The 125612-nt window shown below is 42.1% G+C and overlaps 2 protein-coding genes across 2 annotated transcripts; one reads left to right on the forward strand and one right to left on the reverse strand.

Annotated features, from left to right (window-relative positions):
• The first annotated feature begins 2085 nt into the window (after positions 1-2085).
• SLC9A2 (solute carrier family 9 member A2) lies at positions 2086-96893 on the forward strand. Its single transcript, XM_028104033.1, has 12 exons — positions 2086-2371; positions 37371-37834; positions 44096-44346; positions 63831-64048; positions 64442-64644; positions 75415-75504; positions 76297-76367; positions 82880-83041; positions 91409-91505; positions 93463-93594; positions 95113-95203; positions 96523-96893. The coding sequence occupies exons 1-12, from the start codon at positions 2086-2088 to the stop codon at positions 96891-96893; spliced, it is 2436 nt and encodes an 811-aa protein (XP_027959834.1).
• Positions 96894-103779: 6886 nt separating this feature from the next.
• SLC67A2 (solute carrier family 67 member 2) lies at positions 103780-120639 on the reverse strand. The gene is made up of 6 exons (XM_028104034.2): positions 120419-120639; positions 116099-116186; positions 114440-114483; positions 114195-114324; positions 110609-110818; positions 103780-107489 (listed from the first exon to the last, which is right to left on the reverse strand). The coding sequence occupies exons 1-6, from the start codon at positions 120581-120583 to the stop codon at positions 106681-106683; spliced, it is 1446 nt and encodes a 481-aa protein (XP_027959835.1). The 5' UTR covers positions 120584-120639; the 3' UTR covers positions 103780-106680.
• Between the last annotated feature and the right edge of the window lie 4973 nt (positions 120640-125612).

Here is a 125612-nt window from a genome sequence, read left to right on the forward strand (position 1 = left end):
AGCTTCCTATGTAGAGCTACACAATTTTATAAAGTTATTATTTGCTGCTCCTTTAGGGGAATACGAAGCACATTATCTTTTTTTTATTTTTATTTTTTTATTTTTTTAGGGTTTTTTTTATTTGTTTGACAGACAGAGAGAGCACAAGCAGGGGAGTGGCAGGCAGAAGGAGAGGAAGAAGAAGGCTTCCCACGGAGAAGGGAGCCCGATGTGGGACTCAATCCCAGGACCCCGGGATCATGACCTGAGCCGAAGGCAGTCGCTTAACCAACTGAGCCACCCATGCTTCCCTGAAGCACATACCTTTAATGAAGATTTGCTGTGAATTTAGGTAGGGAAGCAGATTTTTGGATGGCTCAATGATTCTTTTTAAGAAGATAGGACATCTGTACATTCAGTTTTGTTGTATTTTAAATCTAATGCTTTATCAAATATTGACTGAAGTACTCTGTCTCTTCCTAGAATCCTTTCATTTTATTCTGGACTTGTCCCTGCATTACATTCAAAGTCTGAAGATGACGGTTCCTTATATGCACCTATTCAGGTGGCAAGTGTTTTCTTTTTCCTTCTTTTCTTTTTTTCCTTCTGTCCTCTACTGACACCTCATGGATTTCCTACGTCAGAACTTTGAAAAGAGAAATCTGTTTGAAATTTTGAAACGCGAGTGCTTAATAGTAGCAGTCATGTTTTGACATTCAAAAAATTTGAAAAAAGAGAAGGATTTTATTTCCTAAATATAGAAGGGAAAATTGTTTCAATTATTTGAGTGACGACTACTCTGCTTTTACGTTCGTTTCATTTTCTGGTGATAAAGATGTTGGGCCAAGAAGACTGCAACCAGTGAAGTGTAAGACTCCCTTGTAAGAAGGCTGCGCTCCGAATGCGGGGGTGGGGTGGGGTGGGGGGAGCTGTTGGCACTGGAAGCCCTTGCAGATCCAGAAGGAGATTCCCGCTCCCTTTCCTTTCCTTACCACAACCCGTCCTGTAATTAGCGGAGCAAGTCAGTCTGAGCTAGGCAAATCACTGGCTTTTCACGAAATAATTATATTTCTGTTGCTCTCGGACGTGTGCACCTCTAAGCCTGAAAAACAGAGAGAGAGAGAGAAATGTTTTTCTTTTTCGTGACCGGGGGCAGGGAGAGAAAAGGGGAAGCGACGGGGGTACATGTAGGGAGCGAGACCAGGACAAGGTGGAGGGAGAGAGGAAAGGATTCCGTGGGAGCGTGGGAACACTGAGTCCCGCACGGGCAGTTTAAGCACGCAGACACAATGCCCCGTACAGTACGCGATTTGATAACCCTAAGAAGGGGAACAAAACGAGGCTTTTCTCAACTTTCTGTACCCTCCACAGAGCTCCACAGTGTGTCCCGGCCTCCGCAGCTCCCGGGCCCGGCCGGTAGCTCCCCCACCCCCGCGGGGCCCAGCTTCCCTTCCCGACCCCGAGCCGGCGGCGCCTCCCCGCGTGCCCAGCACACCCCGCGTCCCCTCGTAGGAGCCTGCGGGGGAAAGGGCGCGACGCGTGGGTCGCGCCGGCCCCTTCGCTGGAGGGACGCCCGACGCTGCCTCCGGGGCGGGGACAGCTCCGGCCACCTTGCGCGATTCCGCCCAGAGCTGGCTGGTTCCGGGGGTGGGGGGTCCGGGCGCGCGGCGCTGGCGAGAGGGGAGCGCGGCCCCGCGTCGCCCGCGGGCTCGGGCAGGTGCGCGGCGCGTCGGCCCGGTGCTCGCGTCCTCCCGCCCCGCGGCCCGGGCGCCGCGCCCGCCCCGCCCCCGCCCCCGCCCGCGGGCCGCCCGGGGCAGGGCCTGCAGCTGCGGCCCGCGAGCCGCTCACGGGGCATGGGCCGGCGGCCGGCGGCGGAGGGCGGCTGAGGGTGCGCGCCCGGCCAGGCGGTGTGCCCGTTCGCAGCGGGGACCGAGCCGTCGGCTGCAGAGACCCGGCCCCGCGGCCGGCGGCGGGCGGCGGGCGGCGGGCGGCGGATCTCCGCTCCGCACTGTGCGCGGCCGAGCGGGCGGCGCTGCCCGGGAGCGATGCGCTGAGCGCACGGAGGGCCGAGCGCGGGGCTCGCGGGCGGCGCGGGGAGTCGACCCCATGGGGCTGGCGGGCACCGGGCGGAGCCTGCGGGCGCCGCCGCCGCTGCTGCTGCTGCTGCTCCTGCAGGTGGCCGGGCCGGCGGGCACCCTGGCTGAGACCCTGCTGGACGCGTCGAGGGCCATGGGCGCCAGCTCCAGCCCGCCCAGCCCCGCGAGCGTGGTGGCTCCCGGAACGACGCCGTTCGAGGAGAGTCGCCTGCCAGTGTTCACCCTGGATTACCCCCACGTGCAGATCCCCTTCGAGATCACCCTGTGGATCCTGCTGGCGTCCCTGGCTAAGATAGGTGAGCGAGCTGGACCAGCAGCTGGGGTGAGGGCTATCGGGTGGGGAAGCGCGGGTGGGTGTCTGAGTCGAAAGGGACCCGGGGAGGAGCATTTTCATGCTTTGGTTCTTAAGTGGACATTGGCCTTGAAATAGCCCCAAACTATTAGCCCAGACGAAGTCAGTGACGTGCTGCTTACTTTTACCTCAGACGCCAAGTGGTACAGCCCTCTGCCAAAGCAGAGACCTGTTTACTGAGGGAGGAGGCGAGTGGGCTGAGGTTTATTCCTATCTGTCGTGGGGAGAGAGGCGCAGGCTAGCACAGAGGCCAAAACGGTTAAAGCCCTAGATGCTCTGAGGAGAGAGGCGCCTTGGCCAAGACACAGACCCTGCCACGCATCTGACTAATGAAGTGCCTGGGAGGGGACCAGGGACAACTGAGCGCTTGCAGCTGGGACAGGAACACCCTGTCTCCTCCCTCCTTTGGGCTGAGGCTGTCACTCTCCAGGAAGCTTTTTCTTAGGCGAACTGAGCCTAGTAAAGTGAGATGCATATGCAAATATCATTAACCCACTTTTCAAACTATCTCTTTAACTCTCATTTGGAAAGCAGAAACTCAGAATGTATTTTCTCACCTTCATTCCCCATTGCCCCCCCCATAAACTTTTGTTGTGATCGTGGGGGCTTTACATTATTTTTACTTTATATTTTAAGTACTTTTTTATTTTGAAATATGTCAACTACTGTTGTTGTAAAGATTCAAAGAAGTTATTAGGTCAAAAGAATGTTTGCATTATTGCATACGTCTTCAACATTTGTCCTGGGAAAGATCCCCTGCTGTACGATGAGGCAGGTCTCCATAAAGGATGAAGACACCTTGCCTGTCAGCCTTCAGCTTATTGATTGGTGGGAGAGGTACCACACACACCAGGGACCGTAATACAGGAAAGTGCTAAGTAGTGTGACAAACTCCGAAAAGATAATATGGCAATGTAGGGAGGCAGAAATCACTTCTTCATGCAAAGGAAGCATTTAAATGGGGTTTTCAAGGAGGACCAGGATATGGTTAGTTGGAGATGAAAGGGAACACGTTCCAGACAGGCATAAACAGAGGCATAAATTGGGGGCAAACACAAAGCAGTCCGAAGAGTTGGGTTTGTACGAGGGTGGAAGTTGGGGTAGGTGAGCCTGATGTCAGATTAAATTAATTAGATTCTATTAATGATGACGAAAGGAGGCACATGCTGTTTAATGACTTTGCAGTCTGCGATGACCTGGCTTTGACATGGTTGTACTAGTTGCGTGTTTTAATTCCACCTGAGAACTGGAAGCAGAGGAAATGGATTTCCCTATCAAGTAGATACGTGCATTTGCATAAATTCGTTGCGGGTAATAATAAACTCAGGTGCTGTCTCCTCACATGGTCCTCACGACAACCCTGACATGTGGGAAGGACAGATATTAATACCCTCCCCTCCACTGGGTAGAGGCAGAAACTGAAACTCCAGAGAGTTGACATGAGTTGCTCACACACACTCTGAGTGGGGAGCCAAATGCAGGCTCTGTTGACTCATTCTCTCTCCCAGCCTCCATCACTGGCCTGGTGCTTTTGTGCCCTGTTTCCATTACTGCTGCTTGGTTGCCATTTCTATTCAATTACAACATTTTGTTTTGTTCTTCACTCCTGATTATTTTAATCTAATTAATTACACTAATAACAGCCGCTGGTAGGCACTTAAGTTCATTATCTCTAATTTTCACAACCATTCTGGGTAGGTATGATTACCCCGTTTCCTATACGGCGAAGCAGAAGTGGGGAGGTTACCTTGCTGGTGGGTGGGGAGCCAGAATTCCACCCAGGTCTGTCTGATGTCTCATATTCGTGGCTCTCCTGGAGGCTTGTTTTCTCAGGAGGATTAAATGAGACTACCTATGTTTAACATTCTTAGAAAATCCTGGGCATGGAGTAAGTGCTGAGTATTGTCATCATTAGTAGGAGTGGAAAAGGAGTCACAGTATCTTCACTCGGTTCTCTGGTACTGCGTCTCCTTTTTCACTGGGCTGGGCCACCTCCTGCCTTTCTCTGTTTCTGTTTTAGGCTCAGCCTTTTCCAAGTGCTCTTATTTGCATGGGTTGCTTTTTCATACTTGTTCTTTTTCCATCATGATCCATTCATCTTGTTGGGCCTTACTCTGTTAACTGTGTGGCATCTTATTAAAATGCTTGTCTGAGTTCGTAGGTGTGTTGATCTGCCCATGGGCAGTATTTTTTTTTTTTATCCAGGTGTATTTCTATCCCCTGGCACTTGCTGTTCTCCCAGTCTTTCAGGCCTTCCCCCCCCTCCCCCCAATTCTCAACTTCACTGGCTACTATCTCCTCTTTCTCTTCTGCATCTGGGGTGGCACAGAGATGAAAATACAGACAGATGTTCATGTCTCCCAACCAGAAGGGTCTGAGCAGAGAGAGACCTGAGTAGAGACTGCCATGGGTGGGGTGAAGGATATAGTTCCCAGAGCAGAAAGTGCAGTTTTAGAGTCCCAAAAGCTAGTCCTTGGGGTCTTCCCTAGGTTCTTCCTGTAGATAGTCCAACCCTGTCCTCCTGTTGCAGCTCTGTCTGTCCTTAGAGGAGCCTGGAAGTGCCCGGATACCCCCCACCCGCTCCCCCAGGCCCTAAACTTTCTGTTGGCTTTGGGGAAGACTGTCTTTGTATTGAGGGATGCCTTTCCAGCCCATTCAGCAGTATCTCGTCATTCAAATTCTATTTTAACTTTTGCCCTGGAAAAACTGTTATTTGGGGGTGACTTGGATGACTTAATTCGCTCATACGTGGGGCAGGATGATGAATTGAGCTGTGCAGGGGACTTGAGGTGATGAGAACAGATGTGTTAACTCGAGCAAAATGCCATGATTTCTATTTGGGGCACTTTTATGCCGTGAACCCAGTGTACCTGAACTTAACCTGCTGCAGAGAACATGGAGACACATTGCTAGTGATTAATCTAAACAAAGATAACAGGTTGCCCCAAATGGAGGCTCCTAAGCACATCTGTAGGAAGTTTCAATCATGCCGGGTGGTGAATTCAGCATAGTTTGCTAGATTGCAGCACAATATAATCTTAGAAATATTGCAGTGAGAAGTACGCAAGTGCATTTTTGGCAGAGTGTTGAATGATTCAACTTTTCATTGTTTTTACCTGATTATCAAGGAAACTCAATTTCTGAATTATTGGTTAAAAAGAACATTGTGTAGTCATGGTGATGATGTGAATGCATATGTAAAGTAGGTTAAATAAATAAAAGAACATAGAATTTAGTACAACTTTGAATAGTTTTTAAAATTTTGGCAAGAAACATTTCCCAATTTGTTTTTCACTTAGATCCTTACACATGTGAAGTTGTATTGTTCTTTATTTTGAATGCTTATATTTTGAATAACTCTTGATTTTTTAACAGCTATAAATGCACACCGTGCTTGGTAAATCCTATACACAGGGATGGAGTTCTGTAGCTTAGAATAATAGGTAGCCAAAGAATTAAGAGAAAAATTTCCTGGAGCGTTCTAAGATGGTCTTCTCTGCTTTTCTTGCCCATGAAGTGGATCAGTGGGCTTTGCCCTAAACTGGGTGAACTTGGGCATGTGTTCTACCTCTCTTTGAAGTCCAGGAACAGAGCACTGGGTCTCTACTGTTTAAAACAACAGAACTCCCTTCTATGTCCTCAGTGGTTTTCCCAGATGTCCTCTCACTTATCTTGTAGTCTTGAGCTGGCCTGTTGGCCTCTTCCAGGTGTCACCATGCATCCTGCCCTTTTCATTTCCTTTACCCTTAAACTTGGGGTTAGGATGCAGAATTTTCCACTTTCCTCCACCCTGTTGTCTTGACATTAAATAACTTGTTTGTAGTATTGTTTTAAGGAAAAGGCAAAGCAGTTTGGTCCATGAAGGTTTCTCCTCTGGGCTCCAGTCTGGCCTGATTTGAAATATGAAACCAGATAGTTTCTTCCGTTGATATCTATCTGTATTACCTGAGATCTCGATCTCTTAGAAAAACCTACCCTTGCCCTTGATCTGTTTCTCTTTGTTGTATTTGGTTTTCCTGAAGCATATACAGCAGCTGGTTGGTCAAGGGATGAAGCTCATGGTCTTCACCTGTTTGTGAACCACATCTCACTTTGAACACACTTCTGAAGCTAAGTCTTCCTCATGGCATGTGTTTGTTCTTAAGCGAAAAGAAGAGTTTTGATCCTTTTTGTCTCTAAGTTTCCATCTTTTCCCTTTGGGCTAAACAAAGGATGAAGGATGGCTGCAATAGCTTTCTTTTATTCCTTATAAAGATCATTTTAGGTGTCTTCTAGAATTTTATCACTCAAACAGAGAAATATTTTCTTATCTTTTAAAAGAATAACAGGTAAGTTTTCACCAAAAATGTTACTCTCTGTATCAACTTCCGCAATGACAGTAATTATCATTAATGGGATACTTTTTGAATTTTTTTACAGAATTCTTTCACATATTATGAAGCCCTAAAATTATACAAAGGACTTCTTGTATAAATATGTTTGTTCCTTGTAGGGTTGTAAAAACTCACCTGTAAAACCAAGTGAATTTGTTGATTTGTATGTGGATAGATTTTCATCAGTGATTCAATTGCTTTTAAAGTTTACAGTTCTATTTGGCTTATCTGTTTCTTCTTCAGTCAGTTTTAGTGCTTGTGTTTTTATTTTTCTGGAAAATCATCATTTCATTTGAGTTTTTACATTTATGGGAAGGAAGTTATTTTCTATTTAAAAATACCTACTTTATCTGCATTTATTATTCTACCTTTTTATTCCTAATATTGTTATTTTTGTTTTTCCTTACCTTGACCAACATTCTCAGAAGTTTATCTATTTTATACTTTTTCAAAGAATTGGATTTTGATTGGTTTCTAGTTTATCACTTTCTTTTCTTTATTATTTAGCTACTCCTACTTTATTCGTGTGTATTTTTCTGTTGTTTTTATTCCTGAATTTAGAGCTTAGCTCATTAGTTATTGAATTTACTTGTTTTCTAATATGTCGACTCCCACCTTACAAAGGTAGTTAATCCCTGAAAAAACACTTATAGTCGAAAACATAATATTACTTTCAATAATTTTAGTGATGAATATTTTTATGAACTCTGCTCCAAAATTGGCATGTCCTTACACTAAAATGACATCAGTCTTATTAAAATAGACAAAACTCTTTCAACAGTTTATTTTAGTTATTGTAACTCTTAAGCCATTTTTCTTCATCAGTTTCTCCAAAATATGGCTATTTCTGTGTTTTCATTAAATTCAAAGCTATGGGGGTGCCTGGGTGGCTCAGTCGTTAAGTGTCTGCCCTCAGCTCAGGTCATGATCCCAGGGTCCTGGGATCGAGCCCCGCATCGGGCTCCCTGCTCCGCGGGAAGCCTGCTTCTCCCTCTCCCACTCCCCCTGCTTGTGTTCCCTCTCTCGCTGTGTCTCTCTCTGTCAAATAAATAAATAAAATCTTAAAAAAAAATAAATTCAAAGCTATGATAAACTGACATTTAAGACTGTGGTACAAAGCATAGTCACGATAATTCTAAGTTTATGTAAATTCATCTTTATTGCAAATTGTAACAATAAAGAGCATGGCAGAGACTAAAGAATTCAGGGAGGGGATGCAGATGAAATTGTACTTCCCTAGTAAATTGCATGAAATCATTATTGCTATCAACTGACAGACCTTTATATTCTGAGAGGAGAACTTAACATATCAGTGATAAAGCTGAAAAGATAACTGATGTATCTCATCAGGGGCACTCCACCGCTAATTTAAAGTCTATAAAATCCAATTTAGTTTTCATGAAATCAGAGAAATGCTTCATGAGCTGAAATAGGAATATTAAAAGAAACTCTTCTTAAAGGTGGTTTCTCATGATCAGGAATATTAAAAGAAACTCTTCTTAAAGATGGTTTCTTATAATCCAAATGGGTATATCTTTGAGGAATGGCAATGTATGTATTGAAGGCTAGAAATACATTGCTCTGTCCTACTTCAGTTGCATTGTATAGTTTTGATATATAGAGTTTTCACTGTTGTTTAGTTCTCAGTATTTTTAAATTTCCTTGTGATTTTTTAAAAAAGATTTTATTTATCTATTTATTTATTTTTGAGAAAGAGAGGGGGAGAGAGAGAGAGCGCGTGAGCAGGGTGAGAGGCAGAGGGAGAGGGAGAGAGAGAATCTCAAGCCGACTCTGAGCTGAGTGTGGAGCCTGACACGGGGCTCAATCTCACGACCTGAGATCAAGACCTGAGCCAAAATCAGGAGTCTGTCCCTTAACCCACTGAGCCACCCAGGCACCCCCCTGCCTTGTGATTTTTATTATTCTAGCCCAATAATTATTTACAATGATAGGTTTTAGTTAGTAAACATATAGAGATATGTGGTTATTTTTTATTTTATTCGTATTTTATTACATTTTGTTTAGATCGGATGTTTTCTGTGGTTTAATATAAGGTCCTTGTTTATTTTTACTTAAATTTTAGTTAGTAAACATACAGTGCAATATTGGTTTTGGGAGCAGAATGTAGTGATTCATCACCTAATTATATGGTCCTTTTTAAACTGCATTTTCCATGCTTGCTTAAAAAAGATTATATATTCTCTATTTATTTGGTGAAGGATTTTATACAGGCACATGTGCACGTATGCAGACACACATACACACTAGATTAAATTTGTAATTATGTTCAGATCTTTAATAGAATTGCCAAGTTTTTTGGCTGTTTTAACTATTAGGTTATATGGTACGTTAAAATCAGTGTCTAAGATTGTGATGCCAATTACTGTTTATAATTTTGTTAATTTTTGCTTTGTATATTTTGATGCTAAGTTATTGGGTGCATACAAGTTTAATATTGTTATATCCTCTGAGCGAATTTGTCCTTTAATTATTAAGTTATGAACTTCTTTATTTTTAATAATATTCTTGGGGCTCACGGTCTGTTTTTTCTTTTATTACAGTTGCTATTCAAAATAAAACTAGACTTTGTATGTCTTTTTTCTGTATCTGTTTTCCGCATCTATATTTTCCAGACATATCTTTTCCTATACCATTACTATTAAATCAACTAGATAATTTTCATTTAGATACATTTTATTAAACCACCTATAGGTGGATTTTTTTGTCTTTAATTTAAATGTTAAAAATATCTGTAATTTCAAAAGAAGTGCAGTTACATTTATTGTGCATTTATTGTGAGTTATATATATGGGCTTACTTTCTTTGTTTACTGTGCTTTTACTTGGTGTCTTTAGTTTTCTTGTCATATTTTGGCTTAGTATTTTTTTTCATTTATTTTTTATATATTATTATATATTCCATTTCTGTTCCTTTTGTGGTGACTCTTCAATTTTAATCTAATTACCTGATTTAACAGGAGTCAGGCCAGGCTGCTTTGGCTCACATTTTCCTACATATTTTGTAGTTGTATGATATTGTGTGCATAACTTAAACTCTCTGGGTTCAGTTGCTCTATTGTTTAAATGGGTAAATAAAAGTACCAATGTCATAGGCTGTTGTAAAAATTAAATTAGCTAATATATGTAAAATCTTAAAATAATTTTTTGGAATGTGGTAAACATAGTATTTGATATTTTATTATTGTTTTATCCTCTTTCTGAATAATACTTAAACTATAAAAATTTTTGACTGCTATCTGTTTGTTGCAGAATTTTAATTTTTTGTCTTATAATTTAGACCTGGTCTATATTTAATTTATTCCAAATTAGATTTTAATTTTTTGACCTGATTTGTATTTAATATCCTCCAAATTAGCTTTTGATTTTTATAAGCAGTGTTTACATTTGCAAACATGCTTATCAATTTTTTATTATTCTTCTGTCTCCCCCTTTCCCCCAGATTATTTTCTTTTTACTGAAATATGTTTTTGGTGTATACTTCAGGGAGGGTCTTTGAATGAGAAATTCTCTTGATCTTTGACAGTGTCTTTGATTATTCTCTTGAACGATTATATAACAGAGTATAGGGGTTGGAAATATTATCTCTTATCAGTTGGAAGACATTATTTCATTACTTTCTGACCCCTTTTGTTGCTACGGAGACTTATGTTATTATTCTCATTGCCCTTTGGAATTAATCTGACTTTTCTGTTGGCTTGTATTTAAGATTCTTCATTTGGTTATTTCTGATATTCTTCTGTTTCTTTGATGTGTCTAGGTATTGATTTATTTTGTTTTTGTTTCTTGGAACTTGTGCTTCCATGTTTCTTAATGCTGTTTCATGTTTTTCATCTATTTTTCTTTTCTTTTTCTTAGTAATTTTATCAGATCTTTTTACTAGTATCTCATTACTGTCAGAGTATTTCTAATCTGTGCTTAACCTACTCACTGGACTTTTCATTTTAATTATATTTTCATTTATGCTGTTTTGGCTCTTTTTTAAGTGGATCTGTGTTTTGTTCATACTTTTCTACTATTCAGTTACTTTTTATTCCTCCTTTGATTTTTTTCATTTATTTAAACTATATTCATTTTTTAGTTTTTTTTAGATTTTTCTGTTATTTTTAGTTGTTGCTAATTCTTATGTTTATCACATTTACTGACTTTCCCTTTTAGGTATTTATTTCCTTATATAGATTATATTTTTTGTTGTGAGCTTAGCTTCACCAGGGGATGTTTACTTGGAAGTGGTTTGTTTCCCTTAAGTTATGAAGGGTTCTTACACAAAAATGGTTTTGAGTTTTCATGCTGGGACCCAGAATTTTAGTGGTTGGCTTTTAGTACCAGCTTGGTTTTCCCATATGATTCAAGTGGACTTTATACCTGTATGTGGTATAAACCTGGAATTTTAAACTTTATAGGGAGAATTTTCTCTCTGCCCAAGGCCATAAAGAGTTGATGTGTTTCCTTCTATTTTTCTGGCTATAGGCATCTTTTAGTATTTATTTATTTGGCACAAAGTAGCTCTTTGAGACTCAGGAATTTATGCATGAATGCTTCCCTTACTGGTCTGATGTCCAAATTTTTTGTGTTCATGTAGGTGTTCAAATACTGGGTCCTAGCACATAGGGCAGGTAACTTGTCTGGAATCCCCCTGGTTGACTGGCTTGAAATCCCGCTGTCATCTCTTGCTTTGACTCCTCTCTTTATTTCTGGCCTTCCACACATTTTCCTTTATTTTGAATGTGGCTAGATATTAATCTTGTATGTTTGAAGTAAGAGGTGGCTTTATCTGTGTTTGCATTGTTGGATGGCTCAGTGACATTGTACTTGGCACTTTTTAAACAAATGCTTGCTATAAAATGTTTGAAGTCCATGGATATATTCTGTTTATAGAATATCATAATGTATGATATTCTATATGTATGTATGATTAAATAATGTATGATTAAAAACTCTTTAATAATGTAAGGTGAATGTAATGTGTGCTTTCCTAGTTTTCCTATGTTCAGGATATAAAGATGTGACTATTCTGCTTTTATCTTCTATGTTTTCATAGTTGGGTAGAAGAGAAATAACTCATCAATTGAAGAAGTGTTGGACCTAAGTTTTGGAAAAGATGTCCCCCAGATTAGAAGTAGGAAGACCCTATTGTAGTTCGAGTTCTGCTATCAACTTTGTTGTATGACCCTGCCAAGTCTTCAACTACTTAGTTCTCACATTTAATTAGTAGAAGGAGGGATATGTATCTGCCCCATCTGTTTAACATTTCCACAGGGATAATATGAGATACTCTGTAGGGGAGGAAGTAATTTATAATAAAGATTTTACTTTTATATAGCAGAGGAAACTTAAGCCAAGAGAAGCATGTGTTCATTATATTAAAGTGACGTGCAGACATGGGCGTATTGTCATTCCAAATGAGGCATGCACAATTACAGGTTACTCTCTTGCAATTATATCTTTTAAATGTAATGAATCATAATTGATGTACTTCCTGCAACAATTGTGCACATTGTTCATCACCATCCAAGGGCTTTCTAATCTTGATTTGTGAAATTCATCCCTTACTTGAAGATGTATGTATTCCTTTCCCTCTTCAATCATTCCAGGGGAGGACATGAGAATTCCTTTGAAAGCTATGTGGCTGTGACATAATCATATTTTAAAGGTGAGTTTCATGTTATTACTTAGCGTTGGCATAGAAAGGCTCACGTGTAAAAACAGAAAAGTCAAATTCACAAATGTATTTAGACATTTCAACTGAAAATGAAACAGATGACACATGCGCACCCTCTGTATGTGAAAGTGCTCTAAAGAAGCTTTAAAAGTTTTGTTATCCAGAGAAAGTTCCTCGTGCAGTCATGAGGCAGTGGAACAATTCTTTTTATTTTTTTAATATTTTATTTATTTATTTGACAGAGAGAGGGAACACAAGCAGGGGGTGTGTGAGAGGGGTAGGCGGAGGCAGGGAGCCGGATGCCGGGCTCAATCCCAGGACCCTGGGATCATGGCCTGAGCCGAAGGCAGATGCTTAGTGACTGAGCCACTCAGGCGCCCTGGAACAATTCTTTTGCCATATTCCTGTGACCCTTCCACTGGTGATTCTGCTGCTCCCTATCACTAAGCTTCTTTCCTAGGGATCCTAGGGCTGGGGAATCTGATCTGTGTAATGCAGCTGAGCAGAGTCTTTTGTTGTGGCATTGGAGGGTGGAGATAGGTGGGCCTAGATAATCCCTCTATTATGGTTTCATTAATAAAATAATAATAGCTAACAAGGTTGAAGCATTATTCCATGCCAGGTATTTGGGCCAAGTGTTCTATACCTGTTGTCTTATTTAATCTTCATAGCAACTCTGGTTGGTAGGCACCATTATAATCCCCAGTTTTAAAAAATAGGTGAGGGAACAGGTTGAGAGAACTTAGGTCCAGAGTGTCACAGCACTTAAGGGGTAGAGGTGGGATCCGTGGCCAGTGTACTTCATCGCTCCACTGTGTTTCGCCCTGAAGAAGAATGTTAAATTCTAGGTATCTGTCTGTGGTCTCCAGAGCACCTTGATGTGCCTTATCTCAGACACTCTTAACCTTAATCTTGACTGTCTCAGATTTTCACTATAAAATCAAACAATGATAATTACATCCTGCCTACTTCAGAGGATCATGGTGTGGACCAACTGAAATAATATATGAAAGCACATTTGACTCCACACTTAACATTAGTCCAAGTTCACCACAACTCTGTAAACTGGTAGAATGGAAGGCAAGGTGGTGGAACTCATAGTGGTATGAGAGCTGGAACTTGAGTCTAGAATTTCTGAATCTTGAGGGACGCCTGGGGGCTCAGTCGGTTAAGCGTCTGCCTTCAGCTCAGGGAGTCCCACATCGGGCTCCTTGCTCAGCGGGGAGCCTGCTTCTCCCTCTGCCTGCCGCTCCCCCTGCGTGTGCTCTCTCTCTCTCTGATAAATAAATAAAATCTTAAAAAAAAATAGAATTTCTGAATCTTGGTCTCGCTTTTGCCACCATGCATAACTTAGGGAATGTAGAATTCTAATGGTTTTGAAATGTAGATTTAACATGTTAAGATTCATAGGTTAAGGGTTCAACCTGTAACTTGGGCTACCATGTAAATTTTAATAGGCCAAAGTTCAATTTCAACAGGTTGACAGGAGAGAAGGTATTAAATCTGTTTTGTGTTGCATGTATATGCACATGTGTTGACTTGCATACACAATGCATGTGCAGCATGCAGACATATATTCACACACGAATGACATTCATTTAGGACATAAGCTCCATGAGGGAAGGGACTTTTCTCTTTGACCTGCTATCTAGGACAGTGCTTGGCACATAGCAGGTACTCAGTAAGTAAGTACTGAGAAAACAAATAACTAAATAATGTTTAGAGATACTTTTTGTTTCACCTCAGCTTAATCATGTGGTAGTTAAGGTAACTGTGCATCCTTGTTTGTCTGTGATATCCACGATTTGTGTTAGCCGAGCACATGTGTTAATAGTGTGCCCTTCACTCTCAAATATACTCGTATGATCATTTATTTGGCCACTCTACTTATAATGTATATACTGTTCTTGCACATATTTGAGTGATAACTTCAGCTCTGTTGTTCAAAATCCGAGCTCTACTGCTCTACCACTTGCTAGGTGTGGAGTTTGGGTAAGTTAATAAGCCTCTATATCCTCAATTATTTCATCTGTGAAATAGGATAATGATAGTAGCTTCCTTACTGGATTGTTGTGAGGGTAGAGTTAATGCATGTAGAAAACTTGCCACCTTCACGAGAACAGAGGTCTTGCTTCCTCTTCCGAAGCATACTGGCATTGCACCAAGAAAGTCTGTTCTGCCCAGTTATTCTGTAACAAGTTGTTAGATCATCTGGATGGACCTGTCTCCTGCTGTTGGTGTTATGCCTGGGTTTCTCTCTAAATCATACGCATTTCAGTTTTCATTGTTGCATAAATTAAAAAAAAAAAAGATCTGCTTTTGTAAGTTAATTTGCCATGGAAAAAAAAAGGCAGTGCACACCCTTTGTTTGGTCCCAGGTTTGTGTGTTGTACACTAAAGGGTGAACAGCCAGGCGTAACAGGTGGGAGGCTGAAGAGAGGGCCCCACACACAAGGCTTGTGGTCCGGTGAGACGGTGAGACCTTCTCCGTAGGAGCGCGCTCTCTTCTTGACCCTCCTCCTGACCCCCGCTGGGCTGCTGGGTATACTCAGTGTCCTCAGGGCTCCCAGATATGTCAGTTCACACACGGGGGAGGGGGGGTTGTATGTTTCAGCCCATCCTTCCCAAGTCCATTTGTACTTTTTTACAAACTGTGTTTCTTTAGGAATCGAGGCAGAAAAGCATTTTAAAACAAAATGCTGCAAAGTAATCATTGCTATTTAAAAACTGTCACCTGGCCCTCCCTATCAGCAGAAGCCCACACTAGCTGAGTGTCCATTTTATCAAACAAAACACCAGAATGGTGTGGAGAGAAGAGAATGAGAAATTGGGGCCCCTCCTTTCCATCTGATTGAAATGTCTGGTCTTCAGGATTGGTAAGAATACACCGTTCCTGTCAGCTGATCTTCTTAGGAGAATGGCATCATTCCTTGTGCATTCTCTGCTGACCTGTCTGGAAGGATATGAAAATGCTGCCTCTGGCTCTAGGAGCTCACATCTTTACAGGAGCTAGAAAATACATATACATGCCTGCGTGAACTAGCTCCTGCCTCAATCTCTCCGGGTCCTGTTCCTTTGGCACTTTTATCACTATCTAACATGTATTTATTTATTCATTAGTCACCTGTGTGTGCTCGCTGTCCCTCCCTTCTCAAGTCAAGGCTCTGGGGTGGGGGCCTTGGGTCTTTTGGTTTTATCCACCTCTGTGGAGCTGAGGAGGCACACAGTTAAAACTAATGATGTCTACATTCTCAGTACTGTTTTATATTTTTAGCTGTTTCACATCTATAGCCTCTTGATGCTCACAGGAGCCTTCATCTGGTTTTGTTTTACTGCTGACATTCATCATTCATTCACATGCTTATGTTCTAAGCTAATGGTTTTTCTAAAGCGATTTGATTAATAAGATAGCTAATTTATGTATTTAATGGCTTTACTCCCTCTGCAGTGATTTTTTTTTTTTTTTTGTCTTTTCTTTTCATTTGGTCTTCGTGTCTTAATTTTGTGTTTTGGTTTTTTTAAAATTTTTTAAAGGTTCTATTTTTATTTGAAAAAGAGAGAGAGAATACAAGCGGAGAGGCAGAGGGAGGGAGAATCTGAAGCAGACTGTGCCCTGAGTGCAGAGCCCAATGTGGGGCTCGATCTCATGACTCTGAGATTACGACCTGAGCCAAAACCAAGAGTTGGATGCTTAACTGACTGTGCCGCTCAGGCGCCCCTCAGGCGTCCCTCAGTTTTGTGTTTTGAGGCCACTGAAACCAGGGGAGTTACTGCTATTCCTGAATCTCTGAACAAACATGTGTAATCGGCAGGACTCCAGTATTTCATCTTTCCACTAAATATGTTAGTAGTATTGATCATTATTTTAATAAAATGTAATGATTATGATGATGGTGGGACCATAGAATTCTTAAGATCTGTACATCTTCAGAGTTGGAATCCCTTTGGTCTTTGCAACAGTAAACAAATGGAAAGACACATGGATGTGCAGAGACCACCGAGTTGGTAATCAGAAGCTGGAAAGGAGTGAACAAAAATGTGATGATTCTGGTAAGTTTAGAAAATAGTATAATTTACCAAATAGGGTAGTTTCTTAATTTAATTCTAGCCACCCATGTGCACATAGCTCCCATCCGTGTAAATAACTGGGGACTGCAGCAAAGTGTTAGCAACCACTTAATTGAAAAATGAAATTAGGTAGCAATTACTGGCTATTGTGGGTTCCTCTTCTATACTTTGATCTCTTTATTTTAAGCAAGTGGTAAATTTGTTTGGAAGGCAGGCTCTCAGAGGAATAAAAACCAAACAGAACATGAAACTCCCAACACAAGGTGGTTGAGTGGGTGGGGTAGTCTCCCTGGATAAGTGTGTACAACTTAATGATTGGTGGGCAAACAACAAAACCAAAATTGGCATAAATCATTTACTAACACGTGGGCTGAAAGAATGACAAGTCTGGGGATTTAACATCTAGCCTGGGGCGATAGAAAAAAATTGTTTTCAACTGTTGACCTGCATGGATAGTTTTGACTCTCGGTTAGAGTATACCAGAATCCTCATACCCTCCCCGGACCCTGGATACTGGTGCCGCCTCCCTGTGCCTCTTCTTGATCTGCAGAGGGTCTATGCAGAAATAGTCCACAGAGCCTAACTACTCCCTGGATTCTGTCGTTCCCCCTAAATAATGGCTACACCCCGGGGAAGTTTTTACTCTCAGAACGATCTCTTTCAATCTAACCCTTCCTTGGCTGATCCCCTTCATCAAAGTGTCTTACTAAAATGGAAAAAGAAAAAAAAGAAACGGGTGTGGGCCAATAGCCACAAGGGGGTGAAGCTTGGTAAAGTTAAAGATGTTTGGAATCTGAGGCTGTCGAATCTACCTCTGAGCTGTAAAATCTCAACCTGCAGTCCTGACAGATTCAGAACAAATTCTGTGACGACTCTATGTGTACTTCACGAGAAACCTGAGTCGAGGACTTTTCTAAAGAAGAATTCTTGGCGTGTCCAGGGGCTGCTGTCATCATTTTAACAGCCTGGATCTTGTTTCCCACCTGGCGACATTAGAAATTCCCCTGGCATCTGTGGGTTACTTTACTTGGCGCGGGGAGGCACATATTTCACACCCAGATGTAAAATACGCGAAAATACTTGGGTCACCATCCAGCATCATTGTTATTTCCTGGTGCAGGGTTGCAGCCTCGGTGGGCAGTGAGGGCGCACCCGGACCGGTTCGTTTCTGGGCTGTGTGGATGGTGTGATGTGTCTCCTCCATCTTGGTTGCAAGGTGCTCGTGGAACATTTTGCAAAACTCCTAGGACACCATTGGAGCATGTTGATTGCAAGAACTGACCATCTTTGGAATTCCTGCCCCTGGCCTATCCCACCTGTAGCTTCAAAAAGGATACTGTGACGTGTTACAAGGAAGTAATCTAAGATGGTCTACTCCAGCAGGAAGTAACCAAGATGGTAAAGTACGTAAGTGGTTTAGATCCTCTGAAAGCCAGTTAGTGGGTAAGCTAGCTAATATAAAATTGAGGAAAACCATGAATAACTCTAAATAAAAAGCGAGAAATATTATTTACAGAAAAGCACAGTGTTTATTATTTGTTCTTTCTTCACTGGCTTTTCTCACTCTCCAAGCACAATTTCTTCTTTAATCTTGGAAAGGAAGAAATTGATGTGCTTTTTACAAGATCATTATGCAAAGTAATTGTGGTATGTATACTTTGCTTAGATGCTGATTAGCTAGCCTCTTGCATGACAGTCTCTTTTAAAATTCCTGGAAAAATCGTGAGCTTTTTTGTCCCAGAAGTAGCCATTGGGCAGCCGGGGCCTGCAATTGTCCCTTCACTGGAATCTCTTTTATAGAGAGAAACTGGAGGACTATAGATTCGCCGTAAGGCCCAAGCTGGGGAGCTGCATCAGTGGACGTTTTCATTTTACCGTGTGCCTCCTGTGCTCACCACTGTGGCTCAGGCTCTTTCACAGCCAGGACAACTTCTTTAGTCACTGGTCTGCCCCACGTTGATTTGGGCAGTGAAGCCCAGAGAGACTCTGGGCCTTTTTGCTCACCCTCCAGGTTCCTGAGAGCTGAGGGATTCAGGGCCAGGAGCATCTTCCCAGGCCACCCCCTTCCTGCTCAGGGCATAGCGCCCTCCCAGCCCCTCCGCATGTGGAACCAAAACATTTTCATTTGAAGGGATAGCTTGCATTCTTTCAATTTGTGACTTCCCTTGAAATCCCGAGAGATAATAGTCTTCTATTATTCCCCCATCAGATTTCTGAGAACAGCACCTTCAGTTGCATCTGCCTTTGGCCCCAATATATATATGTCTTTTGTGGGACATGAAATTCTCAGTCGGCATTGGATACAGTGTCTTCCATGAAGTAGGGCAAGCCAGGAGTTATGGATGACTCCTGTGGGTGTGTCTGCATGTGTTACACAGGCTGCCATATGCACACACACAACTTTTAAGTCACTCATGAGCAATCACAGGGTTGCTAGTTAGAAACTAAATATGAAATTTCTGCTCAGGGATGTGTGCATAGTCTACTCAGCAAAAATACTTTTCTGGCCTAGTGGTTATAGGCCAAATCTTTTGGCCCAACTTCTTATAGAAAGGAAGCTGTAATACTGAAAATTGATCTTATCTTGCCAATGGCCCAGGAATGCAAATGATGAGTCTGAGATTAAAGAAAGGGCTTTAATCTGCAGGTGGTAGTGAGGCAAGGGCATGAGTCCAATCCTGGGCCCAGCCCTGGCGCAGGGGTCAGATTAGGATTTCGCTATCTTCAATGGAGAGGAAAGTCTGAGGCCTGCAGGCCACTCCAGAAGTTCTCTCAGCTTGTGGAAGCGAATGTCACCAACTCTCAGTGTGCTGCTCAGGACCTGTCAGGGAGCTCGCCCCATTGACAGAAACCAGCTTTGGGGCTCAGTAAGAACAGGGAGGTACCCCTGAGGAGCTGAGCCCTACTCACTTGCTTAAGAGATGGGACGCCTGTCCCGTAAGCCGTGGAATCTCAGTGCTAAGTTGTGTTCTCATTGCTCCAGTTCAGATTTGAAGTCAGAAGTCAAAAAAGAACAGTGAAGAGAAAGAGAATGGAAGATTTCCCACTCTCATCTCCACTGCAGTCTTAGGAGCCTCTGAAGGTTGGCTTTTGGACTTGCAGTCCAGACAGGCGGCCGACAGGGTGGCCTAGCGGTGGGTATGCATGCCCTGGGAGATGGGTGGAGGAGGGCGCCAGCAATGGGGGGTCCTGCGGGCTCACTGGAGAGCCAGCACTTGCCCAAATGAGACGAAGCCCCTGCTCAGCTCCAGCCAATTGCCACCTTGCACAAATTGGGGGACAGAAGGCCCAGTCTGCTGTATTTTTCAAGATAAACTAAACAGAGGATTTTATGTGTGCAGACTCTCAATGTCCAGAGGTTAGCTCAAGATTCAAAAAACACCAGATGAGCAAAACAAAGTAGGCCTGTAGGCCACGGCGGCCCATGGCCTGCCGGTTTGTAACTCCGGCCCGGACTTTTTCATGTTACGTGAAGTTTTGCTTCCAGGATTCATAGCTGCTGATATTTATTTAAGGGAGCTGACTTACGCAGTCAGGATCAGTTGGAATTTGTGAGGTTAATAACAGTCCAAATGAATACCATCCCCAGAATGTGATTATGTCACAAAAAGAGAAATAAGTAATAGCGGGGACATCCTCTTGCCATTGATAAAAACGGGGAGGCCATTCTGGAATCTCCAAGGAAAAGGCATTCCCATTTTACACCTTGAGTAAGAAGCATGGGCACAGGAAGCAGTGCTGGGATGGAGGTCAGGCCTCGGGCACACGCCTCTCACGTTGCCTCTGACAGTTGGTTAGTTAAGTCATACAGCAACTTCATTATCTACGACAGATAAACTGTGGATAAATCAGATGTTATTCTGACAATTGTTAAACAGTGAAGAGTTACTTCCCTTCACTAAAGCGTGTTTTGTCAATTTCAATAAGAATACCTGTTCTTGGTGTCTCAGTAGATGATCAGGTCTCATACAAGAGGCACTTTCCTTTAAAAATGTGTCTGTGAATATTTTAACATTTTTAAATATAATAAAAACAAGTAAGGTTCTTGTGCTGTTGTTCACTGAGCATCATTTAGAATAAACTGGTAGGAGTATTGTCATAATAAACATACGTGCTCTGGTAGATTGGGATATCATGTCAGCATGTTATACCTTGCTCAACTGTGTCCGTTCTTTGATATTTTGCTACGAGCATTTTTGTAGAAATTAGTTATTTGACCCTTTGCATTGCAGAACATTCTGATTTTTTTGCTTTTTATTTTTGGATAGCCCATGCTTTGTACAGTTTGAGGTTTTCGGTCATTTCACCATAAACATTTTGCCATCTGTCTAATTGGCCGTAAGGCAATTTTGCCATAAAAGAGAAAATCACGAAAAATAGCAAGGACATTCATCAAAGAGGACATAATGAAACATGAAAAAATTAATAAAAGTGATGTAAGGATATTTGCCATAAAAGCTAAAGCTGTGAAAAATAAAACAGGGACCTTTAAAAAAGGACATAATTAAACACGAAAAGAATTAATGATAAAATTCATTGTTAATGTCTTCCTTCATTTAGATAGAGAGGTGTCAATTTTCCAAATATTAGGATGCATGTTTGTAACTGAGCTTTTGTATTAAATTGTGAAGGGCTTCTACACTGCTCTTCATTCTTGACATACTTTCACATGTCCATTCATACATGTTCCAGAGTTCTATGGGAAATGTACAACACATAGGAATGCTGTAACATATTTTTAACTGAGCTTTGTTACCATTGTAACTAATATGTTGTTTTCTAATATAGTATGCAATACAGCTTTATACTGTCTTATTTCACATGTCCAGTATTTATCCAGTAAGTTTTTCCAGTAGATAATTTTCTATCGAGTCGATATATACTAGTCATCGTCCACTATTTAAGACCGCCATGTCTACTCATCACTGTATAGAACATGATGAGCACTAGCCAAGAGTTAGATAATATATAAATGGGACCTCTGTCAATGGAGCAGTGAAACCAAAGTGTTAATCAGTTCTTTCATCTTTCAGAGCAGAATTGCCTTATGGTCAGTTAGTTAGCACTGAAAATGTTTGCAAGTGAAAATGCTGTGGCCAAGATGTCCACAGTGAAGATACCAGACCCACGTTTAACATCCCCTCTCTGAGAGTTGCCTTTCAGAGGCCTGGTTCAGAGGCTGTGGGTCAGCTGATCAGTTATTTTGGGATATGTGCATGGTGGCAGTGCCTGTCAGCAGAGATCAGTTTGATCTACATCTTTTCGTACTTGTTTGCTTAGCAGTATTTATGCAGCTATATCAATATTTCTTTTGCTGTGCCATAATCATTTTATAAGAACAAGTAGGAAAGTGAGAAACAAACGTGAAGATTTGTTTTCTATTATGGGAAAAGATACATAACATAAAATTTACCACATTCACCCTAACAAGTACAATTCGGTGACATTAAGTACATTCACAGTGTTGTGCAGTCATCACCCCTGTCTGTCTCCAGAACTTCTCCATCTTCCCAAGCAGAAGCTCTGCCCATGAAACAATAAGTCCCTGTCCTCCATCCTCCCAGCCCCTGGGAAACTGTGTTCTTCTTTCTGTCTCTGTGAATGTGACGTATCTAGGTACTTCATGTAAGTGGAATCATACAGTAGTTGTTCTTCTGTGTTTGGCGGAAGTGAAGATTTTAAGCATAGCTCTTACAACGTAAGCGAAACTGAGGTGAAGGTAGAAATCACCTTGAGTGATGAAAGCATAAGCCTTTAGGGTAATCAGATAGAAACGAGTTGTCTGGGCATTCTGTGGTAAATAAAATGACAAAACTGCAGGTTAAAGAAGACGATAGGAAAGTTGGAACCAAGAATGCGAGTGAAGACCGTGATAAAAGGCGAGGCCCACGATCTTTGCTTTCAGGGGCTTGAACCCCAGCGAGAGCACGCACAGGCGGTGGCCGTATGCCTATCCATGGGCATGGAGAAAAACCCCTAAAGGAGAACAGCCAGAGCAAATGGAAGGTAAAGAGCTTCTCTCTCTATTGCCATTTTTATCCACCTGCTACAAACTATGAGCCACTGGGAGTGCAGAATTGAGTAAAACCTTGCCACCACCCTGGGAATGTGTTCTAGTGGGTGAGACAGACCCTCAGGTGGATCTGGGAACTCTAGTGCAGTAAATAGTCTGCTAAAGGCATCAGCACGGTGTGACTGAAGACAGAGAGCCACACGAGCTCCTCACTGTCCTCTCAAAACATTTTGTCTGGTCTTCGATGGAGAGCATGTATTTTTCCTCATATTGTTGCCCGTATCGGGTGGTACAACTTCCCAGTACCTGAAGGTAAGTCCCAACTGTGGATGACAAGGCCTAAGACACATTACTCTCACTGATTGTCAGGGTTCTTGCAGCACCTCCTAGGGGCCACATTTGGTGCCCACCCTGATGAGTTTTGCACGCGCGGTTTCCCTCTGCTTGGAAGCCCCTCCCACGCCTCTTGGCTTAGACAACTCCTACCCCTCATTTCCTTAAGGAGCTCCTCTCCGGTGAGACAGACAAGATTAGAGAACTTGCTGTGGTTCCACTGCGACTTACATTTCCCTTTCCATAACAAGCGTGACATTTGTAACGACTTCTTTGACATCCTTTGTCCCTGTGGATGGTAAACTCCTTGGAGACAGAGCCATTATGTGAGTGCTTGGAAATGCTTGTGGGTCAATAAATGAAAGAATAGGTGATCGTGTAAGTTATTTATCAGGTTTTAGGAAGAATGAATATTTCCTTTGCAATGATTTTTCCATAATAGACATGATTTCCAGCTAATGATTTACAGGCTGTTCAGGCATTTCTCAAACAAATGTGTCTCGAGTACCAACTTTGGGTTTTAAAAGCAAGCAGGCCACCTTTCTTCCATCTGGGCACTTGTTTTTTTGCATGGTAGTTATGACTTGGCATTTGGAATCAGGATTTTGTAGATGATCTTTATCGAGTTCAGAAAGTTCCTTCTACTAGTAATTTGCGGAGGGTCTGTATGATGAATGGATGTTGAATTTTTGCTAAACACTCTTTCCACATCAATCACCTAATTCTTCCTCTTTAGTCTCTTGATAAGATGGGTTACATTGATTGGTGTTTCAACATTGAGCCCCATTGGCATTCCCTGAGATAAACCTTACTTGGTCACAATGTATAAATTTTGTCATATATTGCTGAATTTTTGGCTAAGGATTTTTACACTTACACTGTAATCCTGCACCCAGCCCCAGTGTCACCAAGCAATTCTTGGACACCAGCTAGGTGCCCCACAACTCAGTTCTGACACCATCCACCAGGAGGTAGTGTCAGATCCCACAAATTAAGGGCTCAGTCCCGCAAGACTGCCCGCTTATCAAACAAAGGTTTTAGGGGCTCTGTACCAGGAAAGGCGTTGGAAGAACAAATACGTGTTTCTTATTATAAATTACCGTATCACCATACTCATAAAGGATATTGGTCTGTTGCTTTATTTTTTGTACTCTTTGTTTGATTTTGGTATCAGGGTAATACTAGCTTCATAAAATCAACTAGGAAATGTTCCCATCACTTCTGTTTTTTGGAAGAGATTACGTAGAATTGGTATGATTTTGTAGAATTCACTAGGAAAACCATCTAGGCCTAAAGATTTGTTTTTTAAGGAGTTTTAAATTGCAAATTCAGCTTTTTTAAAAAAAGATTTTATTTATTTATTTGACAGATAGAGAAGAGAGAGAGCAAGCCCAAGCAGGGGGAGCGGCAGGCAGGGGAGAAACAGGCTCTCCACCAAGCAAGGAGCCTGATGCGGGACTTGATCCCAGGACCCTGGGATCATGACCTCAGCCTAAGGCGGCTGCTTAACTGACTGAGCCACCCAGGCGCCCCATGGTTTTTTTTTTTTTTTTTTTGCTGGTTACAGCGCTGTTTAAATTATCTCCTTCATGTTGGGTGAATTGTGGCTATTTGTATTTTTCAAGGAATCAGTCCATTTCATTGAAGATGTCAAATGTGTGTGTAAAGTTGTTCATTGTATTCCCATATCATCCTTTTGATGTCGGCAGGGTCTGTAGTGACTGGTTTCTTTTACTTAGCACAATGTTTTCAAGGTTTATCTATGTTGTAGCATGTATCAATAGGTCGTACCATTTTATGGCCAAATATTCCATTTTTTGCCATATTTTGTTTATCCATTCATCAGTTGATGGGCATTTGGATTGTTTTCACCTTTTGGTTATTATGAATAATGCTGCTATGACATTCCTGTACAAGTTTTTATGTGGACAGATTTTTGTTTCTTTTGTGTATATACCTGAGAATGAAATTTCTAGGCCAAAAAAGTCTGTATTTAACTTTTTGAGGGACTGCCAGACTGTTTTCCAATGTGGCTGTACAATGTATGTTCCTAGCAGCAGTGTAGGAGGGCTCCTATTTTTCCACATCCTCATGAACATTTGTGATTACCTGCCTTTTTGATTATAGCCATCCTAGTGTGTGTGACGACCCATAGGTTGTTTAGAAGTGTGTTGAGTCCCCAAGTTGAGATTTTCCTGTTTGTTTTTTTTTATATGTTACTGCTTTCTAGTTTGACTCCATTGTGATGGGAGAATATATTCTGTATGATTTTAGTTCTTTTAAGTTTATTGAGGTTTGTTTTTGTGGCCCAGGATATGTTCTATGTTGATATATGTTCTGTGGATTCTTAAATGTGGATTCTGCTGTTTGTGGTTGGAGTCCTCTATAGAATTGATGGTCTAGTTATTCTATCAGTTATTGACAGTGGGGTATTGAAGTTTTTATAATTGTGTGTCTATTTCTTTTAATTATATCACTTTTTGTTTCATGTATTTTGTAGTTCTGGTGTTTGGTACATATGCATTTAGGCTTGCCATGTCTTGGTGAATTGACCCTTTTATCATTATGTAATGGCCTTTCCTGTCTCTGGTAATTTTCTTTGCACTGAAGCTTACGTTATCAAGTATTATTATAACTACTTCTACTTTCGTTTGATTAATGTTTAATGATATAACTTTCTCTATTATTTTATTTTCGACCCAGCCTATAGCCCTGTATTTGAAGTGAGCTTTTTTAGGCAGCATATAGTTGGGTGATACTTTTTAATCTATTCTACTAACAGCTGTCTTTAATTGATATATTTGGACCATTTTTTAAAATTTTATGTAATTATTGATATGTTTGTGTTTAGATCTGTGACTTTATTTTTGTTCTCTGTTTTTCATTTCTCTGTTTTCTTTTCTTGCCTTCCTGTGAGTTATTTGAGCAGGTTTTTAGAACTCCACTTTTAGCTATAATGTTCTGGGGAGTACCTCTTTGTATAGCCTCTGTAATGGTTCCTCTAGGAATTATGTTACATATGTGTGTGTGTGTGTGTGTGTGTGTGTGTGTGTGTGTGTGTGTGTATACATATATATAAAATATAACTAATAGGTTACTGGTATAGTCACTTACCAGTTTGAGTGAAGTATAGACCTTACCTCTTGTTACATCTTTTTATTTTCCCCAACTTGTCATACGGGTGGCTTAAACATTTTCTCTGTATACATTGAGAACCACATCAAGTGGTATTCCAATTTTGGCTTCAGTGGTCAAACTTAATTTAGAAAATTCAAGAGGAGGGGCGCCTGGGTGGCTCAATCATTAAGTCTGCCTTTAGCTCGGGTCATGATCCCAGGGTCCTGGGATCGAGCCCCGCATCAGGCTCCCTGTTCTGCAGGAAGCCTGCTTCTCCCTCTCCCACTCCCCCTGCTTGTGTTCCCTCTCTCACTGTGTCTCTCTCTGTCAAATAAAATCTTGTAAAAAAAAAAAAAAATTCAAGAGGAGAAAGAAAATACATAAATTTGCTCATATTTTTGTTCTTTCTGTTTTTCTTTCTTCCTGATGTTCTAAGATTCCATTGTTTTCTTTTTGAGAATTTCTTTTAGCTGTTATTTTAGGGTAGGTTTGCTCACAACAAATTTTCTTAGTTTTCCTTCCTTGATTTTCCCTTTATTCCTAAAGGATATTTTCACTGGGTATACAATTCTGGGTTGGCAGTTCTTTTTTTTTTTTTTTTTTTTTCTGCACATGAATAATGTTGTGTTACTTCCTTATAGTCTCCATGGCTCCTGACAAGAAATCTGATGTTCTATTTTCCCTCCTGTAGAGAAGGTGTCCTTTCTCTTTGGCTGTTATCTTGATTTTTTTCTTTTTTTGTATTTTCAGAAGTTTGACTATGGGTTGTCTTGCTGTAGGTTTCTTTGGATTACTCATATTTGGGGCTTACTCATCTTCTTGATTCTGTAGGTTTGTGTCTTTTGCCAAATTTGGGGAGTTTTTTGCCCTTATTTCTTTGAGTACTTTTGTAGCCCGCCCTTCTTTCTTTTCCATTCCTGGGACGCTGATGACAGGAATGTTAGATCTTCTGCTTTAGATCCATAGGTTCCCTCAGGCTTTAGGTTTGTTTTCTCCCTGTTCAGATTGGATAATTTCTATCATTCTATCTTAAGGTTGCCTATTTCCTTCCTGTTTACTGCATTCTGCTATTGAGCCTACAAGATTAAATTTTTTATTTCAGTCATTATATTTTTCAGTTCTAAAATTACCGTAAAGTTCTTCTTTATAGCTTCTATTTCTTTGCTCAGGCTTCCTATTTTTTTTTTTTTTTTCATTTGTTTCAAGTGTGTTTGTAATTGTTCATGAAACATTTTTATCATGGCCGTATTCACATTTTTTTGTCAGGTAAATCTAACATCTCAGTCATTGTGAGAGTGGTATCTATTAATTTTCTTTTTTTCTTTTTCATTCAGTTTGACATCTTGATTCCTGGTACAATGAGTTATTTTTTATTGGAACATGAGCCTTTGGGTATTAGTTATGTGACTCTAGATATTATTTATACCTTGTATTTTAGATGACTTCTTATGACACTAAGTGGGAGAGGGAGGTTCTATATTGTTATTGCCAGTTGGGGGTAGATTTTCAGGTTCCTCACTTTGCTTTTATTGACTACCTGACGGGGAGGATGCTCTTCATTACCATATGGGGGCTGGAGATTCTGTATTCTTACTAGTTCTCTCCTGATACCTATTTGGCTGAGAGAGGGGTTAGGAGTACCTCCTTGCTGTTCCTCTGGTGGCCTCCCCTGACACTATAGTGAAGTGGTGGCTTCATTTCTGGTGGGTGGAAGTGCAGGTCCTGATTCCACTAGGCCTCCTTTGACCAACCTTGGTGAAGAGCTTGTGGGATGCCTATAATTGCAGGTGGTGGGAGTCCATGTTCTCCGCGTAGTCTTTACTGGCCTCATCGAAGAGAGTTACCACTCAGTGGTGAAGAAAGTCTTGCCTCCCTGCTTTTTCTTTTCTGACATCACCCCCATAGGGAGGTTGGGGTTTTCTTTATAGTCTAGTAAGCACAGAATCTAGATTCCCCACTCAGATTTTGCTGACACTGGGGCCACAGTTTTTTTTGTTGTTGTTGTTGTTTCTTTTATTTTTTGGGTTTTTTTTTTTTTTTTTTTTTTTGGTGTTTGGCAGGAGTAGAGCAGCTATTACCTCACAGTTTTCTCTTTGTCTATGCTGATTCTTTCCTGGTCCAGAGTATAGACAGAGCAGGCTTTTGTTGGGATTTTTTTTGTCTGTGATCATTGGCATTTCCAGCCTGATGGCTTCTTCAAGTCTGGGATATGAGAGGCAAGAAGAAAACCCAAGAAACTCACAGCTGTGTTGTTCTTCAGGTCTCAAGGTCCCTAGCTGGTTTTCCTTCTTGGGCCACTTTCAGAACCTTCTTATGCTTATTTGTATATAATGTCTAGGGATTTTAGGTTTTTTTACTTAGTGGGAGGAATAGAGGAAAATGCATATTCCATCTTTCCAGAAGCAGAAGTTGGTTCTTTTTGTTCAATCTTCATTTTCTTACCTTTTCCCCCCCAGCAATCTTTAAAAGGTGAATAATTCAGGCATACCTAAGTTCCGTCTTAATATTCTTTACTTTTGGGTCACTGTAATATATCAACTGCTCTATAAGAGAGATGATTGCCACATAGGATCTCCTTGTGTGTTTTATAGATTCTTCTTTCTTTTCTCTAATGCTACATTCTTTGACACGTATGGAATTTTCCAAAACTCCTGGATTTGTCTTTGATTCTTCTGTCTGAGAGTAAAACATTGGTGAAAAACAACCAGTGTTTTTCTCTCTGCACTTACAGAACACTTTTGGCCACCAGATGTGTGGGTTTTTCCACACCACCCAACTCTCCAGTTCTCTGAGGACACCAACTGGGTATGCTATAATTCAATTCCGTTCTGACATTATCTACCTGGAGTTAGTGTCAGAGCCCACTAGCGAAAGGCCCAGTCTCATAAGACTGTTCCCATTACAGATGCCAATTGTAAGTTCCTGTACTTCTTACTGACCACCTATGAATTGAGGTTCCCATGATGCCCTCTTTGGGTTCAATCATTTGCCAGAACAGCTCACAGAACGTAGGGGATAAAGGATACAGATGAATAGCCAGGCAAAGAGATATAAAGCAAGATCTGGAAGGGTCTCCAGTGCAGGAAATTTTGTCCCTGTGGAGTTGCATTGTACCACCCTCCCATGAGGTAGATTTGTTCATCAGTCCTTAAAAGCTCTCTGAACACCATAGTTGAGGGATTTCTATGGAGCCTTTATCACATAGGCATGATCAATTATTAACTCTATGTCCAGCTCCTTTCCCCTCCCCAGAGGATGAGGGAATGAAGCTGAAAGTTATGAGCTTCTCATGGCTTGGTCTTCCTGGTGACCAGTCCTCATCCTGAAACTATACAGGAGCTCACTGAGTTGCCAAAAACACTTTTTTTTTTAAAGACACTTTTTTTTTTAAAGATTTTATTTATTTATTTGGCAGAGAGAGACACAGCGAGAGAGGGAACACAGCAGGGGGAGTGGGAGAGGGAGAAGCAGGCTCCCCGCTGAGCAGGGAGCCCGATGCGGGGCTCGATCCCAGGACCCTGGGGTCATGATGTGAGCTTAAGGTGGACGCTTAACGACTGAGGCACCCGGGCACCCGAAAGCCAAAGACACTTCTATCACCTGGGGACTTTCAAGGAATTTAAGAGCTCTGTGTCAAGAACTGGGGTCAAAGCCCAAATATTAGAATAAAAGATGCTCCTAGACCTTCTATCACTTAGGAAATTACAAAGGTTTTAGGAGCTTGGGTTATAAGGGCCAGGAGACTGTGGATGAAAACCAAAATATATGTATTTTTATTGTACCAGAGAATCACACTCACATCCCTCATCCAGACGAGCAACACGTTCTGTTGGAGCAAGGGTCAAAATATATTTTGCATGTGACTTCCTCTCATACACACCACCACTTTAGTGAAAACCATCATCTCCTTCCTGGATTATTGACACACTGGTGTTCCTGCTTCCATTCTTCAGTAGCAGCTAGAATGACCCTGTAAAATGGTGAATCTGATCATGACATTCCTCTGCTCAAAAGCTTCCAGTGGGGGCGCCTCGGTGGCTCAGTTGGTTAAGTGGCTGCCTTTGGCTCAGGTCATGGTCGCAGAGTCCTGGGACTGAGCCCCACGTCTTTCCCATGGCACTGTGTGCTGTACCCTTTTGCTGCCTTTCCACTTCATTTCTGACCATGTTCTCTTTACTTCCTGTGCCCCAGCCTGGTGGCTTCCTTGGTCAGGGTGCTCCCAACTCAGGGCCCTTGTTGTTCCACCATGTTTCATATACTCTGTCCATACAGGGTTTTGTGCAGATGTCACCCATCAGAGAGGCTTTCTTTGACCTGGACTGGTATCCAGTATCACCTCGTCCTGTCACTTTGGATGCCCTCACCCTTCTTTGTCTTTCTTTGTAGGGATCATCACTACTTGCCACTATGAATTTGCCAGTTGATTTCTTCATTTCCTATTTTCCTCCATTGAACTGCTGCCTTCCAGCGCAGGGGCTTTCTCTCATTCACTGCTGCATTCCTAGCACCTGATACGGTACCCGGCACGTAGTAGAGTCCCAGTTAAGGGTATAATGAATGAGAAATACCATTGGATGACATTGATCATTTGTACTGCTTCTGAAGTTTCCCTGTCATATATAAGGTTGCAGTATAGCGTTTTCTTGTTACCTATCAGTGTTCTTTTTCATTAGTACATAGTTGTGCTGAGTAGCTGTCCTCTCAGACTTCCCTTTCTAAGAGTATGCATAGATTCCCTTGGAAGTTTGGACTCCTCTTAAACTTTTTCATCACGTTTGCATCAGCATCTTATTTATTTTCACGGATGGTTAATCACGTCATCTGGTGTAAAACGTTAATCGGGCAGCTCTCATCCCCTCATTTCCAAATTCCAGTCTCTAGTCTCCTGGGCGGGGCTTGTCCCCTCTTCACTCCATGTGTGGAAGACAAGGATGGTTCCAAGATGCCCTCAATGGCTCCCCGTTGCCCACAGAACAGAGGCAGGTCTTCAAAGATTGGCTCGCCAGACCTTCTATGCTGGGGCCACTCCCTATTTGATTGGCTCATCTCTTCCTTGCTGTACACACTTTGTAGCCAGGTCATCTGTGCCACCCCACCCTCATGGCACCCAGCCTTTTCCCCGTTCCTCCCTTGTGCCTTATTCCTGTGAAACCGAAATATCCACAGCCACTTATCTTAATGCCACCTCCAGTTCCTTCCTGAACCTCCTCATCTGTAATTTCCTTGCCTTCCCTGTTCCTCTCGTACTTACTACATCTCTTCTTTCCTATCTTGTGTAATGATGACTTGTGTTCATGTCTGATCTTCTGTACCAAATACAAGCTGAAGATACAGTCCATTCAAGATCTAATACCAGGTCCCTCAGAGCCTTGTGCTGGGAAAGAAACTCAACAGTCTGATGAACGGTTTAACACTTTGTTCCTTTTCAGAATTCTTCATGGACAGACTGTGCTCACTGTGTTTCTCTTTTCTTTGCAAGCAGTCATGTCATTTGGAAAAATCAAATACCACCGAAGTTCTGCTTTGGAATAAGTCCAACAGATTTTTAATGTTTCATTTATGTTTTCATTTTTCCCAATTATTTTATTATTATAAGTCCTTTGCAATCCTCAGAAGGGGAGCATTTTTTAAAATCTCTACAGAAAGATTGCAGATTCAGTTCCAGACCACTGCAATAAAGTGGATATTGCAGTAAAGCAAGTCAAATGAATTTTTTGATTTCCCAGTGCTTATAAAAGCTATGTTCATACCACACTGTAGTCTACTACTAAATGTTCAATAGCATTATGTGTAAAATAATAATATATATACCTTAATTAAAAATACTTTATTGCTAAAAAATGCTAACCATCATCTGAGCTTTGAGCAAGGTATAATCACTGATCACAAATCACCATAACAAATATAATAATACAGAAGTTTGAAATATTGGGAGAATTACCAAAATGTGATATAGAGACACGAAGTGAGCAAATGCTGTTGTTAAAATGGTGGCAGTTGACTTGCTCAAGGACACAGAGCTGCCACAAACCTTCAGTTTATAAAAAAAATGCAGTATCTGCAAAGCACAATAAAACAAAGTGCAGTAAGACAAGGTTTGGCTCCATATTCATAGTTGCACTGTTTTTTAGTGGGGAGAAATTAAATGTATGTTTCAGCCCCAGCATGTGACTAAATGTAAGACTGTGTTAGTGAGTTACTGACATAAATCAGTTAATTCTTTTTTATTTATTGAATTCCATTCTGTTTATTTTTTGTGCTTATTTCCATATTTTTATTGTTTATTTTTATTTATTTACTCAATTTGATTCTATTTATTTTTATTTTATTTATTTATTTTTAAAAGATTTTACTTATTTAAAAATGAGAGAGAACAGGGGGAGCAGCAGAGGCAGAGGGAGAAGCAGACTCCCTGCTGAGCAGGGAGCCCCACAGGGGGCTCGATCCCAGGACCCTGGGATCACGACCTGAGCCGAAGGCAGATGCTTAACTGACTGAGCCACCCAGGTGCCCCTCTATTTATTTTTAGGATTGAATTTTTTCACTCAGTCTTTGTCTACTTAGCATTATCATGCAATAATAGCAGCTTGCTGATGTATCATATCAAAATGTTGTTTCTCACTATTTCCTGTTTCTCATTATCTGTTGCTTATTGCAGTTCTGTTTTTTTAAAAGTGTATTTGGTTGCTGTGTGAATTGGGATACATGCACCCAGCATTTTTACCTTTGAATGAACTTGCTTATTTCTCTTAATACTTAAAAGCAAATTTAATATACTCTGTAAATATTTACCTTTTTTCCCCCCCAGCCAAATAGGCATGGCTCATTTCAGACTATTCTTTACGTTAAATCCAGTATTTCCCAGAGTTGCTTCAAGAAGGAGCAGCCTGGGAAGCTAATTCTGAGTCAGGCTGCCTCTGCTGACTTTGTTTCGAAGGGTACTTTTGCCTACTCAACACAAACTTGGAAAATATTGGTGGAGCTATTAAATGTCATAATTTTTTCTTTAAGCTCTCATAAAATACGGAACATTAATTGGATAGTTTGTGTTCGTCTGTACCTGGAGGTTGTGCTTTCTCTCCGGAGGGCCTTGTCCCTGCTCACCTCTGCCTGTTTCCCCTTTCCCTCCTTGCTGTTCACTTGTTAATTACAACTGTATATAATTTTTGAAACTTATTTTGGATGGTTTTTTGTTATAGTTCGTGATTCACATTTTTACATTGTTGCTTTTTTGTGGATCCTGCTATCTGGAAGCTTCCTGTCTTCTCTTCCCAGCATTTGACAAAACAGATTATTTTAAGTATAATGAGAAAATAGAATGAATCAATAGCTTTGTACTCAGCTATATGTAGATCTTTAGCTTTTAAGCTCAGTTCGTTTCAACACTTGTAAGTAAAGAGAGATTAAAATACACTCAGTCTAAGAGAGGGTTGTCTTAACAGTGTATTTTGTATGAGACCCTAATCCTGTTCCCCTTCTCACTAAGTGAATTTCTATAGCAATTAAAAATAAAATAAACTTTAAAGTATCCATCCTTGCAGACGTTTACATGCTAGTAATAAAAAGTGAATGACACAAGAATTTAGCAGGAAATACAAAGAACAAACCGAAACAAGGGGAGGTAAACCACTGCCTAGGAGTCAAGCATGCCTCCCTGCCCCCGGTTTTGTATGGCCTGTGGGTCAAGAATGGCTGTTATATTTTTAAACTGTTAAACAAAATCAAAAGAAGAATGATACTCTGTGACATATAAACTAGTAGGAAATTCTCGTTTCCATGTCCACAAATAAAGTTTCATAAGAACACAGCCACTCGGGTGCCTGGGTGGCTCAGTGGGTTAAGCAACTGCCTTCGGCTCAGGTCATGATTCCGGAGTCCTGGGATCGAGCCCCACATCGGGCTCCCTGCTCCTTGGGGAGCCTGCTTCTCCCTCTCCCTCTGCCCCTCCCCCTGCTTGTGCTCTCTCTCTCTGTCTGTCAAATAAATAAAATCTTAAAAAAAAAAAAGGAATACAGCCACTCGTATGCTTAGGTATTATCTCTGGCTCCTTTTGTACTATGACAGCGGAGTAAAATATGGCCTGCAAACTGGAAATATTTACTGTCTGGCCCTTGATAGAAAAAAGTTAGCTGACCCCTGGACTGAGCAGTTGATTGTACTTGCGGTAGCTCATGTTCAGCCTTGTAAAAACCATCAAAAAGTTCATTTTGTTTTTCCTGATAACTGATCTATTTCTCCATAACATTTTGATGAGATAATGACTCTGGAGAACCAATTCTGTCCATTCAAGTTCATTTATCCTCCAAGGAATAGTTGGGGGTGGGGAGAGCCATAAGTGAATGCACATTTGCAAATATTGATTCACTTGTTTTATTCTGTGAACGATGAAATTTAAGAAGATTTTTGTTTTGATTATTTTGCTACTACGTTTGACTCCTGTCATTTGTAAAACCATACACACTGACACACCAAACCTTCCATGCCCGCAGAGAGCATGTTAGCAGATTCGGTGTCTCTGCTTTATGGTCATCAATAAAGTACAGAACTGACCTCTCGGGTGACTACCCTTCATTGAATCCCTCCCTGCTCCTGGAACAACTGGGCAGATCCATTAACTACCGTCCAGTTTTAAGCAAAGGTCACTCGGGCCAATTTGGGGTGACTGAAGCATTCATAAAAGAAAGGAAAAGAGTGTTTTCAAAATGTAAACACAGGATCTTTTTAAACAACAGTTGTTGGTTTGTTGCTATTCTTTTCTGATATTTGCTGCTCGTTTATATGTTACTGTTTCCTACTAGTGTATGTGTTGCAAAATATCCCATCAGGGGCCAGATGTCCCCCCACCTCCTGTCCCAGTGGCCTTCTGTCTCAGGCCATCCTGGATATCTGCTGCTGCCTTTCTCTGGGCTCTGCTTGGTCCTGTTCCACTCTCCCCGTTCCTGGTCAGGATCCGTCACCGTGTTGGAGCGTGGCAGGCGTCATCCTGCGAGATGCACAGACGCAGTGTCTGTTTCTGCCTTTCTCCCTTCGACCGTGTTTCCCACCCTCTGTCCTTGGGAATAAGGACCTCCTTGCAGCCCAGTGACAGGAGATGGTACCCCACGCTAGAGCCCTGGGTACCTGGGACCGGAGGGCAGGGAAAGGAAAGCGAGAGGCTGGCAGAGAAGTGGGAGCTGCTGGGGAGAGGCCTTGCTCGCTCTCCAGTCTGTCTGCAGAGGAGCCCGTCCCTTGCTTCTGCGCATTTCTTCAGAACCGTTTTCTCTTGTGTCTTCATGTGGGAGAGGGCGGAGGAAACCACAGTTGGGGGGCATTTGTGACGTCACAGGCACAGTGGTGGTAGCCTCTCCACAGTCGCAAGCATCGTGGGGGGTACTGGATCTGAGGCCGGGGGAAGTCATCATATAGGGGGCAGTCATCATATAGCGGCCAGCAAGGCCCACGGCACACATGGCGCCTTCATGTTGGGTCTTCACGCCCTGCCTTCCAGAAAGGAGCTGATTTCACTTAGACTCGAGGGGGTTGTTATGGGCAGGCACATCCTTATCACCCAGGAACGCTGCACAGAGAAGCAGGGCTCAGTGGGAGAAGAGCTTCCAAAGACAGGGCTCTCAGGGGACTTTCTTCAACGTCTCTGCTCAGCAGAGGTCAGCAGGGCAGAGGTCATGGGTAAAGAGCGGCTGAACCAGCTGAATACATTTATTCCCCAACAATGATTGAAGCCTCCTATAATCTGAATAAGAACATGATCAGTGCGGGTGGGATGACTTGAATCCCAGTATAAAGGTGTTCACTTTATTATTTAGAAGTTCTTGAAATCTCTTCAAATTATTATGATTACTTTTTTGTTGTTTTTCACAAGCTATGCCATGCCATGTGTTTAGTACAGTGTGTAGACCTTTAAGGTTTGACTTTTTAAACTTGCTGTGGTGCTGTTTCTAAGACTCATTCTGGCATTTTAATAACTGTGTTCCTATAATTCAGATAACTTCCGTATGCTGCTTTAATTCTAAAATGTGTGAGGTGCCTGCAGGATGGCTCTCCTTGCCTTGTAAATAAGGGCCATCCTCACTTAAGCCCTGTCAGGTGACCTTCCTGTGTGAAGTTGCTCCTCATGTTACCACGTGTGCTAGAACAACCCACATTCCTCTCCTCTTCCCCTGCTGCTGGCCTCCGCCTAACACTGCCGTTGCATTAAAGCCACACTGGGCTCCACCATGAATTAGGTGATGGGTATTTCCCTCCATTTCTTCACTTCCTAGGAGGCTCTTCATGCCTTCTCTGTGTATTTAATGTCTGTCCTTTCAGAAAGCCTTGCCAGATGCTGCCTCCTCCATGATGTCCTTCCTGATTTCCTTCTCCACTCCTCTAGAGCTTGTCTGGGGCCTCATCACACGGTGTCCTATGTCAGAGTAGGTCATAAACACATCAGTTCCTTTGCCTTGATTAGATACTCTGAACCTGGAGATCATGGTGGTTTATATCCCTTAAGCAGTAATTACATGAAGTGCCTTTGAAGGATTGATTTGGTTGTCTCTGAAGGAGCAGACCTCTGAAAAATTAAACATACTCAGCATTCCAAGTGAAATAGTCTGAAATTTAAAACAAAAATTTAAAAGACTTATTTATTTATTTGAGAGAGAGAGAGAGAGCAAGCACATTCAATGGGAGAGGAGCAGAGGGTGGGGGAGGGAGAATCTCAGGCCGACTCGCCACTGATTGCAGATCCCGACGGGCTTAATCTCACGACCCTGAGATCAGGACCTGAGCCGAAATCAAGAGTCAGAAGCTTAACCCACTGAGCCACCCAGCCGCCCCTGAAATTAAAAATATTAAATAAGTTGCAAACTCTTATCAAGCCCGGAGGGGACAGTGGTAGCCTGAAAGCTGATGTGTGATCCGGCCACTCAACAAGAGCCTGTATCTCTTTGAGCCTCAGTCTCCACTTAAATCAAAGAACTTAAAAAGGTGAAAATAACTTCCCTGCCTCCTTCTTAAAAGTTTATATGAGGATGAAATGGGACGTCACCTTTGAAAATGTGTTGGAAATCACAAAACTGCCTCAAATATAACATCGCAAGGTCTTATTTGAGAAAACTTCATTGGAATCTAGACAACAGCTGTGCTGTGTAAATATGATGTACCTGTATCATTCAGCTTCTGATGTAAAATTGCATTCATGCCTGCCCGTGCTTCGTGAATAGTTTTAAGGTCATCTGACTTACGTCGTTCTCTGTAGCCAATTATGCTGACCCGGGAGGTTTTGAAATAGAATCTATCCGTTCCAGCAGAGAGAACCATTTTATCTTCGCCCTAATTCTTGCACACCCCAAATGCTTTGTCTTTATGTTTTTCCTTCACAGGCTTCCACCTGTATCACAAGTTGCCCACAATAGTGCCTGAGAGCTGCCTTCTTATAATGGTTGGCCTGCTGCTAGGAGGGATTATTTTTGGGGTCGACGAAAAGTCCCCCCCCGCAATGAAGACTGATGTGTTTTTCTTGTATCTCCTGCCACCCATCGTGCTCGACGCGGGCTATTTCATGCCCACTCGCCCGTTCTTTGAGAACATTGGCACCATTTTCTGGTATGCTGTGGTAGGGACCCTTTGGAATTCCATTGGCATTGGGGTGTCTTTGTATGGTATCTGCCAAATTGAAGCCTTTGGCCTGAGTGACATCACTCTGCTCCAGAATCTGCTCTTTGGCAGCTTGATCTCAGCTGTGGACCCAGTGGCTGTGCTCGCCGTCTTCGAGAACATTCACGTCAACGAGCAGCTCTACATCCTGGTCTTTGGAGAGTCCCTGCTAAATGATGCAGTGACAGTGGTGAGTAACATGTTCACGCTGTGTCACTCCAACACCACCGGCCACTCTCAGTCTGCATCAGCTTTCTGACAGTGGCGGCCGAGGGATGAACCGGCAGGCGTCACCTGCACCTGCACAGTCACGCAGCCCTGCTCTCAGACGGGCCCCTCACTTGGTTTAATGCTCTGTCATTGCGGTCTTGAAACGCTTTGTGAAATTTTTTTATTGATTATTTTTTATTTATTAGTATACAACGGGCACCTCATTTTCGGTTGCACAGACGGTGTAGCTGGTCCCTGCTTGCAAGGTCCTGCTGGTACCAGAGGAGCATAAAAGTGATTGTGACCTTTCCTATCTCTGAGGCTTTCTCAGTTGGCATTTTCAAAAGTGGTGGTCTTTGATCAGAATTAAAGGACTTCAGGTCCTTCGGAATTCTCCACGCGATGTGATGCTGTCAGGAGTGAACATGTATAACAGAAGCAAAGTGACAGCACCCACCAAGTGCCATTCTGTGTCTGGGGAGGGTTTATTAATTATTTTATGACTTAAAGCCAGTTTTTCATTACACTCTCACTTTCTGTTACTACTCAGCTAGCTTATTTCTGGTCCCCACCATTTTCCCTTAAGTGGGTATTCAGAAAATGCTCATTTATTTTTGATTCTCACTTAATTAACCCATAATTAGAGTCAGAGGCTGTTGTGATCTTCATGTTCGCAGAATTTACCTCCACCCTGCTTTCTGAGCTCAGGCAAAGTATAGAGCAGTGATGAGGAAGTGTCTCCCCCACCCACGGGCTTACAAAATGCTCTTCCCCCAGTGAAAGACACTCCGGTGACCCTGTATGGGGAAACCGGTGAGCGAGCACCAGTGATGCTGTTTTATTATGTTAGCCACCATTCCGTGGAGGTGATGGTGAGAGTTGTTTAATGGAGCCTTTAACCTCTTGTGAATGCCTACCTTGTGCTCGGGTCTTTGTGCAACCTATGTAGAAATTATTTTTCCCATTTGGTAGGTAAGAAAGTTGAGGCAGAGAAAAATTAAGTGTTTTTAAGTGACTTAACTAATTTATAATTCCCCTTCATTAGTTCCTCTCATTAAAATATTATTCCCGATTCACTCAAAAGTCAGCATAGAAACGAACATCACTCCCCATTAGCTTATGAACGGAATAAAATTTCAACTTGAAGGATGTCCCTTAGCTCCATGTGGACGTTATTAGGTAGAAGGTAATTTATTGAAAAGGAAATCCCATTTTTTAGAACAGCTGCTAAGATAGCTGTTTTGAGGCACCTAAGGTACCGCACTCAAGTAACAAAATACACTCCATTTATTCCGTTGTGCATTAACAGTGATTAGTCATTAACTTAACAATATTAAATTTTAACTGGGAAAGTACCATAGCAGTGAAGACATTTTAGAATTTATTCTAATTTCCAGAGGCTTCAAGGTTTTCATTGTGACTTACGTTTGCTATATACATGTTACCCTTGTTGAGGTAGATCGTGGACATTTTCATGAGGATTTCTTGGATCCCCTTCGTGTGTAGGAAACTTTATAAAGAAATAATAACGCCATGCTGCACTCCTTCTGGGCAGTCTAGCAAAGCCAGCTCAGTTTTAGAGTGCTATGCCCTGCCTTTACACTGCTCTCTCGTCTCTTAAATTTCTTAGTCAGACACCTCAGTGTCCCTTCTTTGAGCTTGTCAAGAATCAGATCTGAGGAAACAGTTTGGCTAAACCACCATTCAAACTGTGTGAAGGCCCCAGGCTTTCCAGGGGCATATCAGTGCTTCCTGTCGAGAGGCCCCAAGCCGTCAAATATGATTTTATGGACAGAGAGGGAGGCCTGATCCAAAGAGGGCAGTGGGCCAGATTGAGGGCACCACTCCAAAACAGGAAGGAGGGCAAGGACAGTGAAAGGGCATGGCTGCTCTTTAGATGTGGAATCTCTTGTTACAAGGCCAAAGCTTCTAAGTCAGAACGGCTGTAACGGTTTTCAGTGAATGAGCTTTCCTCAGGTTCGACCCCCTGGGCTCAAAGCCTGTGGACCCTTAAAGCCACACCCATAAGATAGTAGGGCATGCCCACGGGTTTTACCTACCTAAAGCTGAAGAATAAACCACCAGGTATTATATTCCTTGAATTGGCTGAGTAGTGGACTGAACGGGTCTGGTGTTAGGAATAATTAGAACATTGTAAAAAATGATCGTTTGCCTCCTTGTGAGGTACCCTCAGAGTACAGAGGTTGAGATGTTTTGTGGAAGATTCTTTGACGTCTGGTCTTATCTCTAGGAGAGGTTTAAGGAACTCATGGGGTAAGGGAAGGCATGAAAAGTATGGACCCTGCTGCCTACAGTGAATGATGCGTCACTAGGAGTTGCAACTAGAAGGGTGAAGATTAAACAGAAAAGATTCGTGTTAAAAATGTAGTCTGGAGGATGAGCAAAATTATGGGTTCATGCAATTACTTCTGTCCCCAAATCATGGGAGATTGAATATTGAGGTAGCAGAGTGAAGGGGAGAAAACCTACCATAAAAATGTCTCAGTGCAAAGAGAAATTGATAATATATAAATTGCCGTCCAACTGTGCCTGTGTCCAAGGTTACAGTAGATTGGAGTCAACTAGACATGACAGCTGAAGGAACAAAGGTCAGATTTTTAGATGGGATTTTTGTGCTTTCCCTTAGTGTAAATTTTAGGCAAAGATTGCTTAGGTTCTCAGTTATCAGATCAGTCCTGCCACTCCACAGTAGTCCAGAGTCAAATGGCTTATGTTCGTATGGTAATTTCCAACATCATTTCTAGAACGTGTTAATAATTCAGCCATTGAATAATCTAATACATTTTCCAGGAGCACTTAAAGAATTTCCTCAGTCTGTTACAATGAGGCTTGGTTACGGAACCAGGCTCAGGCTGGGCTTTATGGTCCAGGCATTATGTGCTGTGCACTGGAATTTAACTTCAGGAAGTTGGAAGATAAACAGTAACCACTTGGTACTCATTTTTGCTCTTGCAAATTGCATAATATATTTTAAATTCCTTAGGAAAAATGATTGTTTCTTGTATTTCATATAAAAAAAAAAGTGACCCGGAAACTAATTTTTTCTGGAACAGAGCTATTCTGATAAAGAATTCTGTATCGTTTGCATCTTTGTGTTACATGATTTCACTGAGTTCTTGCACCTTTTAAATCAAAGGTCCAAATAGATAATTTCTAATTCTTATAACACATAACTGTTTTAGGGGTCTCATACTCTACCACCTGAGCTCGCTGGGTGCTTGTATACATATTTTAAAAATCACAATAATGAGTAGAATGATTTGAAAGTGCTTTTCCTTTCCCCTTCCCTCAATGGTCAAATTAGCCCACTACAAAATATAGGCAGCGCTGGTATTTCGGTCTTTGAAAAATGCAGTTGACAAGTTGAGGTCAACTTTACAGAGACCAGCTGGAGACATAATTGTAGTCAGCATACATAGTACATATGCACATGCACATGCATATATAAATTATAACTCCAGAAGCACTTTCCGACATAGATTCCCTTGTGATACCATTAAAGCATTTAACGTGAATGAACAAACTATGGGTTATAGCCAGTGGTGACTAAAAGAATTTTATCTTGTGCTGATCACTGGGTATCAGGTTCAGTGTAAAGCAGGTGGGAGGGTGTGGAAAGCCTTCTGGTTGTCAAGGCAACGTCTCTACCTAAGACATTGCCCTGTAACAGTGACTTGGCCTCCGAGGCAGTAGAATGGTCGAACTGGAGCTTCTTCCCCGTGTGCTGAAAGTACAGTGCCTGTGACTCAGCTTTGTTCTCTGCAAAACCCGAAGAGCTGTTGAAACCAGCATGTCTCTTTGATCGGTTTGATGGATTGAGTTGCCAGGAAAACGCCTCTGGAAAATCTGACTGTATGTCAGTTGTTCCGTCAGGGACACAGGCCTGAGCCTCCTTTGGAGGCCTCATAAAAGTGCTCCATGGGGTGGGGAGGGGAGAGCCGCGGGAGGAGGAGGAGGAGAAGATCTGGGTCCTGTGCATGAGCACTCTCTAATTTTGCTGGGGCAATGGCGTAGGCACCCAGGAGGCAGCGTCCACGTGGGAGATGATATGTCCCCGAAGCCTGACTGGTTTGGGAGATCATCTTTGTTGCGGGAGGGCAGAGGTGAAGGTGATTTTCGGGGGCTGTAGGAGTTCAAGAAGGCTCTTGAGAAGAGCAGTGGTTTCAGCTGGGCCCTGGAAGATGGATAAAGTTTCCCGGGGTGTAGGGACTGGTTTCCTGCCAAGAGAAACCACAAGAAGGAAAGCAGGAGCAGTGGGGAATTACGGTATTATGTTTTGTGGAGCTGTGATGAGACTGTCTCCCAGACTGAAGGGTGTTGGAAAGCAGTAAAAACAAAACAAACAAAAACAAAACAAAACAAAACACAAAACAGCAACAACAACAAAAGCCAGGTGTATTGAGCCTTCCCAAAGTCAAGGATTTTAAACTTGAGAGTGACAAATGGAATAGCAGTATTTAAAGGAAGTGAGGCCTGTGTTGGCTGTAGGGGTCATTCGAGCCAGGGCGATTTGCTGGTGCAGGTGGGAGTCAGGGCAGAAGCTTGCGAGTCGGGGGGCAGAACTGCAGTGACCAAGTGGCCTGGGGGAGGAGGGAGGCTGTGCAGAGATAGCTGGGCGGGGGGAAGCCTGCCTCCCTCTTCTGGCAGCAGGTGACCGTCCCCCCTCGGCCTGGGCTGTTTGGAGACAAGGGGTATGTATAGCACATCTCTGATGCCGACTCGGGAAGCGACCACGGCTTGTTGAGGCTGACGGAGTCCCACGTGCAGCAGGCCTCTGGTTGGAAGTGGGAAGCAGCAGCTACTTGAAGTCATTTTCTTTTCTGGCAAATGATGATACTCTCAACGTATTTAAGTCCTCAGGGGAAGGAGTTGCTTTTTTTCTTTTTTTCTTTTTTTTCCCCCCCTTCTTACTCAAGTCATTTCCTGGTGGTACAATACCAAAATGCTCTCAAATGTCATACCTGCGATTATGAGAAAAGAAAAGCGCATTCATTTCTAGTCCTAATCCACTGCTTTCTTCAAAGCCAGCAGACCTTTATTGTCTTCTCCCAGGCAGCATGGAAAAATCAAATCATAATAAGGAATGAACCTTGACCACGATGAGTTTATGATCCAGCAGAAAAGAGGGAAAAATGACACAAAACCTGCAAATGTGGTGGGCTCTGACGGACCTTCAGGGAGGCGAAGAGTGGAATCGACTTTCGCCAGATCCCATGCTGGCTAGCAGGGTCAGAACCTGACTCATTCTCCCGTGCCTGGACCTTGAAAAACTTACCCAGAAGGCCAGGAGACCCGGGTTCTCGTATCGCGTGTGACATTTGGTGTGACCGTGGACAAAGGGGTTCAATCTGAGTTTCTCAGAAACCGAATAAGGGCGTAGCATGGCCTATACCGTAAAAGGCCTTCATCCCAGTGTCCTGACAGCCAGCTTTCCTGGACATGCTGGCTGTAAATAACCCAGTGAGAAGAAGCAGGGCACCCGCTGGACTCCTGTTTCCTTTGCTGGCTTTGTGAAAAATGTGGTAGGGCACCAGCCGTCACTTCCTGTCTCAGCTGGGTCCTTAGAAACACGTTTGCAAGCAGATTCCCAGCAGACGTGAAGTGCCGAGCATTTTTGAAGCTTAATTAAATGAAGACTATGTAAAGACCGTGTGGATGTTTCAGAAGTCAAGCAGCCGCGTGGGCTCATTCCTTTAGAAGAGGGACAAAATATGTGTGAAATTACAGCACATATACACAAAACACACAAAACACAGGTGGCTGCCTCTTTGCTTTAAGAAAGTTTGCTTTGGGTCTCATGTTATAGCAGAGGTGTGGGGTGGGGTGGGGGCTGGAGTGAGGAGGGAGGACCTCAGTGCCCTGGAGGAAGATATCTTCAGGTGGGCTACCTGTGCTGAGGGCTGGGGCCCCTTCCGTGGCACGACCCCACCAGAGAGCCTTGCAAAGTTAACTGACTTCACAGCAGCACTGACCAGCTTTCTCTGTGACCTATTCCTTCCCCAGCATCGGTGACACAAGCAGGGTCTGTTGGATGGCAACCAAGTCTTTTAAGATTATCTTTTAGATGGTATCAAGCTAAATACAGTTATTGCCACTGGTCATCAACTTGGGGGCACAGAAGAAATGTCCTTGTTAGGAGGCCAGGTGGATTTTTCTGTGGCCGCAGTGAAAACGGGGATGTTGGAAGGGGTCTTGACCACGCGTTCTCTTTCTCCCACAGGTCCTGTACAACTTGTTCAAGTCTTTTTGCCAGATGAAAACCATTGAGACCATTGACGTGTTTGCTGGAATTGCAAACTTCTTTGTTGTGGGAATTGGTGGGGTGTTGATTGGCATCTTCCTGGGATTTATAGCGGCATTTACTACTCGGTTCACGCATAACATCCGAGTGATTGAGCCACTCTTTGTCTTCCTGTACAGTTATTTGTCCTATATAACAGCCGAAATGTTTCACCTCTCGGGTATCATGGCGTAAGTATTCACCTCTTTGTTAAAAGTACTGAATGTGGTGACATTTCATTCAATTTATGTATTCTGAGCTAAGATGCTAAGGTCACATAAGTTTCATAAAAGAGGTTTTCTTAAATTCTTTTCAGAAAAATTGAAAATGGATTTTCCCGACTCTTTGTTTCAAAGAAATGAAGACACTCAGCCAAATTTATACTAAAGCTATCTGGTGCTAGAATAGAAAACTACCTAAGAATTATCTCTGGGGTCTCGTATGAAATATGACAGTAAACTGTTGAGGTTGATTGTCAGGCACCAGGAATTTTCTGAGTTTGACGCCCACTCAGGGTAGTCTGTGTAGGAGGCTCTCCGCTTACTCCAGCAAGGTCATCTCACCTAAACTGCATCTGGAATTCTGGAATTACTTAGGATATTCATTTGAATGACATTAGTGGTAGGGAACGTTCACTTTGTATGCTAGATTAGATTTGAAATAATGGCGTTAAGTCATTCAAAGCAAAATCCAATGAATAAGGCATGTCATCATGTCATTCTGGCTTAGCTTTTTGAATAAACAGGCATGATTATAAAGCAAGAAATTCTGTATCACGGATACAGTTAGCATATTCACTAACAGATTTGGAAGGATGTTCTCAAGAAGCTCTGCAAGTGGGCTGAAGGAGGGTGGTGTTTGGATCTGATTCTACTTCTGAGGGTCACTTTGAAGGAGGCTTCTTGTTGGGTGTGGATGTTGTAACAGAGCTTCCAAAAACAAGCCTATTTTATTATGGTCACACCCCATATAGGGTTGGTGAGAAAAATACTTAGTAATGGAAAGCCTTTATAAGTTTTCATTTTGACAGATACTTATTTACAGCTCTAAAGGTGCTGGGCTCTATGCGAGGGCCTGTGACGTATCATGTTTTGGTATGGTAAACATAGGTCTGGTTCTTGAGGTTTTCTCATGTGGCCTGATTTAGGTGTTGCTTTAAGGGCTATTTGTTTTTCACCTCGTGTCACGGCTTTTGTATCGGAAGCAGATTAGATTTGTGGTAGGAGAAGTCAGATGCCTCTCCCGGAGGAGAGTGGGACCCATTATAATGCAAGCCACGAGTTAAAGGTTGTGTGGTTTTCTGTTTCACCGAGAACCTAAATAAAGCAACATATTAATCCAGTTTGGCCCAGTAATAAAATGTTCTGTATCTTTCTGGTTGCTATTCATATCATTTGTATGACTTCCAGTTTCCTCACGGTTCTTTGACCAGTGTCATTGAAAGTGTGTGATCAGCGAGTTACAAGGTCTTTCCAGAATAGTGGGGGTGGGACTCCGTGTGTGGTGTTTTAGCAATATTCTAACAGCAGTTTGCGGAAGAACCTTGAATCTGTTTTGACCACATGCATCAGTAAAAGTTCTAGAAGGCCCACACAGTTGTCTCAGGATGTGTGTCAGTTGGCCTGATGTTCGTTCAGGGGCAGAAACTGTGATGGGAAGATCTAGAGTCCGGGGGGATAGTGAAGGTGTTGGAAGGGGTTGGGGTTGTGGGTGCATCTTGCTTAGAAATGTCCGTGAGGGCCAGAGTCCACAGAGCTTGGAGGTTGGTTCTGACCTCCTGTGAAGATGGGATTGTGGGTTTACTTGCTCTGGGAATTAGGAAATAAGGGACAAATGGGACACCATATTCCTGATAAATAGCACAGGTAATTCTCTGCGTGCTTTGTCGGGGAAAGAAAAACATCACCTCTGTTTCCAGCTTCAAAGCAAACATTTATTTTACAGCTTAGCGCACAGAAAGGTCCTTTATTACATTTAAACTAATATTGTCACTGCACAGAGTACGCCTCAATCATAAATTAACTGTTAAATAAGATATTACAGGAGGTTTAAACATTTTTGGATCTGGAATTACCATGTACACCCCTCACCCTGTGATAGCCAATGAAGTGTGTTCGTTCTCAGAAAGTAATACCCTGTTTTCTAATGTGAGGTGATTCCTATGCTATTCAGAACCCACCCAGGCGTGATGCTTCTGTATCACCCCTCCCCCTCCCCATTTGAAAAGTGACACCCCACATCGCAAGTACCTTCCTTACCTTGGGATGTTGGTCCAGAGGATCCACTATAATGATGTAATTAAAATTGCACACTTACGTGCACTTCTTTTATAGAACTAGTGATTTTTTTCCGCATTTAAATTGCACTGAGTTTAGGAATTCCTATCATACTTCATGCTAATTACACTCTTTTGCCATTTGAAAACAAATTTTAAGGTTAATGGGAAGGAAGGCATGTGACATGCTGAGCATGCTCAGTAATGTGCCTTGTTTGCTTAAGAGAAGTGGGTGGCCACACAGAAAGGAAAAACACTGAGGTTAGCAGAAAGGTTAAAGCCCCCCTGTGAAACAGTGTAGCAACGTGACTCTGTCCTACGGGAGTTTTGCCGGCTCTCCTCCCTGCCTCCCTCTCCACCTTCCTTCCATCCATCTCTCCTTCCTCTCCCCTCCCCTTCAGATTGCCTTTCAGATCCTGCAACCCTCTGTACCTCCGCTTTGTCTTGGGTGGGCTCTGAGGCAGCCTGTCCTTGACTGAGAGCACTCAACAAGCAGGACGTTAACACAGAAGTCTGGTTAAAAACGTCCTTCCGCAGAACAGAAGAGTTGGGTCTGGGTTCAAAATGCAATCAGTCTTTTAGGTGGGAAAGCTCTGGGCAGGACTTCGGCATCTTGGTTTCTTTGGAGAGGTGTCGGAAGCGATGTACCTCGGGCATTCACAAAGCCCCCAGTGCAGCTGTTTATTTTGTGTCATGGAATTGTGGTGTGATGTCATTTTCCCCACCACCAAGTAAGTGAAATAATAGGAGGTGGCGTTCTATCTGCCTTCTCCTCTTCTGTCTTATAAAAAGCTATTTGGAGGGGCGCCTGGGTGGCTCAGTTGGTTGAGCATCCAACTCTTGGTTTCAGGAAAATGCTCAGAGATAAAACATCCTGTTGTCTCCTTCCTTTATGCAAAGACACAGACAGGTTCCCTTAAAAAAAAAAAAAAAAAAAAGATGATTCCTTAAATCAGAGCCGTAGTAGAACTTTGTTCCCTTCTTGTGAACAGCAGGAACCTTTTCTGGTCCTCACCTTGTACCGCCACATTCCCCTGTGCTCTAGTCAATGAGACACTGAAAATACAAAGTCATGAAGGAAAGGGAGGCTGGGTCTCCAGAGCAGCTTGCAGCCTGTGGGGATCGGGGATGTGTGGATTTCTCGCTGAGTTGCTCCAGGAATTTCAAAAAGTGGCTAAGTCATCCTTTGGATAGGAGAGTAGGCACTCAATATTTCTTTCCTTTTCTTTTTTTTAAGATTGTATTTATTTATTTGAGAGAGAGCGAAAGCTTGAGTGGGGAGAGAGGGGGCTGGTGAGGAGCAGAGGGAGAGGGACAAGCAGACTCTGTGCTGAGGGCAGACCCTGATGGATGCGGGGCTGGATCTCATGACCCGGTGATCATGACCCGAGCTGAAATCAAGAGTCAGAGGCTCAACTGACTGAGTCACCCAGATGCCCCAATTTTTTTTTTTTTGTCCCCCATGGATTCATAATTCCTTAGTCTTCCTTCTCCTTCCTTCTCCTGAGGGGAGTTAAAATGTTTTCCATTTGCTGTTTCAATTATTCCAGCAGCGTTATGGCAAAGAAAGTAAGAAATGGTAAATATTAGTCCTGTCTTACGAATGAGTAAATTGAGGCTCAGATGGGCAAAAAACATGGCTGTGGGTGAGTCTGTGGAAGTTGGGCCTGGACCCAAGTCTCCAGTTCTCAGGCCAGCCAGCACATGTGCCAGCATCCACTTAAAAAGTTAAAACATTTCAGTGAAAATTTTTAAGCGAGAGACTTTTAACAGGAATTTCCAGGATGATAAGCTCAGGCATGAAGTCTAGGAGCAAGCCAAGTTCGTGGGACTGAGGCAGTCGCCACTGAAGATGTGAAGACCATGTTCTCTCTCTTTCTCATTTCTCTGTGTATGAGCTGGTGATTGTCATCTATTTCAAACTTTGAGAAAAATAGGAAAGCATGTCTTCATCTGCCATTTTGAATCTTCTGTCCTGGTTCCTCTTGATTGGCCCACCATTGGTAGCATTTAGGAGACCACGTCTTTAAGATACAGTCATATGAAATCACAACCAGTGTGCCAGCATGTTCCTCCTTACAAAATGTTCACATGTTCTGGTCTTCTCCAAATATGGAAAAAAAAATGAACACATGACACTGCAGGACATTCATAAAACCTTATACAAAGCATCTTCTGTATGTATGGATATATGCGTATTTATATGTATGTATGTGTAAGACAGGCTTCTTTCATTCATTTTTTTCCCAGACTTGTCTTATGTTTACTGAATGTTTTTCTTAGTGTAATAATGTGACCTGGAGCTTTAACAAATCGATCTGGATAATGCAACCTGGATAAATACTCATCTGCCCACAAGTTCTCACACACTCCCTGGCTTGGCCTCCATGCAAATCCAATTGGTCTTTTTTTTTTTTTTTTTTAAGATTTACTTATCGGGGCACCTGGGTGGCTCAGTTGGTTAAGCGACTGCCTTCGGCTCGGGTCATGATCCCAGAGTCCCGGGATCGAGTCCCGCATCGGGCTCCCTGCTCGGCGGGGAGCCTGCTTCTCCCTCTGACCCTCCCCCCTCTCATGTACTCTCTCTCATTCTCGCTCTCTCAAGTAGACAAAGAAATCTTTTTTTTAAGATTTATTTATTTGAGAGAGCGAGAATGCTCTCAAGTAGATAAAGAAATCTTTTTTTTTAAGATTTATTTATTTGAGAGAGCGAGAATGTTCTCTCAAGTAGATAAAGAAATCTTTTTTTTAAGATTTATTTATTTGAGAGAGCGAGCTTGCAATTCCCACCAAGAATGATGGCATTGGTGATGTTGGGCACCACACTTATTCAACACTCATTTCAGATTCATCCGGTCCAGTCCAGTGTAGCTTCATTTTTTGTATGATGTCAGCTCTTTGACATGTACAAATGGGCAGGGTCATGATAGATAGGAACACTTAACACACAAGTGATTGTGAATGAGCCTAAAAACCCCCAAAAACAAACAACTTGTAATTCTTGTCCTGGGGCTCTAATCTATACCTCAGATTTACACAGAACATCTCTCAGCCTAATAAGCAGGCCTAGGATACGAATCTTTATGCCACAGTTAGCAAGCATCAGTCCTCGGTTAAATTTACCATGTCCTCATTCCTGAAAACACATCTACCCTTCTGACCTACTGAAGTGAAAATTATTTACACTTTGATGCTTGGGGTTTTAGTGAACACACTTTCAGGAAGAGCCTCCAGCTCTAATATCCTTCATTGCTCCTGCTGTTGGGGTCTGCTTTCTCAACAGCAATATAGGACATTTGTAATGGGGGCGCCTTTACTGGGGGGAGGAGAGAGTGGAGTGGGAGGGGAGACGAAGTGGGAAGAAGCTCAGGTCGTAGTTTTGTTGTTCTGCTCTGTTAATCCTGACCACGTCATGCTGTAGGCATCAGAAATAGAGCATCGTGGTAATAACACACTTCAAATACACGGTGTCCCTTGAGCCTCAATGTCAACCCTTTGGATTATGAAGAAGAGCAGGGAGAGTAGAGAGTTTGGAGGGGAGGACAGGGGGACCAAGATGGTAGCCTTAGATCTCTGGTTCTGTGACCTCTTCTCTTTTCATTGGCTCATTATACCTTCCATTGCCTTGGCAAATCGAAGCTTTATTTTTGATTTTGGTGTATGCCTTCACTTGTGACTCTGGCCAAAACTGACCTCTCTAAAGTCTTACATGACCACCTCAAACACAAATGTTAAATGGTGGGGCTTTGGGAGGACATAGTAAAATAAGGCAGGAAATTAGTTAAATAATAAGAAAATGAATCATATCTCCCTTAATTTTCTGGGCACATTCAGGGAACAGTAAAAACAAATGAAAAGCTTATTATTTCTTATTACCACTCACATGTCTTTTATCTCCTTTTGTACAACTTTGCCTAAAAGGTAGGGTAAAACTAGAAAAGGCAAGGGGAAATTTGAAATTATAAACCTTTCTCCCTAGCTTTATAACTGACATGTATAAGTTTAAGGTATACAACATGATGACTTAATATATGTATATACTGCAAAATTATTGCCATAATTAGATTAGTTAACACAGCCATCACTGCATGTAGTGACCCTTGTGTGTGTATGTGTGGTGAGAACTTTTAAGATCTATTCTCTTAGCAACTTTCAAGTATGTGATACCGTATTAACTATAGTCACCTTGCTGTACATTAAATCCCATAACTTACTCATCTTATAGGGGAAGTTTGTACACTTGGCCACCTTTACCCATTTCCCTCATCTCCCCCCCCCATGAACCCCCTCATCCTCTGCCCCTGATAATTACCAGTCTACTCTCTTGTTTCTATGGTTTTTTTTTTTTAAGTTTTAATTTATTTGAGAGAGAGAAAAGGCAGGGGGAGGAACAGAGGGAGAGGGGACAGGCAGACTCCGTGCTGAGTGTAGAGCCTGACGTGGGGTTCGATATCATGACCCTGAGATCATGAGCTGAATCCAAGAGTTGGACGCTTAATTGACTGAGCCTCCCAGGTGCCCCATGACTTTTTTTTTTTTATATAAAGGTTTTATTTATTTGAGAGAGACAGAGCACAAGCAGGGGGAGCAGCAGGCAGAGGGAGAGGGAGAAGCAGGCTCCCCCCTGAGCACAGAGCCCGACAGGGGGCTCAATCCCAGGACACTAGGATCATGACCCGAGCTGAAGGCAGACGCTCAGCCGACTGAGCCACCCAGGCGCCCTATGACTTTGTTTTTTTAGACCCCCCCACATGAGTGAGATCATGCAGTATTTGTCCAGAGTAGTGTTAAGAGATTGGTGAAATTACTTGGATTTATTTTTATGGTTTAAACTGTTTAATTAAATAGGTTCAACTCATGACCTCTAGCATTTGCTTGGTTTTTGTGAAGAAAGAGCAGAACCAGTAGCCTGTCAGTTTTTCCCTGGGTGCTGTCCAGCACTGTTGGTGACCATCAGCGTCATGTGGCTTTTGAGTACTTAAAATGTAGTTAGTCTAAATTGAGATGTGCTCTAAGTTTAAAATATACACTAGATTTTTAAGATTTAGTAGGAAAAGACTGTAGAAACTCCAAATAATGATTTTTATATTGATTCCATGTTGACATGACAATAAATTAGATTTGTTGAGTTAAATGAATATATTATGAAAATTAAACTCTGCAATTGCTTTTTACACTTTTAATCATGAGTACTAGGAAGTTTAAAAATATAAATACGGCTTGTATTATATTTCTGTTAGACAGCATTGTTCTCTAGCGCTCACCATTAGTTTTTGCTATTTGGATATTTGAAGACTTGTTGAAATACGTTTTCTTCCCTCTGATGAAGTAAAAGAAAAAAATAGGGCATGAAAAGATGGAGAAAAAAACAGAACAGAAATGCATTCCCTTCATCGATGTTAATCATGCTGCTTATAAGGAACATTTCTTTGAGAGTAGGGGAGGTTAGAAAACAAGAGAGGAATAACTGAAGGGAGGGGCAGAAGCCACTGGGAACAAAGGCAAAACATTACTCAAGATCCACATTTAGGGGTTTTGATATAAACTCTTCAAAACCTAGCTGAGGGACGGGACTCTCCCTGATACAAACTTTTCATAGCTATAGGAATGAGCGAAGTCCATTAAAAGAGATTCTCGGGGGTTGGGTAGTTTGTATTTTTCACAGACTGAAATTATAATTATTCAGTGTTCAAAATAATATATTTTCATGCCTCATCTTATAAGTAAAAGAACATTAAAAACATGATCATAATCATCTGTATGGGGAATATCATTCATACAGTCCATGAATTCTCAACCTCATGAGTCGTATAGGTTTAGTTACACAGTTGGTAATTAGGTATTTTCAGGTATGGTAAGAATGCAGGAAATAGCATATGGGATATTTTGTAGTAGTTCCTGAAAACAGTATAAAAATGAAAAAGAGCTGACGTGATAAATGCCACGATAAGAGAGCTTCATTTTGGGGTGCCTGGGTGGCTTAGTCAGTTAAGCATCTGGCTCTTGATTTTGGCTCAGGTCATGATCTCAGGATCCTGAGATCGAGCCCCGTATGGGGCTCTGTGCTGGGTGTGGAGCCTGCTTAAGATTCACTTTCTCCCTCTCCCTCCGTCCCTCCCCCATCTTCCCTCTCCCTCTTTCTTTCTTTCTTCTCTCTCTCTCAAAAAAAGAGTGTTTCATTTTGTGGAATGCATTTTATGGATTTCTTTTTAAGAACAGATGAATAAAGCGATATAATTTGGGGTCTGCCTCACTGAAGGGCTTTGGTGTCTCCTTAGGTGTGTCATTGTGTTAAGCACTCTTATTCTAGGGAACAAATTTGGTGTTTGCCTGCTAAATGTAAATTACATGAAACTTTAGAACAATTTGCTCCTGAATTAACGCCTTCCCTGAGATCTCTTTGAAGAATGGAGGTTCTGGATAATAATTAGTAACTGGATAATACTGGTTTTGCTCTTGTTTTGCTCTTTTTGACTGTTTCTTAACTATTCTTTGTGGGTTTATGTAAAAATGATGATGTCATTGCATCACTAGGTTACTCTTAGTCCTGAACTTACTATTTAAAGTAGCATTTTCTTTCAGACTTTCAGGTATAAGTAATTGCAGTAATAAGTAAAGGCTAAAATTATTTCCTAGTAATACATAGGCCAAAATGTAAACAACAGGATTGTAAATCAGAAATGTCAATATTGTGTAATTGCTGAGAAAGAATTACCTTTTTTGTTTCAATGAAAATCTTGTCAGAAAACTGAATGCGTACAGGTACTGCCCAGCTAGTGCTTCTGAGAGGGACAGCAGCCTTTGGACACACGGCAGAAGTCAATGCACCATTCCCTTCGTCAGGGAGTTCAGCTATGGGAGTCAAGGTTTGCTCTTTCAAGAACAGGATAGGTGACCTGAGGAAAGTCTCTTTCTCCTTTACCTCGCTTTAAAAACGTTAGTTTACTTCTCAGCAGTTCTCTGTGGGGGGAGGAAGCTAGCCTGCTGTGAACCCAGAGTCTTGCTCTGTTGGTTTCTTTGGCATAGGGAAGCTGTGAGTGGCTCCTCTGGATGCTGTAGTATTTTCTCTCAGTATGCCTTCTCCCTCTGCTGCCTCTTTTCCCTTACATCAATCAGACCTCAGGCCTTTTTTTTTTTTTTTTTGATGTTCCCAGGGGACCTGGCCAAGTGGCCAAGATTCTTTTCCCCACGTGCACCCTCACAGTTAATCCCCAGCTATTACAGGTAAGTCGAGTCACCTGGGGTCTTTGCAAGCAGGAGCCCCGCTCAGACAGTAGAGGGAGGCTCTGTGTGAGCAAGGGAAACCCAAATCAAACCAGATTATTGGTTACTCAGTGAAACCCAAGTCAAACCAGAATTGCTGGCTCATAGAAATGAATTCTTGATGAGGGCAGGTGTTAGATTTGGCCTTGCGGTGGTGGGACCCCAGGCCGGAACCACCTCTCTCTCTCTCTCTTTCTCTGTGTCTCATCTTCCTCTGTGTGATGGCTTCTTTCTGATAGGACAGCCATCTCTAAAACATCAGACAAGGGTCACAGTCAGACTGGGCTTTATATCTCTATTCTTGTCACTAAAGAATACAGGGAGTTCCACTCTGCCAGCTCCCGTCAAAAGAATTTTTTTTTTTTTTAAGATTTTATTTATTTACCCGACACAGAGAGAGAGATCACAAGCAGGCAGACAGGCAGGCAGAGGGAGAGGGAGAAGCAGGCTTCCTGCCAAGCAGGGAGACCGATGCGGGGCTTGATCCCAGGATGCTGGCATCATGACCTGGGCGGAAGGCAGACGCTCAACTGAATGAGCCACCCAGGCGCCCCTCGACAAAAGAAATTTCAAAGGAAGGATTGTGATTGGCTCAGGGATCTGAAGAACTGTGATTGGCTCAGACTCTGTCACATGAGCAGCCCGGCAGCGTGAGAAGTACCAGAAGAAGGCAGTCAGGTTACATTTACTTTGCCACCTGCCTCGCAGTCTGTGTGGACTACCGGTTAGCGAGGGAAGTTCAGTACTTCACGGTAGAGTAGCGTGAGGGTTGGACTGGTGATAGGCTGAGTTGAAGCTTCAGGGATGAAGAGAAGAGCGCTGTGCGTCGAGGGTGGCGTGTGGCCGAGGGCTCGAAGACGAAAAGCTCTGCTACCTCCAGGGGACCGAGCCTCAGTCTGGCGAGAAAGGTGGTAGCTGGTAAGCCCTGCCCTGTGTTGTTCTGTAGGCAGTCGGGAACTTTGGAAGCTTTGAGCAAAGAGGAGACACCACCGTGTTTCTGTTCCACAGTGAAGATTGGAGTGCCTCCGAAGCTTTCTTATGCCATCACCCAGCCAACTGAGAGTGTTTCCAGAGCACTCTGGGGTAACAGCTGGAGGTCATGACCTCAGGCTTGCTGGAAGCCCCCAGCGCTGGGGCATGGCTGTCTGGGCAGCAGGAGAGGGAAGAGCTGCTAGCAACCGGGTGAAGGGGCCTAGGTGGAGACTTGCCAGGAAAAGAATGTGTGCGGAGTCCTGCATACTAGTCCAGGCAAGAGAAGATGGAACCTGTTCCCAGAACCAAGTAATGGAAGTTGGGAGAAGGGAAGGAGAAAATAGGTGGCAAAGTATAATTAAGCCCTCACATCTCACCTTGGCCCTTATTTTTAGACTTCAGTAAAATTGTAAACAAAATGATTCAAGTTTCAGCTCTTTTCCCTCATTCATTCTTCCTCTCCTGAACACTCTGCCTATGACTCCTCTTGCTTTCCTCAACCTTGGAGGTATTTAGGAATCACCTGGAAAGATGGTTTACATACACAGAACTCTAGGCCCCAGCCAGAGATTCTGATTCCGTAGGTCTGGGATGGGGCCCAGGCATTTGCATTTTTCCAAGGATTTCTAGTGGTTACAGAAAAGCCGTACTTTCACAAAAGAAACACAAGGCCTTTGCCAACACTCTCTCACTGGAGTCAGTGGACTCTGTGGGTCCCTTGATGCTTTGTGTGTCCTCACACTATTGACAGTGAATTGTGATTCTGTATGTGTTCTCCACAAAATCATGACTGCTTTAAGTGTCAGTGAATCACCTATAAACGTTAGTTGAATTGAGTTGAAAGCCTATAAGGAGAAGAGACAAAAGATGTGGAAAATCCATGAAATGGTCAAGACTATATGAATAATCAGGCATTTATAAGAGTTTAAGTTTACTTTTCTTGGTATTTTAAGAAAGGTGGTTCAGTTTTTATGCTTGGATCCTCTCTTAAAAACAAACCTTGGGGGGCCCTGGGTGGCTCGGTTGGTTAAGCGTCCAGCTCTTGATTTTGGCTCAGGTCATGATCTCAGGGTCGGGTTATGAGATCAAGCCCAGTGTCGGGCTCTGTGCTGGACATGGAGGCTCTTTAAGATTCCCTCTCTCCCTCTGCCCCTACTTCCACCCAGCTCCTATGCTCTTGCTCTCTCAAAAAAACAAAACAAAAACAAATTTTCCTCGCATTTTCTCATATGTCAAACTCCCTCTCTTCTTGGTTGTTAGGTGTCCTAGAAGAGGCAATCCATTATATGGTAAATTCATGCCCTGGAAAAATTAATTTATCCCACATGAGTTAATACTTTATTCTGAGAGCATGCAATTCACCCTGAGTCACCACAGGACCTGGCTTTAATCAATACAGAGAAAGCTTTGTAATTGTCCTTCGTCATTGCGAATATTTGACACTGACAGGTGGAGTATGCCTTCATATCTGGCAAAGTCTTTATTGAGAATATGCAACTACTATTTGGACTGTATTTGTCTACAATTAGATCCATACTTTTTCAGTTCACACTGAAGAGAGAGAATGGGAGCAAAAGAGCTTTGCAACATTCTTCTTACCTGTTTAACTCAAAGTCTAAGCCGTTCAGATTACAGAAAATGTCTCCGAACCTGGGAATGGAAATTAGAGAATTGACCACTCCTTAAAAAAAGAAAACGAAAGCACCTGTACTTAGAAACTGAATTCACTGAGGCATGGTGTCACCATATGTACATAAACACAGACAGGATATATATTTCTTATCTTCACAACCAGAAATCCGCTGTTGCCACCTGCCTTCAGTACTGATGCTGGTCTGTTTGATTCTACAGATCACAGCCATCTAAATGAAAGGTTCTAGACTTTCATTAAACTAATCTCAGCCAGTATTATTTGACCATGCATCTTGGTACCGTGACATGCAGGCAACCACGGTAAGCATGGACAAGTGCTAGCCCTGCTCTTTCAGAGCATACATTCTGGTAGAAGGAACTGAACATCCATGGAAGAATGGCTTCATGGACTGCTAAGATGGAGTCATGGAATAGTACAGAGAAAAGTGTTTGTCGCAATTTTTCTCTTCAGAAATAGTCAAATGACAGATCATTTAAATACAGAGTCTGTTTTTCCTCCAGAAGACTCTGTTGAGATCGTATTAGCTGGCATGAATTTCTTGTATGCTGTATTTAGCATGATGTAGTGGTGTATGCTGGTGACTGTAAAAACCACTAATTGTAGGGCTTTAGCTTCTTGGTCTCTAAATTGGCGATAATCACCATACATTTATGTTAAAACATAATGTGAGGGTAAGGTAATAAAGCAGAAAGCACCAGTGAATTCTATACATACCTCACCTCCATGTGGCCCCACAGAATGGAAGTAACACCTGTAAAAACACAGACATATTTTGGAATATTTATTGTATGGACCAGGTAGGTGCTACCATGGATTTTGCAAACAAAATGACAGACCCCTGCAGGAAATGAATTGAGTCCCGCTTCTAGGTTCGTGTCCTTCCAAATCTGTTCTCCATATTCCCTTCAGAGTTCTCTTTCTAAAACAGAATCTGTCCACACCACACCACCATCCCTATGAGCAATTCATCCATGTAGTCATTGATTCAAAACACGTTAATGACCTGCTGGACACTATGCTAAGCATTGATGACACTTTTTTTTTTTTCTCATGAAACTACCAGTTGGGTTGGGGAAGTAGGCATTAATTATATGATCAAAGATATAATCTCTCACTTTTTCCCTCCAGCCTATGAAATAAAGTTGAAACTCCTTAACACAATGCACAGCAGTGTCATTTGTTATTATCTGGCCCCTAACTCCTTTCATCCTTGTGTCTTAATGTTATCATCCCTCACCTCTCTGGCTACCAGAATCATTCCCCGTTGCCCAAATATGCCAGCCTGTTTCTTTCTTTCAAGCCTTTGCACATGGCCACTTCTTTTTCTTGCCTTACTTCTTCCCGCTCTCTGAGCTCTTCACTGGGCCATAGAGATGTGGCTCAAATGGACCCTCTTCTGTGGCAGACGTGGTGATTTCCTTCCCTGTGCTCCCGACCCCATTTATGACACTTGCACTGTTCTCTCCTGATGATATCTTTGGGACCCTTTCTCTCTGTGACTTCGAACCCTTGAAAGTCAAAGCCGTGTCTTACTTGCTTTTATCTTCCTAGACCCCAGCACAGAACTTCCCCCAAGTAGTTGCTAAGAAAATGTTGGTTGATATTAAATTGTTCTTCATAATCATGTTAGCCAAATATGGAGACTAGGAAAGAGAGAAGTGCATGGGAAGAGGGGGATGACTCAGTGACCTAGGTTGAAAAAGGAAGGTCATATTGCAAATGCTAAAGGTCAATAGTTCAAAAATATTTGAAGGCTTTTTAGAGTTAAGAGGTTCAACTAGGGGGGTGCCTGGGTGGCACGGTTGAGCATCTGACTCATGGTTTTGGCTCAGGTCATCATCTCAGGGTCATGAGGTCCAGCCCTGCACTGGGCTCTGTGCTCAGCGCTGAGTCTGCTTTCAGATTCTCTCTCCCTCTCCCTTTGCCTCTCCCACCCATGTGCGCTCACACACTCTCTCTCTCAGGTAAATAAACCTTTAAAAAAGAAAAAAAATCAACTAGAATTTTCTAAAATGTAATGAGTCTCTTTGGGTTATTATTTTGATGTGGATATTATTTATTGCATTGATGTTCAGAATGAGAAGCCATGGATTTTAGGCCTGAAATCCCCATGGGTGTCCATGCTAATGGAGGAAGGAATCTCACTTCTCCTGGAAGTGCAGTGCTACTGTGATATGCTTTGACATGACCTTGTACCCAAGGACACTCCTGGCCAGGCACTTCAGACCCAGTGAGGCTGAGGACAGTCAGACCCCAGCCAACACCATTCCTACCTCATAAGTTTCTTGTACTTCTTTTAGGAAAATGAAGAAGAAGCAATGTTATGGTGCCAAGAATATCTGTTTTTGATGATGGTCTTTGCAGAGGGGAGAGAAGGTTTCTCTACTTCTGGGAGACTGTATTGTGTTTGCCTCCCTAGTTGGTAGTTTTGTGTCCTTGTGATGTTATTGCAGTGAGGGGGTTTGACTTCAGATCAGAGTATACACAACAAAAAACCTCTTTGCAATGAAAACACCTCCTGGCCTTTGCATTAAGCTCTACGGGACAGACCAGAACCGATATTTGGAACATCTGTCCCCAGCCCATAGAGCGCATCAATGTCATAGACATGCCCAGGCTTCCTGAACGGGGCACTACCAGATGCTGAGGCCTCTGGTACCCACTGGGGCCATTCTCCCTCCAGTGTCTCCCTGTGCTGGTAGGAAATAGCTTTAAGTTACAGCGAAGTGTCTGGCAGACGTGAGCATCACTGCTGGTGTCATGTTAAGGACACAAAGCAATGGAAATTGATCCCGTGGACATTCATGTAAAATTCATTTATTATTTTTTTATTCTTACACCAAAGCTATGTTTTTCAATAATTTCTGAATAAAATTTTATTACATTGCTTACATAGTGAACTGAAGATGACTCTTTACCTGTATGGTTTACCTTTTTCCCAGTGACTGACGGGAACGTGATCTTAGAGGGAAATGTTTATCACGTTCACAAAAACAATATTCTCCAGCCTTTTAAAAATCACTTTTTGAATGATAAAAATAATCCATTGCCGGGAGAGAAAGAGGGAAATAGGGGTAATATGAAAAATGGAGTGATTTCAACTCTGTAGCTGATGTTTTATTTATTAAAAAACAATAAAGTGATTATAAAGAGCTGGGGAGTGGGTACTTTGGTGTTTGTTCTCTATATTTGTCTCTAAGCTTAAATACTTTATAATATCATTTAGAGGTCCCTCTTGCATAGCATTAGAGAATTTCAGGAAGTAATATGACCATTATTATTTGTTTTTGTTACAAAGTTTTAGCTTGATAACATTTAAGAAAGTCTCCTTAGTTTGTGTTGCTGTGTATATATCTTTTTTTTGATAAAACACATTTTGCTTTAGATTTGTAATCAGTTTAATTGGGCTTTTTGCCTTCATTATTTTATACTGGGCAAACCTTACTTTTTGAAGTCTGGTTAAAGAGAAATTAAACCAAAATAGGAAAGGCAAAGATGTTCAGAACTATAGTTAACAAATGGTTTTTATTGCAGTGGGGGCTGGCAAGATGCCCTACGTAGGCTTACTCAGACAGATGCCACTTCCCATTCTGTTCTCCTCAGTCTCTCTCGCCTGCTGGTGGAGGTTCTAGTCTATGATTCGAGCCAGCGTGACAGAGCATCTGTTAGCTTCTGTCGCCAAGCACGCTTGAGCAACTCTGGCCACGATCACCTGGAGACATGCACTTGGTTGTGGCCACCATGCCAGGGAGGTGAATGCCAACAATGGTGCGATCCGCTGAATACCGGCCCCCAAAGATTCTCATCTCCAGACCCTCCTTGCAAATATATTACCTTACATGGCAGAAGGGACTTTGCAGGTGTGATTAAGTTAGAGCCTGGAGATGGGGAGATGACACTGGACAAAATCACAGGGATACTGAGGGGGGGACAGTAGGAGGAAATCAGCCATCAGAAGGAGACATGGCCGAGGAGGCAGAGGTTGGCATGACAGGCTCATGAGCCAAGGCACGTAAGCAGCCTCCAGACTAGAAAAAGTGAGGAAGATCTCCCTTAAAGCTTCCAGAAGGCACACAGCCTTATCAGCACCTTGATTTTAGCCCAGTGAAAGTGGTTTTAGACTGCTGAACTCTGGAAGCGTAAGATGATGAATCTGTGTGTTGTCACTAAGTTCTGGCTAATTTCTTACTGAGCCACTGGAAGCTAATACAAACAGGCTTGTACTTGAGAAAGGATGAGCAAGGGCTTGGCAGGGCCGTGAGACCTCTTCCCCATCCAAGGTGACTGGGCTCGCTGAGAGCTTGGACAGAGCAAGGCTTCCATCCTCAACAGTGCCAGCTTTGACTCAGACTGCTTGAGTAAAACTCCTGGCACCACCATTTATGAGCAGTGTCCTCTTGAGTAAGTGGGCCTGTGTCTGCCTTTGTTCTCTCATCTGTAAAATGGGAATGCTAACAGAACTTGTTGAGAGGTTTGTAATGAGGTGAACTGACATAATCCACACAGGGTGCTTACATAGTACCTGGCACAGAGCAGGGGTGCTATAAAGGTTGACTGTTACTATATAAGCCCTAAGCTATTCAAAGGCCTTGCCATGTGTTTGTGTTTGCTGAATTTTATTAGCTTATTTAATAAGGCACTCTTTTGGGAACCACGTGAATTATGCACTCCTCCCTCATATAAATCTCAAAGAAGTACCCACTCATTCTGGGGCCGGTGACATTGTAGCTAAATGCACGGTTCCTGACCTGGCAGGTTCTCTGTTTTCTTTTAATAGGGGCACACAAATAAATAGACATGTTCTGTGTGTGTAAGAAACGGGTCTTTTTCTTGCAGTGAAATGTGTTCATGATTACCCGTTTAGGTCTTCACTCAGAGAGTCCTTAGGTTTGTGTTCTTCTGCCTATCCGTGTGCTCGAAGTAGGAGGATTTTCCTAAAATAGCAGAAATCTTCTCAGGGTAAGGAGGACTCCATGCAGTTGTTGGTGGCGAGGTGCCTTTAGGGTCATTGTAGCTCTGAAGTTAGGAGAATGTGGAAAACTTCACAGATCATGACCAGTGGTTGGCTTATGGCATGGTGATCACTCAGTGCAAGGCAGACAGCTCACTCAAATTTTGTCTTCATTCTAGAATGCCTTCTGATAATGGAGTCCTTTGGTGCTTTCTAGTATCCATGTCTCTGTATTTTTTTATCATCATGATAAGTATACTCTTTAATGCTCATCCCCTATTTCCCCCATCCGCCAACCCACCTCCCCTCTGGTAACCACCAGTTTGTTCTCTATAGTTAAGTGTCTGTTTCTTGGTTTATCTCTCTCTCTCTCTCTCTCTCTTTTCCTTTGCTTATTTGTTTCTTAAATTCCACATATGAGTGAAATTATATGGTATTTATCTTTCTCTGACTGACTTATTTCGCTTAGCATTATACTCTCTAGCTCAGTCCATGTCATTGCAAATGGCAAGATTTTGTTCCTTTTTATGGCTGAATAATATTCTATTTTATGTATATACCATATCTTCTTTACCCATTCGTGTATAGATGGACACTTGGGCTGCTTCTATAGTTTGGCTATTGTAAATAATGCTGCTATAAACATAGGGGTGCATGTCTCCCTTTGAATTAGTGTTTTTGTATTTTTTTGGGTAAATACCCATTAGTGTGATTCCTGGATCATTAGGGTAGTTCTAGTTTTAACTTTTTGAGGAACCTCCATACTGTTTTCCATGGTGGCTGCACCAGTTTGCATTCCCACCAACAGTACACGAGGGTTCCCCTTTCTCCACATCCTCACCAACATTTGTTGTTTCTTACGCTTTGGGTTTTAGCCGTTCTGACAGGTGTGAGGTGGTATCTCCTTGTGGTTTTGATTTGCATTTCCCTGATGATCAGTCATGTTGAGCATCTTTTCATGTGCCTATTGGCCATCTGTATGTCATCTTTGGAGAAATGTCTGTTCCTGTCTTGTGCGCATTTTTTAATTGGATTATTTGTTTTTTGGGTTTTGAGTTGTATAAGTCCTTTATATATTTTGGATACTAACCCTTTATTGGATATGTCGTTTGCAAATATCTTTTCCCATTCAGTAGGTTGTCCTTTGGTTTGTTGATTGCTTTCTTCACTGTGCAGAGACTTCTTATTTTGATGAAGTCCCAATAGTTTTTTGTGTTTTTTTTTTTTTTTTGCTTTTATTTCCCTTGCCTCAGGAGACATATCTAGAAAAATGTTGCTACAGCTGATGTCTAGTATTGGTGTCTCTTTAGATGGAACCTAGGATGAGCTGTCACCCAGTTCATACTGAATTTCCCTCTGAGGGGGCATTTGAGATGGGCAGGGGTAACATTTCAGACAGAGAGGAGCTTTTGCACACAGTAAGGCGAGAAGATAGCAAAGAGCAGGGCATGTTGGGGAAATTACAGACCGTCGAGGCATATGGTGTATACTGGGTGGAGAGGGGATGGGAGGTGAAACTGGATCTGTCCACTGAGTGAAGAGTGTAAAGAGCTTCAGCTGTCCAGCTTAGGAGCATGGACTTGACCCTAGAGCCCTTCCCTTACTAGAGTGTGCGCAGGTGCTCTATTAAAATAGATATCGTTGGAGGGGAAACCAGAGCTCTGTGGTCCCAGAGTTTTGAAGATTCTGGGGGAAACAGGAAAGGGGTTTCTGTTCTTTAGGTGATCTCAAAAGCCTATAAATACTTTGTGAATTTTCCAGAAGTGGAAACTAAGGCGTTAGGATAAAGAAGGAGTAAGTAGGTCCAAGAGATACCCAGGATGAGATTCTGGGGGAAACAGGAAAGGGGTTTCTGTTCTTTAGGTGATCTCAAAGCCTATAAATACTTTGTGAATTTTCCAGAAGTGGAAACTAAGGCGTTAGGATAAAGAAGGAGTAAGTAGGTCCAAGAGATACCCAGGATGAGATTCTGGGGGAAACAGGAAAGGGGTTTCTGTTCTTTAGGTGATCTCAAAGCCTATAAATACTTTGTGAATTTTCCAGAAGTGGAAACTAAGGTGTTAGGATAAAGAAGGAGTAAGTAGGTCCAAGAGATACCCAGGATGAGGGGTTGAAAACAGTTGGTGACCAATGAGATGGTGGAGTGGGGGGCATGGAGGAGGTGTGGCAGGAAGAGAAGGCCAATGAGACTACAATTTCAAGTTTAGCATTGTCGGCAATACCTTAGCGTTTCAGGCACTAGAGTGATAGAGAAAACAAAACTGGTTTTATAGGAAGATAGCGGGTTTTGAATATATTGTGGACCTGTTCTATTTGTGATGCTGACAGGTGCTGATGCCCATAGACTACAAAGCTGGGCAGAGCCGAGAAGTTCAAGCCATAGGTATTGATGAAGACCTCCGGAGATAGTGGGGTCCAATGATGCAAATCACATTCACTTATACAAATCAATCAATAATGTTACAGTGTTGGGAAGAAGGGTAGAGCCATCACTTAGCTCTTAAGTGCTGACTCTTCTATTCTGATTAGGATCATTGTCAAGCTATATCTTTCCTTGCAGAATCACTGCTTGTGCAATGACTATGAATAAGTATGTGGAAGAAAACGTATCTCAGAAGTCGTACACCACCATCAAGTATTTCATGAAGATGCTGAGCAGCGTCAGTGAGACCCTGATCTTCATCTTCATGGGCGTGTCCACCGTCGGGAAGAACCATGAGTGGAACTGGGCCTTCGTGTGCTTCACTCTTGCCTTCTGTCTGATCTGGCGAGCGCTGGGTAATGGTGCTTGTTTCCTGAAGGAATATTCGCACTCACTAGAAGAATGGGGCTTGCTGCTTCCCATCCCTCCCCTCGGCTGCTGCTGCTTCATCTGCTTCATCTGCTTCTCCCTCTCCCTCCCTCCCCCATTCCTCATGGATTCCGTTCATCCCCAGGTACCTTCATGACTTTGCTGTAAGTCACACTGACGTCTCTTGGCCTCCCTGAGTTCACATTTTCACCCGTTATCCCCAAACAATGAATGCCCGAGAGCAGAGGAAAAGGGGAAAGACTGTGGGGCTTATTAGACACTTTGCCCTGTCACAGAAGCACCGAGAATGAGTCTTCCTTCTAGTTTCATGTTCCGGCCTCACACAGTCTGTTTTCTTTGGTTTTGCTTTTCGTTCTCAGGTGTCTTTGTCCTGACTCAGGTCATTAACTGGTTCCGGACGATTCCCCTGACCTTTAAGGATCAGTTCATCATTGCCTATGGAGGGCTCCGAGGTGCCATCTGCTTTGCACTTGTGTTTCTCCTACCTGCTGCTGTGTTTCCCCGGAAAAAGCTGTTCATTACAGCTGCCATTGTTGTCATATTCTTTACTGTCTTCATCCTGGTGAGTAAGCTTCTCTCTCCCGGCAGAGTCTCTCTGGTTACCAGAAGGAGACAAGATCTTTCAGGCTATCATAACGCGTGCCTTCCACAAGAGGCCAAGTGGTGAAGGTGTGTTGCGCCTTTGGTAATTATGATGTTAGGAAAAATGCTGCTTCCTGGTGTCACCTGATTGTGCAGGGGCCTAAGAGAATCCAATTTGGTCACTTGGCCCACACGCAGGCATTCTTATTTAAGGAAACTCAGCTTAGTGATCTAAGCTTACTACTGGAAACTTATAAACTGAGCTCGCTAATCCTTGTCATTTGTCTAACTCTCTGACCTAGGAAATGTACTCGTTAAATGCTACTTGTGTGACGACCTTCCAACAGCAATGTGACATTAGTTGACTGCATAGCAGTGTGTTTCTTGAAATGCTGGGATGCGTGAACACATGCTTAGTATCGGGAGGCAGAAAAGTGTGGTAGGAAGAACACAGGCCTGTGTCAAGATCCTGACTTTGCCAATCAGTCTCTTTAAGTTACTAAGCCAGCCCTTAGGAGATTATATTTTGCAGATACTCATTTAGTAAATATGTATTAGACTCCTGCTATGTGCCAGGCAGTGCTCTAGGGGCTTAGGATCCATGAGTGAACAAAATGCAGAAATATCCCCATCCTAGTGAACTTACATCCCAGAGGGGATGGCGGGTACTAGACACTAGATGTGCTAAGTGAGTAAATTACAGAGTATATAAGAAGGTGAAAGGTGCTGTGTATCAAGAAGCAGAATAGTGAGTGAGGGGGAGTTGCAGTTCTAAATAGAATTGTCATGAAAGGCAACAGTGAAAAAAATGACATTTGAGTAAAGGCTTGTGGGGGATAGTGAAGGAATTAGCTAAGCCAAAGAACATTCCAGGCTGATAGGACCAAAGGTATGCAGGCAGTATGTTCCTGGCCAGTGTGGCTGGAGGGATGGGGATGAACACAGTGTGGCGGACCCTGGGGTCCTAGATAGGATGAGGCCACGCAGGCCCATGTAGGGGCTGACTCTTCTCCAAGTGGAATGGAAGCCTTTGGATTCTGTGCAGAAGCCTGATGTGTTTTTGACTTACTTTGTAAAAGAATCACCCTGGACACTGAAGAATAGTTTGCTAAGGGAACAGATGTGGGAAATGTGGTGCAGAGACCAGTGTAGTCACCACGCGGACCGGTGCCGAGAAGGAATGAGATCCTCGACTCCATCATGAAAGTGGATCCCCAGTGGGTTAGACGTGGATGTGAGGGAAGGAGCCATCCCTGAGGACTCCAGGGCTTCTGGTCCGAGCGGCTGGGAGGACAGACTTCCTCTCACGTGAGAAGCGAAGGGGGTGGGTGAAGGGATGGGACTCGGTTACAAGCGTGCCCGCTTAGGGGAGCCGATTAGACCTACAAGCAGGGGGATGAGTAGGCGGCAGGGTACTGGGTCTGGAGTTCAGGAGGCAGCTGAGAGCTGGTGTTTGAAGCACTGAAACTGGACAGGATGGTCAAGGGAGTGAATATATATCAAAGAAGCCAGTACACAGAACCAGGAACTGGTTTCTAGGGCAGCCAACCTGAAGACACTGGGGAGAAGAGGAAGGCAGCCAGGGAGCCTGAGGGCAAGTGATAATGACAAAGGGGAAAAAACCAGGAGGTAGTTTTTATTTATTTATTTTTATTTTATTTACTTTTAAGAGGTACTTTTTATTTATTCTTTGTTTTAAAGATTTATTTATTTATTAGAGGGAGAGAGAGAGAGACATGCAGGGGTGGGGGGAGGTACAGAGAAGGAGAGAGAAGGACCAGCAAACTCCGCACTGAGTGCAGAGCCAGAGGCGGGGCTCCATCTCAGGACCCTGAGATCACAACCTGAGCCGAACAAAACCAAGAGTCGGGTGCTTAACTGACTGCCCAGCCCAGGCACCCCTTTAGGAGGTACTTGAAAAAAAAAAATTAACAGTTCATCACAGAATGCTTTCTAGGTGCCTGACTCAGATCTAAGCTCTCTTTATATTATCACATTTATTCCTCGTAAAAATTCTGTGGCACAGAACTCTAGGAGTCACTGTTATTATTCCCATATTACAGATGAGGACACTGAGGCAATGAGCCTATGCGTCAGTGCCTCTCCCAAGTCTACACAGATAGTAAAATGTGAAACGGGAACCAGTTTAATGTTAACTCTAAATGAAGTGCATAGTAAGAGTTCAGTATTGTAACTCACTGTGCCCCTCCTCCTTCCACTGATCACATCCCCAAAAAGCAGTTCATCCTTCATCCATTCACACCTCCCAGGGCTGGCGACAGTGGGTTGTCCTATGTGAGGAATCCTGGAGAAGAATGCCTCGGGAGCCCCTGTCCTAAATCAAGAAGTGGCCACTTCCTGTTATTGTCTTTGTCACCAGCACCTTCCTACTTCTGGTACCCATCAGTGATGGCTTTCTTGTGCCAGGCACTCAGACAAGGCCTTTTCCATATGTATTATCGCATTTCATTCCTCACAACAGACCTTTGAGAATGAGCCCCATGAGGCTGAAAGACAGAAAGGAGACAGACCCAAGGGCCCACGTGAGTGAGTGACAGAAGCTGAACTGGGGCCTAGGACTCTGACCCACGGATGAGCTCAGACTTACTGAGCTCCGTTGGCTTCACTCAGAAGACATTATTGACCAGGTCGTGGTTAGGAACAGTTTCAGTTATAGTAGTACATGCTAGTTTTGGTTCAAATATCCCATGTCCTTCTTAAACTCAGGGAGACACCTGGGTGTAGAGGAGAAGTAAATGCTCTTGTCTTTATCTTTTTATTTATTTTTTTAATTTATTATTTTGGTTTTCTTCAAAGATTTTATTTGAGAGAGAGAGAATGAGAGATAGCACAAGAGGGAAGAGGGTCAGAGGGAGAAGCAGACTCCCCGCTGAGCAGGGAGCCCGATGCGGGACGCGATCCCGGGACTCCAGGATCATGACCTGAGCCGAAGGCAGTCGCTTAACCAACTGAGCCACCGAGGCACCCGTCTTTATCTTTTTATTAAAGTGTTTATAGGATCCTTGTAAAAAGTCATCCAATTTGCTACTCCCACATTTTACTGGAGGCAAAATTGTGCATTGAATCCATTTTGCCCTGAGCCTTTTAATCTCTCAGGAGACTCCTAGGGCAGCAGGCTTGAGGGGAAAAGTCAGGCAGGGGTGTGTGACTCACCGCCTCTCCTAGGCCAGCTGCCCTGTCCTTTAGCACAACCCGCGAGCCCTGCCAAGGCTTAGTCAGTGTTCTGGACTCCTCCGTGCTCGCAGAACTTAAGGTGTCAAATACAAAAATAGAACCATGTCAGTCTAGTGTAACTAGGAACTGGGTCATTTGGAGATGACTGTATCAGCTGCTGTTACCCACACAAGTGTTTCTCAGATATCTACAGTGTAGAAGCGGCCCCCTCCCCCAACATCATGGACCCGTGCATTTGTAAAATCCAATTAAAAAATGACAAAATAGGAAGATGTAATTCAGGAGAGCACATACAAAAGACAAGCTCAAATTTTTTAGTTAGGAGATTCAACAGACATAAAATGACATTTCTACCATCAGAACAAACATAGCATACATAGGAAAAAGGAAAGTATTGCGGAAAGGTATACTACTATTCAATGTAAATGTGGACATAGGTGATTAATATAGAGTCTTGTTATTATACTCCTATATCTTGGCCTTTGGGAATTGTAAATCAACCAAAAGATACAGGTGAAATTTAGATTCCCCATCTTCAAAGCCTACACACCCACTTTGAATGAATAGCATGTATAGCAATATTTAACAGAATTTTTGATGTGACAAATGGAAAAAATCAGAGGCCACAGACAGAATAGTCTAGATTTATTGGCTATATTTGGTATTGTAAGCATATCAAATTTACCTTTCAGAGTTTTGGGGGGGGGTCAGTATTTGGAGTCTATAAGCCTACATCACGAGCAGTCTTCTCCTCCGATTAGGTTTAAGACTAACCTGGTGAAGCTCTCTCTGATGTCCATGGGGAAGAGGAATTTCTGTAGTTCCATCCATACTGTAATCTTCCTGCCACTGTTGTCTGGCCCACCCTTTTGTGTGCACAGATTGGAGACTAATGACCTGGCTCTTAAGTGATTCTGGGTTATGAACACACAGGTTCCCACCCACACAAACACACACACACTCCCTTCAGAAAGGACCTTTTTTTCCAGAGTACATCAATAATTAAGGAACTCAGGGAAAGAAGCCTGAAAGAAAATACTTAATGGGTTATAAACACAGTAGAAATAATTAATGATAATCTATGCATAATAGTTTGCCTTCTGATTGAGGGCTATGCATTCTTTTTCAACTGACAACTTTTATGTTGATGGATCTATCATTAAACTTCTAAGTGTCTTTCCCCCTTATTTCAGTATTTCTTGTATGATGAGCTCTTCCATCCCTAATACTGTTGAGTTAGCACTATCTTCTAAAATAGAATTCCATGTGACATACGGTTTATTTTCTGACACCTAGACTTATAATGAGAATTTTAACGTTCCTTGAATCAGGCTGATAATTAGGAAAGTAGCCTCTTGATGAAGCATATTAACATGTTACCAGAATACAGTCTTGCTTGTGGAATATTGAGTGAGTAAACAATTCTGATTCCTTGCTCGTGTGAATTCATTTTCTTTTAGATAAGATTGGTAATACTACATAAAATATAAGCTGTCTCACTTTAAAATTATATTTGAGATTGGGGAGGAGGTAGAGTCTAGTAGTAGAAAGCACAGACGTTGGAGTCAGGCTGTCCTGGGTTAAGCTTCTGGTTGATATTCTGATAGTTATTGTCTAGAACAGCCTCTGGATAATGGTACCTCCCTCCCAGGCAGTAGAGAAGAAATTTGTATGTAAACATAGTACTTGATGATTTAACTTGATGATTTGCTATGTTTTAATTATAACATAAAGTAAAATGGCTGTAGAAGAAAGAAAAACAATGCCCTTTGATGTACATTTCTTTTCTTTGAAAAGAAAAATGATTGCAGAACAACGAACAATCTGGTTATTATTTAATAAATCCCTGTGATCAGATAGCAGATCCTCCGAATTCTGGCAGTCTATCGGTGGTTATCTAGAAGCCCATCAGGTAGCAAGGCTGACTGGAATTCAAAAGAGGACAGTCTCTTTCTGCCTCCACCACAGATCCATGTTGTGTCTGTTGTAAGTCATTGTCTAGAACTGTGAAGCATCTGGGATTTTACCCTATTTGCAAGTTAACAAGTTTAACTTGCCTGTAAAATTTCCATGGATGCTTGCAGAGGACACCTGACTCCTGCATCATAGACCAAGGGCTTATTACTCATGGCCAAAGCAGTAGCCAGAGCTTCACATGGGTTTGGGCCAGTGTTCCACACCCCAGGTCCCCCCACAGAGGGCCCAGGATGGATGTCCACACATGTGGTGGGTCGCATTACAGGAGACAGGCACCGAGCTGGAGGATCTATCACTCTTTGTCTTGAGGGTGACATTACCTCATCTCTCAGTATTGCTTGTTGCAAATGCAACCCTGAACAATGGCCTGGGTAAAGGCAGTTGAAGCCCTGCATTATGGGCAGCCCCTGCAAGAGTGTGTGGGATACTCAGGACCCAGGGTGGGCTGGCCTTTCCCCAAAATCAGATACCTCTGGGGGCACCTGGGTGGCTCAGTCAGTTAAGCATCCGACTCTTGATTTCAGCTCAGGTCATGATCTCAGGGTCCTGAGATCAAGCCCTACGTGGGGCTCTGCACTAGGTGTGAAGCCTGCTTAAGATTCTCCCTCTCTCCCTCTGCCCCTCCTCCCAATAAAAAATAAAAATAAAAAAAATACCTCTGCTGACTTAGCCTGTCAAACTGGGGCAATGATGCCAACTATTTTATAGACATCGTGCTTTCATTTGTTAAACGAATGGTCGCGTTTAAGATACGTATATAGTGTAACAATGATACATTCCTATATTTAATTAGCATATAGCATATACCATTACTAAGTGGAATTCTGTGGAACTAACAAAAATTCATTCTGGTCCTACAATAAAATGAGCAAGATGATCAGGACTTTTTAAGATAAAAAATGTAGGTGAGTAATTTAGGATGTAGGAGAAAACACAAAGATAGTTGCAAGGGTTTGTGACTGAGCAACTAGGTAAAAGAAGGTGGTCTTTAATTTAATATCGGTGGAGTATTGGGTTTGAAGGGTGGGGAATCAGGTGTTTGGTTTTGGACACATATATCTTGGATGTGCCTATTGCCTATTAGACATCCAAATAGAGATATTGACTAGGCAATTGTATGTGTGGGTCTAGAATTTATGGGAGAAGCCAGAGTGGGAAATAGGAATTTGAGACTCATTGGTATATAGATGGTTTGTAAAACATGAGTCTGGAAGAAACAACTCAGGAGCGAGCATAGGGAGAGAATAGATAAGGAGGCATACCAATATTGAGAATACCAATATTGAGAAGTCAAGAGAACATTCATGAACCAGTCGAGGAGAATGAAAAAGGTGAATAGTAAAATGGGAGAAACATCAAGAGGGGCTCATCCACACAAGTGAAGAAAGTGTTGAGGAAGGAGAGGGTTCTAGCAACTGTGACAAATGGGGTGCATGGTCAGGCAAGGTGGGAACAAAGAGTGGACTATTGGATGGAGCAAGTCCGTGATGAGTGGACATCTTCACAAGAGTGCTGGGGTCAGATGGTGAGGAAACTCCCATCAATTGGATTCCAGGGAGAAGGCTAAAGAGAGATTGGAGACAGACGGGAGATAGAAGGCAAGTCTGCTGAGGTCTGGGAGAAGAAAGTAGTGGCCGCAAGAGGAGAATGTGAGCCAGAGGAGGGCTTTTGTTTGTGTGTTGCAAAGATGGGAGCCATAGTAGCATGCCTAAATGCTGGTTGACGGCAGAGAGAGACACTGATGGCACAGGAAAGAGAAAGACATGATTCAGAGGAAGAGACAGACGTCTGACAGCCAGTTACTGTGCAGTGTGGTTAAGTCCGGAAAGAAAGATACACAGAGGACGGGAGACTGTGGCGTGAAGAGCGTGAGCACCCCCCGAGAACACTTTCATGGTTCTTGCCCACTTATCCCATTCAAAGATAAATACCACCTGTTCAGCCGGGCTTATGGTCTCTATAATGAAGTTCGTAATGTGAGCAAGGCCTTACAGAGGATATGGGGTAGCAGAGCAATGATAGTGACTTGTTGTTGTTGTTGTTAGAGAGTTTCTTTGTTTTTCTGGACATTGTCTACTAGATGAGCAGAGAAATGTAAGGCAGTTCCTCCCACCTTTTTTTTTTTTCCCCAAAATTTAATTAAATAAAAAACAAAAAACAACCAAACAAGAAATCATTTTCTTCCAAAAGCTCAAACCAAAACAATGCTTATTACTTCATCAGACAGCTGTTCTTTTTTGTGTCTGCAGAAGCGGGCAGGTGGAGATAGAGGTGGCACAGGGTGGAAAAAACAGAGCTCACCGGGCTGGCTGCCTGGTCGTGCCTGCAGTTAAATGATTCCCTTCCATCAGGTCTGGCCCTGAGGTGTTGTGTGTATTGTGCCAAAGCCGAATGAATGGGGGAACCTGTCACTTGTCCTTTGCAAATATGGTTTTCGGTGGTTTGATGGAAAACCAAGGTGTTACTTTATTGTTTTAACCTACATGGATGGTAACAAGCTGTTTTCTCAGGCTTATCAAAGGTTGCTTCACAGGTGACCCGAACTGGAAATTTTCCAATGTCAGGGCACCTGGGTGGCTCAGTTGGTTAAGCAACTGCCGTCGGCTCAGGTCATGATCTCAGGGTCCTGGGATCGAGCCCTGCATCGGGCTCCCTGCTCAGCAGGGAGTCTGCTTCTCCCTCTGACCCTCTCCCCTCTTGTGCTCTCTCTCTGTCTCTCTCAAAAAAATAAACAAAATTTTAAAAAAAAGGAAATTTTCCAATGTGGTTAAAATAAGGTGCCTTCTCAAAGGTTAGCTGTTGTTTTTGTGTTTTTCCTTTATTTCTCCCAACCCAAGACCCAGGGCTCCCAGAGGATAGCATCCAGCCTGGGGAACTTAATATGACGTTCGCACATGCCAGGTACTCTGCCTCCAAAATAGATGGATTGAGGAAGGAAGGAAGAAGGGAGGGAGAGGAACCTATCAGATCATTCCTGTTGACATGACATGACAACTGCAAATACTTCAAAGAGCAAATAGGAGACTCTGAAAGGAGCTGTTTAAGTAGAGGTTGTTCAGACAGTGTCTGTGATCTGTTGCATATAACCTATAAATTTTATTAATTATAAACTACAATGTGTTGTATTTTTAGAAGCTGGAGTTACCCTAGGTACCAGGCCACACTTGCTTCCTGTAGTTGATCAGTTTTGTTTTATTTGTGACAGTGCACTAACTTCTAGATTATCTGTCCAGTGGAAGGAGTCAACATCCAGATTGGGGCCTGTGTCCTGTCTTTATTTTTATGTCCCGTATCTACAACTGTTGGGCCCTCACTTATTTTTTTTCCTAAGTGGATACTGATAGGAAAAAAGCATGCAAAACAACAGTTAGCGTCCTTAGAACACGTTATATAGTTACAAAATTGCATTGGTTTTGTTGATTTTTTTTTTTCTGGAGTGGTTATTAAATCAGTGGCTTCATGGAATCTAGAGTTCAGTGGAATCACCCAACTCCTTAAACCATGTTTATACCCATTTTCATTTACATAAGTTAAAAATGACAGGATACGTGTTGACTGGAAAACTGTCTGTTACCTCCTGTGTTATTTCAAAGTGACAGACTGAAAAGCAAATAGGACGTAAGGTGTGTCTTCTACTAAATTTGGTCAAAATCAGTTTACACTCCAGAAAGTTAAAGTTAAGCTTAAAAATGCCCGAAGCTGGATTGATGGAACACAGTGAATGACCTCCCTTAAAAAGTGTGTGTGTGTGTGTGTGTGTGTGTGTGTGTGTGTGTGTGTCACAGTTTATATTATCAAAAGCATTCTCAAATAAAGACATGCAGAAAGGCGAGACGAAATCAAATGCATGACAGGGAACATAGCTCTATGTACCCATCCGAAGTGGATACTTACCGCCCCCATGCATGTTTTCCCCATGCCAAGAAGGGCCAGCCACCTGCCTACCATGCAGGAATCTTGGGGATCTTCCTTGACCCCATGTTCTCACCCCCTCCTCACTTGGCCTATTTTAGTGCTAGTATCTCATAATTTTAAGTATATTAGCTGATTGTTTGTCTTGATATCTAAGTTCTCCTATCATTCTTATTTTTCTAAATTTACCTGGTTACCTTTACTGCCCCCGACTAATTTAGAGCTGACTTAGCAAGTTCTGTTAATAAAAATCCTTTTGGAATAGGTATCAGAATTGCATGCACTGAGATAAAATTGTCAACATAATATTGTTATGTAATCCCATCTAGGAAGTGTCTTTTTAAAACCCAGATCTTTTGAATATCCTTTTACTAAGTTTTATAGTTATTTTGTGAAGATTTTATGCATTTCATGATAGGATTGTATATTATATATATACATGGATGGATTATATAAGTGTATATAGTTAGTGTCTGTATAGTATACTATATATATTTTATATATTATTATATATGAGTACACACTTACATATATATGTTCTCTCTCATGTAGGTGCTTATTCTGTTTCTTTTTTAAAATTAGCATATGGGACGGATTTGTATATGTTGATATGTGTAATCAAATTATTAAACTTTCTTGGTATTTTTAAATTAAAAGAGATTGTCTTAGATATTTTAGGACAAAAACTAGATCAGGCATGAGCAACAAAAATCTTGTTATTTCATTTTTAGTATCTATACTTCTACCTCTTTGTTTTCTTATTTAATTTACTGGGACATGCAGAACTGTGTCACATAGCAGATAAAGAGTATCCTTGTGTTATTTCTAGTTCTAATGGAAAGGCTTTTAATGTTTAATTATTAAGTCAGCTGTTCACTATAGATTTCTGGCAGATGTCTTTTTTATCATGTTAAGGAAATTTTTCTTCTCTTCTTAGGTTGCTAAATAGCTTATGGTTCTCTCCACTTTTCAAGTTCACAAGCATGACCAAACCTCTCTGTACTCTTTCTCACTGCTGATTCTTTGCTCGTGGTTGGTCCCCGCTATGATATGCTTCCAACATCTTTTAAGACTACTATTCACTGTTCCCTCTCTATGAGGCCTTTCTGGACTGGCTTCCTGTGTCTCTCTTATCCTTCCTTTTGCCTACTCTACAACTATTTTTGGCATACCCTTCTCCCTATAAAACTACAAAGGCCTAGAACTGAGTGCCTTAACTATTTATCTTTGTATCCCAAATGCCAAGACCCTAACATGTATCTAGCAGAAGTACCATTAAAATGGTTTTAATAAATTAATGAATATAAGAATTATTGAAAAGTCTTCTATGGATAATGCAAGGAGGTGATTCCTCTGATTTGGATAATACTTTATTGTTTCTTGGTATTTCTTTCTCTATTTCTTAGAATTACTTAGAATTAGTTTGCAATTTCTTGAACTTTGTCCATTGTTTGGTTTCTAGTAGCATGTATTGGGTCATGGCCCTATGAAAATGTGCCAGTTATTGGAGAGGAGGAAAAATTAATAAAGTGTTACATGTAGTGTATTAAATCTTGAGAGGAGGATATCTTTGGTTGGTTATCAAAGCTCAGAAGAATAAAAGTTATTCTTGAATTTTTCACTTAATTCTATAAGAAAATATACTATTTTTTTTTTTTCTGTGCAGGGAATTACTATCCGACCATTGGTGGAATTTCTCGATGTTAAGAGGTCCAATAAGAAACAGCAAGCGGTCAGTGAAGAAATCCATTGCCGGGTAAGTGTTAACGTAGTAATGATGATTTCAGTGATAAAAGAAAAACTTGTTGGATTCAGTCAACAGCTTGACATTCTGGCACTCATTTCTTGAAGGAGAGGGAAGTGGCAGAGGGTAAAAGGGAGAGAGGGCCAAGAAGGACTTGAGTTGGGGGGGGTGTGAGCACAGCCCCACAGTGACTTCTCCAAATTCACCTGCTAGACCTCCTGGGAATGGGGGAACAAGGAATCCCTCTTCTTTTTAAAGATTTTATTTTAGAGAGAGAGAGAGAGAGAGCGAGAGAGCATGACGAAGGGAGGAGCAGAGGAAGAGGGAGAGAGAGAGAGAATCCCAAAGTAGACTCCCCCTGAGTGCAGAGCCTAACTCAGGGCTCAATCCATGACCCTGAGATCATGACCTGAGTGGAAACCAAGAGCCAGATGCTCAACTGACTAAGCCACCCAGGCGCCCCAGGAACAAGGAATCCCTCTTGTTACTTCCTTCAATCTGAAAATGTTTCTACTGGAAAATTATCACCATATTTCATATTTTCCAAAATTATGAACAAACTGTTATGGTGAGAAAAATAACCTGAGAATTGCCTATTATTGATGTAATAAAATCAGTGTATTTGGAGAGGAATCATTGTTTCATTGCTTTTAGTAAAAACAAAACAAAACAAACAAACAAAAACCCAACAACAGAAAAAAACAAAAACGGTTAGGGTCTTTGAAGTGTAGGCATGATATAAGTAGAGTGCAAATTACTGATTTCAGGTAAAAATTAATCAGTAGCCTACTTTTTCTGTTTTAGTTTTTTGATCATGTGAAGACTGGGATTGAAGATGTTTGTGGACATTGGGGTCACAACTTTTGGAGAGACAAGTAAGAAGGTCTTATGCCATTATAGTATGAAGGGGCTCTGGCTCACTCTGAAAGCAGGACTTACTGACTTGTGTTATTTCTCAGTGTTGCAGATCTTTCCTGTGTTGTGCTGTAGTATGTACTTTGAGATAAAGTTCAGCAATCACAGAGACCCGGAGCAAGATAGAAGCTTATCTTGCTCTCCTGTAAAAAGCCAGAACTCTGTAGGCAATGTAGGTGTAACAGGTGAGCTCTGCTCCACAGACTCGTCATGGTCCCAGGACGCTTCTGTCCTGGTCAATCTACGAGCCACTTCCATTTCCAAGGTTGCCTTTTAGACCAGAATGGCTGCTCCCATGTTAGCCATCGTGCGCACATTCCAGGCTACACATAGGAAGAAAGATAATGAAGAGACAAAGAATATGTACTAGCTTCCTCCTAACTAGAGTTACCAGAAGCTTTCACACAATTCTTCCAGTTACACACATGGCCTGGCCTTCTGTGGCCGGCACTCAGTCATGCGGGCTTTTCTCACTGCAAGGGAGGCTGAGGAATACAGTCTATCTGGTGAAGCACTGAGCGTTCTGTTACTGTTTGTTGTCCCACACATGTCGAGGGGCTTTGTCAAATGCAGAGCTTCGGAGCACCTGACAATATAAATAGACTAACAAGTATTTTACAAATAAATTTTAAATACAAATATTATAACAAATATAAATAACAAATATTTTAAAAAGCTGCACTTATATGAAAGATTATGTGTGCTTATATAATGTGTCTATCTATCTCTTTGTTTTTAACCTTTAAAGGCTTTGTGGTGGGGGCGCCTGGGTGGCTCAGTTCTTAAGCGTCTGCCTTCGGCTCAGGTCATGAATCCCAGGGTCCTGGGATGCAGCCCTGCATCAGGCTCCCTGCAGGGAGCCTGCTTCTCCCTCTCCCACTCCCCCTGCTTGTGTTTCCTCTCTCACTGTGTCTCTCTCTGTCAAATAAGTAAATAAAGTATTAAAAAAAAAAAAAAAGCTTTGTGGGGGATAAATAATATTCAGTGTCTCTCTTCAAGGATCTTTTTTTTTTTAAGATTTTATTTATTTATTTGAGAGAGAGAGAGTGATAGTGGGGAGGGAGAAAGAATCTCAAGCAGACTCCGCACTGAGCACAGAGCCTGATGCAGGGCTCGATCCCACGACCACAAGATCATGACCTGAGCCAAAACCAGGAGTCAGACACTTAACCGACAGTGCCACCTAGGCGCCCCTCTTCAAGGATCCTGTAGCTGAAATGGGCAAAGTACACTATCCAGGCAGAATTAAATACGTGTTTTCATATAAACTGAAAAACAGTCTCCCGGGATTAATGCGGACCACAGGGTTGGGGACCGCGGAGCGCAGGAGCCAGCTCACGCGATCACCAGGAGCTGACCGTGTGTCTCTCCTCCTGATGTAATATTCAGTGCCATCCACATGGGTAGCTGGAGTCGTGTTCCATGTGCCGTGGAACTGACAAATGCTATAAACCAGGGCCTATTTTTTTTCCCCATAAAACAATTTGTTAACATTTATCAGCACATCACTGGTTAGGAAAGCCTTTTGAAGGAGACAGACAACAGATTTAAACTATATTTTGGTAGATTCCTCTTACTTTCTTGCCTTTGCTTTCCTAACTTGCTAATAGATGCCTTCCCTCCCCTCTGCTAATTTACGTGAAGTTGACCAACCTACTAATGTATGTAATTTAACATTAAGAGAGGTTTTGAGTGCTTACTGTTTGTTCACATGTTCTGACATGATACTGGATTATGGGAGAAGTATAAACCATGAACTCAGGACTTTAAAATTTTGCAATATAATAAAGGCAACAAAACAGTCACACAGCAAATGGGTGTGTGTGTGTGTGTGTGTGAGTGAGTGCTATCATTAAGTGATAAGATGAGCTACAGAGACTCTGCTAAAACACCCTTTACAAACCTGACCACACTGTTTACTAATGTAGAGAAGCCTCTTTGACCTAGCCTTACTTTATAAGCAAAGAAGAAATAGTTTATTTGTATGGCGAGAGCACCCAGTTAGCTACTTTGTGGGAGCACAAAGTAATAAAGCAAACTAAAATCTCCATTGCTAAAATAGGGGGAAAAGAAAGGACCATTTATCTTGGGCAGGATTCACATTTTTGCAGGCAGGGGATGGATGAAAGAACCAACGCTACCCAGCTGCGCAGTACTTTGTACGCATACCTTTTGCTTTATGTCCTCGGGACCTTCCTAACAAAGATAGGTCCTTGTCTTTGCCAAGTCAGCGATTCAGACTTTTCTGCCTCTCTTCCTCTGTTTTTTTCTCAGCCAGGCCTGTTTCCCACCCGCCTCCTTCCTATCCACCCGGTCACTTTCCTCCCTCCTCCAGCATCCCATCAGTCCTTCCCTGGAGGGACAAGAGAGAGTAGTCACCCAGGACAGCTGGTTCCTTTCCAGAGTGGAAATTGGGTTAAGGATTTATACCATTCGTCTGCCTCCCAAACGGGGAAATAGACATGAGCAGGTGTAGGAATCAGGTCAGCATCCCTGGGGCAGTGTTAGGAAGAAGTCGTGGACCCTGTGGTCATGTGGTTTTGGTCTGGAACCTCAGGTAAAGGAACATCAAAGAAAGTCTGGCTACATCCTGTCTTTCAGGCAGAGATACTCTGTTCTCTGGGGTACATGAGTCTGTTCCAGGCAAACATCTAGAGGCTGCCAGGCTAATTAGACTATAAATACTAAAGATGGCAGAGCCAAGTCTGATTTCAAATTGTCTGAAAGGTAATATTGCTATGTGTCTCAGGTTTTTCTCGCAGTGTACATATTTCATTCAACCCCTGTATATTTCCATGCATGACATTCTCCAGGTAAATTTCAAAATAATTCCCTGGATTGTCAAGCACACTAGATATCTCAGGTAGAGCAGGGAAGTAAGTGTGTGTGGGTATGGAGGAATTTGGTGCTGACACAGGTCATTCTTAAAATTAGCTCTGCTCAGATCCTATCTCTGGTATGTACATAATTGTTTATGTTACTAAAGATCACATATAAAGAAGTGGATTGTTTTAGGTATGTTGGGTTTCTTTCCATTTCCTCTGGAATCCTTAATGCTGTGGATTTCTAGTGGTCTTGCCAGAGAATTTGTGAGGTAGCTGATCCTTTGAGAAAGGGTAAGGCTTAAACCTTTGAGTAGGGAAGTTTCTCAAACTTGATAAAAGGAGTCTAATGATGGCAAGAGAAAGCGCCTAGGTGTAGGTTGGCAAAGAAATGAAAGGTGTGAAAATAAAGCAAAGAAAGTGCACAGTTCCTATGCTAAACCAGATGCCCTTGCCCTTAATGCTTATTCTTTCTTTTGTTTCTCTCTAGTGAAAAGCCAAAGCAATAATAAGAATAACAGAAGTTTAAAAAGATGTGTTGCTGCCAGGAGTCCTAGACCAGTGAGCATCACGTGAAATTCAGAATAAACGTAGAAAAAACTTGGCCCCTGTTTCATGTAGTGGCCAGTCAAAAGGAGGACTCTTTGTTTATTGCCCTCCAGTGTAGAACAAAGGGCTAGTACCAAGAATGTGGGTTCACATTGTTCCTTTCATAGCACAGGTGCACCTATAAACCTCCTTGGGCTTATGGTAATCACTGTAATGCATTTCTTTTCTTTCTCAACAAATATTCATTGCATGCTGTTTTGCTTACCTGTTGGCGTAATAATCTTACATAACAAACCACCCTGATACTCTGCTGCTCAAACAACAGTGACATTATTAAAGTGCATGAGTCACACACGAGTCTGAGAGTCCAGGCTCTGGGCCGCGCTGGGCTGCTGTGGACTGGTCTTGCTCAGGCTTCCCGGGGTTGGTTGGTTTTGTCAGCTGATCCCGGCTGGCCTTCTCTGATGTGACTGGAGTGACTGAACTCTGCTTCATGTGGCATTCACCTTTGTCCTGGGACTAAGGAGTCACTCCACACATATCCCTCTCCTGGTAATTATAGAAACAAAAGAGGTAAGCCTCAATACACAAACCCATTTTAAGCCTCTGCCCCAATTGTCATGTCTGCTACAGCCCAATGATCAGAGCAGGGAACAGTATTGAGGCCAGTGCCAGGAAACAGGACAGCGCAGGTCACCTAGGCCATGGTGGAAGGACATCGCCAAGTAATAGGGCAGAGGTTGTGGATACGGGGAGGAATTGAGACCAAATGATCCATTCTACTCTCTGTGCTTACAGTGTGCCAGGCACTGTCCGAGGCCCTGGTGATAAGGAAAAATGGGGAAAAAAACAAATCTCTGCCCGTATATATCATTCTAGTGCTAGGGGACAGAAAGTAAGATAAATTATAGAGCATGTTTGAAAATGATAATTGCTATGGAGAAAATTATAGCTGGCAGGTAGAATAGGAAGCTCAGGGGGTGGGAAAAGGCATGCAGTTCTAATGGGATGGATGGGAGAGGCTTTTCTGATACGTGACTCCAGAGGAAAGATTTAAACTGAGCCTTGCAGGTGTGTGGGGGAAGGGTGTTCATGGTGGAAGGGATACTGGGTGTAAAGGCGCACGGGTTGGAGCAGAGCTGGCAAGCTTCCAGGGCAGGAAGGACACCAGTGAGGCTGGACGTGAGAAGTGCAGTGCTAAGAGACGCAGCTCCAAATTGTGTAGGGTCCCCAGGTCGTTGTGCATTTACTCAAGTGAGATGCAGAGTTTTACATGGTTTGACTTCTATTTTATCAGGCTCACTCTGGCTTGTGTGTCAAGGGTAGTCTGTAGGAATGCAGTGGTGGAAGCAGGGAGACCAGTTGGGTGCCTGTTGCCAGAATCCATTAAGGGATGATGATGTCCTGGACCAGGGTAGATCCAAGAGGTAGGAGTGTAGAAGGGGTGAGGCATGGCTGGATTGTGTGTGTGTGTGTGTGTGTGTGTGTGTGTGTCTGTGTGTGTGTGTGTCTGTGTCTGTGTGTGTGTGTGTGTTGATGGTGGAACTAGCAGAAATTGCCGACAGAGTAGATAGGAGTTGTAACAACAAAGTACCACAGACTTGGTGGTTTAAACAATGGAAATTTATTTTCTCCTACTATCTTTTTTTCTCACAGTTTTAGGGACTAGAAGTCCAAGATCGAAGTATCAGCAGATTTGGTTCTTTCTGTGGGCTGTAAGGGAAGCATCGGTTACAGGCCTCTCTCTTTGGCTTGCAGATGGCCTCCTTCCTGCCTCTTTATGTGTTTGTGTCCAAACTTCCTTTAGTCATAGAGACACCAGTCATATTGGATTGAGACCTGCCTTCATGGCCTCATTTTAACGAAGTCGCCACTGTAAAGACCCTGTCTCCAAACACAGTCACATTCTGAGGTGCGAGGGGTGAGGACTTCAATCTGTGAATTTTTAGGGGGACGCACTTCAACATGGAATGTGAGAGAAGGAGAAGAATCAAAAGTGATATCAGGGTTTTTGACCTGGTGGGGTGGTCATTAACTGAAATGGCGAGGACTATAGGAGAAAATGTGTTCAATCTGGGAAACATCAAGATTGAGAACTGGATATCCAAGTGGGGGTGTTGACTAGGCAGCTGAATAGTCATTTCTGGGGCTTGGGGGCGAGACTGGAGCAGGAGATACAAATGTGGGAGTCACTGGCACAGAGATGCCATTAAAATCAGGAGACTGGGCAAGATGGCCAGAGAGCAAATGGAGGTAAAGAGAGCCAAGATGGAACCCTGGGCACTCCTACATCAAGAGGCCAGAAAAAAGAGAAAGACCCAACAAAAGAGGCTGAGAAAGAGGTAGGAGGGAACCCAGGGGTGTGTCACATTCTGGAAAATGACGTGTTAAGCAGGAGAGGTCAGGAAAGGTGAGGGCCAATGATTGGTCATTGGATTTATACTGTGTGGTCACTGATGACCTCAATACGAGTAGCTTCAGCAGAGTATTGGGGGCAAAAGCCTAATTTGTGAACATGCAAGAGAAAATCAGAGAGGAATTGGAGGCAGTATTTACACTTCTTTTTTTTTTAAGATTTTATTTATTTATTTGACACAGAGAGAGAGAGAGAGGGAGACAGAGAGGGAACACAAGCAGGGGGAGTGGGAGAGGGAGAAGCAGGCTCCTTGCCGAGTGGGGAACCCGATGCAGGGCTTGATCCCAGGACCCTGGGATCATGACCTGAGCCGAAGGCAGACACTTAACCGACTGAGCCCCCCAGATGCCCCAGGTATTAACACTTTTGAGTAATGTCGCTGAAAAGAGAAGCAGCAAAATCGCAAATGTTAAAAATACACATATTTTAATTAGTGGATTATTAGATATATGTATATCATGGCTATATACAAAATGTACTGGTAGTATCATTTATATACACATATGTTTAGATACGCACATATAAAAATATACGTATTGAGCAGACAAGCGAAACACTACTACTCAGTTTTTCCCTGGGTGTGGTAGAAATGATAGTAAAAACAGGCTTGTGGTTTTTTTTTTTTTTTTTTTTCCTGGTCATTGTAGTATTAATTATATGAAGCTTGGATTTTCTTTATTTCCAGGTTTAAGAAGTTCGATGACAAATACCTGCGGAAGCTTTTGATTCGGGAAAACCAACCCAAGTCAAGCATTGTGTCGTTATATAAAAAGCTGGAAATAAAACATGCCATCGAGATGGCGGAGACGGGGATGATAAGCGCGGTTCCTTCCTTTGCCTCTCTGAAGTAAGTACCATTTTGCAAATAAAAGCTACTACCACTAAGTCCATCTTTCTAGTTTTTTGACACCAGTAAGAGTAACAGATTTCCCCTATGTCCTAGACATCACGGAAGAATGAGATTCTGGTTAAACTGTGAACCCTAGAAATGTATACCTTCCTTTATGTCACCCCAGGTCGCATTGTGTTGTGTTATTTTAGAACTGGCTAGTCAGAAAATACTTTGTCATGTTTAGGACGACTATGTCTTTGTTATATTTTCTTGCAGTAACTCGTTGCTTTGTTAAGGTGCCTCTTAAGCAGGCATTTTGAAATGGGAATATCTTAAGGTGTGTGATTGTAAATATGCATGTAATTATATAGCTATTTTCTCGTAGATTATTCATACAGTCATAGTTTAAGGCTTGTAAAGAACATTAGTGATCATCTGGTACGGGGGTTCCCAACCTAGGCTGTATATTAAAAATATCCTAAGAGCATTTAAATAATACACATGTCTGGGCCCCACCCACACCAGTAAAACCCAAGTCTCTGGTGGTAAGGCCCAGGTATGGGTATATTTTATTTATAAGTTCTTCAGATATTTCCAATATGCAGTCAGGTTTGAGAGCCACTGATCTAGTCTGTCTCCCTACTTTTAAAAAAATGAGGAAATGAAGATTCAGAATGGTAAAGTGACTTACCCAAAATCTTATTGCAAATCCATAGCAGAACTGTAAACGCTCAGTTAACAATAGGTCATTTTGTCATGTAAACATCCATCCTTCCCTGCCAAAAAAATGACAGAAATTACAGGTTCTGCTGATTTCTTCCTTCACTGATGAGCTTGAAGTACATTTAAAATACATGTCACCTAATTAAAATGCTATCTGTGGGAGAGCTGAAATGAGACAGGAAACTCCAAATCACACCCAACCGTATAAACTAGGATTTTTACCAAGACCGTAAATCCCCTATTAAAAATAGGGGGGTTTAGGGGCGCCTGCGTGGCTCAGTGGTTGGGCGTCTGCCTTCGGCTCAGGTCGTGATCCCAGGGTCCTGGGATCGAGCCCCGCATCGGGCTCCCCACTTGGCGGGAGGCTTGCTTCTGCCTCTCCCTCTCCCCCTGCTTGTGTTCCCTCTCTCGCTGTGTCTCTGTCAAATAAATAAATAAAATCTTTAAAAAAAAATATGGGAGTTTACACAATCCAGAATAAAAAGAAATAGTGGTCAGGATGGCTTGTAGCTAAAGGCATTTTACTGCACTAAAAACAGTAGTGGTGTGAGCAGAGTGACTGATTTATAGTCCCATCCTGCAATAATTCACTGTGTGACCTTAAGCTGGGTCCTCTGTTTCCCTGAGATTGAGTTTCTTCCAAGTAGAAAATGGGGCTAGACTTGATCTTTGTTTCCCTCTACCTCTACAAGTTCACGATCTTTCTTATGCACTATTCCATTTGCAGTTGTAAATGCAAGGGATGATTCAATTATTCAGCTTCACAAGGGAGAGCCATTGTCTTTGTGATCACAGAAGATAAAATATCTTAGTTTTACTCCCTGCTTATAGTTCATTTAGGAACTGGTAGTAAGCAGAGCAAAGGCAAAGGTTATGGAAGTAGGTAGCAGAGTTAATGGTCAGCTGCATGGTTAGATAAATCAGTACCGTATTGACCATTCCACATCTCCTGAAATGTTTCTTTGGGGGAAATTAGAAGCAAAAAGGGAGGTAATAAAGGAATTGTATTTCTGACAGTAATGGACTAAGTGTTCTAGACCAAACTATCCTATGAAAACAACTAGAAAAAAAGGACAAAATATATTTTAAAAATCTGCTTAAAAGCTGGAAAGTACCAGTACAATGAGGAATTTCTTGGCCAAGAGTCAACAGAAAAGGGAAGTCCAAGAAGATGGAACCGGCATTTAGTGCCCTTTTTTCCCTGGATCACAGAGAAATTATCTGAGTCTAAAAGGCTAAAACAAAAGTTTTGACAGACTGATTGGTCTTTGAGAATAAAATTGGAATTTAGGACCTGCCAAGAAGGAGGAGCTCTTGTACTCAGCGATAGGTTATTACTTCAGAATTTTGCACCTTAACCCTCAAAGGAAAGAAGTCTGACCTAGAATTATCTCAATCCATGATTGTTTAAATTATCTGAGATTGATACTACTTTTATCCCAGCTGACTGAGAGAAATAAACTTAAATCTTCTCTGGAGGAAAATAAGATTTTAAAGAGTCTTAAACTACCTCCATAATTTTTCATATATAATGTCAAAAGCATATGAGTAGACAAGGAAATGTTACTGGAAACTTTGAGAAAAAGATAAACAAAAACTGTAGTAACAGACACAAGTGGGTTTCAGATAGTTGAGTTAGGGGCTTTAAAATTAAAAGTATGTATGGGCGCCTGGGTGGCTCAGTCAGTTGAGCGACTGCCTTCGGCTCGGGTCATGATCCTGGAGTCCCGGGATCGAGTCCCGCATCGGGCTCCCCACTCAGCGGGGAGTCTGCTTCTCCCTCCAACCCTTCCCCCTCTCATATGCGCTCTCTCTTTCTCATTCTCGCTCTCTCAAATAAATAAATAAAAATCTTTAAAAAAAATAAAATTAAAAGTATGTTTAAGGAAGGAAAATGGCATCAACACTATTGACATTGTCATGGAGATGATATAAATAAAAAAGATCTAAGTGGAATAGTTGAGCTAAAAATTAAATTTAGGATCTCATTTGATAATGTACAAGTAGATTAGACACAGCTGTAGAGAGAATCGATCGATTGGAAGATAGTACAGAAAGAATAATCAGAATGAAGAATAGAGTGAAAAAAAAAATGGAAAACAAAATAAGAAATATATGGGATACTGTGAAAAGTTCCGAAAGGAAATGAGAGATAAATTAGTAGGAATAGTATTTTAAGAGATCCTGACTGAGCATTTCCCCAAACAGATAAAAGACATGAACTATGACCAGCCCCAAGCAGATTAAATAAGAAGAAAACCAAAACCAAATGCTAGTAAAACTGCTACAAGTCAAAAACACAAGAGAAAATTTTAAACATAATCAGAGGAAAGAAGAGACCTATTTTCTTCAAAAGAGAGGAAAAAAAAAAACCCTGACAACTGATTTTTTAACAAAAGCCATGGAAACCACTGGTATCGTCCAAATTCTGAAAGAAAGTGACTGATGACTTAGGGTTCATATCCTGCTAAAATATTGTTCAAAAAAAGTAGAATAAAAGTATTTTCAGATAAATAAAAAACCATCATACTAAATTGAATGATAAAAAGTTTCAGACAGAAGGAAGAGTCTCCTAGAGAAGCTTGGAGATTAAGGAAGGAATTAAAATAATGCAAATGATGAATATTTGTAAAACCTAAATGAATAGTAACTGCATAAAATAATAATGTCTGTGGGGTTTTGAATGTAAATAGAATTAAAATTAACAACAAAAATAGCTTATAAAATTGGAGGGAGGTGACTGGTGTTGTTGTATTCTAATGTTGTAATCCCAGGTAACCACTAAAAAACAGTAAAAGAATGTAACAAGCTAACAGAATAGGGAAATAAAAAGCAAAATAAAATAAAATTTAAAAAGGCAACAAAGTAGAAAAAACAATTATAGAACAAATAGAATGCAAATAGTAAGATGATAGTTTTGAACCCAAAGGTAATTACATTAAATATAAATTTATTCCATTTAAAAGGATGGGTGATCAGAATGGATGAAAATATACAACTCACTGGATGTTGCTTATAAAGAGACAGTACAGAAAGTTTACAGGTGAAAGGTTGATACAAAGATATCTTGTTGAAGCACTAAACAAAAGAAAGTTTGTGTAATTATTACCATAAAATGTAAACATTATGAGGAAAATATTGCTAGGCATAAAGAGATTGATTTCATAATGATAAAAGGTTTAATTCTAAAAGAAGATATAAAAGTCTAAATTAGCATACAAATAATAACATAGCCTCAAAATATATAAACCACAACTTGACAGAGCCACAAGTAGAAATACACAAACTCATAATCATAGTGGATAATTGTATTGCTCTTCTCCTATAAACTGGTAGTACAAGCAGACTAACTTTCAGTAAAGATATAGAAGATTTCAACTACATAATAAACAATCAAGTCTTTAAAAGTTTCATATAGGGTATGTTCCCTTACCAGAGGGAATCAAAAACAAAATAAAATATAAAACAATATAAAAAGTCAAATCTCCCTTTATTTAGAAGTTGAATAAAAACTGGATCAAACAAATTATGATGTAAATCAGAAAATATTTTGAAAAATGCGACGTATGAAAACTTGTGTAAAGCATTGTTTAAAGGGAAATTTTTTTAACCTTTAATGAAAATGTTAAAAATAAAGTCAGGCTGAAAATCAATAATCCATGCTAGGAAATTAGAAAAAGGAACAACAAATTAAACCCATAAAAGACCAGAAAGGCCGAATAGTACTCTAAGTATTAAGTAAATAAATCTGTCATTGAAATTGTTTCCACAGAGTAAACCCCAAGACCATATGGCTTTATTTGTAAATTCTACCAAACATTTAAGGAGGAGATAAAACCAATCTTGCACAGACTTCTTCAGAAAGTAAGAAAAGATGGAAATCTTCCCAAATTGCCTTATGGGACTAGCATAATTTTGGTATTGAACCTGACAAAGACACTTATACAGAAGGAGAATTATAATATTTCTGTAAAAATTATAAACATAATATTAGTGGGGCACCTGGGTGGCTCAGTCGTTAAGTGTCTGCCTTCAGCTCAGGTCATGATCTCAGGGTCCTGGGATCGAGCCCCGCATCGGACTCCCTGCTCTGCAGGAAGCCTGCTTCTCCCTGTCGTACTCCCCCTGCTTGTGTTCCCTCTCTCGCTGTGTCTCTCTGTCAAATAAATAAATAAAATCTTAAAAACAAAAAACCCCCACAATATTAGCAAACCAAGTCCAGAGATTTGTAAAAAAGATATACATCACAATAATTTTGACTTATTCCAGGAATATAAGGATAGCTTAAAAGTAAAAAATCAATCAGTTATTTGCCACTTTTACAGAATAAAGGAAGAAAAATCAAAGGTTATTATTTATCTGTAATAGAGGAAGAGAAATTGTATGATAAAAATTCAGTATCTATTCTTGATTTTTTTAAAGATTTTATTTATTTATTTATGAGAGAGAGAGAGAGAGCACGCAGGCAGGGGGAGGAACAGAGGGAGAGGGCCAAGCAGACTCTACACTGAGCTCAGAGCCTGACACGGGGCCTGATCTCATAACCCTGAGGTCATGACCTGAGCCAAAATCAAGAGTTGGACACAACCAACTGAGCCAGCCAGGTGCCTCTCTATTCTTGATTTTTTTAAAAAAAATCTAAATAGACTAAGAAGAGAAGAAATCCTTTCTCAAGCTGATAAAGTTTATTCACAAATAATCTACTACGGCAGATAATGTTTTTAATGTTGAAATGTTGAAAGGTTTATACTAAGATCTGGAACACAGATGCCTATTATTACTATTTCTATGAATATTTTACCAATGCTAAGCAAAAAAATAAAAATTAAAGATTAAGGATAGGAAAAGAAGTAAAGTTTTCATTATTCCCAAACAGCTTGATTGTTTTCACAGAAAATCCAAAAGAACCTACAAATAAATAATTAGACATAATAAGTAAATTTATCCGGGTTTCTTAAGACATGGTAAAAAGAAATCAGTGGTAGTTTTCATAAGTATCAACAAATAGAAAGTGACATTTAAAAAATGTTTAATTTAGAATAGTATTGTGAGACATATACATCAATATCAAACATCAAAATGAAATTTAGAGAATATATGCGAAACCTCTCCACAAAGTCCAAAACAGATAGACTGTATTACTAAAAAGAAAGACTCAATATTATAAGATTTTCAGTTCTTCTCAAATTGATCTCCAGATTCAAAGCAATTCCATTAAAAATTCCAATGTATTTGTGTGTGGGTGTGTCATTAGACAGTCTGGTCTTAAAATTTCTATGGAAATATAAAGGGCCCAAATTAACCAAGACAAAATTGTCTTCAAAACTGAACAACAAATTTAGAGGATTTATACTGTTAGGCAGCAAGACTTTCTGTAAAGCTCCCATGATTGAGACAACGTGATACTGGACAAAGACAAAAGGACAAATAGACCAGTGGAACAAAGTAAGAGTTTGGAATAGACCCACACATATATGGATACTTATTAATGCCAAAGTTTACATTACAAAGCAGTAGGAAAAAGATGACCTTAAAGAAATGGCCCTGTGTCAATTAGGGATCCATATGGAGATAAAGTGAAATTGAACGGTGCTTCACATTATATCAAGCCAAGGAGTATCATAGGTATATATGGGAGTGGGGAAACAATAAAGCTTTTGAAAATTATATGAGAGAATATCCTGTTACTGTTGTGATAGGAAAATATTTCATTAAAGGAATGAAAAGGTGGAGAGGGGGGTGGGGGGATGGGTTAGCCTGGTGATGGGTATTAAAGAGGGCACATTCTGCGTGGAGCACTGGGTGTTATGCACAAACAATGAATCATGGAACACTACATCAAAAACTAATGATGTAATGTATGGTGATTAACATAACAATAAAAAATTAAAAAAAAAAGTTGATAGGATGGTTTCAGGGTTTGTTTTTTTTTAAATTTATTTTAATATTCCCAGGCAGTAGTTCAACTTCCAAGAGAGCTCTTTGCCGGAAAACTTGCTCTCTGTGTTCTTATTTTTCCTGTGAGGACTACTTGTGAGGATTACCTGGGCCACTGTGAGCCCTTCCTGCATGGCTGACACTCCTGCCAGACTTATTTCCACCGAGTCCTATAATAACCACTCCTTCCCTCCCAATCTTGGAAGTTACCTGAGTCACTCTTTTCCTTAAAAAATAAAGTTCCTAACCAACATATGTAGGGAAAGCTTTATTTTTTTTTAATTTAGACATTCTAAAAAATAAAATGGTATTTTATATCTGTAAAAAAAAAAAAAGGAATGAAAAGGCAAGCCATAAAATGGAAGAAGATACTTGCCTCCCATACAACTGAGAAAGGTCTAAAAAAAAATAGATAGTCCCATGGAATAATGGACAAGAGACTTGTTCAGGCAGTTTACAAAATAGGGTATCCAAATGGTCAATAATCAATCATATGTGTTCAAAAATATATACATGCGAATACTCATAAAAGCATTGTTTGTCATATCCAAAATTCAGAAATAAGGCAAATACCCATCAAGAGTAAAATGGATAAATTGTTATATATTCATGTAGTGGGATATTATACAATGAATAAAATGAATAAACCACAGCTACGTGCGATAACACAGATGAATCTCCAGCACAATGCTAAGCAAAAGAAGCTAAATTTAAAAGACTACCTATTGTAAATAAATGAATGAATGAATGAATGAATGAATGAATAACTGAAAAGCAGAAAAATAAATAACTGAAAAAAAATAACTGAAAGAAAAATATGAAAAATATGTCATTAAATAGACCATGGAAAGGACGTTTGTTTACAGTACAGGAGCTGAAACAAGAAGGCACAGCATCGCCATGTTCAGCCTCATCTAGGAACCTGTGCAATGGGGAACTCAAATTTTCCCCCACTTGGCGCATGTCTATGAAAAAGTGTCATGAGTACTGGCACCGTGTTTACAAATAAATTTAAGCAAGTAGGTGACTTTGCAAATATGAAATCCTTGAATAATGGTGATTGACTGTATATACATACATATTATAAATGGTGTCTTTGAAAATGTTTTTAATGAAGTGTTTAAAAGACTAGGCCTTAATAATTAGCAAAATGTAGGTAATTAAGTTTCTGTTGGAAAAACCAATTGTGTATTACGTTTTGTTTTTTTTTAGATTTTATTTGAGAGAAAGAGAATGAGAGAGAGAGAGCATGAGACGGGGGAGGGTCAGAGGGAGAAGTAGACTTCCCTCTGAGCAGGGAGCCTGATGCGGGACTTGATCCCGAAACTCCAGGATCATGACCTGAGCCGAAGGCAGTCGCTTAACCAACTGAGCCACCCAGGCACCCTGTGTATTACCTTATTAATAGAGTATTAATAATAATAAAGTGATAGCATTATAAGCTACTACAGTTTTTCTTCCTTAAAGAATACTTGTGTGGAAAAAAAATAATTGCATGAAAAGACTCTGAAAACCTGTGCATGACTAAACTCATTTTGAATAATTTTAACACTGAAAAGTTTTAGAAGTTTGAGTTATTTTAAAATATTGAATACTCCTTAAGTGTTATTCTTTAAGCTAAGATTCTTAATCTTAAATGATATTATATCTCCAAAAAGGAAAATTTAGGATTCCAGTGTTTGTTGAATAGTAAAAGATATTCTTTTTCCCAACCTTTCACAGTGATTGTCGTGAAGAAAAAATAAGGAAGCTCACACCTGGTGAAATGGATGAAATTCGAGAAATATTATCCAGAAATCTCTATCAAATCCGTCAGCGAGTGAGAACGATTTGTTTAGCCAAATGTTTCCTTGCCTCTGGCTAAAAATATGCCTTCTGATTTCATGCGACTCAGTTGTAGCAGAGGTCGCCCAACCATTACGGCTGCCTTTTGCATGTCCTACATCAGGCATCTTCTCTTTTCTGAGAGTTCTATCTTGTTAGGGTACCAATCCCTCTCAGACACCATGGGGAAAGCCTAGAGTCCCCCAGGAGTTCTGCTACTATGGAGATAAAAGCATTTGAGTTAACTAATTGTGGCTCTCTTTTAATTATTTTAATGAAATTGCTTTATAGCTTATAGAAAACTTATTAAAATATATTTAAATCTTTCTTGTTATTTGTAAAGTGCTATAGTTTCTTCCTTTAATGTATCTCCCAAGTGACTTCTTTCACTGCTGTTCCATTGTTTTTGTTTTTTTTTAATAAGGATTTTATCTATTTGAGAGTGAGAGAGAAAGAGAGAGCACAAGCTGGGGGCAGAGGCAGAGGGAGAAGCAGACTCCCCTCTGAGCAGGGAGCCAGATGTGGGGCTCGATCCCAGGACCCTGGGATCATGAGCTGAGCCAAAGGCAGCTGCTTAACCGACTGAGCCACCCAGGGGTCCCTGCTGTTCCATTGTTAACACTTCATTCTACAATTGGCTAATAATATAGCTAACATTTTGAGCGTGCATACAGTTGGCCATGGCCCACTGCAACATGTATTAACTCAATCCTCCAAGCAGTGTTACTATTGTTTCCATTTTATTTTTTTTAAGATTTTATTTATTTATTTGAGAGAGAGAGAATGAGAGATAGAGAGCACTAGAGGGAAGAGGGTCAGAGGGAGAAGCAGACTCCCTGCTGAGCAGGGAGCCCAATGGTGGGACTTGATCTCAGGACTCCAGGATCATGACCTGAGCTGAAGGCAGTCGCTTAACCAACTGAGCCACCTAGGCGCCCACTATTGTTTCCATTTTATAGATGAATAAATTAAGGTACAGTGAGGGGGGAGGTGTCACACAGTCCACACAGTATGTCAGGAGACTTCCTCACTCCTGTTGGGGTCATTTCTATGTATGGGGTCCTTGCGGGTCTCCCCAAAGGCTGTCCTCATTCCATTACTCATTACTGTTGTTCCGCATTTTCCCTACAGCACCTTTTTTTTTTTTTAAGATTTCATTTATTTATTTGACAGAGAGCTAGCAAGAGGGGGAACACAAGCAGGGGGAGTGGAAGAGGGAGAAGCAGGCTTCCCGTCGAGCAGGGAGCCCGATGCGGGGCTCCATCCCAGAACCCTGGGATCATGACCTGAGCCGAAGGCTCCCTGCCTTCCTAGAAAAATATATATTTATTCTATCAGAAAATGAACTTGATTACTAATTGCAATTCATTTTAGGAAACTTATAAAACTAAAAATGTATGCCATGTGCAGCCCTGGTTTAGAAATTTTACTGCTTCAAATACTAGCACGTGGTTATTGCTGGTTCTAGCAGCAGCTTTTTCCAGTTTGACAACCCAGTTGAAAAGAAGTGTTAGGTAATCAAAAGGACATGGCACCACCAAGTGGCCCAAAGTGGTTTGTTTTTACACCAGTAATTCCTATTCAGTAGAGAATGTATAAAGATAAATTGTATTTTTGCCCCAGCTTTAATGATGGCTAAATACATACAAAGTAGTTCAAGGTAGATAGAAGTGCTTGATAAATTCTATCATTCTTTCGATTTATGAAGATCACACTTTGCAGTGAAAAATAACTTACAGACTTTTATTAGAAGACAAGTGCTTTCAAACTTGGAATGAATGTCAACTTTTTTTTCCACGCATGTTAACTTTTATGCTTTCTATTTATTTTTCTGCTCTGCACATTCGTTAAGTGCCTTACTCAGGTGCAAAGCCAAAGCAACATAGTAACATTTTGGGATCTCTAGGGTAGCAATCAGTTCTTGCAAAATGTCTCTTGTGTTCTCATTTCAGACTTTGTCCTACAACAGACACAATCTGACAACTGACACAAGTGAGCGACAAGCCAAGGAGATTCTAATCAGACGGAGGCACAGTTTGCGAGAAAGTATCAGGAAAGACAGCAGTTTAAACCAGGATCGCAGGGTAACTGCTGTTTGTTACCATTTGTCTGTCTACTCTTGGAGGAAGGCTTCCAAGAGTAGAGCCAACAGCCATTCTGGAGGCCCTACTGACAGAATGGCCGCTGAGGGTTGATTCATGGGAATTCCGGGACACAAAGTATAAAGGCTTTCTAGATGTTTCTAGAACATCTGTTGTATTCCAGGCACTGTTGTAGGCACTTGAAATATGTTGGTGAACGAAACAGACCAAGATACCTTTGCTTGTCGAATTCATAGTCTAGTGGGGGAGAAGGTGCCTGGCAAGGGAATGCGTTACCCATTATGTTAGTAGGCAGTGAGTGCGATGGAGAAAAACAGTGCTTGAGGAGGGAGACTGGGAGGACAGGAAAGGGTCAGTCAAGTTGCAAATCTGAACACCATGGCTGCACCAAGCTACATTTGGAAAGTCTAATTTGATCTCCCCAGGGAGAGGTTGCAGCCCAGAGATGGGCAAGCTGCTTGTGCTGCAACTGTAGAATCGCAGCAGCCGGAGGGCTGCGAGTGTCCACCTTTTCACTTGGCGCAGGGCACTGTCACCAGACAAGGAAAATCATTTTTAAATGACATTACGATTGATTTCACACAGCAGACATTGCATCTTAGTATTATTTTTTTAAGTATAATTGACACACAAGTTTGCATTAGTTTTAGGACTGCATCTCATTTTTATTTATTTATTTATTTATTTATTTATTTATTTATTTATTTATTTAAGATTTTAATTTATTTGTTAGAGAGAGAGAGCACAGAAGCAGGGGGAGGGGCAGGCAGAGGGAGAAGCAGGCTCCCGCTGAGCAAGGAGCCCGATGCCAGGACTCCAGGATCATGACCTGAGCCGAAGGCAGATGCTTAACTCACTTAGCCACCCAGGCATTCCTGGATTGCATCTCATTTTTAATAATATTCTGTATTGGGTCGTCAGAGAGCAAAATGGTAATATGTGAACAAGGAGATTATTATTTTTTTTAATGTGAAAATGTGGCAGAGCTGATGAAGAGTTAAAGAAAGTAGAGATTATGGCATTTGAATTGTCAGCCAATTAGCTTTGGTAATACTTTTCATTCTATCATTTTCAAGACTCACTAAAGTAATTAAAACTTAAACATGCTACATTTTTCATATATTTTCTTTCTATATGTATAGGTTCTATTTCTTTTTTAGTAATACTCCTATAAATAGGTGTCTTTATAGCTTCTCTTTAAGAAGACTCAATGGTTTTCATTATTATTTCATTATTCTTATTTCTAATGGTCCCACTTTATTTTCATTTTCCTTAATACTGATTTCTATTACATTTTAGAAGAGATTTCGTTGTTTTAAGTGAAATAATTATTGCATGGAGCTTTATTCACCATCCCCACAGCTCCTCACAAAGTAATTTCGGAACAGAGAAGTATGATTTTAATTTTTAACATCAGGGTTTGACATAAGATTTTAAATTTCTGATACACAATAAATGACATCTGCATAGTCTAAATAAGATTTTCCATGTTTTCCACAGGCTTCCACTTCAACCTCTCGATATTTGTCCTTACCCAAAAACACAAAGCTTCCAGAAAAGCTACAAAAGAAAAAGAACATGTCTAATGCAGGTAATGAATTCAGTTGGCGCAGAATGAGTAAATTTATCTACTAAGGTTCATAAAATAGAGAATTTCCCCATTCTTTGTCTTCATTAAGGATAATGAGGTTAATGATTTGCAAGTCTAAAATAAGACTGTGGTGACTTATTAGCATCGTAAGCTTTTTGGATGGAGCTTCTGTACACATTAAAAGTAACTGAGTCCATTATTTTCCCATAATAATTCTACTGGATATAGCACAAGCAAATGCTGTTACCTGTGCTTAGTGAACAGGTAAACAGAAAGTTGTAAATTTGCAAAGGTATATTTAAATTTTTACAATTTTCATATATTTTCATACAGGCAGCCATAAATTTTACTTCTGCCCCAAATCATTAAAGCTTTGGCATATAAAGTCTAATATCTCTTGATTTAATGATAATCTTCATGTAGTCTCCAAGCCATTTTCTGTGAACCCCAGAGGACGTATATTAGGATACCATGTTATTAAAATGTGGGATGTAAGAGCCCCCCCCCTTTATTTTTGGTTGTTTATTTAAATAAGCAAGAAGAGGAAAGTCTGATGATGGCTGGTGGTGATGGTGGTGAGATGAGAAATGAGAAGGGAGGCCGGGCAGCACTGAGTACTTAGGGCAGGGCCATGTCACCAGCGCGCGTCCACGAGAATCTCAGCTCCCACCAGCTGTCCTACCCATCGTTCTCTAGAACCTGAATTTTGACAACTAGCTAGTTCTTAATCATGTGTCCCATCTTACGGTCCCATTGTTTGGAAAGTGCATATTGGTGTTTCATCTCTTTTATGAAAATAAAAAGGAGATAAAGAAGGTTGTCTCTGAGATTCCAGATCAAGTCACAAGTTTTCATAATAGCAGCTAATTGCTGCTCTTTCTGTGTGCCAATCACGGAGCTGAGCCCTCCTGGAAGCGTTCTGCTGGGGCAGGTGGGAACCCAGTGCTGCTGCTGCTGCCTGAGACACTCACTTTGCTAGCCAGCTCCACCGCTCACTAATACCTCTTGAACTTCAGTGACTTCCCCTGGCAAATGGGGGATTGTGAGGATTAAATAGGTGAATGCATTTAAAAGTGCTTATTATCATGACAGTAAGCCCTTCAACGTGGGTGTGAGCATTCAACATTAAGGCCCACAGAGATCATGCCTCATACCCAGGTCTGGGAGCTAGAGGTAGTGAGCCCTTTGACGCCCCCTGCCCAGCCCCCAGGGCCCGAGGGCGCAGCAGGTGCTGGGCCTACTCAGGCACTGCTGAGTCACCTACAGTCCCTTCTCTCTAAAATGCTTGCCCATGTTGTCCTTCTTTTGCTCTGTGGCAGGCGGCAATAGCAGCGACTCAGAGACAGACGCTGGGACCACCGTCCTCAATTTGCAGCCCCGAGCAAGGCGCTTCTTGCCAGAACAGTTCTCAAAGAAAGCCCCACAGTCCTATAAGATGGAATGGAAGAACGAGGTAGACGTTGATTCCGGACAGGGGCAGCCTTGTACCCCTCCAGCTCCCCACAGCAAAGAGGGGGGCACCCCAATCCCAGGCGTGCTGCGGCAGCCCCTTCTCTCCAAAGGCCAGTTTGGCCCAGTGCAGGAAGACCGTGGGACTGAAGGCGTCCGACCCAAGCCGCCACCCAGGCTGGTCCGGAGGGCATCGGAACCTGGCAACCGGAAAGCCCGATTTGGAAGTGAGAAGCCTTAATGGAAATGGCCAAAGCAGGCCTGGGGTGACTGACCCGGCATGGCTGGGGCTTGTTACGCTGAAACCTGACACAACAGTGGGATCCATTTAATACCCTCTATGCATCTAAATACTTTCTTTGGGTAGTAGAGTCATGCCATTGATTGACGGGATGAATGCTTAACCCAAGAGGAGGAAAATCAAAGAAAAAAGCCCCATAAAATGCCTTTTATGACTTCTCGCTAAGAGTTGTATTCTTTGTAAGCCTAAAGAAAAAAAATTGTGTGCCTTTATTGAACTTGAATGACAGAACTTGAAATTTTGAACACACCCATGTTGGTGAAAATTTTAATATATACATACATGCCTCAAATTTTATTTATGGAAACCTATGTATATCTGTAATCAGTTTTTAAGCAAAGGGCGCTAAAAATGCTCCACGTCTTTCCAAGGCGTAAAGGAGGATGGTGGGCCATCTGCTTGGAGTCAAGGTGTTTCCCCATTCTGAGCTGATCAGCAGTAGGTAAAGGGAGAACACAGCATGGAGCAGGGATGCCTGGTGAGCTCAGCCTGCGGAGGCAGTCAGAACGTCTGGGCAGATGAGGAGGCCTGGCTCCCAGAGCGCAGATTCCCGTGAAATAATGAGTCATCTGGATTTAATTTGTTCCTCATGCTACCGTGCATTTGAGGGTGACTGAGAGATTCCATCTCTCGTTTGTGTTTGGTGCAAAGAGAAAGGCTGTGTGGGAGACACGACGTAGGACAGACTCGGTGGCAGCTTTTGATGAAGTTCCAACGTGTGGGCCTCATGTTGTATGTGGGAAGACAAGGCTGCACCTGCTTACAACTTGTTGGCAGGTTTTATATTGTGCAATACTGGAAGGAGGATGCAGAAGATTCCCTTTCATGCCCATCTATGACTACCTGCTTTAGAATTTTTCTGTAGAACATTCTAGAACTTTGAAAACAGGTCAGAGGCTCCAAGCAGACAGTTTATATAAACAGTATTCCAATGTTTAACAAATTGGTGAGAGTTCAGGTTTTGAAATTTATTCAGGAAGCACTTTGGAGAATATAGGAGTTCTATTTTTGTTTTTTTTGCACTAGTCTGTAATTTGTTACCTTTCCACCCTCAATAAAGTAGTGACTCAAATTCTTAATATAAAAATGGATTCTACTCATATGAGTACTTTTTAAAAGTACAGCGGAAAGTGGAATATAATCATTAAAGATTAATATTTGAATTTCCATCTTAAACTGAGGTTTTATTGGCTTTTCCCTCCGCCCCCCCAAAAAATCTCCTCTTTAAAACTGGATTGGAATAAGACTCGAAATGTCTGGGTTTAAATGCAAATGAGGCCATGCATATAGGCCCCTGGGTGCACACTGGGGATATAGCAAAGGATACAAATGACCACAGTATTGTTAGTGGGAAAACATGAATGAATTAAACAGGAAGATTCTGTACTCAGAAATCCCCAGGGCTGCTTCTCTTATCCCCTTCCTTTATCCTCACTGATGGGGAGAAATAAATCTACCCTTTCTCTCATCTTCTACAGTCTTGGAATACTGCTAGATCATTGGGCGTGAGGCAGAGGGAAAGGTAAACATACAAGGTACAAGTTCATGAAGAGCACAATTTCCTTCCCAAATTCTTCCACGTTGATCAGTGGAGAGCAGGATAGACACCATTTGAAAACTGTAAGCTTAGGACTCTGTGCCAAATACCTTAATTTTACATGAAAATATTTATATAAAAATATATATATATTTCATCTGCTGAAAAGAAATTGACTTTTAACTTAGAATTTTATTATAGGATATATAGTGATCAAGAGATGGGATGTATATTTTTGAGAATGCCAGGAGTAAATTTTTAGAACTTAATGAAAAGAAAGGTTAAAGTGGAAAATGACCTTAAACATAAATTTCCTGATTTTTCCTGGTGTCCTAGAATAATAAATATTATAATGAGTCTAATTTTCCGGAACCAAAGGAGAAAACATGAAAGTTTTTATTAAATTTCTTCTTGTTAAGCAGGTAGACCAAATTCAGCTTGCACTGATTAAAAGTCAATAATTTGGTTGACATTGTGTAAATTAAAAAAAAAAAAACAAAACACTTGTGTCATCTTACCAGTTTAATTTTTTCTTGTTGAATGACAAAAGCAATGAAAAATAAATTTGACTTCATTTCGCTTTTTCTCTATACTTTCTTTTCTTCAAATAAAATTAAGTTCTAGACACTATAGGAGAGAATATGAAACCCTATAAATATCAAAAGTCTAAATTTTCTGTACTACAGACATCTCCAACCCTTTGTAAATGACTCCTCTAATTCAAGCAATACTTGATCCAACCAGAGTTCCAGTGGGACTATAGAATTCTGATGGGTCTTTGGTATTTGTTGCAACAAATTTGACTTGAACTACCTGTAAGTGCACAGTCTAGGCTTATTTCTTTACCTGTAATGCTAAGGGCTGACTGTTGGGAACAGGCCAGTTAGTAAACAACTAGAAAGTGGCTCCAAAGTTCGAAACTTTTAAAAACATGTGCGTTTTGTGTATAAGCCCCCAGAATATCTGGGATGAAATTCCCTTTGGCTTTTACTAAGCCTTGTAGTGGGGGAGGGGAGTGTTTACTTATATAAAGAGCATAGAGAAGTTATTTATTACATGTCTCAGTGTGTTTTCCATTTGTCGTGCTGCCCAAATCATGTTTATGTTAAAACTGGCATTTTATAAACAAGTGTGAGAACTGTAATATTTTGTTAGTTCAAAGTTCACACTTGACTTTCTTCTCTGAAGAGTGATTAAAGAGATTTGTCTGGTTGAAGTAGGTACTGGCATTATCTGCCCAAGCCTGAACATTGTATGTTGATTCCTTTTAAGATGAACGAGAAACGCTCAGGACTCAACTGTCTGATGATCTGAGATTTTGTATGTGTGCGTGTGTGTGTGTGTCTGTCTAACTTTTAGAGCAAAACGTGTAGCTTGCTGGTACTTTGTATCTGACATCTTAACCAGGCCCTTTCTTCAATCTACTTGTAAGGCAGAGAGAGCCCCATCTGGGTAACTGCTGCCTGGCTGTGACCACAGCTCTTTGTTCAAGAGAAGGGACACCTCCCTTCAGATTTTTTTCCAATGTCATTCAGTCCACACGTGGCTGACCCCCTCAAACGTGGTCACCCCCTGCAGCTGTGCGGACGAAGCACCCACATGGTTAGTTTTGAACGTCTTCTTTAATGTTGCAATGGTACATGGTTTTTGGATCTCTTCTGTCTTCTTTCTACAGTTTTTTCAAAGAAAATTCTATTTTACTACCTCTAAAAATAGTCGAGAAATTGTGGTCAGTTCTCTTACCTGTCTGCTCAGAGAAATAGGAGTTTCTATGTGTAGAGTTAATATATCTGCTGTCAATGGATTATCGAATTTTCAATCTGCACAGCATATTGATGACTTTGAATGTCTGAGAACCGACTTCAGGGGTTTTAGGTCACAGAGGTCTCATGGGGATCTGTTATCCTTGTATTGTGTGGTATGGAGAAATGAGATGCCCAGGAGATAGAATGCCAGACATCTCGGCGGTGACTTTTCTCATTTTCACTACTGTAACAAAATGCCCTGAATTAAACATGCAAATGTTTTTCTCCCCTGTTGTGTCAGGGGATCCTGTTATGTCATCACTACACGACGTGGTAACAAAATTTGTAATTTAAATGAGGGCTCTCTGCATCCAGAGTTTGGTAACTCTGCTTGCCCAACAGAAATTTTATGTATGTATACCAACAAGGAATTTTTCTTGGTTTCTGTGAAATGTACAAAAGTCTATGTTAAATCAGTATGGAGTGGAAACATTTAATGGAATAAACATAAATGAAATTAATCACTATGGAGAAAATAATGCATCACAAGAAACCAGTACAGCCCCCCCATTTCCGATTTTTACATTTGTATATCAAAACCATTCTCATGTGTGCTAAAATGGGGTCATGATAGCTGGAATTTGTGAAAGGTAAGAATTTAAGAGTATTACAAATTTCAGTTGCTTTAGTTTCAAATACACATAATATCTCAAACAGGGCTAACATTGTTAACTGTATTAAAGAAGTGTAATGAAGATTATAACTGGTCCATTAATTTTCTCTATGTAAACAGATCCTTGTAAAGGCTTCAAAGATCATGCATGCTCTGGAATATTAAATGCTGCCTTCCCAAGCCAACTCAAGCAAGACAAGTTAGGTGAATGCCATCCACTGTCTTACCAAATGGTCTGCAAAGATTATGCAGGGTTCTGGACCAACATATCAAATTTTTAGGTTTTCACTAACATAGTTTTTGGCACCTGCTCAACACCGTTTACTGTACTTGCTACCACAATTATGTACCTCTGACTGTTGGGCATCCAGTTCAAGTCCTTACCTTTAGCTGGAAAGTTAGTTTGAAGGTGTTACAACTTGACATACTTTATCATTTTGTTCATTCCAAAAAGATGGCACAGTGAAGATGCTCTGAAGGTGACCAGGAGAAAACGCTCACCCTTCTCTGGGTCATGACCACCTGGCACTGTCAGAAATTGGCTTATGATTCCCGGGCCTATGTTTCAGCCCACCTCACAGACCAAGGCAAGCCTGGAGCATGCACCCATTCACGTGCCCTCAGATCCAAGGGCCAGGCCCCATAGCGGCAAATGCATTTATTACATCAGGTTCATTCTGGATAGTTCACGTGGTTTCAGTTTCTTTAGGCAAACTCAGGATAGGTTTAACTGGGTAAGCTATCACACGAAAAAAGAAATTCTCAGTCTGGGTAAGCACCTGAGTCCCAGCGATTCAAAATGGGAGAGATTCTTTGATAAGCCTAAAGAAAGGTCATCTCCTATTCAATGTTGTAAACTGCAACTATTAACAGGTATTTCAACTATTTTTCCCTCCACAGCGTATGCTTTGGAAAAAAGGATTTTTATTTATCAGTATAGTTTAAATCAAGGCTGATCAAAATACATTTTTTTATTCTAACAACGTCCTTAGTCCACTTTTATGCTATAGTTTATGCTATATAATTATGGGGAATAATTAACACCTCCTTCCTTAATGTTTATAATTATCTTTTCCCTTCGAGGAACAGCGCAAGCTGTTTGAGACTATCCAATTCCAAATTAAAATCAGCATTATTTCTTAAAATGTACTTAATCAGGAAAACAGAAGTTGTCTGTATTGTCTTCGCACAAGCTGTCTGTAAAGTGGTGAGTTTAGAATGATCTGTTTGGGAAAAATGAGAAACCTAAAGTAAAATATTGTGTTAAAATAAGTTAGTATTTGTGTACCTGATTAAGTAAAAAATAAATCCTACTGATGAGATGTCAAATTAAAACAATTTGCTTGCCAAAGATGTGCAGTAAATTTCAGATTATGTATACATTTGGTATTAGCATATGGTTTTAAAAGCCAAAAGCTTGTTCTTACTATTAAGACGTATTTTAGCATAACTGGAGGTTAACATTTTCAAGAGATTCTGGACCCTGACTTAACGTCAGGATCAGGACTTAAATCAGGATACAGCAATAGCTCCTAAAAATTACCAGAATAAATAACACTTTGCTACAATTTTTAAAGGGATTGTATTATTAAAGAAAATTATTACCATGTAGCTGGCAAGTTCTTCGGGAAAAATTAAATTTTAGGACAGAAAAACAATTTTTTCAGTCCATCACCCTGTTCTGAGAAGAGCTACCTTATACATCATCCTGGCTAGATCTGTGGGAATCTTACTTCAGAAACTTCTGAGAGGCTAAGGTTTCCTGGGGATAGAGGGCACGGGGAATCACCATGCTGGCTTTTGCTATACATTCTAAATAAAAAGCTATCCTCTTATAGCAGGTGCCCAAAAGCCTGAAATTTCCCTTAAGGGGCTTGACTCCCCCGCCCCCACAGGTGTCTACATCTCTTATAGAAGTGTCCTTGGGAAAAGACGTTTTCTTAATATTCAGAACATGCAGAGAACGAACTCTCATAAATGCCCACACATGTTCTCTGCCAGCTAACAGAACGGGGAAGGAGGCCTCAACACTCATTACCAGCTAACCTTGCCTGAGCTCTGCCCGGACCAGACACCTGGGCGTCACCCACAGCCTGTCCAGTGTCTCCCCGGAGGTCACAAGCTGCCAGTCCCCAGGCCTTTCAGATTTTGTGCCCCACCTGATTCCCTCAGCGCACATGACTTCTCCCTCCCATTCCTCTTGGATGACTGCCCTCAAGGAGTCTTTAACGGGAGGTCCACAGAGCCCTCTCCAGCATGCATTCTTCAGTGGCTTCCCTCCACACCTGTGAGAACAGAAGCTCAGTCCTGAGCATGGTCCATGAGCCCCTTCATGATCCAACCCAGGGACTCTCAACTCTGGGGCACTCTGGAGTCTGGTTCTAGAGGTCTAGGGCATCAGGTGATTCTACTATGCAGCCAGAACCACTGATTCTCCCCTCTCTGTTTGCTGCAGGCATCTCTCTTGACCCACACGCCTGGGCTTTGGAGCCTTGCCCATGTTACTGCCCTGGCTAGGCATGCCCCACCCCCTTTCTGATTTCTGCTCATCTCTCTGGACATGAGGGCAGAGAGGTATACCTTCACTCTGTGGAGAAGGCCAAAGTCTTCTAGAACCCAAAACCCTGAGGCTGATTCACAGAACTTAGCAGTTGGGGCTGGCATAATGCCTGGAGGGTGCCATATCCTTTATAAACTTCTCAGGCAAGTTCAATGCCCCTAAAATAAGATTCCATATACCATTAAGTTGAACCATGTGAAACTGCAGGTAATCTTGACTCAGGGAAACAGCAATTTTGTGTGGCTCAACCTAAATACTTGGGAAATTATTATAGAAGTTGCTCAAGAACTCAAAAACAAAACAACACAAACTTTAGTTGAGCAGATTTAATTTCCCTGAGACCACATTCCATAAATTATACAAATACCGTCTACAGACCACTGGCTTTCAAAGTTTACTGTGCACACAGAGCAGGTGGGGATCTTGTGAGAATGGTTCCCAGCACGTCCGGGCTGGGGTGTGAGTGTCTGCATGTTTAACAAGCTCCAGGGGAATGTGGGCGCTGCTGGTTCTGGAACACATTTCTCAATATTCATACATCAGACTTTTTAAGAGGAACTACAGGCATACATCAGAGATACTGTGGGCTTGGTGCCCGACCACCACAATAAAGTAAATATTACAATAAAGTGAGTCAAATGAATTTTTTGGTTTCCCAGCATACACAAAAAATTATGTTTATACTATACTGTAGTCTATTAAATTTACAGTAGCATTATGTCTAAAAAACAACGTACATACCTTAATTAAAAAGACTTTATTGCTAAAAAATGCCAACCATCATCTGAGTTTTCAGAAAGTGGCAATCTTTTTGCTGGTGGAGGGTCTTTTCTCAATGTTGAGCAGGGTGGTGGTTGCTGAAGGCTGGGATGGCCTGTGGCAATTTTTAAAGTAAGACAGCGAGGAAGTTTGCCACATTAGCTGACACTTCCTTTCACTTTAAGGCCACTGTAGGGTTGTTAATTGGCCTGATTTCAATATTCAATATTGTTGCAACTCAAGAAATAGGGAGGCCCGAGGAGAGGGCAAGAGACGGGTGACCAGCCAGTTGGTGGAGCCGTTGGAACACGTACATTTATCGATTAAATTCACCCCCTTGTATGGGCGTGGTTCATGGCACCTCAAAACAATTACAACAGTAACATCAAAGATCACTGATCACACATCCCCATACCAAATACAGAGCAAATGCTGGTGGAAAAATGCTGCTGATAAACTTCTCAACACACGGTTGCCACGAACCTTCAACTGGTAAAAAAACGCAGTATCTGTGATGCACAAAAGGAAGTGCCATAGAACGAGGTATGCCTGTATAACATTTACCTTTAAAAAACCCACGAGCATGGAGAATAACAAAAATGTTTCTCTACTCTCTCTATGAAGATCAACCCTGGTTTTCAGTATTTCCATGTATCTGATTAACTGTAAAGCCTTAATAAATTTATAGGCTTTATTTAACTTCAAAAATAAAGTGCAAGGATTTCAAAAATTTAATAATGACTACATTAAAGAATGTCTAAGAAACTTCTCTGTTTCTGAGTTCACAGAAAAGATAATCTCCGGAGAAATTCTACTTCATTGCATAAACCCTTGATTACTTCTTGTCCACGGAGTCCAACCTCCGTGACGATTTGGTGTGCTCCTGAAGGGCCACGCCGTTTTATATTGTATTTTGCTTTCCTCAAAAGCGCTTAGCGCTTGTATAAAAGTTCACAATTACAACACAATGAAAAGTTAACATTTTCCTTGTAGCTAGAGAGAAGAAAGGACAATCTTCAAACATCCAAATAATTCTTTATCATAAATATTTGAGTTTACCCCATACACAACTTCTAAAACCAGAGAAACATTTTTTTTTTCTGCTTTACATACAATACATTTGTAATTATACATGTGTTAGGTTGAGAACAGGAATAATTTCCTAGTGGACCAATCAAAAAGAATGAAAGGAATGTGAACTTCGGTAGTTTGCGCGAGGAAAAGAGAGGGGGCTCCAATATAATTATTATTAATAGGTGACATCATCCAAGTAGCAAGAACCACACAGATGCTTCCCTGTGAGTTTGTGCTAACCCTCACTCTGAGCCTCTCAGCTGGACCCTGGGGTGCTACTTTTGGAATGACCGTTTAGCCTAGGCCTAGGAAAAGGCATTTCCCTATAGATCAGTGTAGCTCTTTCATTCTCAGGTAGGATATTAAAATGAGAGGAAAGAAATGACTTTCAACATAAGACACTGTAGAGTTAAGTCCATCTGATGAGGCATGACACCAGACTCTTACACTGCACAAGACGTTCATCTTAAAGGCATTCCTGTGCTTTGTCTTCTCCACTGGGCTCTACCATCATCCAACCGATGCAGCCCAATGGAGCACCGGCTTCTGGAAGCAGTTCATGCATGGTATCCGGGGAGAACTAGCCAGACTGACAACCTCAGCTCTCTGCAGAGCATGGGACCTCGAAGGCAGTGGACCCAAGGGACAGACTCCACGAACCTGTTTCTCCTGTTATGGAGCGTGACTGCCAAGAGCTGGGGAGAAGGTAACACAACGGGATCACATAATCTTAATAGTTCAAACTGAGTTAGCCATCAATAAACACAACCAAGTCTCTGGCTTTGACTTGACTCAAAACCAGTATGTCTCCGAATGACCCTTTTTTCTGCCTCCATGCGAAAGTGCAAGTGTTGCTTATTAAGTACAGGTTTCTGGGCCTCCCCTAGGCCCACAGAATCAATGTCTGGAGGTGAGGCCAGCCACGTGATTTTCCCTGCACTTCCCAGATGGAACCTTGTTACACTTGAGAAAGGGACAGGCTAATTTCAATAAAGTAGCTTATTTAATCTCTAGGATTCTGATAGCAGAAAAACCCCCTTAGTTTAATTATACACCGTGATATGAAGACTCTGTCCCAGCGGATCGTGTTATTAATGTGTTACCCTATTTTTAACTTAGCAGGGGAGCACATCACCTTCTGTAATCCCACCACCCTCTTCCTGTGCTGAAGCTGGTAGGGCTCCCCCCCTGGAAAGTTTTAACCCCACTGGCCGGTTGGAAGAGGAGACTTTTACATACGGTTTAATACCTTCCCCTTTGACAAGGTTCTGACTCCTGATCAGCCCGCAGGCCGGCCCTGGGCGTCTGCCCCAGAAGCACACCTGCTGGGAAACCACCCTTCCGGGCCTCAGAGTTGGTATCCTCCACCCACTTCCATTCTATGCACGTTTTAATTTGTCACTCCCACCACCACCGCCGCCGCCGTCACCGCCATAGCGGGCTCTGTTGAGGGACATCAGGAAAATCGCCACGAGGGCCAGCGCAGCCCCCAGGCTGGGGGGCCCGCACGGGCTCACCTCCTGCGCGAGCCCCGAGAGGAGTGGGGCGATGATCCGGCCCACGGCCGTCACCGACTGCCCCACGCCGATGACCGCGCCGCTGGCCCGCGCCCCGCCCGCCGCCAGCTGCAGGTCGGTGATGCAGGTCCTGCCCACGGCGGTGGACACGGCCAGCAGCGAGGAGCAGAGCACGGCCACGGCCACGGAGCGGGCGGCGGCGTGCAGCACCAGCAGCAGGCAGGTGAGCGCGCTCGAGTGCAGCAGGATGGCGCGGCCGTCGTGCCTGTACAGCCGCAGCAGGGGCCCCAGCGCCGGGCCGGCCAGGGCGCCCAGCGCGCCGCTGTAGCTGATGAGGTAGCCCGCCGCCCGCGGCCGCACCCCGAAGCGCTCCTCCAGGGCCAGCACAAAGTTACTGTAGTACAGCATGACCGCCACGGCCATCAGCAAGCGCACCGCGAAGATGTCCCACATCTCGGAAAATACCAGGCTCTTCATGTCGCGCAGGGTGGACGCGACCTCCAGCCAGGGCGGCCTGGCAGGCCGGGCACTGGCCGTGCTCCGGCGGGGGGTGGCTGTTGCCTGCCCGTGACCGTCTGTCCTCCCCCAGGGTGCAGAGTCCTCCCTCGCTGGCAGGCCTTTCTCTGCACTGGAGAGCTTCGCTTCGCACCAGGGAAACAGCCAAACCAGACCTGGTAGGGCGGCACAGGACCTGTCAAAGCAGGCTGCACGCCCCGGCTCCCACGGCGCCCCCGTGGGGCAGGGGCAAGTACGTGCAGGAGATCACCATTCTGTAGTTTTGTATTTGGACCGGTTACTAATCCGTGGTTTTGAATCCAGTTTTTAACTATTCCCACAGCTACTTCTACTCCATTTTGATAGCAGAATTCTGCTAGTCACCTCAAAAAAAAATCTATACCTCCAAGATGTTCACTTTTTTCTAAAGCTCAAGAGCCCATGACCGTTTGCTGTATCATGGGATATTGAAATTCTCATGCCTATGTTTAAATTCATTACCTAATTCCATGCCTATCCACCATCTTGCCCACGCATCCAACCACCCACTCATCCATTCACCACCCATCCTTCATCTAAACACTGAATATTTATGCTTCCTAAATGCTAAGTCCTGTGCTAAACAGTAGGAATATATTAACTTGACAACACAAGGCCTATAAAATCCCTGCCCTCGAGGAATTTAAGTCTAAAAGGGGGTTTGGACAAGTAAAACCTAGCAGTTAGATTACAGGGTAAGTGCTATGTTAGGGGAAGCACAGGATGCTATGAACAGAGACAGCCAGCCTTCGTTTGTGGAGAGGGGAAGGGCAGCTTGATACCAATGACCTGTCAGGAAGCACCTGCTTGGATTTGCCCCCCCTTCAGGGCCACCATGTGCTTTTACAAGCCACACCTCAAAATCTTGGGGGTGCCATTCTCATGGGCCATTATGGAGCAGCTCAATTCCTATTCAGATAATCCCACCTCCACCCTCGGTCGTTTTATGTATCCCACGCCACCCAAGTAGAATGACCTATTGCCAATCCATGCCCCCAAATTTCTTGAAACTGAATTCCAGCTTGCCATTCTAGGACATCTTTTCCAGACTCATCCTGTGGGGTTTTCAGTCCTTCCACACTTCAATTCAACGCGGACCAGTGGCCATTCAGACTGCTTCATGCTGTTTTCAGCAACCACCGACCTGTATGTGGTTTCTCCACAGTCTAGGTGGACTATTCACCAGGGACTAATTTATGACAGAAAACTTAACCACGCAAGAATGCAGGCCTGGACTTTCTACCCCTTCTTATCTTTAAAATGCCCCTTGGGCACTTTATAGAATCTTGATAAAACTATGAAAGGACTATTGCTGGTGGACTGAGAGGAAGAGTATCATTAAAATAATAAAAATGATAATGTTGACAGCCACTGAGGTTTACTGAGTATGCTCAGCATACTTGACACAGTGGGGTGAACTGCTCGTGTGCAAGACCTCCGGTGCTCGTCTTAGTAAGACCGGGAGTGTTGTTACCCCGTTTTAGGGATGAGTAAACTGAGGCAACTCGCCCAAGGCCCACACTAAAAAGTGGCAAAGCAGGAATCTGAATCCAAGTCTGTCAGACTCCAGAGTCTGAGTTCTTAACCATGAAAACAGAAATCACGGAAAAAAAGATGTAAGAGGCCTTTCTCAGGCAAAGTGGCCGATCAGAATGAGGATACGAGAAGCTGAAGGGGTAAAAGGGGTTGAGGAAAACAGCCGAAGTCACTGAGGGAAAAAAACGCAATACGCTGTGTTCACTGTGCTGGAAGGCAAAGCCCGGCGTGAGACACTGTCTGCTGGCCTGCCCCCCTCGCTCTCCTCTGCTATTCCCTGCATCAGCTTGGCCTACTGACCTCCACATTTCTTAAGAATGCACAGGAAATCCCTATTACTATTTTTAGCCATTGTGGTTGAGAACACTTGTGGCTGAACTATCCCTGACTGACTCGGATCCATTCACAGGCTTAGGTTAGGGCATGATATTAAACAGCATCATTGCTGGAGAATCCGAAACAGAACTCCATAATCATGGCCTTCGTTCATACACTGACTTCTGACTTCGGGAGCCATCACATTCATCACATTCCTTCGTAGGGGAAGGTACCTGGCCACACCAGCCGGTCATGTGCTCAAGTATTTTATCAAGATTTACACTAATCCATCAGACCTCACCTCCTGGCCGAGGTTACAGGTTAAACTTCTGGCAGGAAATCATAAAATATACCTATGAGGATTGACATTGAACTCCTGAACTCTGTTTTCTGAGTGTGATATCCTAGCTCAACATGGAATCCATCACTCAACCTGGAGCCTTCAATACAAAGACTAAAAAAGATGCAGTAGACTGTCATTAAATTTAACGAAAACTGAGTAACATGAACCAATCCTCTTGTTTATGAAGGTGTTTATCTAAGGCTCAGTAAGGTATCAGTCTCTGGGCAAAGAGGTTTATCCTCTTTGCTTTAGGCGACTGGCCCTGCATCCAAGGAGCTCATAGGCCAGAAGTGTTCTTTTATTCATCAAATGTTACTGAACATTGGCTTTATGTCTGGCCAGTTCTGGGCAGGAGTGACAACAGCGAGAAAATCTCTACCCTGTGGCATTTAGTTTCTAACGGTATGTGTGGGGAGGTAGGGAGGAGAGAATATAAGCAAGAAAACAAATTGATAATATAATTTCAGAAATGCTATGAAGAAACCTGAATTATTTGAAACAGAATCATCAGGAAAGGCCTTTCCAAGAAAGTAAATATTTGACACCTGAATAAGAAAGACCCAGTAAAGATATGTGGGAAGAATGCTGTTAAGTGGAGGAAAGAGCAAATTGCAGTCCCCTCCTGCGCGCGCCTAACCAGAAAGCCAGTGTGGCTGGTGCACGTGGAAGGAGAGAGGTGGGGGAGGGGGCGAGGGCAGGGCCTGCACACCACCATGCTGTGTGAGACACATCCGTGCTTTAGCATGATAGGACGACATGGGCAGGCAGTCTACAGCAGGGGATGAGGTGGTCCAACTTTGAAAAATAAGTCTGCCTATTCTGAGGTGAAGGGGATTAAAAGTACACTTATCAGGATGAGCCCTGAGTGATGTACAGAATTGCTGAATCACTCTATTGCACACCTGAAACTAATATAGCACTGCATGTGAACTATAGTGAAACAACAACAAAAAGTCTGCCTGTTTTAAGAACAACGAAGTGTTAAGGTGATAAAAGTAAAGCAGGTAGATTGGTCATCATGAATGCATACACCAGTCTTATGATGAAATGTCAACTTACCAGCATTGAGAATGAAGACAGAAAAACAGATGAAGGCTGTCAGATAAAATCCACCATCTAGCTCAGTAAGATATCCACCAACCATGGGGCCCAAGATGAAGCCCACACTAGATGCTGCGTTGAATTGTCCAATTACTAATGGCCGTTCTTTCTCTGCAACCAGATCAGAAAGCAGAGCCCTTGAAATGGAGAGGGTATGTTTAAAAATACCTGCAAGGGGATAAGAAACACGCTCTGTAACATTTTTCAGACCAAAAGAATCTTGCATGTGATCTTGCATTTCATCTCTTATCACTGAAGGAGTTCTGGTCTCCATTCTCTTTGAACCTCTAACGTCTGCAGTTTCATCCCGCCACGACTGGACTCCTGATCTAGCCCACAGTCCTAGTTGGCCACCTTCTTCCTGGTAGCCAAGCCCTGCATCCTCTGCTTTCCCACCTTCCACCCTGACATCCCAGAATCTCCAGTTTTTTGTTAGCCAGTGCAATTCATGGTGGCTTCTCTACAGAGATGCGTCATTCTTTTTTTTTTTTTTAAGATTTTATTTATTTACGTATTTATTTGTCAGAGAGAGCGAGCACAAGCAGGGGGTGGAGCAGAGGCAGAGGGAGAAGCGGGCTCCCCACTGAGCAGGGAGCCCGACACGGGGGCTCCATCTCAGGACCCTGAGATCATGACCAGAGCCGAAGGCAGCTGTGTAACCAAATGAGCCACCCAGGCGACCCGAGATATGTCATTCTTTATTCATTCACTCAGTGAGTAAACATTCACTGCATGCCTACTATATGTCCAGCATTAACCTTGACCCTGACCCTGAGGATAATGCAAGGAACAGAGTGCAAAAAAGACACAAATGTACCTATCTTCACAGAGCCTGTGCGTGCGTGCATGCGTGTGTGTGTGTGTGTGTGTGTATAAAGGTGATAACTGCTAGAGAGGAACAGAGGAGGGAAGGATAGGGAGTGAGTAATAATATAAACACTAAAGAGCAAATTGCAGTCCCCTCCTGCGCCTGACCAACTGATTTTCTACTAGCAAGAGGTTTGTGAATTGGTTTACTAAACAAACTGAAAGGTGGGACATGACTTAATAAGAGATTAAAATGTATATAGCAGCTTTATATTCCTCATACGTCTGCTGATGTATTTGACTTGTCTGCACCCATACATCCATATGCTGAATAAACAGACTGATAGGTTCTGGTAACGTAGGTTGCCCACCATGTTGATCAATACATGGCAGGAACTCAATCAGTGTTGCTGGTGGGTCGGCCTGAAGTGCTCCTAACTGTGATGCAACACAATGGTTTCTAGTGATTTCCTTGAAAGAAGTATCACTGTACATCACTCTGCCGGCACACTGATCCTGGGTTCTATACCCAGCTGTGTCTAAATATTAGAGTGGGCATTGGCCTGATAACCAGCCTCTTTGGGAAACAAACTTAGAAATCTCTTTTGGAATTAGGTAGAGAGACTCTCTCTAGATCTACTTTCTTAAATGGGAGAAAGGACCGGGCTGGAAGATGATTCCTAAGAGGCCTGATAGGAATCCTGTGATTATTTCTGAAATGATACCGATGTTGGATTCACCTTACATACCCAGGGAAGGAGGACTGTGGGGAGGGTAACGCAGACTAGCCTCCTGTTACCTTCTAGAGGTTGGGCTAGTGGACAGAGAGAGAAGGGGCAAACTGTGTGTCTACTTCTGGTACTTCAACCTCCCTCAGGCTCATCTTCAGGATACAAGGACCTGAACCTACACGTGACATTGTACAGCACAACCCTGGCAAGGCTCCCCAGGGCTCCCTCATATTCCCGGGCCAATCAAACACTGTAGAGGTTCCCATAGCAGGAAAGAATTTTATGTATAGCTCTCCTGTTGGTCAAGAGTATGATGTATATTAATAGAACTATCACTACTCAAAGCAGGCTCATTTCATATTAAATAAAAACATTTTAATCTTCTCTATAAATTTCTACCTATTGTATACAGGGTCCATTAATCTCATATATTTCTTTGGAATTATGAACAGCCTTACTGCTGAATGGTGGAGTGTATTATATTTACACACTGCAACCCAAACCAAGCATGTACAATAACTTTGACTCCGGATGCACACAGAGCAGCCATCGGCTGGATTTTGTGTGGTAGGTGGGCAAGTTAGGATGACTGCTCATTTTTAAAGCAAAGACCTTCATAAGCATTTTTTGTTTTCTGAATCAACAGAGAGGCACAGCATGAGTTTTGGAAGGTGAACTCAAAAGACTGGGAGAGTAAGTATGTACGTCACAGAAATGGGTGTGAAAATCCCAAATAAGCCGATCATCAAAACTATGTTAGAAGGACATATTTTATGCTCTGTTCCTTTGGGGCATTAGGTAAAAAGGAGCAGCTTAACTGAGTATGGGCAGAGGTCCAGGGCTGTAAACTTGTCCACTGGGGCAGCACAGTCTGTCAGGGGAGAAAGAAACACTGAAACTCCAGGGCTCTAGCAACTAAGAAAGGCAAAGAGAATAAAGAGCTTCCACAGGAGCTGCCTACCTGCCACACGAGGACGGCATTCACAAGCGGTGGCTCAAAGACTGGACAAAGTGTTTTGGTGAATGGACAAAATAGAAGCTATTTCGAAAATGTCAGAAACATTCAAGATCACTTTGGAAAGAGAAACTCGTCATTATCCTAGGATCTCCCCCGACCAACAGCCAGATTTACAGGAGGCTGCAGGAAAGCTACAGTGGGAAATCTCAATTTGAAGTCAGGAGGCCCAATTTTAAAACTGTAAGCTGGCCAAACAAGAGAATAGTAAGCACAGTGCTGGCCAAAGACATTTAACAAATTCTTACTGCCTGAACGTAGAGAGATCAATGCGAAGGAGACAGGTCTGTGCGGCAGCATAATGATTCACACTGACAGGGAGGGCTCCGGGCCCTGTCACGTACAAGCTTTGGGGATCTGCACAAGTGAGCAGAGCCTGATTGATACTAAGTGCTCGATCAACAGCAGCAGCTGGTGTTCCAGTTATAATTGCTCTTGTCCTTATTTTGTCTTGGCATAAGCTCTAATCAAGAAGGCACCCACGGGGTGCCTGGGCGGCTCAGTCGGTTGAGCGTCTGCCTTCGGCTCGGGTTGTGATCTCAGGGTCCTGGGATCAAGTCCCGAATCGGGCTCTCTGCTCTGCGGGGGGCCTGTTTCTCCCTCTCCCCCTGCTCTTCTCTCTCTCTCTCTGTCAAATAAATAAATAAAATCTTTAAAAAAAAAAAAAAGAAGAAGGAACCGACAGGGGCGCCTGGGTGGTTCAGTCGGGTAAGTGTCTGACTCTTGGTTTCAGCTCAGGTCATGATCTCAGGGCCCTGGGATTGAGCCCCGCATGGGGCTCTGCGCTCAGTGCGGAGTCTGCTGGAAATTATCTCCTTCTCCCTCTGCTCCTCCCCCTGCTCACACAGGCTCTCTCTCTCTCTAAAATAAATAAATAAAATCTTAAAAAAAAATAAAAAAGAAGGCACTGACATGTACAACAGTCGCTCTTTATACATTTACATACAACTGATTTATTTGGAATGAAACACACCCAAGGAAAGAAACTTACCCACAGGAACTCTAGCAAGGGCAAACAGGAACACATTGGTGGATGCTCCAAGAATCAGATAACCCAGGGCGCTGAAAAGAATGCACACCAGCAAGGAAGACCGTCTTCCAACCACATCACTCCAGCAGCCCTGAGGAAAGCAAGGAACACAGAAAGTCCTCTGACTCACCACCTTTAACCACCCCCACCATGGAAATGCCCCCCAAATGTGACCAAGATGTGTTGCCAGATGGGAGACAACTTACCACCAATGTGCTGGAAAAGAGCTGCAAAATGCCATAGGAGGAGCCTACAAAAAAAATCAGTAACATCAAGAAAATCAGCGGGACCCATCACAAAAATGGATCAACATGGTAACAATTACATAGAAATTAACAGAAAAACAGGGGGGAAAAAAAGACTATTTTTAAAAATGAGATTCCCCCCCCCTCCGTTTTTTCAGTTGGAAGAGTAAAGCAATACAATTTTTATTAAAAGACCTTCAGGGGTGCCTGGGTGGCTCAGTCGGTTAAGTATCAGGAAGGTATCAAGTACCTTCAGCTCAGGTCAAGATCTCAGGGTCCTGGGATTGAGCCCCGCATCGGGCTCCCTGCTCAGCGGGAAGCCTGCTTCTCCCTCTGCCTGCCGCTCCACCTGCTTGTGCTCTCTCTCCTCTCTCTCAAATAAATAAATAAAGAAAAACAAACAAACAAAAACTTCAAAATAAAAATGAAGGAAGCAGAAGAGAGACTAAGGCAAGGGCCACCCACGGTCTCTGAGAGAGGCTTCTCCCGCTCTTGAGGATGCATACCCCTGACTGAGAAGACCGAATAGAGAGTACTCGGGGAGTAGAAATCCAAATCCTACAAAAATTCTACTCAGTCTGAAAATTTTTGTATCATCTTATATCCCTCTAACATTCCAGTTTTATAAAATGCCTTAGTTTTATAAAGAACTGACAAAGTTTTACAGAGTGCTTTTACCTCCATTATATCAAATAACATGTCCCTTCTGTTCTTCACAGAAACCTTCATGCTGTTGTGTGGGCCAGTATAATTCTACTTTCCAAGGGAAATACAAATCATGGCATGGAGGACTTACCAAATATTGTGTCCACCACTGTCCCTGAACATTTGCTTATCCAGCCTGTGAATAGTCAAGGGCTGTCAGTCTTTTAACAATTTCTTGTTAATTAGCACAGTCCTAAGCCCTGCTATACCTTGTCTCTTTGGTAAATCAGTGACTGAGATGGAGGTTCTATGCTGCACAGGCAGAGAAGCCCTACAACTCCGTAAGATGTGCTTGCGGTGGTGCAGGAAGCTTGTGACCAATTTGTCAAGGCTCACCCTAAATCCCCTGCTGTGTGACTTGATTCCTGTAGATTATGTTTCTCTGGTTCCTGCAGGCAGGGGTCTGTACCTGCCCTTTAACACATGCAGCCAGCTCCTTGGAGAGGCTCAGTAAGTAACCGTGATGTCACTGGTGGTGAGGGGAAGGGAATGAGGCTAAACCTCAAAACCTCTCTGACCACAGGTAGTCTAGGAAAAGATGAATTACATTCCCTCCAGGGTAACATTTTTTTTTTTAAAGATTTTATTTATTTATTTGACAGAGACACAGTGAGAGAGGGAACACAAGCAGGGGGAGTGCAAGAGGGAGAAGCAGGCTTCCCGCCGAGCAGGGATCCAGAAGTGGGGCGCGATCCCAGGACCCTGGGATCATGACCTGAGCCGAAGGCAAACGCTTAACGACTGAGCCACTCAGGCGCCCCCAGGGTAACATTTTTAAGTATTCTAAAAATTCCTTTTATCCCACTTTCAATTTACCTTTGTATAATATTTAGCTATAAGACTGATTTGTTTTTAGGTTTAGTCCAGAGGATTGAAAATTCAGTGCTCTGAGAATGTACGATATTAACCACTCACCTACTATTCCAGCAACTGTTGGACTTGCTCCAAGAGACTTGACATGAAGGCTCAATAGAGGGATGACCATGCTGACACCAAACAAATCCTAAACAACAAAACACTGATTAACTCAAATTAGAAACTGACACTTAGGCGTTCTTAAAAGTGGTAATCCTAATAACAAACTGATTAAAAAAATAAAACCAGTATCTAAATTTTGAGCCAACAAGAAATCATAATTGTATTCTACAGTATGCTATGCCCATCAGGTTCAAATTATCAAAGAATCAAAATATAATGTGTTATAACCGTTGCTCCCTCTAAATGCCTGATCACCATGACCCGGAATCATTTCAACCTTAGCTTCTTTGTGATTGATCCTTAATACTCAAGGAGGATGTGCTATAGAAGTTATTCAAATAAAAAACCAAAAAAATGTTTGTGTGTGATGAAGTGGGAAAGAAGGCAGGGAGAATGCATATTTCTTTGCAAAGCACTTGCTTCATATATGAATTTCCTCCTAGAATTAGGGAAGGTGACTAATCTGTGGCTTATAGCCTTAAAAATAATATCTGAAAAGAAAGTCTCAGCAAAGCAAGGAGAGAAGGATGGGGTAGTGGGGAAAGACAGTGTTCTGCAGCTAAGTCAATGAAAGTGCATGGGATTTGGGGTTAGGCAGACAGTTCTAAGTTCCAGCTCTGTTCCTTACTAAGCATGCGTGCTTAGAAAGTTATTTAATGTCACCAAGCATCAGTGCTGTCATCTGCAAAAAATAGGGATAATAACACCTGTCTGGTAGACACATGATGTACATATAGAGACGTAATGGTTGAGAAAGGTCTAACACACAACAGAAGTTCAAACGTATTTTCTCTTTTCTTCTGTCCTGGGGATAAGAACTGACCCTTTTTGCTAGGTATTCCGAGTTAACAGAAAGACTGTTAATTTTTCCTTTAAATTTCGTTCTCATTCCTACTTCACTTGGGTACTTTCAACAACTGGTTTAGAGGAAGGAAACCACATTGCACACACACGGTTTTCTTTATATTCAACTGGAATTCCTTTTCTTATAATCCTGGTTAAATAGAAAGAAATGCACGAAAAATATTTCTTTGGGCCCACAATTAATCTTTTGCTTATCCCTTATCCTGGTGGCTGTGCATTCACCTAATTTTAGAAACATGAACCTCTAAACGTACTTTTCAGTGGCCCTTTTCCATGGTTACATCTTTAGATGGCCATATATTTACTATCTAGTGTTCTTAAATAGCTCATAAATTTATACTACCAGAACTACAGTTTATTATTTTGATTTTAAGACTACTTAAAATTTCTTTTGGGTCTAAGCCCAATGTCTTTTGGGCTTTGCTGTCAGCTTTGTTTCATCAGCCTGCTGATGTATGATATCACTTAAAAGACCCCAAATACATCAGTTACCTATTGAGTTTTCTGAATCTTTCAGAAAAGGAAACTCAATTGTCCAAAAATATTTTTTTTCCAAAAAATTCCCAGTACCACTTGTCATTTAACATTCAAATAAAGAATGGGAGAGAAATAATTAAGTAGGCTGAAATTTATGGCAGGTTATACGAAAACAGATTCATAAGTAGTAACTGATGATCAGTATTATTTTAACGTTTTTGTGAGCCTGAAAAATATTATCTATTTCCAAGGATGCTGGTGCTCTAAAACTGTCTTTCAGGAAGTTGTGCACTAAAATTGTCTTCCCCTTTACTAGAAAAGGCAACTCCTCTCTTCCTGTGAATCCGCAGTTTCTCCAAAACCACTGGCTTTGAATGCACTCTGTGGCAACTGGTCATGTGCTTAATAACCATTTATAAGGAAATCAGGCAAGAGGGGACCATTTAAACCTTTCATGGAACATCTACATCTCTCAACAAAAACTGATGAATACACTAACACGTATCAAGATCTTTTTCAGGGTAGGAACCTAAATATTTCTTGATTAGCAAATTGCCTCAGTAAGAATGAATAAAAGACCTGACTACAGCCGATGAAATAAAATACGAATCTCACTGTGTATCTGGAGGAAAGAGGGTATTGAAATCACAGATCTTAGCACCGTCTTTCAATGCTAACCAAAAGCGGCCTAGAGGGCCATCTTCATCTTCCTTCTTAAACAAATTAAAACCTGGAAGCCCAGATGAGAACTAAAAACAGAACACTTTGGCAAATGACTTCTTTAATCCTGTTCCCTTCCTCTCTTATTAATCTGAAACCATTTCCCCAAAAGTCTTAGAGGTCTTTACATCTCTAAATATATTAAAAGTAATAACTAAGTTATGTATAATATTCCTTGGATGTTACCTACCAAAGAGCCTTTAGATCTTCAAGGATATCCAAAGTTGCACATATTTTTATTGCTTACAACATTTTCCATTTAAAAAAATCCCTACTTTTAACTTTTGGGAAATCTTACATTTTCCCCTGAACATATTAGAGAACTAATGACTCTTTTGAACAAATTATTTAAAATTTTACATCAGGCTTGCCTAAATTAGACTCGCTGTGTGAACAGCGCGTAGACAACACAGGAGAAGCTCTGAATATTCAAACCTGTACTGGAAGGCCAACTATAACGTATGATCTGTGAATTCATTTAAAACATTCAAACTATTTGGAATTTTAGGTCATGTTGGTTTCTCCGAACTCCCGATCCGGACTTTCCAGGTGAGGGCCCAAATTCTTTTCATCTGGCAGGACCAGATATTAGTACTGTCTGAGGGAGGGCTGCAATAGCCAAGAGTCAGTCCCCAGCTCCGACCAGAGGGTGGATGGCAGCCAACTCCCTTATGAAATGTCAAGGACCACTCACCATCAATAGTTTTGAATTGGGGGTGGCTGAAATGGAAGGTGGAAGAGGTAACTGCACCCTGAGGCTAATCTAAGATTAAGGAAGGCTCGGCTCTGAACTGAAAGCATGAGCCGGGGGGCAGGGTAGATAAGGTTAACTGCAGGCAGAGATTCTGTGTAAACCACAGCCCTCCTGAGTGCCTCCTGGTGGTGTGTTTTCAGCGATGTGGAAGATGCTTTCCTCATTCTCTTAACTATTCAGTCAACATTAAACCTTTACAGACTGATGAATATTGCATTGCGGAGGGGAATAGGGCGGCTGCCTCCCTACTCCTCTCCTAGCTGAGCATGGCTCAGTATCCAAACTCTAGTGAGGCTAACATACTGGGGATTAGTGGTCTTAACCTGCATCTGGGCAGAAAACAGTAATTCCTCTTTGCCAGGACCTAGTGCCTTTGGGGACTATTCAAAGCCTCCGAAGGCTGTCTTCGCCCAGTGACACTTCGCCTGACCAGTTCCTTTTGTCCTCAAATACAGTCTCAGTCTCAGCAAAAAAGAAATCCTCTCTGTCCTTGTCTTTTCTCTTCCTAATCTGGACCAGCTCACAACCAGGGCAACTAAACCAGGGCTAGACTTGGAAGGAGAGGAGTAAGGCGTTGGATCTAGGGTTCCTGCCGACAATGGCCCACGAACTACCAACACAAGCTTTCTGTAAGATTTTAAGTTGTTCCTGGCAGGGACTGTGTAACTGGAGCTCTACAGTCCCGACCACATAAAAGGTTTTCAGAAATTCTATGAATAATAAGTGGATGGAGGTACGGATGACTTCCCCTCTCATACACTCATCTTTCTAAGCTTTCCATTCTACGTGGGAAATTGATAATAATTGTCCTCATTAAACCAGGACACACACACACATCATGAAAAAACCAAACCTGCCTTATCCAATAAACAGTTTGTTGAAAGGCAGATGTGTATAATTCACTGCGGTTTGCATTTTTAAACATTCCAGTTTACCAGGAACCTTAATGAAAATGTGCCTAATTCTGCCCACGTGGGGTCATCAACAGTGACTGCCCCGACCGGGCCTGGCACAAAGGCCTGTGTATTCATACCACACCTACTGATGTCAGAACAGCTGGGCTTTCCCAAACTTGCCCAGGAGCCCTGCTGTCCACCCTGCGTGCTCTGTAACTTTCACAGCATCTAACACCTGGGGTCACCCCCGAGCCCGGCTTAATCACACTAAAGGCTGGTGCTGGGGGCGCCTTAAAGGGCAGGAGTAGAGGAGCTGCGGATTGGGCCCGCGAGGGGCAATAAAGCAATGTGGCCTGGTGCAGAGTGGAAGGGGTTTGGGGGCAAAAAGAAGCTTGAAAGGTAAGAAGGCACCACCAGGCAGATCGCAGGTTCCCAGCCCTGAGTGAGCCTTACGACCACCCCGTCTTCAAAAGAAAAAAACCCCACCCCTAATCGGGTTCCAGGTCCAGGGCGCAGTCGCCCTTCGCCCCCAGCCCCAGCACTCACCAAGAAGCCCACCAGGTAAAGACAGAGCAGGAAGCGACGGGCTCTGACGGCACCGGGGCCGCGAACCCGCGCCTCAGCCCCGGTCCCCGAATCCTGCCTTAGCTTCGGAGTCGCCGAGACCGGCCCCCCCGCCGAGGCCAGGCCGCGGCGACCCCCCGATTCCATGCGGACGGCAGGGGGGAGGGGCGCCGCTACCCGCACCCGCTGCGGGGACCGGCCCCCGCGCGCTAGCCCCGCCCCGAGCGGAAGTGAGCGGCGTGCGCCTGCGCACAGGGGAGCGCGGCCAGGCTGCGGGGCGGTGGCTGTCTCTGGGCGTGGCGGGTTCCAGGGAGGGAGGAGACAGCCCGCGCCAGCGGTGTGTGAGAGACGCGCCGGTTTTGTGATGGTAACGGTAATGCTCTACATTTCCTTGGAGGGAAGACTGTCTTCTGGTATTGGAAGGCGGGAGGAAACTGTGCTGACCCTCTCCTTACAATATGGGGCCGCCTGAGGTGGCAGCCAGCCCCACCTGGGAGATCCACAGATTTAGGCTGTAGTTGGCTCTGAGTGACCTGGAGTAGGTGCCTATGGCCCCTTCAAACTTCAGTCTGTCTGTTGGAAAAGCAGGCAGAAATAAGGTAGACTAATGTCGGGGAGCTGTGAGAATACTGCAAATGTTTCCTGAGCCGGAGGGGAGGTTACGGTTTCCTGGGGTAATAATAATAAACACACAGTAAATAAACATGGTATGTTAAATAATAAACAGGCAGTACACAAGAGAAGAAGAACACGATACATGTCTTTCTCTGATTGACTTATTTCACTCAGCATAACACCCTCCAGTTCCATCCACCTCTTGCAAATGGCAAGATCTCATTTCTTTTGATGGCTGCATAATATTTCATTGTGTGTATATATACCACTTCTTCTTTATCCATTCATCTGTCGATGGACGTCTTGCTCTTTCCACAGTTTGGCTATTGTGGACATTGCTGCTATAAACATTGGGGTGCACGTACCCCTACATTTGTATCTTTGTGGCAAATACCCAGTAGTGCAATTGCTGGATCAGATGGTAGCTCTATTTTCAACTGTTTGAGGAACCTCCATACTGTTTTCCAGAGGGGTTGCACCAGCTTGCATTCCCACCAACAGTGTAGGAGGGTTCCCCTTTCTCCGCATCCCCGCCAACATCTGTCGTTTCTTGACTTGTTAATTTTAGCCATTCTGACGGGTGTGAGGTGGTATCTCATTGAGGTTTTGATTTGGATTTCCCTGATGCCAAGCAATGTTGAGCACTTTTTCATGTGTCTCTTGACCATTTGGATGTCTTCTTTGGAAAAATGTCTGTTCATGTCTTCTGCCCATTTCTTGATTGGATCATTTGTTCTTTGGGTGTTGAGTTTGATAAGTTCTTTATAGATTTTGGATACTGGCCCTTTATCTGATATGTCATTTGCAAATATCTTCTCCCATTCTGTCGGTTGTCTTTTGGTTTTGTGGGCTGTTTCTTTTGCTGTGCAAAACCTTTTTATCTGGATGAAGTCCCAATAGTTCATTTTTGCCCTTGCTTCCCTTGCCTTTGGCAATGTTTCTAGGAAGAAGTTGCTGCGGCTGAGGGCGAAGAGGTTGCTACCTGTGTTCTCCTTTAGGATTTTGATGGACTCCTGTCTCACATTTAGGTCTTTCAACCATTTGGAGTCTATTTTTGTGTGTGGTGTAAGGAAATGGTCCAGTTTCATTCTTCTGCATGTGGCTGTCCAATTTTCCCAACACCATTTGTTGAAGAGACTGTCTTCATTCCATTGGACATTCTTTCCTGCTTTGTCAAAGATGAGTTGACCATAGAGTTGAGGGTCCATTTCTGGGCTCTCTATTCTGTTCCATTGATCTATGTGTCTGTTTTTGTGCCAGTACCATACTGTCTTGATGATGACAGCTTTGTAATAGAGCTGGAAGTCTGGAATTGTGATACTGCCAGCTTTGCTTTTCTTTTTCAATATTCCTCTGGCTATTCGGGGTCTCTTCTGGTTCCATAAAAATTTTAGGATTATTTGTTCCAGTTCTTTGAAAAAAGTGGATGGTATTTTGATGGGGATTGCATTGAATGTGTAGATTGCTCTCGGTAGCATTGACATCTTCACAATGTTTGTTCTTCCAATCCATGAGCATGGAACGTTTTTCCATTTCTTTGTGTCTTCCTCAATTTCTTTCATGAGTATTTTCTAGTTTTCTGAGTGCAGATCCTTTGCCTCTTTGGTTAAACTTATTCCTAGGTATCTTATCGTTTTGGGTGCAATTGTAAATGGGATCGACTCCTTAACTTGTCTCTCTTCTGTCTTGTTGTTGGTGTATAGGAATGCCACTGATTTCTGTGCATTGATTTTATATCCTGCCACTTTACTGAATTCCTGTATGAGTTCTAGCAGTTTTGTGGTGGAGTCTTTTGGGTTTTCCACATACAGTATCCTATCATCTGCAAAGAGTGAGAGTTTGACTTCCTCTTTGCCGATTTGGATGCCTTTGATTTCTTTTTGTTGTCTGATTGCTGTGGCTAGGACTTCTAATACTATGTTGAATAGCAGTGGTGATAGTGGACATCCCTGCCGCGTTCCTGACCTTAGGGGAAAAGCTCTCAGCTTTTCCCCATTGAGAGTGATATTCTCTGTCAGTTTTTCATAGTTGGCTTTTATGATATTGAGGTATGTACCCTCTATCCCTATACTCTGAAGAGTTTTGATCAAGAAAGGATGCTGTACTTTGTCAAATGCTTTTTTTTTCTATTGAGAGGATCATATGACTCTTGTTCTTTCTTTTGTTAATATATTGTATCACGTTGATCGATTTGCAGATATTGAACCAACCTTGCAGCCCAGGGATAAATCCCAATTGATCATGGTGAATAATCCTTTTAATGTACTGTTGGATCCTATTGGCTAGTATTTTGGTGAGAATTTTTGCATCCATGTTCATCAAGGATATTGGTCTGTAATTCTCCTTTTGATGGGGTCTTTGTCTGGTTTTGGGATCAAGGTAATGGTGGCCTCATAAAATGAGTTTGGAAGTTTTCCTTCCATTTCTATTTTTTGGAACAGTTTCAGGAGAATAGGTATTAATTCTTCTTTAAATGTTTGATAGAATTCCCCTGGGAAGCCATCTGGCCCTGGGCTTTTGTTTGTTGGGAGATTTTTTTTTTTAATTTTTTATTGTTATGTTAATCACCATATATTACATCATTAGTTTTTGATGCAGTGTGTTCCATGATTCATTGTTTGTTCATAACACCCAGTGCTCCATGCAGAATGTGCCGTCCTCAATACCCATCACCAGGCTAACCCATCCCCCTACCCTCCTCCCCTCTAGAACCCTCAGTTTGTTTTTCAGAGTCCATCATCTCTCATGGTTCGTCTCCCCCTCTGACTTACTCCCCTTCATTCTTCCTCTCCTGTTATTTTCTTCTTTTTCTTTTTTCTTAAAATATGTTGCTGTTGGGAGATTTTTGATGACTGCTTCAATTTTCTTGGTGGCTATAGGTCTGTTCAGGTTTTCTATTTCTTCCTGGTTCAGTTTTGGTAGTTGATACATCTCTAGGAATGCACCCATTTCTTCCAGGTTATCTAATTTGCTGGCATAGAGTTACTCATAATATGTTTTTATACTTGTTTGTATTTCTTTGGTGTTGGTTGTGATCTCTCCTCTTTCATTCATAATTTTGTTGATTTGGGTCCTTTCTCTTTTCTTTTTGATAAGTCTGGCCCGCGGTTTATCAATCTTGTTAATTCTTTCAAAGAACCAGCTCCTAGTTTTGTTGATCTGTTCTACTGTTCTTTTGGTTTCTAGTTCATTGATTTCTGCCCTGATCTTTATTATTCTCTTCTCCTGCTGGGTTTAGGCTTTGTTTGCTGTACTTTCTCTAGCTCCTTTAGGTGTAGGGTTAGGTTGTGTATTTGAGACCTTTCTTGTTTCTTGAGAAAGGCTTGTATTGCTATATACTTTCCTCTTAAGACTGCCTTTGCTGTATCCCAAAGATTTTGAAGAGTTGTGTTTTCATTTTCATTGGTTTCCATGAATTTTTTAAATTCTTCTTTAATTTCCTGGTTGACCCATTCATTCTTTAGTAGGATGCTCTTTAGCCTCCATGTATTTGAGTTCTTTCCGACTTTCCTCTTGTGATTGAGTTCTAGTTTCAAAGCACTGTGGTCTGAAAATATGCAGGGAATAATCCCAATCTTTTGGTATTGGTTGAGACCTGATTTGTGACCTAGGATGTGATCAATTCTGGAGAATGTTCCATGGGCACTAGAGAAGAATGTGTATTCTGTTGTTTTGCGATGGAATGTTCTGAATATGTCTGTGAAGTCCATTTGGTCCAGTGTGTCATTTAAAGTCTTTATTTCCTTGTTGATCTTTTGCTTAGATGATCTGTCCATTTCAGTCAGGGGGGTGTTAAAGTCCCCCACTATTATTGTATTGTTGTCAATGTGTTTCTTTGCTTTTGTTATTAATTGCCTTATATAATTGGCTGCTCCCATGTTAGGGGCGTAGATATTTACAATTGTTAGATCTTCTTGTTGGGTAGACCCTTTAAGTAAAATATTGTGTCCTTCTTCATCTCTTATTACAGTCTTTGTTTTAAAATCTAAGTTGTCTGATATAAGAATTGCCACCCCATCTTTCTTTTGGTGTCCATTAGCATGATAAATGGTTTTCTACTCCCTCACTTTCAATCTGGGGGTGTCTTTGGGTCTAAAATGAGTCTCTTGCAGACAGCATATCGATGGATCTTGTTTTTTAATCCAATCTGATAGCCTGTGTCTTTTGATTGGGGCATTTAGCCCATTTACATTCAGGGTAACTATTGAAAGATAGGAATTTAGTGCCATTGTATTGCCTGTAAGGTGACTGTTACTGTATATTGTCTGTGTTCCTTTCTGATCTATGTTGCTTTTAGGCTCTCTCTTTGCTTAGAGGACCCCTTTCAATATTTCTTGTAGGGCTGGTTTTGTGTTTGCAAATTCCTTTAGTTTTTGTTTGTCCTGGAAGCTTTTTACCTCTCCTTCTATTTTCAATGACAGCCTTGCTGGATATAGTATTTTTGTCTGCATATTTTTCTCGTTTAGTGCTCTAAAGATATCATGCCTGTCCTTTCTGGCCTGCCAGGTCTCTGTGGATAGGTCTGTTGCCAATCTAATGTTTCTACCATTGTAGGTTACAG

The sequence above is a fragment of the Eumetopias jubatus genome, unplaced genomic scaffold (genome assembly GCF_037043125.1).
Source record: "Eumetopias jubatus isolate StellerSeaLion01/CBP00866 unplaced genomic scaffold, mEumJub1_p1.0 scaffold_9, whole genome shotgun sequence".
NCBI classification, from domain to species: Eukaryota; Metazoa; Chordata; class Mammalia; order Carnivora; family Otariidae; genus Eumetopias; species Eumetopias jubatus.

What these genes read in the sequence shown, in the direction of transcription:
- SLC9A2 (XM_028104033.1), top strand. Translation starts at nt 2,086, where the DNA reads ATGGGGCTGGCGGGCACCGGGCGGAGCCTGCGGGCGCCGCCGCCGCTG. An exon ending in GTGAAGAAATCCATTGCCGG is followed by an intron (nt 75,505 to 76,296) that starts GTAAGTGTTAAC and finishes TTTCTGTTTTAG; the next exon opens with TTTTTTGATCATGTGAAGAC. An exon ending in CACAACTTTTGGAGAGACAA is followed by an intron (nt 76,368 to 82,879) that starts GTAAGAAGGTCT and finishes CTTTATTTCCAG; the next exon opens with GTTTAAGAAGTTCGATGACA.
- SLC67A2 (XM_028104034.2), bottom strand. Translation starts at nt 120,583, where the DNA reads ATGGAATCGGGGGGTCGCCGCGGCCTGGCCTCGGCGGGGGGGCCGGTC. An exon ending in TCTTTTCCAGCACATTGGTG is followed by an intron (nt 114,325 to 114,439) that starts GTAAGTTGTCTC and finishes TGCTTTCCTCAG; the next exon opens with GGCTGCTGGAGTGATGTGGT. An exon ending in TGTCTTCATTCTCAATGCTG is followed by an intron (nt 107,490 to 110,608) that starts GTAAGTTGACAT and finishes CCGCCCTACCAG; the next exon opens with GTCTGGTTTGGCTGTTTCCC.